Source organism: Gopherus evgoodei, chromosome 13 (genome assembly GCF_007399415.2).
Source record: "Gopherus evgoodei ecotype Sinaloan lineage chromosome 13, rGopEvg1_v1.p, whole genome shotgun sequence".
NCBI classification, from domain to species: domain Eukaryota; kingdom Metazoa; phylum Chordata; order Testudines; family Testudinidae; genus Gopherus; species Gopherus evgoodei.
This window is the reverse complement of record NC_044334.1, coordinates 31,917,987-32,061,523: the sequence shown is the minus strand read 5'-3', so window position 1 is coordinate 32,061,523 and position 143,537 is coordinate 31,917,987. Positions and strand designations below refer to the sequence as shown.

Here is a 143,537-nt window from a genome sequence, read left to right as displayed (position 1 = left end):
TCATCCCTTGTCTCGGAGGAGCACAAAATCTCTTTCTCTTAATAACATGCCCCGTCAGGTTGTTCAGCCCAGGCTTTACTAATCACGAGTGCTCAGGCACACCTCTGTAAAGGAGAGACTCTACGGCTGCCATCTGACCCAGAGCAATGCAAAGTTGTTAATGTCATTTATTCTTTGGCAGCCTCTGCAACTTCATCACTGCCCTGTGGCTCTCTTGCTGTTGTCGGAGAGCTGGCTGCTCTGTGTTGCTACCAGTCTCTGTGGGTGGCAAGGAGCAACTCCTCTCTATGCCGGCCACAGCTGGGGATTTTGGGATGCACGGAATTTTGATATTTACAAATTTGCTTTGGTTCCAATTTGAAACCAAAGCAAATTTACCAAAGTTTTCCAGCAAGCTGGAGATCCCCAAAAATGTTGTTTCAAAATAGGGTGACCAGACAGCAAGTGTGAAAAATCAGGACCGGGATGGGAAGTAATAGGAGTCTATACAAGAAAAAGACCCAAAAATTTGGACTGTCCTTATAAAATCGGGACATCTGGTCACCCTATTTCAAAAACACTAAATATGGAGTTCTTGAAACGAAATGTGATACAGACATTCTAGCTAGCAGCCATGAAACTGACAAGCATGTCAATTTCACTTAGCTGCTCTGCTACAGCTGGGGCTTCCTGGGTTGGCAGGCTACCTGCTGGGGCTCCCAAGACTGCTACCAAGTCTCAGAACAGAGCACTTACCACAAGTCCATCCTTCCTCATATAGTAACTAATCCATGGCTATCTAGGAATTTACAAGCATCCTGGGACTTGAGAGACCTGGGCTCAGGACCCTGCTCTGCTGCAGACTTCTGTGCAGTCTCAGGGAAATCACTTACCCTATCTGTGCCTCAGTTTCCTAGCTGTAAAATGAACATAATAACCCTGCCATTGTGCAGGGAGGGGGTTGTAAAGATAGATACATAAAAGATTGTGGGTGCTCAGAGGGACATATAGATAAAAAGAAAGGGGGGGCTACCAAATAGAAACTTACTTTGTATTTGGTTTCACATTTACAAAGAGATGCCCCAGTCCAGGATCTAGACCTAAGCGGCAGTCAGCAGACTGCTCACCACACTTAGCTTCCAAAGGAGAAGTGGTTCAGTTTTCTTGTCTTCCAGCACAAATTTCTGACTTCAATCTTAATGCACAGCAGTGGCCTAGGCAGTCACTGGATCCCTACAGAAATCTGTGCTTCCTAAAGAGCTCAGGCCAGCAGCCTGAACTCAGAATGACTCGCTGGACTCAAGCCCAGGCATATCTGGGCACAGCTCCTCACCCTAGTTTCAGTTCATCATTTTAGAACCACTGAGTCAGCCAAAAGCAGATAGTAACAGTTTATGATCCTACTGAAAGATTAAGCAGCACTAATCAGTGTAGCAAAACTTCCTGGTGCAAAGCAGAAGCAAGAGTCCTGGCCTTCCATGGTCACCCCAGCGACCTGCTCTCTCCTCACACGCTGCAGAGGCAAATGGCAAAGGGATGGCAGAAGGAAATGTCTCCTGCCATGCCACAGGCCAACAATGTTAGGCTAGCTCCACCCCTAATACCCATGGATCCTGGACGTGATCCAAAGGCCTTATAGTCAATGGGAGTCTTTCCACTGATGTCAATGAGTTTTAGATCTGGCTCAGAAAGTCACTTTTGAAATATGAGATTTTCTTCAGGGTTTCACCAAACCTGGGAAATGCTCACCATGGAATAGGCCACTGAGTGGGTCAAAGCATCAGACACAAGTGGAATGACTAAGCCCCAGAAAGAAGGAGTTCCAGTTTAAACAACCAACTTGCCCTTTACAATGGTTAAAGAAACCCCTATAGTCAACAGATGCTGCTAGCTGGAAGTTACCCAGAAGAGAGGAGCAGGAGCTTTTGAAAGATGTGATGTCAGGTCTCTGGTGTCTGCCTGCAGAGGGCAATTATCCACTGGAGCCCCTACCTTACAGTGCCAGCAACTAGCCATTGGAACAACTCACCAAGGGATGTAGCTGATCACTTGCAGTCTTTGCAATGTAATTGGATGCCTTCCGAAAAGACAGGCTGTCTAGCTCAGCCACAAGTTATTGGGCTTGATAATGTCACCTATCTAGTAGGTGACAGAAATTCCCCAAACTACAGGAGTCACTGAGTAAAATTCTCTGGCCTGTGCTATACAGGAAGTCAGGCTAGATGATCCCTTCTGGAGTCACCATCTATAAATCTGAACCTGGGATTCTTCAGGCTTGGGTAGAGTTTTAGGGTCTTTCTTCCAGAAAGCCTGGTTCAAGCCAGAATCTGGCTTAAAAACATGCCTGAGCTCTGGTGAGAATTAGACCTGGAACTGATCTCCATAACTTGGGGCTGTCTTTAAGGGAATTTAAACCAGATCTCTGAATCTAAGCACCCATCCCTGCTGGAAGGTTCTGATTTGAAAGAGATTGTGGATCTGAAATTCACACAGCCAAGGACATGAAAACAAGATCTTACTATTTTAGAAATTCAGCTGTTCCAGAGACATTATTAATTATTATTATTATTATTGAGACCTCCAAATCAGAGATCATGGTCCTCTCCCTGAAGAAAGCGGAGAGCTCTCTCCAGGTGAGAGGGGAGCAGATGCCTCTAGTAGATGAGTTCATGTATCTAGAGGTCTTGTTCACAAGTGATGGCAAGCGGGAGCATGAGATAACTGGTGGATTGGGGTGGCAGCAGCAGTGATGCGGGTGCTGTATCAGTCTGTGGTGGAGAAGCGGAAGCTGAGTTCTTGGATGGAGCTCTCGGTTTACAGGTCGCTTTATGTCCCCATCCTCACCTATGGTCATGAACTTTGGGTAATGACCAAAAGGACAAGATGGTGGGTATGAGTGGTGGAAATGAGGTTTCTCTGCAGGGTGGCTGGACTTGCTCTCTGACACAGGGTGAGGAACTCAGCTATTTGGGAGGGCTCGGAGTAGAGCTGCTACTCCTCCTGATTGAGAGGAGCCAGCTGAGGTGGTTCAGGCACCTGATAAGGATGCTCCCTGGGAGACTTCTGTTGGAATTGTACCGGGCACATCTCACTGGATGTAGGCCCCAGGCCAACCGAGGACTCCTGAAGGGATTATAACTCCTGTCTGGCCTGGGAATGCTGGGGAATCCCCCAGGAGGAGCTGGAATCTCTTTGCGGAGAAAAAGGAGGTCTGGACCTCCCTACTCTCCATGCTGCCACCATGACCCTCACCAGGAAAAGCAGCATAAAGGGAAAAGAAGAAGAAGATTATTATAGAGACAAGATGGCTGAGGCAATATCTTTTATTGGACCAGTTTCAGGTCAGATCTGAAGAAGAGTCTGTGTAGCTTGAAAGCTCGTCTCTCTCATCAACGGAAGTTGGTCCAATAAAAGACATTACCTCCCCTACCTTGTGTCTCTAATATCCCGGGACAGCATGGCTACAACACCACCACATATGTATCTTTCTAGAGATACTCTAGAGACCTTTCTAGAGACCCCAACCACATTGGTGAACACACATATAGTGAAAGACGGGCCTCGCCCCATAGGACTTAAGTAAAGACAAGACGTAACCAGCAAGACAAACAAATAAATGGACCTGAGGAGGAAGTGAGGGCAGAGCCCCAGTAATTCAGCAGGTTTTACTTAGACTAACTACATCTTATTTAGTCTATCACAAAGAAGGGGATAGAAGAACATCAAGAGTTGAAGGGAAATATAGAAAACATGGGCTGGATTCTGCCCTTGTACAGGGGTTAATCAGGAATAATTCCATCAAAGGTAAAGACAGATGTAACACTCATTGTGAGATTGGAAAGAAGCCCTTTGGACTCATCCGAGATTGGAGCACAAAGCTTTCACGAGCGAGTGTTTAGACTCTTGGTAACTGAGACAGCCCTCAAACCAATGACAGCAAGCAGCAGTGGGTAACACTCAGCGAGAGTGCTGAAAACAGAGAGGGACCTTTCCATAGAGATGACCTAAGGGCCTGGAAGGCTCAGAGGGCCGGACGTGAGTTATAGAGCCTGTCATTGTTGTGTCATCTTAGAACTGGCGAAGGGTGAGGCTCTCACAGCACTTTGTGACCCCTTTGAAAGGGAACATCTACACGTCAAAAACAACCCTGCAAAAACCTGACAGCGAGTCTCTGAGCCTGGGGATGCAGACCCGGGCTCACGCTGCAGCATTGCAAATAGCAGTGGAGACGCTCCAGCTTGGGCTGGAGTTTGGGCTCCGAAACGCACCCACACCCCTGGGCTCCAAAGGCTGAGCTCTGCCCGACACCGGAACGTCTCTATAGCTCTTTTTAGAGCTGCAGCATCAGCCCCATGAGCCTGAGCCATAGGCCCAGCATTGGCCACGGATGTCATAGGCCGGGGGAGGCTGTGCCTCCCCAAACAGCCTGGCGTGGCCCTGCCCGTGTTCTGCCCCCTGCAGTTCCCAGCGCTCTTCCATGGCCCAGGCTGGCTGGGGCAGGCTGGCCCGCCGCTAGGACTCGGTGTGGCTGGTGCTGGGGTCTGGGCTCAGCTGCCTGCCCAGTTCTCAGACCATATCACCTGGCTGCCCAATGCTCCAGGGCTGGAGGCTCTGGGGCTCCAGGGCTGGTACGTTTGCAGGGGGAGGGGGCAGGGGCCATGGTGGTGGTGTCTGGACTCCTGTGGGGGAGGGAGAGGGGCAGGGGCCAGGGCAGAAGGGCAGGGGCCAGGGGCTAGCCTCCCTCAATGTCCGGGTTCACAGTGGCCGCCCATGAGGGCCAGGTTCTGAGACTTGCTGCCAGGGGTTTTTTGACCTGTCACTGTACCTTACAGGCTTAAGTCCAACTCCTGGTAGGCAGATGCCCACATTCCACCTGACATTAAATTGATCCTGTTGCTAGTTTCACAGGGGAGATCTAGGAATGAATGCGTCCTAGAGACTCAGCAATCAGACGCTTTGGTGCTGGGTGCTGAATACAAACCCAGACAGACAGAACTCACCTCCAGGCCCTACAGGTCATGGCCCCAGGTTAGGGTTGAGGCCGATTGTTGCATCAGTGAAGGAGAAAAGGATTTCCAGTGGTATCAATTCAGCTATTTTTTGGCGGGAGGGAGAGATTCCACTCCCAGTTTCTGTGCCCTGCCCCACTGGGAACCCTGTCCTGTCCCTACTCATGCCCCCTCTCCTGCTGCAGGGACACCAGGTGTCCCTCTGCTGGGGAGTCTCCCCTCTCTTCCCCACATAGTGCATGGAGGTGCTGCCAGGAGGAGCTGGGTTCTCGGCAGACTCTCCTGCACTCTGCTGCACAGGAAGACTTCCTGTGTGTTAATTACAGCTTCATTTGGCCCAGGCTCCAGACACCCTTTCCTCTGGGCAGAGGGGCAGCCCGCAAATTTGAGTGCTGCTGCACCCTGTGCACCAGGTCACAATGCCACTTGCTGACATTTGGCCTGGCCGCCCCCCGTCTGTACGGAGGGGCAGCTAGGTCACATTCCAGTGGCACTGTGACCCTGCAGCCGGACCCATGTTCCAGACCACTCCAGCAGTGGCTGCAAATAAAAGTGTTCGGGCCATGGGCCTCCTGGCTCTGTTGCCTGTGAAACTTTGAGCAACTGCAAAAACCTGGGGGGTAGGGGGGCATTCACCCTCCTGTCTGCTACCTTTCACCATCACAAAAGTTCACTCCTCCTTAAAAAGGCAATCAAAAGTGTGTGTGAGGTTGGGGGCAAATGGGGCCAACTCTGGGAACAGAACATTCTGCTTTGTCTTATACCCTGAGTCAGCTATAATATCCTACTTTATCAGCAGCAGCAGCGCCACAATCAGATAAAGTATCTGATCAGAGCATGCAGTTATCTTGGCCTTGGCTGAAAACAGAAAATGCAGAAACTTCTGCTCCTGTGTCTGTGGCTTTTTGCCTCTGATGGGGCAGCATTAATAAGAACCTACTCTGCAAAGAAGCTCTCAGCTATGCTGCATTTGAAGAGCAGGCCTTAGGAAGAGCAGAAGAGATCCAGAATGATCAAACGCACAGCAATAGCCCCAACTTCTCATTAACAATGTCTCAGGCTTTTACCAGTAGAACTCAAAGTACTTCACCAAGGAGATCAATTTTGTTATCTCAATTTACAGATGGGGAAACTGAGGCACAGAGAAGCAACGTGACTGGCCTAAGGTCACCCAGCAGGTCATTGGCTGAGCTGAGAATAGAATTAAAGTCTCCCGAGTCCCAGTCCACTCTAGCTACTATGCCACACTGAAACCTCACACAATTTTCTTTGGCATAAAATCTTTCTTAAAAACTATAGCCCAAAATGCACCACACAGTTAAATGAAACAGTTACAAAGTTGGAACGGCTCACTGTGTACAGTTAATCAAGCTTAAGGCTGTGCAAGCCCTTTGTAGGGCTTTAAATGTGACTTACAAGGGAGAAAATAATGGTGTTTTATCCTATTTTTCTTCCACATCATGGTGAAAGAAGGCCTGAATTAGTTTTTTTTTTCTTCTTGGTTTTTACCTTAAAAATCTCTGGAATTTCTAGTCTAATTTTCTCTGTTTTTGCTGGAGGTCTCTGTGGATAACTAGAGAACTTGAGTGGGTGCTTTCTCAGGGCAAAGATACGGAATCTTTCACTGAGTTCTTTTCTCCCAGCTGTTTGCCAGGTGTATGAGTTAAAAAGTGTTAACAAAAACCAAAACAAACAGAAAACAATTGTAAACAGTCTGATACTAAGGCCCATATCTTCTAGGTGCCTAAATTCATGGGACCAAGGATATGAGCCCAAAACTCTTCCCCCTCCCAATGAAGGAGGAGGGATAGCTCAGTGGTTTGAGCAATGGCCTGCTAAATTCATAGCTAAGAGTTCAATCCTTGAGGGGACCACTTAGGGATCTGGGGCAAAAATCAGTACTCAGTCCTGCTAGTGAAGGCAGGGAGCTGGACTCAATGACCTTTCAAGGTCCCTTCCAGTTCTAGGAGATTGGTATATCGCCAATTATTATTTTAACCAAGTTTAACTTCACTGGTGATTGTTAGGGCCGGCTCCAGGCACCAGCGCAGGAAGCAGGTGCTTGGGGCGGCCAATGGAAAGGGGCGGCATGGCCGGGTCTTCAGCAGTGGGTCCCTCAGTCCTTCCCAGAGGGAAGGACTGGCCGCCGAATTGCTGCCGAAGCATGAAGCAGGGTGGTAGAGCTGCCGCCGAAGTGCTGCTGATCATGGCTTCATATATATATATATTTTTTCCCCTGCCGCTTGGGGCGGCAAAAAAGCTGGAGCCAGCCCTGGTGATTGTGGTATCATAATCCCTACTGATTTTCCATCCTTCCATAGAATCTGTCAAGAGAAAGCAGGAAGAGACAAGATCTGAACTGATACTAGCAAAAACAATGAGAAGTCCTTGTGGCACCTTAGAGACTAATACATTTATTTGAGCATAAGCTTTCATAGGCTAAAACCCACATCAGATGCATGAAGTGAAAAATACAGTAAGTGGTATATATATATGAAAAGATGGGAGTTGCCTTACAAAAAGTAATTTTCCTCTGCTGATACGCACCCCTTCTTGTCAACTGTTGGAAAAGGGCAATGTCCACCTTGATTGCACTGGCCTCGTTAGCACTACAAAAGTAATCAAGTGTTGAGAATAGGCCACTTCCACCTTAATTGAGTTGGCCTCATTAGCACTGACCCCCCACTTGGTAAGGCAACTCCCATCTTTTCATATATATACCACTTACTGTATTTTTCACTCCATGCATCTGATGAAGTGGGTTTTAGCCCACGAAAGCTTATGCCCCAAAGAATTTGTTAGTCTCTAAAGTGCCACAAGGACTCCTCGTTGTTTTTGTGATACAGACTAACATGGCTACCACTCTGAACTGATATTGTGACAAAACAAAATCAAACAACCAAAGCCAACTTTCCAGACCTTCTGTATCAATCATAAAGAAGCAAAGGAAGAGGGGTGATAAAAATGACGAGTCATTTCAGAAGAGGTTTGAAAACAGCAGAAAGTTAGTACGCTTGAGAGCAGATGCCAATGTGATGACAGTGTGAAAGATCAGTGCTAGACCAGTGAAAGGGGAGTAAAGTAAAAATATGGACTTGATTCAACTCTTACTTACTCAAGTGTAAATGAGGAGTAATCCCACCATTGTCAAATTTACATCGGTGCAGCCCTTTGTGTGGACTTGTCTATTCTGGTTTAAGGGCAATGTGATCAGGTTTGCCTCTGCAGTGCCCCCTTGTGACCCATAAATATTTTAAAATATAAATAAACAATTTGAGATATACCTATCTCATAGAGCTGGAAGGGACCTTGAAAGGTTATTGAGTCCAGCCCCCTACTTTCACTAGCATGACCAAGTACTGATTTTGCCCCAGATGACCACTCAAGGATTGAACTCATAGCCCTGGGTTTAGCAAGCCAATGCTCAAACCACTGAGCTGTCCCTCCCCCATGATATGACTCACCCTACCACAGGTCTCTGCTGGTAGGTTGCTGTTGCTGGCAAGGTCCAATGCAGTAATGTTTGAGCCCTCCAGCCCAGCCCGCCAGCCTTATCCCTTCTGGAGTATTAATGTCCACAGAAATGAGGACAAACCACCCTTTGAACAGGATCTCCTAAGGAATCTTTGGCAGGACACCCTCTCCAGCAGGGCTTTACAGAACTAGTACTTTGACTGGCTGCCATGGTCTGGTCAACCCCTTCCCCAGGAGGCTTGTCTACCCAGCAAACTGTCACAGCCTCTGTGCAAACAGGCTTCTGCACATCAGAGAAGCAGAACTATGTTCTTGTCCCTGCTCCACCCTGAACTGGGTTAGATCTCATCCTTAGATTCCCTCTCCATGTCTGAGCTTTCCTTCAGGTGTACTGGGGTGGGGCCATTTGGGTCCACAGGCTCTCATTAACCCTCTCCTTGTCAGCATAGGGGCCCGACTGCCCAATCACATATTTAAGTTTAGCTTAAACGTGTTCCCAGTGGATTTAAGTTAAACTGAACTAAGTCTGGTTTTAGGGAAATTAGAGCATCCACACAGCCCCTTGCATTGGTTTCATTACGCTGGTTTTAAACACACATTTGTGGTTAAGCTGGCACCACTGTCATGTAGGCAAATGTTTTGCATAATTTTCTAGCCCTAGCAAGGAACACAGCCAGAAAATTAGCTGGGAAGGTGAAGGCTTCAAGAGCAAGAAAGAAAGTGGGGGTGAGAAATCTCTTCCTAGAGACAAGGGCAATGAAAGAGTCTTGACCAAGATCTAATCTCCCTTTGGCATTTTTCATATCATTTCACTTCTGCAAAGTTTCCATCTGCCTTTGCTGTGATCACTGAAGCTGATACACAAAGTTTGCAGCTGAGTGGCACATAAAGGGTAGTGATGGAGGAACCCGCTGTTGGACTTCCATCTCCCTTTGAACCAGACTGGGACTTTTAAGCAGGAGGAAGAGTTCACCTGGTACAAAGACTGGCTTTCGTCTATGAGGCAGGACCCAGGTTCCCTCCTCACAACCTGTCAACTCCTTACCCTGTAGATTTCCCATTCCATGCTACTGGCTCAGAGCTTCATTGCAAACCAAGTGCAAGACCTTGTCTGCACTAACGAATAGAAATGTTTGTAGTTGAACCAAACTGGTTTAAGCACAAATAGTCAAGTGCATTCACACTAGCCATGCTGAATCAGTGTCAATTTTGACCTTTGCCACAACGGTGGTATCCAGAACCGCTTCAGATGCAATTTGGGTGCCTGTCCCACAAGTTTCCCAGCCAATCTCCCAGAAGCAATGCATTGTGGGAGATTTCAAAAAGCCACTGGTGTGCCTGGAGAGGACTATTTGAACCATATCAGCTTGTCTGTGTCTGCACTAGCTCTACATTAGTTCAGACTGAAGCAGCTCAGCTTTAACTAGCTGCTGAAAGGTGGCCTGCTCTAGACAATTACTGGATCTTTCGACATATATTTGTGGGTATGTAAAATGTTCTAGGGGCTTTAACGGGATTCATTTTTTTAGGGTAGACCAGGCCCAAGGGTCAGACCCTTAATTCCCACTAGCAAAATCCTATTCAGTTATTTTCATAATAGAAAAAGTTCTTTTCTCAAAGATTTTTTTGTTACATTTGGCCCAGATGGTTTTTTCTGCTCAGTTCCTAGGCTGCTGTTTCTACAGGACAGCATGTGACTAATGAATACAATACGTGACCATCTAGGAGCAAGACAAGGCCATGCTGGGAGCAGAGACGAAGCAGGGATTGGGCCAAATCCATCCTTCTCTTGACTTCACCAGAGTTACACCCAAGGTGAATTTGGCCCAGTGTTTCCCTCCAGAAGGAGATATTATTGCAGATACTGTGGGGCACCCCGCCCTGTTAGAGATGAAACCGTAGAACTCTCTGGGCTTCAGGCTGCATTAGGGCACCAAGCCATTTACAATGTAAGGAGGTTTGGACTGTTCATTTCCTTGCCTGGATGTTCTGCCAGCCCTGCACTCAGAACATGACGACACAAATCCAGAGGCCATCTGGAAACTGGGCCAGTCCCCAGTGTAAATCAGAGCAGCCTCAGAGCTGTTCTAATTTACTCCAGCTGCCAATGGCCCTCAAGGGGTCGCTCTGGTAGCTGGGGATCAGCGGGGAACAGGGACAGCCTGGGCTTACCCTGCACTGGAGACAAGAGGGGTAAAAAACAATAACAGAAAATGCGGAAATGGCAGAAGTGCTAAATGACTTTTTTGTTTCAGTTTTCACTAAAAAGGTTAGTAGCGATAGAAACATAGACTATCAGGGTTGGAAGGGACCTCAGGAGGTATCTAGTCCAAACCACTGCTCAAAGCAGGACCAACCCCCAACTAAATCATCCCAGCCAGGGCTTTGTCAAGCAGGGATTTAAAAATCTCTAAGGAAGGAGATTCCACCACCTCCCTAGGTAACCCATTCCAGTGCTTCACCACCCTCCTAGTGAAAAAGTTTTTCCTAATATCCAATCTAGACCTCCCCCACTGCAACTTGAGACCATTACTGCTTGTTCTGTCATCTGCTACCACTGAGAACAGTCTAGATCCATCCTCTTTGGAACCCCCTTTCAGATAGTTGAAAGTAGCTATCAAGTCCCACCTCATCCTTCTCATCTGCAGACTAAACAATCCTAGTTCCCTCAGCCTCTCCTCATAAGTCATGTGCTCCAGTCTCCTACTTATTTTTGTTGCCTTCCACTGGACTCTTACTAATTTTTCCACATCCTTCTTGTAGTGTGGGGCCCAAAACTGGACACAGTACTCCAGATGAGGCCCCACCAATGTTGAAGAGAGGGGAATGATCACGTCCCTCGATCTGCTGGCAATGCCCCTACTTATACAGCCCAAAATGCCATTAGCCTTCTTGGCAACAAGGGCACACTGTCGACTCATATCCAGCTTCTCGTCCACTGTAACCCCTAGGTCCTTTTCTGCAGAACTGATGCTTAGCCACTCAGTTCCTAGTCTGTAGCAGTACATGGGATTCTTCCGTCTTTAGTGCAGGACTCTGCACCTGTCCTTGTTGAACCTCATCAGATTTCTTTTGGCTCAATCCTCCAATTTGTCTAGGTCCCTCTGTATCCTATCCCTACCCTCCAGCGTATCTATCACTCCTTCCAGTTTAGTGTCATCTGCAAACTTGTTGAGGGTGCAATCCACGCCATCGTCCAGACCATTAATGAAGATATTGAACAGAACCAGCCCCAGGACCGACCCTGGGGGCACTCCACTAGAAATGGGCTGCCAACTAGACATGGAGCCGTTGATCACTACCTGTTGAGCCCAACGATCTAGCCAGCTTTCTATCCACCTTATAGTTCATTCATCCAGCCCATACTTCTTTAACTTGCCGGCAGGAATACTATGAGAGACCGTATCAAAAGCTTTGCTAAAGTCAAGGAATAACACATCCACTGCTTTCCCCTCATCCACAGACCCAGTTATCTCCTCATAGAAGGCAATTAGGTTAGTCAGGCATGACTTGCCCTTGGTGAATCCATGTTGACTGTTCTGATCGCTTTTCTCTCCTCTAAGTGCTTCAGAATTGATTCCTTGAGGACCTGCTCCATGATTTTTCCAGGGACTGAGGTGAGGCTGACTGTCCTGCAGTTCCCCGGATCCTCCTTCTTCCCTTTTTTAAAGATAGGCACTACATTAGCCTTTTTCCAGTCATCCAGGCCCTCACCTCATCACCATGAGTTTTCAAAGATAATGGCCAATAGCTCTGCGATCACATCTACCAACTCCTTTAGCACCCTCAGATGCAGCGCATCCAGCCCCATGGACTTGCGCTCATCTAGCTTTTCTAAATAGTCACAAACCACTTCTTTCTCCACAGAGAGCTGCTCACCTCCTCCCCATGCTGTGCTGCCCAGTGCAGCCGTCTGGGAGCTGACCTTGTTCATCAAGACAGAAGCAAAGAAAGCATTGAGTACGTTAGCTTTTTCCACATCCTCTATCACTAGGTTGCCTCCTTCATTCAGTAAGGGGCCCACACTTTCCTTGACTTTCTTCTTGTTGCTAACATACCTGAAGAAACCCTTCTTGTTACTCTTAACATCTCTTGCTAGTTGCAACTCCAAGTGTGATTTGGCCTTCCTGATTTCACTTCTGCATGCCTGAACAATATTTTTATATTCCTCCTTGGTCATTTTTCCAATCTTTCACTTCTTGTAAGCTTTTCTTTTGTGTTTAAGATCAGCAAGGATTTCACTGTTAAGCCAAGTTGGTCACTTGCCATATTTATTATTCTTTCTACATATTGGGATGGTTTGTTCCTGCAACCTCAATAAGGATTCTTTAAAATACAGCCAGCTCTCCTTGACTCCTTTCTCCCTCATGTTATTCTCCCAGGGGATCCTGCCCATCAGTTCCCTGAGGGAGTCAAAGTCTGCTTTTCTGAAGTCCAGGGTCTGTATTCTGCTGCTCTCCTTTCTTCCTTGTGTCAGGATCCTGAACTCGACCATCACATGGTCATCAAAAGCAAGAGGAGATGTTTGGCAGCTGTTTCTTGACTCCTTCTCTCAGTGCAGCCTCCAGCCAGACAGTAACCACAACCCTGATGATCTAGTAGACACATTTCCCACAGGGCTTTCCAATTGTGTTGCTAGTTTCTTTGAAACAAACAATATATTGACAGTAAGAAATATGTCACAAGAGCAACAACTGTCTTTACATTTGTCTGGGAAAATTCCCCCTCCAGAGGCTGTGACGAACTGGGAAAGTTCTTAATGTTTTCTCTGAATACTGTATTGGTGCCTCAGTGTCCCCATGGCAGTTCTTAAGTATCTGGCAGAGCAAAGGGCCAGTGCACCTAAATGCCTGACACTCTGTCTCCTAGCAACTGATGGCCTGGGCCCCTCCCCTGCAAAGGTGCCAGCTGAAGGTGTTGGAGACAAAGGGATCAGGTGACCTCCTGGCCCGGGAAAGGAGCTGAGGAGAGAGGAGGGGCTGGGAGGGGTTGTTAGTCTGGAGCTGGCTGGGGTCAAGGGTGGAGGGCAGACCTGGGGGTCTGGCTCACTGCCCCCCAGAATGGACCCAGCCGAGGGGTCCAGTTCTCTGTACCTACAAGCTCTGTTTTAGACCCTGTTCCTGTCATTGAATAAACCTCTGTTTTACTGGCTGGCTAAGAGTCACGTCTGACTGCGAAGTGGGGGTGCAGGACCCGGTGGCTTCCCCAGGACCCCGCTGGGGTGGACTCGCTGTGGGAAGCGCACGGAGGGGCAGAGGATGCTAAATGCTCCAAGGAGAGACCCAGGAGGTGAAGACGTATGAGCTTCTTGCCCTGAACAAGTCTGCTCCAAAGGAGAGGAGGCTCCCCAAAGTCCTGACTGGCTTGGTGCGGAGCAGTTCCAGAGCATCGCCCGGGGACTCCGTGACAGAGGCATTTTCAGGAAAGGATGTTTATAAGCAATGTGCCAACCTGCCAGGGAGCTGACACAAGGGAAAGATGGTGCAGACACAGTAACAATGCACAATAGAAATGCGTCAAATCCCATGGCAAGGTTTGGCCAAGCACTTGCAGAGATTTAGGTGGGTGGTGGTATAATGGGGCACACGTTAGCACAAATCTGGCAGAGGGTTGGGTGGGCACTGGCTGAGATTCAGGCCAGCAATAGCCAAGTGGATCACACCTGTAGTACAGCAGGGGATCCATGTGAGTGGAGACGAAAGGAAAGGAATCGATCAACTTCCAATATTCCAACACAGGGCTGTAACCAGCAGTGCCTGTCTTCATCTGTGAGAACGTCAGTGTTACAGGGGCTGGTGCTACTAGCAAGGGCTAGAGAAGCTAATCATTATTTTGGCCACTGACGTGAAAATGTCTGTTCATGACAACCAAGGAGGAAGGCAGCCAGGGAGACAAACATGCACAGGGTATGCCGTTGGAAATGCTAATATTTTGTTTCAAAGCACAACCTGAATCTAATCTATCATCCATACCCTTCTATTTCCCCCTGCAGACATCTAGCTATTTAGATCTCCTTGTCATGTCCTCATGCTGCTTCTTCCCCCAGCCATGCAGATGTAATTCCCTGATCTTTGTACTCCTCCGGGCAACTGGAAGAACATTTGTGCTCAAAGAGTTGGCACCACAGGAGATGCTTTGTATGTTGAGGCTCCATCCTTCATCACTGTAGTAAGTGAGCACCTCCAGTTAAAATTCAACAGTCCACTCTCTCTTCTCTACCAGCAAGAGACAGGCCTGTGGCTTTAAATGGAGGAGAACAGGGACACTATTAAGTGAAAGCTTGGCAAATAAGTAGGTTTCAACCCTTGCAATATGTAACTGGGGAGGGTTGTAGACCTCAGGTACATCTACACTGCAAAAACAAAACCCCCAAAACACAACCCCCCACAAAAACACAGCAGAGTCTCAGAGGCCAGGTTGACAAACTGGGGCTCACACTACTAGTCAGGGGTGTCTTAGCAGCATCCAGAGGGGTCTGGCTCCATCAGTAGCATCCCACATGCTGACCAGCATGTTGCTTGGCACAGCTCCTTACCTGAAGATCCAGGTCAAGTCACCAGCACCTTCCGGTCACTGGAGGTTTTTAAGTACAAGTTGGACAAACCCATGTCAGAGTTGGTCTCAGGTTACAAGGTCCTGCCTCAATGCAGGGGGCTGACCTGGATGACCTCTCGGGGTTCCTTCCAGGCCGATGTTTCTAGGAGTCTATGATATATAGTGATGTCTCTGTCGGAGCAGTCCAGGTGGAAGTCTTTTTGCTTCCAGCAATGCGGTTTGTACATAAACAGGATAGAACATCTCTACTGGCCAGATTCTTTCCCCCCTGAGCAAACAGTTTGTTTTTGTCAGTGCTGGATGTTTCCCAGGCCCCTGAAAACAATTTTTGGGAAGGGATATTAAACCTCCTGCTTCAGGGCTTAAGCTGATCTCTAACTATTAGAGCTCAGGGTGAAACCAAATGTGAAGGCAGGTTATCCCATATCTTCTACTGTGGGGTTCCTCTGGCTCATTTGCTACTGGCCACTGCCAGGGTGAGACTAATGGATTAGATCAGGGGTTCTCAAACCCCTCATCCCCAGCTCAGAATCCTGACTCCTCCCACACCCCAACCCTCTGCCCCAGCCCTGAGCCTCCCCAAACCCAGAGCCACTCATTCCTGGCCTCACCCTGCACCCCTCACCCCAACCTCTGCCCCAAGCCCCTCCCACACCCCAAGCCCCTCATCCCCAGCTCCTTTGGGTTGCGGCCATCAACAATTTTCTTCAGCTGGGTCCCCAGGAAAAAAGTCTGAAAACCACTGCTCTAAAGGAATCAGATGCCTCCCATTGTCTCCTGCTAATTAAGCAGTGTCTTCTCTGAGGAGCTCCAAAGGCAGTCTGCCTCACCAACCTCAGCCAGAGGAAAGGGGGCCACAAGACACAGTATCAAGAGTAGGATTGTGATTGAGACTCCTCAGTGGGCTGAAGAACTTTCTTGTAGCCGGCCAAGGAGCAGGTCTCAGCAGCCAATGACTGCCACGGAGACAATGACTCTATCAGGGCCACCCCGAGGAGCAGAACAACCCTCCCCTCCTGCCCAGGCCTCACCCCCACTCCACACCTTCCCCTTCTTCCCCCTGCTCCACCTCCTCCCTGCCCTCATTCCACCCTGCCCCCCCTCCCTTTCCAGCTTCCACCTCCTCCCCCAAGTGACACCGGGAGCCAGCAGGGATAGCGGGGCAGGCTGGGACTGGGTCGCTAGTTGCTGCCAGTGCCAGGCCGCCCGCTAACTCCCCAGATCACCCTGGACCCTGCATCCCGAAGCACGGGGCCCCCAAAGTGTGGGGCCCGGGGTGGTTGCCCCAGTCCATCCTATGGACGGGACAGCTCTGACTCTATGCAGAAGGATGTGTTAGCTCCACACACAGTTTTTGGGTGGGGGAGAGAAGATCCTGATGGTATCAGCCTAGTAATCCCACCTCAAAGAAGCCAACAGAGCAGAGTCTTCCAAGCAGATCGTTCATTCTTAGACAGCCATGAAGGTCACACAGCAAGTGAATGCCAGGTCACTGTTACAAGCCCTGTCTCACATCCTAGTTTCTACCAACTGATGCCTCCCTGCACTGTCCATGTACCTGATATAATCCTTTTCTACCACACTTTGCTTGCAAAGCTCTTCATACCATACAGTTTTTTCAACACACACACGTTCACTTGTTCCTCATTATACCGTTATGTGCCAAGCGGGCTCCTTTTTCAACTCTCCCTAGCAGTTCTTTCCCACACTCAGGGCTCTCAAGGCAGCGCCATAACAAGGGCAAGGCGAGTGAGGCACTTGCCCCAAAGCGGAGGGGAGCAGCTCTACCGTCCAAGCAGGGCAGAGGGGAAAAAAAAAGCTGCGGGCGGCAGGTCCCTGAGTCCCTCTCAGAGGGAAGGACCTGCCGCTGAATTGCTGCCGCTGCTTCATTCATTCTTCCCTCTGAGAGGGACTGAGGGACCCGCCGCTGAATTGCCGCTGAAGAGCCTGGAGCCGGCCCTTGCCTAGGGTGCAAAAATTCCTTGTTATGGTTCTGTCTTAAGGTAACTGTGAAACAGGAAAGTTCCTTTACTTCTGGGGCTAGGCAGAGAGATGGTGGCCTATCCAGATTCCATGTGGAATCCTGTATGTATTGAGGGATTTATATGGATCCACTCTTATGAAGCCAAAGGAAAATACCCTTTGGTTCTTAAAGGACTGCAGAAGTACTAAGTGTCAACGAAATTCTCATCTCCAGTGAGAGTAGCCAGCAATGCATAAATGTTTATTAGACCAGATGGTCAGATCTGAGGACTCCAGTATCCACCTCCAATGGTGGCCAGCACCAGAAGCTTCAGAGAAAGGTACAAGCAGCTCACAGGAAAATGTGGCCTAATCTATGCCACATTTAGGTCCCTGTAGCTCTTGCAAATGTATACGATAGAGTCCACTGACAGAGAAAGAGGGGGTTATTAAAATAGCATGGCCTAGTGGTTAGGTTAGAAGACTAGGACTCAGGAAACAATGGTTCAATTCTTAGTTCTAACTTCAGTTTGTTGAGTGACTTTGGGTAAGTCCCTTCCTTACACCTTAGTTTCCCCTTCTGCAAAGTGAGACAATGATAGTGACCTCTTGGACAAAGTACTTTGAGAGCTACAGATGATATAGGGGCTAGGTATTATTATTACAAAATCTCTGCAGCAGGAATTCCTTTTGTATATTCTGCAACTGTTCTGTCACTCTTCGTGACAGTTCCAGATTTGAAATGTGGACAGAATATGCAACAGAGATTCAGACTAAAGATAAGAGAGACAGTGCAGACCTGAGATCAGAATTGAGCCCTATAAATAGAAATTCTGCCTTCAAAGAAAGGAATCACATCTTCCCAGAGCCTGTTTCACAAGGCTCTCCTAGTATTTTAATGGTAGATTAAATTCAAAACAGGGTTATGTTAGTGCAAACTCCAGACAAGTTTCCAATGAACAGAACACCAGAGACTGGGGTTCTATTCTTGGGCCTATCACTGATGGGATGTATGATCACAGGGAAGTCACTGCCTGGCTCAGTGTCTTAGTTTCTCCATTTGAAAATGGGGTGACACTTACCCTCCTGTACAAAATACTTCGAGACCTATAGATGAAAAGAGAAGTGTTGAGGATTATAATAATTATCAGACAGGAGAGGAAATATCAAAGAATTAAAAGCCTATGAAAATTCCAAATTTACATAGAAACAAAACGTCTGGCCATTGAAGTATGAGAGAGTAAAGACCCTGGATGTAATGAATCTGAATCACTCAGCAATGGGCTGTCTGCATGTTGTTCTAAGATCACTACATGTCCTAGCAGGGCCTGAAGTTTTCTGCCAATAACAACATCCGCAACCACACACAACAGACCATTGGAGTTTCCTTAGTGCTGAAGGAAACTGAGCAGCAAACAGTTCATAGACATGACTTCAAAGGCATCCTTGCATCAGCAAACCCACCCTTTACACTTCCGTCTAGATGTATTGCAGGTTTATGGAGTTTCACACACGCTACTTGAGAAGCAATTACCAAAGCATTTGAGTCATGAGACATCTCATTGACCATTACTCCCTTTGTCCAACAGGGAAGATTGCCAAGGGCAGAAATATTTTTGCAAGCGCTGACTATGGCACACACTGGCACCACTGAAACATTCTCACTTGAGTCCATAATCAGGGCTTCCAGTATGCTCCCGTTGCTAGGGTCTGGGGAATTTTTGTCTGGGACCCTTGACGTGATCTTTTTCAGACTGAAAATCCTGACTCATGAAGCCATGACGGGGAAGAGCTCGCTGTGTAAGTGCTGATCGAATTAGTAACATGACACCAGCTTGCTCTCAGGAAGCATGAGGAAAGTAAACTTGCGTTTTGAGATATTTGTGAGACCTGAGTATTTTTTTCACTGTTCTTAGGAACAAAACCCCAAACCTCAGCAATTCCTCAGCAATAAATATCACCCCATTACAGATAATGCCTCCCTGTTTAAAGCAAAATGAAGTGAAAGGAGAACTGGAAAATATGTTTTCCCTTTTGCATTGCAATCAGTGGCTAATGTGCTCATCTTCCTCTCTGATGAACAGCTGCCAATTTAACAGAGAAATGATGACTTCCCATTGCTGGGAGCAAAGCATATTGGCTCCTAAGATCAGCCTAGGAAAGAGAATGTGGGCCAGCTGGCCATGTGATTCCTGTTAAAGCAGCAGGTACCTAAACTTTTTGACTGCAACTTGCCACTGGGCCAAAATTTGCCTGTGAGTTGACATTGTTCTTTAAAACCAAAAATAGACGCACAGAAGTAGAATGCTTGTTCATGCTTGTACCCTTCCCAGAGATATTGGCTGCTGATTGAGGGTCAGATGTTCAAGAATGCCTGAGGGACTTAGGAGCCTCCCACCCTGAGTTCATCTAGGCTCACCCAGCAGTTGCAGAATGGCTGAAGAATTGACCGTGTTTGGTCCTCAGAACCCATTTCCATGGATGGCAGGTTTGTAGAAATTTTGGTGGTGCCCAGAACCTGCCCCCCACAACATTTTCCCCCCACCTGCCTAAGTCTCTGGGAGGGAGTTTGGGTGGGGGAGGGGGTCTGGGGTGCAGGCTCTGGGATGGAGTTTGTGTGTAGGCTCTGTGCTGGGGAAAAGGGTTGGGGTGCAGGAGGGGGTGAGGCGTGCAGGTTCTGGAAGGGAGTTTGGGTGCAAGAGGGGGTGCAGGCTCTGGGAGGGAGTTTGAGGGCAGGAGAGGGTGTGTGGGGAGGGGGTGCATGCTCTGGGACGGAGTTTGGGGATAGGAGGGGGTGAAGGGGTGAGGGCTGTGGGGCTGAGAATGAGGGGTTTGGGGTGTGGGAGGTGACTCAGGGCTGGGGTAGAGGGTTGAGGTGTGGGGTGAGGGCTGTGGGGCTGAGGATGAGGGGGTTCATGATACTGAAGGGGGCTCAGGGCTGGGGCAGAGGATTAGGGTACAGGGGGATGAGCACTCTGTCTGGGTTTGAAGGGTTTGGGGCATTGGAGAGGCTCAGGGCTAGTGCCCCTGCCATTAGTGGATGGGGGGCACTAGGACCCTGAAGCAACAGTTGATGCCGGGAGCCAGCAGAGCAGAGTCAGCATGGAATTGCGGGTTCCAGGGCCTGGGGCCCGAGGGAGGTGAGCAGGGGCAGCAAGTGGGGCCAGGGCACACTTGGGGGAGGCATGTGGGGGCGGCAGGCAGGGCTGAGGAAGAGACCCAGCCCCAAACATTGGTGGAGCCAGGCCCCCAGGCCCTGAATATTGGTGGAGCCAAGCCCAGGCATCATGAGTGTATATAACTCGCTGCCCCTGCCCATTTCGGACACTTCTGCCCCAGAGTCACTGGCTAAGACCTTCATGGAGTACTTTGAAAGTGGAGAAGTGCATGCTACGGGATGACAGGCCATCATCTGTTCTCAGTTACCCCAGTGCAACCCCATTGCACCTCCAGTAAAGAAACCTGGGTAACGGGAAGAGAACACAACATGAAATGTTTGTGAACAGAACAGCGATGTTGTGCTTACAGGCAACTATACTTGACTATATGTAATTCTTTTGGAATCTTTTCTGGGGCAGATCTTGGGCCTGATTCTCTCCATTTTTACACTGGAATAACACCATTGACCTCAATGGAGATACCCCAGATTTACACCAGGGTAAACAGAAGCAGAATTTGGATTGTTGACCCTGTTCTTGGGCCACAATGCAGTCTCTGTGTACTGCTCTGTGGGCCTAGAGTCTCTTCAGTTTCAGCTGATCTATCATCTAGCCTCCCTTGCATAGGTGAATCTTCAGGTAGCATACAGACATTGTATGCCACCTATTCCATTCATCTCCCAGCTGTGTGCAGGGAGCATGGTCAGGGCTTTCCTATGTGGATGACCATTAGCCTTCATTTTTGTTAAGTTGCAGTCAGTTACACTTTTTCAGTCCCATTATCTTCACTAGGTTTGTAAAAGTGTCACCAACGGGAGGAAGTGATCTGCAGAACTTTTACTCTCCTTTACCATCGAGATGCTAAAGGAGCACTCAAAGATGATAAGGCCATTGCGGAGAAACTAAATGAATTCTTTGCCTCAGTCTTCACACTTGAGGATGTGAGGGAGATTCCCAAACCGGATCCATTCTTTCAGGTGACAAATCTGAGGAACTGTCCCAGGGCTTGTCTACATCAGAAAGTTGCGGCGCTGGTGAGGGAGTTACAGCGCTGCAACTTAGGAGGTGTACACATCTGCAGGGCACCACCAGCGCTGCAACTCCCTGTTTGCAGCGCTGGCCGTACTCCCGTTTTGTCTCGGGTGTAGAGGATCCAGCGCTGGTGATCCAGCGCTGGTAATCAAGTATAGACACTTACCAGCGCTTTTCTTGACCTCCGTGGAATAAGCAGGTATCCCAGCATACCTGAGGAAGCCTCTGGTAATCAAGCTGGTCTCCTTCCCCAGCTTGCTCTCGCGTTCCCCGAACCCCAAGCAAGCAGGTCTCCTTCCCTGAGGTTTGCTGGGTGGTTCCGGGAACGCGAGAGCAAACCGCGGCGAAGCTGGTCTCCTTCCCCGGTTTGCTATCGCGTTCCCCGAACAAGCAGGTCTCCTTCCCTACGGTTTGCAGGGTGGTTCGGGGAACGCGAGAGCAAACCGCGGCGAAGCTGGTCTCCTTTCCCGGTTTGCTCTCTCGTTCCCCGAACAAGCAGGTCTCCTTCCCTGCGGTTTGCAGGGGGGTTCGGGGAACGCGAGAGCAAACCGCGGCGAAGCTGGTCTCCTTTCCCGGTTTGCTCTCTCGTTCCCCGAATCCCCGAGCAAGCAGGTCTCCTTCCCTGCGGTTTGCAGGGTGGTTCGGGGAACGCGAGAGCAAACCGCGGCGAAGCTGATCTCCTTCCCCGGTTTGCTCTCGCGTTCCCCGAACCCCGAGCAAGCAGGTCTCCTTCCCTGCGGTTTGCAGGGTGGTTCGGGGAACGCGAGAGCAAACCGGGAAAGGAGACCAGCTTCGCCGCGGTTTGCTCTCACGTTCCCCGAACAAGCAGGTCTCCTTCCCTGCGGTTTGCAGGGTGGTTCGGGGAACGCGAGAGCAAACCGCGGCGAAGCTGGTCTCCTTTCCCAGTTTGCTCTCTCGTTCCCCGAACCCCCGATCAAGCAGGTCTCCTTCCCTGCGGTTTGCAGGGTGGTTCGGGGAACGCGAGAGCAAACCGCGGCGAAGCTGGTCTCCTTCCCCGGTTTGCTCTCGCGTTCCCCCCCCTTGAAGCCGCCCAACAGCGCTGCAGTGTGGCCACATCTAACACCACTTGCAGCGCTGGTTGCTGTAAGTGTGGCCACTCTGCAGCGCTGCCCCTATACAGCTGTACTAATACAGCTGTAACAACCAGCGCTGCAAAATTTTAGATGTAGACATGGCCCCAGACTGAGGTGTCATTAGTGGAGGTTTTGGAACAAATTGATAAACTAAACAGTAATAAGTCACCAAGACCAGATGGTATTCACCCAAGAGTTCTGAAGGAATTCAAATATGAAATTGCAGGACTACTAAATGTAGTTTGTAACCTATCATTTAAATCAGCTTCTATACCAAATGACTGAAGGATAGCTAATGTGACGGCAGTTTTTAAAAAGAGTTCCATAGATGATCCCAGCAACTACAGGCTGGTAAGCTTGACTTCAATACCGGGCAAACTGGTTGAAACTATAGCAAAGAACAAAATTGTTAAACATGATTTGTTGGGGAACATGGTTTTAGTAAAGGGAAATCATGCCTCACCAATCTACTAGAATTCTTTAAGGGGGTCAATAAGCATGTGAGCAAGGGGGAATCCAGTGGATGTAGTGACTTAGATTTTCAGACAGCCTTTGACAAGGTCCCTCACCAAAGGCTCTTAAGCAAAGTAAGCTGGAAGATCCTTGTATGGATTGGTAACTAGTTAAAAGATAGGAAACAAAGGGTAGGAATAAATGGTCAGTTTTCAGAATGGAGAGAGGTAAATACTACTCAAGATAGTTAAGTCCCAGGCACACTGCAAAGAGCTACAAAAGGATCTCTTAAAACTAGGTGACTGGGCAACAAAATGGCAGATGACATTCAGTGTTGATAAATGCAAAGTAATGCACATTGGAAAACATAATCCCAATATACATATAAAATGATGGTGTCTAAAAAGACAATTACCTTTTCTATAACTGGTGTTATCCGAGATGTGTTTCTCACGTCCATTCCACAATAGGTGTGCATGCTCGCTACATGCACCAATTCTGGAAGTTTTTCCAGTAGCGACCCCTGGAGTAGGGCCTGTATAAGGGATGCTATGTGCTCCCCCCCCCCCCTCAGTTCCTTCTTGACAGACAGCTCCGACAGAGGGGAAGGAGGGTGGGATGTGGAATGGACATGAGCAAACCATCTCAAAGAACACCAGTTACAGAAAAGGTAACTGTCTTTTCTTCTTCGAGTGACTGCTCATGTGCATTCCACAGTAGGTGATTCCAAGCTATATCTGTTGGGGGTGGGTAGGAGTTCATAGACACTCAGGACAGAGTACAGCCCTGCCAAACCCAGTGTCCTCCTTGGTTTGGGAGATGATCGCGTAATGCGAGGTGAACGTGTGAACCAAAGACCATGTGGCAGCCCTACAAATGCCCTGAATGGGGACATGGAGCAAAAAAGCAGCAGATGAAGCTTGCCCCCTAGTCTAGTGTGCCCTCACAATCGGCAGCGTGGGGACTCCTGCCAGGTCGTAACAGGTATGAACACACAAGGTGATCCAGTTGGAGAGCCGCTGAGTGGAGATAGGCCGACCTCTCATGTGTTTGGCTGAGGCCACGAACAGCTGCAAGGACTTCCTGAACGGCTTTGTACATTTCAGGTAAAAGGCCAGAGCCTGTCTCACATACAGCATGTGGAGGCGCTCCTCACTGGACGCATGGGGCTTGGGGCAGAGCACCCTCAGGAAGATGTCCTGACCCATGTGGTAGGTGGAGACCGCCTTGGGGAGGAACAAAGGATGTGGTTGGAGCAGGACCTTATCCTGATGGAACACTGTATATGGGGGTTCAGAGGTCAGGGCCCTGAGCTCCAAGACCCATCTAGCTGACTTGATTGCAAACAGGAAAGCCACCTTCCATGACAGGTGCGACCAGGAACATGTAGCTCATGGTTCAAATGGGGGACCTTTCAACCCAGCCAGCACCAAGTTCAGGTCCCACTGCGGTACTGGGGGCCTAACATATGGGAAGAGACAATCCAACCCCTTAAGGAATTGACCAGTCATGGCATGGGAGAATACCATGTGGCCCTGCACTGGCAGGTGGAAGGCCAATATGGCCACCAAGTACACCTTGATGGACGAGGATGCTAGGCCTTGGGCTTTAAGATGAAGGAGGTAGTCTAAAATGAGCTGGATCAGAGCAGCCACAGGTGAAACACCCTGAGCAGCTGCCCACTGGGAAAACCGAGACCACTTTGCCAGGTAGGCCCTACGTGTGGAGGGCCATCTGCTTTCCAGGAGGACGCACTGAACCCCTTCTGAGCACGTTCTCTCCTCCCAGCCTAACCACTGAGCAGCCCTGCTGTGAGTTGGAATGCCACTAGGTTGAGGGGGGAGGAGGCGGCCCTGGTCCTGGGACAGCAGGTCTGGGTGGGATGGCAACGGTCACAGCAGGGTGACTGCCAGGCTTGTGAGAGTCCCGTTCCACTGTTGCCTGGGCATACCGGGGCGATCAGGAGGACCCGGGCCCCATCTGTTTTTATCTTCTCCGAGACCTCACCGATCAGCAGGATTGGGGGGAAGGCATAGAAAAGCTAGCCCAACCAGGACAGGAAGAAGGCACACAAGCCCCCACTACACCTCCAGAGCAGATGTGGGGATACCAGTGGTTCTGTCTTATCACGAACAGGTACACCTGGGGAGTGCCCCACTTTTGGAAAATCCTGTGCACCACCTCTGGGTGTAGTGACCACTTGTGCTGAGAGGAGAAGTCTTGATTCAGGTGATCTGCCCGTGAGTTCTGGGCTCTTGATAAGTGGTGGGCTTCTAGGCAAATATCATGTACTATATAGAAGTCCCACAGCTTGAGGGCTTCCTGGCAGAGGAGCGGGCTCCGCTTTGCCTATTGATGTAGAACATCAAGGCTGTGTTGTCTGTGAGAGCCCTGACCGCTCTGCCCTCTGGGTGTGAATGGAAGGCCATGCAAGCCAGATGGACCTCCCTGAGCTCCTTGACATTTTTATGTAGGGCAAGGTCCCACATGGACCACAGACCTTGGGTCTGAACATTCCCCACATGGGCTCCCCACCCCACATCTGATGCGTTGGATACCAGCTCCACTTATGGGGGCTGGCCCCTGAACAGGACCCTGTGGAGAATATTCCCCGGGAAGGACCACCATCGTAAAGAGGTGATCACCGATTAGGCCACAGTGAGGACTTTGTCCATCCAGTCTCTAGCCTGGCAGAACATCGAGGCCAACCAGAACTGGAGGGGCTTCATCCTGAATGTGGCATGGTGAACCACATATGTGCATGCCGACATGTGGCCCAGGAGCTGGAGGCATGCTCTGGCTGTGGTCATGGGGAACCTTGTGACTGTGCCAATGAGCTCCCTTAGGGTCTCGAATCTGTCCGGTACGAGGGAGACCCTGGCCAATGTCATGTCCAGGACTGCCCCAATAAATTCTATGCGCTGAAGCGGGACTAACGTGGACTTGGTGTCGTTTACCAATGGGCCCAGAGTGGTGCATGTGGATAGGAGGAGCACCACATGATCCCGCAGCCATGACCTGGAGTTGCCCTTGACCAGCCAGTCATCGAAATATGGTAAGATCTGGACCCCGTGACGTCTGAGGTAGGCCACTACCACAGACATGCACTTTGTGAATACTCTGGGAGCAGTGGACAGGCCAAACAGGAGGACCGTAAACTGTAGTGCTCCTGCCCAACTGTGAAACAGAGGAAATGTCATGTCCCTCAAATATATGGATGTGGAAATACGCATACTGCAGGTCGAGGACAGTGTACCAGTCCCCGGGATCCAGGGAGGGGATGATGAAGGCTAGAGAGACCATGCGAAACTTGAGCTTTACCATATACTTGTTCAGGCTTCGCAGGTCCAGGATGGGCCTGAGCCCCTCTTTGACCTTCGGGATAAGGAAGTGGCAGGAGCAGAATCCCTTGTGTCTGAACTCCTCTGGTACCACTTCCACAGCTCCTAGGCCAAGGAGCCACCCCACCTCCTGCTTGAGCAGGGCCTCGTGAGAGAGGTCCCTGAAGGGATGGAGGGTGGGTGGACAGGGTAGTAAACTGGAGGGTGTAGCCCCAGGAGATGGTGTTGAGGACCTATTGGTCCACGGTCAGCCATGACCATTCTGGGAGAAAAGCACACAACCAGTAGGAGAAGGGAAGCTTTATTGCGAGTGGATCCATGGTATGAACTGGTAAGTCACCCATAGGCATCCTGTCAAAACTGATGCTTTAGAATCACAGAATCTTAGGGTTGGAAGGGACCTCAGAAGGTATCTAGTCCAACCCCCTGCTCAAAGCAGGACCAATTCCCAATTAATCATCCCAGCCAGGGCTTTGTCAAGCCTGACCATAAAAACCTCTAAGGAAGGAGATTCCACCACCTCCCTAGGTAACCCATTCCAGTGCTTCACCACCCTTCTAATGAAAAAGTTTTTCCTAATATCCAACCTAAACCTCCCTCACTGTAACTTGAGACCACTACTCCTTGTTTTTGTCATCTGCCATCACTGAGGACAGTCTAGATCCATCCTCATTGGAACCCCGTTTCAGGTAGCTGAAAGCAGCTATCAAATCCCTCCTCGTTTTTCTCTTCTGCAGATTAAATAATCCCAGTTCCCTCAGCCTCTCCTCATAAATCATGTGCTCCAGCCCCCTAATCATGTTTCTGCCCTCTGCTGGACTCTTTCCAATTTTTCCACATCCTTTTTGTAGTGTGGGGCCCAAAACTGGACACAGTACTCCAGATGAGGCCTCACCAATGTTGAATAGAGGGGAATGATCACATCCCTCGATCTGCTGGCAATGCCCCTACTTATACAGCCCAAAATGCCGTTAGCCTTCTTGGCAACAAGAGCACCCTGACTCATATCCAGCTTCTCGTCCACTGTAACCCCTAGGTCCTTTTCTGCAGAACTGCTGCCTAGCCATTCAGTCCCCTAGTCTGTAACAGCGAATGGGATTCTTCCGTCCTAAGTGCAGGACTCTGCACTTGTCCTTGCTGAACCTCATCAGATTTCTTTTGGCCCAGTCCTCTAATTAGTCTAGGTCCCTCTGTATCCTATCCCTACCCTCCAGTGTATCTACCGCTCCTCCCAGTTTAGTGTCATCTGCAAACTTGCTGAGGGTGCAATCCACGCTGTGCTCCAGATCATTAATTAAGATATTGAACAAAACAAGGCCCAGGACCGACCCTTGGGGCACTCCACTTGATACCAGTTGCCAACTAGACATGGAGCCATTGATCACTACCTATTGAGCCCAATGATCCAATCAGCTTTCTATCCACCTTACAGTCCATTCATCCAGTCCATACTTCTTTAACTTGCTGGCAAGAATACTGTGGGAGACCGTATCAAAAGCTTTGCTAAAGTCAAGGAATAACCCACCTGTTTACCCTTGGAGGGCCCAGGTTGGGGTGCAGACTGGGATTGCCTCTCCGGGCATTTCTTACAGTCCATTGACTTTTTATAAAGGATCTCATATTTAGAGTGGGTGGCGAGGGTGGGACCCTGCTGCATCTTAAACTTGGTCCTGGCCAGGGCTAGGATATAGAGGCCGAGAGCCTTAAGCGTTGTGCAGGAATCTTTCAGGCCGTGCAATATCACGTCCATCTGTTCTGCAAACGGAATGTCCTGTAAGGATTTCTGCACCTTGCTGGACAGCCGAGACGGCAGGAGCCATGATGCGCTTCTCATGGATGCCGCGGAGGCCATAGACCTTGCAGCCATATCTGCAGCATCTGAGGCCACCTGAAGGGCTGCCGTGGCAGCCACTGTACCCTCCTCCACCAGAGCTTGAACTTTTTTTGTCACATTCTTGGAGGGAGTCCTCAAATTTGGACAGAGCGCCCCACAAATTTAACTAATATCTCCCCAGAAGGGCTTGATGGTTTGCCAGCCTCAGCTGGAAACTCAAGGACAAATAAACCTTTCACCTGAATAGATCCCGTCTCCTCAAGTCTTTATTCTCAGGAGAAAGGGTGATTGGCCCTACCTCTCCCTGTGGTTGACCAGCTCGACCACCAGGGAGTTGGGGGCAGGGTGGGTGTACAGGTATTCATGCCCCTTGGCAGCCACGAAGTACTTCTGTTCTGTCCTCTTAGAGATGAGGGGCAAGGAAGCCGGAGTTTGGCACAAGGCATTCAAAATCTTTGTCAGCTCTTTATGGAGTGGGAAAGCCACCCTGCCCGGTGCCAAAGCCAAGAGTGAGAGGACCTTAAAGAGGGAGTCCAAGGGTTCCTCCACCTCCTCGACTTGAAGGTTGATGCTTGATGCCACTCTTTTCAACAGTTCCGGGTGGGCTTTAGAGTCCTGGGAAGTTGAGATAGGGAGGCCGATGGTTTCTCCGAGGCACCAGCCACCGAGCGAGCCACCACTGGGTACCATGGTGCCAGCCAAGAAGCCCGGTGCCACTGCGCCTGCTGTGGCACCGGCAGAGCAGGCTGTTCAGCCGGACTAGCCTGTCCCATCAACTGATGACTGCAAAAGGAGGCCGGGCTGGCATATGACCTGCCACTATCCAGGGACTGGGACAAGCGGTGGCATCAGGAATGGTGCTGACCACGAGACCGTGATCCCTGCATGGCGGAGCTGGAGTACCGCCTGTAGCAGCTGCTCTGTTATCGGCTCTGACAGGTGGATCTGCTATGGTGAGGTGCCAGTGATCGACACCTGGGGCTGCAGGAGTGGTGCCACGCGGGGACCTCAAGTGAGACGAAGAACAGGAACGACATCGATGCCTGAACTGCAAAGCATAGGCGGTGAGTTATATGGGCCTGTGGTCCACCAATATTCAGGAACGTGGGCCCAGCTCCACCAATGTTTGGATTTATATTTTTCAGAGCCGCCCCATCCATAGGAGGGACTGGGAGAACCGCCCCAGGCCCCACACTTTGTGGGGCCCTGTGCTTCAGGGGGACGTGGGGTCCAGGGTGGCCTGAGGGGTTAGTGGAGGGCTTGGCAACCTGCCCCACTCTGGTCCTCCCCACCCCGCTTATTCCTGTCCCTGCTCCCCCCCTCCTCACCCCCATTCCACCCCTTCCCGCAAGCTCCTGGCCTGCCTCTTTCCAGCTTCTGCCTTCTCCCCCAAGTGACGCTGGGAGCTGGCAGGGTAGGACAGAGCAGAGCATGGCGGGCTGGGGCCGAATCACTTGCTGCTGCCACCAGCGCCAGGTCCCCAGCTAGCCCCCTAAGGCTGCCCTGGATCCTGCATCCCCCTGAAGCACGAGGCCCAGGGCAGTTGCCTCAGTCCATCCTATGGACGGGACAACTCTGCTTGGACCCGTTTGCGCACCACTAAAAATTATACAAACCTGGCACTCATGCTGCAAAGGGCTATGCTCTTCTTGTGAGGTCTACGGTCCCTCAAGGTGGAGCAGTGCCTGGAACCCCTGCCAGTTGGTACCCAGCCAAACAACTTGGTGGGGGTCGATGGGAACCAGCGTGAACGGTACCGACCAGGCGGTGACTGCTGTGATCTAAGTGGTGGGTTGCCTCTGGACCAGGGAGCCAACGGTGGTGGTGCCCCTTGTACTGGCAGAGACATAACATCCCAGGCCGCTTGCAGGGACTCTGGCATGGAGGGCACCTGAATGTCCGGGGAGGTCGGCGCAGAGTGGGCCAGGCTACTGCGCTCAACCTGAGTTGGAGGCCGGGAGGCCGATGGGGACCGAGAACTGCCCAATGTGGGTCTAGTCTCTCCCCTGGTCTTGCTCCGGTGTCTTGGCTGGTGGAAAGCACCAAAGGGTCGCTGTGCACTGATGCCGTGGTGCTTGGTGCCAACTCGGAGTGGCGCAACAGTGTCAAGGCCGACTCCATCAAAATGGCTTGGAGCCAAATGTCTCGCTCCTTCTTGGTCCGAGGCTTGAAGGATCTGCAAATCTTGTAGCGATCGCTGAGGTGGGTTTCCCCCAGACAGCGTAAACAGTCTGCATGCAGATCACTCACAGGCATGGGCCGCTTGCAAGTGTAACACGACTTAAAGCCTGGGGCAAGGGGCATGCCCCAACCCGGGCAGACTAAACTAACTCTAAACTAAACTAAACGACTTTAACTACAGGTACTACTAACTATGAACTAACAGAGTCCGAGAGGGAAGCTGCAGCCAAGCTGGAGCAGAGGAGTTCTGATGCACCTTCACTGGTGGCAAGAAGGAACTGGGGGAGGAGCGCACATCACCCCTTATACTGTACCATAGAGCCGCCACTCCAGGGGATGCTAAGGGAGCTCCCCTACGGGTACTGCTAGGGGAAAAACTTCCGGCACCAGTGCATGTAGCGAGCACGCATACCTATTGTGGAATGCATATGAGCAATCACTCGAAGAAGAATTAGCTGTTACCACTCAAGAAAGATCTTGGAGTCATTGTGGCTAGTTCTCTGAAAAGTCCACTCAATCTGCAGCAGCAGTCAAAAAAGCAAACAGAATGCTGGGAATCATTAAGAAAGATAAGATATTTTCTGTCTTATAGCCTCTATATAAATCCATAGTACACCCACATCTTGAACACTGCATGCAGATGTGGTGGCCCCATCTCAAAAAAGATATATTGGAATTGGAAAAGATTCAGAAAAGGGAACAAAAATAATTAGGGGTATGGAATGGCTTCCATATGAGGAGAGAATAATAAGACTGGGACTTTTCAGCTTGGAAAAGAGATTACTGGTGTGGAGAAAGTAAATAAGGAAGTGTTTTTTACTCCTCATAACACAAGGACTAGGGGTTTAAAACAAATTGAAGTATTTCTTCACACAACACACAGTAAACCTGTGGAACTCCTTCCCAGAGGATGTTGTGAAGGCCAAGAGCATATCAGGGTTCAAAAAAGAACTAGATAAATTCATGGAGGATAGGTCCATCAATGGCTATTAGCCAGGATGGGCAGGGATGGTGTCCCTAGCTTCTGTTTGTCAGAAACTGGGAATGGGTGATAGTGGATGGATCACTTGATGATTACCTGTTCTGTTCATTCCCTCTGGGGCACGTGGCAATGGCCACTGTTGGAAGACAAGATACTGGGCTAGATGGACCTTAGGTCTGACCCAGTATGGCCGTTCTTATGTACTAGAGCTGATGATTTGATAAGTTAAGAGCCCAGCTCAATTCACAAAGCCTACAGAGATTAAGTAAGGGTGAGAGTCAGATGTTCCCCCATTTTGTGTGTGTGTATAAACTGAGCTCATTTGCTCTGGAATCATTGCTAAACATGGAAACCTATGATGCCATTTTATTATTATCAATACTGAGGTAGCTCTTAGAGGACTCGATCAAGACCAAAGTCTCACTGTGCTAGGCACTGCACAAAATATGATAGACAGTTCCTGCCCCAAAGAGCCTGCAGTCTAAATAGGCACAACAGTCAAAGCATAAGAGTGGAAGTGATTCACTCAAGGTCACTGCAATGGAGCGCACTCATCTCTCACAAGCACCCCCATCTCAGTGCCTGCATCCTCTCTCTCTCTCTCTCTCTGTGGTGGGTCTTTGGCAACTCAGCCCTCTGGCCGAATCTCACACAGTCTGTCTGTGAGATAAAAGCAAAGCAAAGCCCTCCAGGGTAGAAGTCCAACTGGGACCTCTCTCAGTGCCCGATGTCTCTCTCAAGCTGTCCCTGCTCGGGTATAGTGGCGCTCCAGGGCTCCCTCCCTGGAGGCAATGTCTTCACCCTCTCAGGGCCTTTCTGGCTGCAGCTTTCCAACTGGACCACTACAGTTCAGTTCTCCTTCTGGAGTGTCTCAATGTTCAGGCCACTTTCCCAGTGGCTGGTGGGGAAGATCTGAGCCTATTGTCTACTCTGGGTCCACCCTCTACTCTGGGTCCCAGCCCAGGGACCCTATAATCAGCAGCCACTTCCCTGTAGCTCCAGCACTTTCTTCACCCTGACCTCAGGGCTTTGCCCTGGTGACATTCCAGCAGCCAGCCTGGAGCACCATCTGCTCTTCTCCAGCTCTAGCAAGGAACTGAACTCCCTCTGGCCTTGCAGTTCTTCTTATACTGACCTGCTGGACCCTGATTGGCTGCTTCCCACACAGTGGCTCTAGGCAGCCTGGGGATCTCTCAACTGCCCTTTTCTGGGGAGGGGTGTGGCAGGGCCACAAGGCCTCCAGTAGGGAGCCTCAGGGCCTAGTCCACTCCATCACACCCCTCCCCCTTCAGACAAGATTGAGGTTGTGCTCTTGCAGGTAATGTCTCTGCTTACCCAGTCTTTTGCCCTAGTTTAGCAGGATATTTACTCTCTCCAATCTTTCTGTTTGGAAAATTCCTTTGCATGTGCCCCTGTTTGTCAGGGATCTTCCTCCCTGGCCTCTCTTACCTAGGAAGCTGTATAGTCCTTGCCCTGGTTTCTCTGCCAGGCCTCTCTGCCTGGAGAGATTTGGCAGTCTCTCACCACAGTGGATCAGGGTCTTCTCCCTCAGGCCTATCTACCTGGAGAGCTTTTATAATCTTTGCCCCTTTTGGTCGGGCTTCCTGCTAGGCCTCTCTTACCTGAAGAGATTTTCCAGTTTAGGCTCCTTCCTTAAGTATCTCCGGGACATGCCTTCTACTAATTTTGACCTGCTTCCTCAGGGTACTTCTCTCCCCGGCCTTTCTACCTGGAGAGCTATTCATAATAGTTTCTGCCTTGGTTCTCAGGGTCTTTCTCTCAGGTTTCTCTACCTGGAGAGCTTTTAACTGTCCCCTTGCTACAGTTAGTTAGGGTTCCTCTTAGACCTCTTGGTCTGATGAGGTTTTAATTGTACAGGCTCCCTGGTAGCTCCTTCTATTCAGGGCCAACCTATCTTAAAGGTGAGCTCAATCAAAGTTATCCTTTAGCCATGTTCCTTAGCCAAGGGAAATCTTCTTGTTTGACTGACATTAGGAAGTCCACCAGGTAAATGGCAATACCCTTATCTTTCTCAGAGAAATATGAACTGATCACAGCCTGGGGTCCCCCTTTTTGTAGGTAGCCCATATGGTGCACATAGCCCTCCACAGTCATGGGATCTCACTGTGCTCAATTTACAGAGTCAATTCTCGAGGGAAGACCTGCCCTTTTAAACAAAAATACACAAGGAAAACGCCTTTTCATCAGCAGCTCCCTGGCTCCCCTGAGGATTCTCATGGCTAAGGTATTATATCTTTAATTTAGTACCACTGGCTCTGGATGCTTGAGCAAACTGGACATTCATGGATAGGATCCCAGTCACAGGTCTAAGCAGATAATAGTGGAATTTAAAATACCAACTTTGTTTCCTATTGATACTATTTTCCTTTAAATATTTTCAGCCATCTTACCCTGGGTATGTCAGTGAAAAGGAAAAAGTCTGTGTGAGATTTGAGGCCACTTCACTGAATCACAGACTTTGGTTTCCTGTTGACAAGCCTAAACTTTCATCAGCACAAATAACCCCTCCCTACAACTCCCATAAAACACCTGAGTATTATGAAGAGAACATGACATGAAATGTTTGTGAAGGGAACAACCACATTGCACTTAGAAATCACAGCAGTATGACCTTATGTGCTTCTGGCCCTTAGGGCAGATCTTGTGTTGTAAAGAGTGTTAATGAATGTTAACTCCAGTGACAACACATTTAAGGGTGCGTGCTCTCAGAGGCACCTCATCCAGGAAAGAATCCATTAAATACAGAGGTGTTTTAACTGCATTAGCTGGGCAGACAGAAGAGAGTTTAGAACACAGGCCTTGAAGAGCGGGGAAATCATTCTCCCTTTCCAAGAGAAGCCAGGGTTAACTGTACCATGAGTGCATCCTTATGATAAATTATACTTTGTATTACAGTAGCACCTAGAGCGCTCTACTGCAATGGTGCTAAGTCAATGGAAAATTTTGCATACGACAAGATTGCCCTAAAAGTCTATTTATTTAGCATTAAAGCAATTTGTTTCATTAAAGGATATTTAGAAAACGCCATGTTATTTTTTCTGGACTTTAAATGAGCTCCATAAGAAGTTATTACATGGCTTAAAAAATTTCAGCCAATTTAAGGTATACTTGGCCACTTGACATGAATCAGTCTTGTAAACTGGTCATGGAAAAAGTACCATCTCAAAACCAACTCCCCACCTATACCATGACAGTGAGAAATCCAGTGGTATTTTACTCACCCACCAAAAAAAATTATTCACTTCAGTCAAGGGTGGGTGTGGGCTTTTGGTAACTATGCTTCGGTGTAAGAGACCTTGGCCATAAAAACTTCAAGAATGCCAACCCAGTGGGGCATGACTAAGGGATGCAGTATACAGCAGCAGGCCACAATTGTCTATATTACCTGCTGATTGAAAAGGAAAGATGACGGATACTGGATATTAAAGTGTCATTCAAAATACTGAGATGGTCAAGGAACATAGTTCTTGAGACACGATTTTATCAGTTGAACTGTACTGATGAAAAATACAGGGGGAATTCTGATCTCATTTACATTTGTGCAAATCTAGAGGAATCGCTCGATATCCTCTAGATGTTCACCAATGGAAAGGAGAGCAGAGTTTAGTCCTTGATCACTTACTCAGGCACTATGGTGATCTGGTTTGTACTGCCACCTATGATAGTACTGAGCTTGGTAATAAAGAGCTTTCTGTCAAGTTCCCATTGAAATCAATGGCAAAACTCTCATTCTGCTGTTCATTTCAATGGGAGCAGGATCTAACATAAAGAATCTGTAGCAACAGCTTCTCTTACCTATGCAGGTTAAGTTTCATTTCTTCTTGCTGGTCTATTTTGAAAGCCTGAAGTGATCAGATTAAAGATTTTTTTTTCTTCAGACTAGCTCCCATGGAGCTGTGGAAATCCCTAAAAATTCTTCAATTTTCAGTTGAAAACCACACATTTATACCTGCTGTAATTCTGCTCTGTGATGATGCAAATAGGTGTATTTTGTTATTGAGTGCTAACTATGCATTATGTGTAAGGATGTGGTTTGAGACCCTGCTAACCATTTCAGCTTGACTTCCTGGCTATCACACAAAGATGCTATTCTTCTTGTTAAATGCTACCTGAGTTAGAGTGTGATTTTTAGAAACATCGATGACTCAGACGTGGCTCCCACAGGTGTAGGATTTCCACACGCACTTGGTTAAAGGCTGTGGTTATGACAGACCAAGAAGAGTTGCCACTACTCACCAAATTTCTGAAAACCCTGTAGGAAACATTCACTTTCACCCTACTGCACTTTCCCAATACATTGTTTTTTTTTAAACAACTGCTTTGTAACACTCACTATAATTTGCATCTCTGACAAATAAAAGGGAGGATGCTGTCTATGATTCTCTGTATTACCACAGAATTACTAGCATGGAAGTTACATTTTCTTGTATTCTGGCTTACCTAGTCTCCTCTCAGTGCACACACAGCTGTTTTTAGCATTCATGGGATTTATCAAATGCGGCATAAGAAAGAAGAGACCCTTTGGAGACAACTGTTACAAGGTAGTTTAGTTCACTAAGAATCATGGACCTGGTACTACTAAGTAACTTGTTTTATGCTGGGGTGTATCACAGTTGATGATGACTAATGTGTAACATATTAAAATCAGTTATTGATCATTTAACTAGAAATGTGGTTGAAAGAAGCACAAGAAAATAGAAGTTTAGCTTTAACTGGTATGACAGAATTTCTAATGAATAAAAAATATATAGATATAAGTCACTTGGACAACTGCAACTTGCAGTAAAAAGTCATTGTTCTAGAATTTGGTGGTAGTCAGTGGTTTGTGGGAAGAAGAATCAGATAATACTGTGGAAATTCATCAAGAGATACGTTATTTCTAATCAGCCTATATCAGCAGGGACCAAAAGTCATTACCATGTAATAAGTGATTAGGAACCTATGTGAACTGAGTCAGTGAGTCTCAGTCCAAGTTTGTTGTGATCAAGTCTCCATATCACAAAAACACAGTCCCACAACTGGTCCCTGGGTTGGCAAAGAGGTCAAGGACTGAATAGACAAGGAGGGTGATGAATTTTACTGACTTTAGTGTCAAAACTTCCATGTTGACACACATTGGTGGAACCCATGTTATAACTGCCCTGCGGAGAAATGAAGGACTCCAGTTCAAGTGTGTGTGTGAAATTGATTAAAAATAAACAGGATAAACAAGATTATTGAGAAAACTTATTTTCCTGCTTGTTTTTGGTTAGTGGGCAAATCAGCTAGTTACAAACAAGTGCAAAGTTACAGCCACAGTACTGAAGGCCAGGTAAAAATTCAGGTCTTTCAGGTTTCTGTAGTGGCATGTCTCTTGGATTAGGCATCAGGTCAGTAAAACCCAGTTGGATGCTGTTGTACATTCAGCAATGCCTGGTATCAGCAGGCTACTCTGTGGTCCACCTTGTACAGAAGAAAGTGGAAAGATAGCTGTGATATCATCCTATTTGTAATGCATGACTCAGCTAGTTGTGATGAGTTCAGTTGAGTATTCAGTATTGTTCAATTTCAGATGCTCTTTTACTCCAGTTAGTACATTCCAGTCTAGCTTCTGGCTCTTCTAGAGGTCATAGTGGTCAGGCCATGCAAGATCTCTTGCTGGGTTTAAATGAGGGTCAGGTGGCCAATTTGGTCAAACTGGATTTCCCAGCAGATTTTTATATGATCAATCAAAGGTTGCTTTGGCAATTAAAAGAGGTTGCTGGATGTCTGGAACAGCTCGCAGTGGTTCCAGCAGTAGAGTCAGTTGACAGTGATGGACAATTGTGCGTCTTTGGAGAGGAATTAGATAGGTGAGGTCCCTCACAGATCTGTCCCATCTCCACTATTCAACATACTGAAGGATGACTTCTAAACACTATGGACCAGATCCTCAGTTAGTGTAAACTGGAGTAGTTCCATTGACTTTCATGGAGCTACACTGATTTACACAAGCTGAGAAATGGGCCCTGTTGCCCTGGATTTGAGAGGTGTATATAGCCCAGAATGTGATCAAGCCAATTGCAAACATATTATGTGCACTCAGCAGCTATACAATAATAAAACAAAAACACCACATAGTTAAAAGTTAATTTAAAAACAGGCTTTCAAAAGCAAAGTCATAGTTTTAACTACTTCCCCATGCTAATTTTCCCCACTACTGTTACTCACATCTTCTTGTCAACTATTGGAAATGGGCCATCCTGATTATCACTACAAAAGTTTTTTTTTCCTCCTGCTGATTATAGCTCACCTTAACTGATTAGTCTCATTATAGCTGGTATGGCAACATCCGTTTTTTCATGTTTTCTGTGTATATATATCTTCCTACTGTATTTTCCACTGCATGCATCCAATGAAGTGGGTTTTAGCCCACGAAAGCTTATGCCCAAATAAATTTGTTAGTCTCTAAGATGCAACAAGTACTCCTGTTCTTTTTGCTGATACAGACTAACACGGCTACCACTCTAAAACCTCTCCTTGTTCTGGTTCTTAGACTGTGCTCATCACCATGGTATCTGAGCAGTTAAGGCAGTGGAATCTTTGCTGTGGTGGGTCCTTGGTTCTCACCTCCATTGCTATCCATCCTAGTCTCTCTCGCTCCCCACCATGACTATAAAGTGATTTCAAACCTTTTCCCCAGAGGTTTTTTTTAAATCAGTATGACCAGGACTGCCCTCAGCTATCACATTCCTCTATTATCTATTAATAGATTCCAGCACCAGAAGGGACCATTGTGATCATCCTACACTGGCCTGTATAACACAGGCCAGAGAACTTCCCTGAATTAATGTAAAGCATTGACAATGCACTCAGGACTGTACAAGATACAAAATACAGATTCCTTACCCCAAAGAGCACAGAAACCATTTTCTATTGCTTTGGATCTTCTTACATTTCATTTGATTTGTAACCAAGGAGGCTTTTTGTTATAGTAATGTTTTAAGTGTGCTGTATTTCAAAATGGTTTACATCACACAACAGCCTAAGCCTCTTGGTATGGGTTAGGGTTATGCTTTAGAAATAAATTGATCATATAAGTATAGCAACACTATTTGCAAAGTCAGAAGAAATTACTCAGTGGCATAAAATGTCTAGATAGTTTATTTCCACGGATAATAACAAACCAGAACTATTCTCCGGAAATGGCAGATTTGATGCAGTTAGGTACAAACTCCAAAGCATCTGACTTGTGCTGCTTGCAGACACTGGCACCTTAGAGAGATCATCCTGAAATACTGCCACTGATGCTGAGGGCCACGTTAGAGAGTGAGGGAATGCAGTCAGTGTGGGAATGAAACCCAGAGAAGCTGCCCAGGAGAGAATACTGGTCCTTGGCTTCAGAGCATCCAACAAGTATCTCTAATCTACAGTGCTGTGAGAGTAACTTTGCTTGCTATCTCTATTCAATAAAAGGTTTAAAACCAGAAGATAGATATATAACCTATGTAAAAATAGAAATATGTACACTGTCTAGAGAGTTAAATATGAAAAGAAAAGATTAGACATCTCTAAAAGAATGCATAAGAATGATGTTATAATCCACATCAGCACATTCTAAAATGTCCTGTATGCCACAGCAATGATCAGTTCCTGCCTGCTAGAAGCAGCTGCACCGGCTCACTGACCTTCCTCTTCTTCCTTGGTTTCATCATCTCTTCCTGGCTAAATGCAAGGTCCAGGCGGTATATCTGCAAGAACCACCAGAGAAGGAGGTCATGCTCATAGCGCAAACTGCCGGCTAGTTTCTAAGCAAAATATAAGACAAGAAAACCAAACTTCAAATCCCACATCTTACTTCTGGGATCCTTTTGGTTTGGCTAGTTCAGCCTTGCTCTCTAGAAAGAAAATCAGGCAGGGAATCAAAACTAGGGTCCTGAACAACCTGGGCTGGTCGCTTTGTGAAGGCAGGAGACTCAGCCTCACAGAGCGGGAGCATATCTGGCAGCTACTAGGAGCAGCATCCTTCCTTACTGCTGAAAGAAATCTTTGAGGAGCTGATTAGCATTTGGGGGTAAAAACTCTCATCACCAATCTTATCTAGCCATTCAAACAGAGAGCAGATGGATGGTGTTCTTTATGTCTGCATGTACTAAACAAAAGGCAGCTGAAAACTGGTTCTTAGCAGGAGACATAGGGTATGTCTACATTGCAATTAAACACCTGGCGGCTAGCCTGTGTCAGCTGACTTGGGCTCGTGGGACTCAGGCTGCAGGGCTATTAAACTTCAGTGTAGACATTTAGGAGTACGCTGCGGATACCTAGTGTGACAAAGTTCCTCCTCTACTTTGGTGGGTCCTGCACTTATTGGCGGATTTGCTCTCCTCAGAGATCTTCCCCTCTGGTAAAGCCCACAGTCTGGGTCAACTCCTCCTGTGTCTGATCAGGAGTTGGGAAGTTTGGAGGGAACCTGGGCCCACCCTCTACTCCGGGTTCCAGCCCAGGGCCCTGTGGATTGCAGCTGTCTATAGTGACTCCTGTAACAGCTGTATGACAGGTACAGCTCCCTGAGCTACTTCCCCATGGCCTCCTCCTGTAGAACTGATAAATGAAATTGTTTTCAATTGTTCACTTTATTAATGTAACTTCTGTTCACCATTCACTACACTTGCCTACACTGTAGCTTCTGTTCCATATTGTAATTCAAACCCCATTTTAAAACACTCACTCCATTTTGTAAAAGCTTCCTCCAACCTTCATTTTTGCAAACCCTGCTGTAATCTTATTAGTTTAGTTTAGATGTGTGAATGAGGTATGTATGAATGATGGAATCAACCTCCAGCCCCAGCCTGTCCTGATGAGATAAAGTTCAAATACCAACGGCTGAAGACCTTGACAACAGCCCTAAACAAAGTAAGAAGCATCCACCCTAAAAAGAAAAGGACAACAGAACAACAGAAGGAAGATCAAAGCCAGGTCCAAGGCTGAAAGTCACGCCTGCAATTGATGGGTGATCAATCCAAACCCAGAGGCAGCATGACACAGCAAGACCTATAGACTTTGAATCCAAACTTAAAGCCTATAAAATAGAAGGGTGAGATGAGAAACTCTGGGTAACATTCTGATGCCAACATGGAAGGACTTCAGTGCCTGCCCAACAGAGATCCAGCTCAGCCTTGTGCCCAGCTTTCCTGGCCAGTTAGCTGCCACAAGCTACGAACCCAAGCTGCAAAATCAAGCTATGAACTTAAGCTATCTTCAGGACTGGTAACTATGCAGCAGCTGCAGAACATCTGATGGATGTGTGTGTGAATGTGTGTGTCTGTGTGTGTGTGTGTGTATAGGTATTAGGTATATTGTGAATGTGTGTGTGTATAGGTAATAGGTATAATGTGTGTGTATAAGAATTAAGATATTAGTTATTAGTCATAAATTGTTATCATAATAAATGTGGCATCTTTGCCTTGTCCCCTTTAATAAGATCCTGCTGGTTTTTACTGGTCTAATAAAATTGTTAACACTCCAAACACCTTCTTTATCCTCACCACAGGACCTTCCTCCTGGTGTCTGATAACGCTTGTACTCCTGAGTCTTCCAGCAGCACACCCACCCCACCCCACCCCCCCCCTCTCTCTCTCTCTCTCTCTCTCTCTCAGGTCTTTGTGCCTCTTGCTCCCAGCTCCTCACACGTGCACCACAAATTGAAGCGAGCTCCTTTTTAAACCCAGGTGCCCTGATTAGCCTGCCTTACTTGATTCTAGCAGCTTCCTGATTGGCTGCAGGTGTTCTAATCAGCCTGTCTGCCTTAATTGTTTCCAGAAAGTTCCTGATTGTTCTGGAACCTTCCCTGTTACCTTATCCAGGGAAAGGGGACCATGTTAACCTGGGGCTAACATATCTGCCTTCTATCACTCTCCTGTAGCCATCTGGCCTGATCCTTTCACACTAGATACCAAACATACTGGAATCAAAATACCATGGTAATTGGTGTAGACAGACCAAAAACTTCCTTACTCATTTTCAGTTGCACTAGACACTTCAGTTGTACCTTTCAAAATAATGATCTTGCATTGCCCTCAAGCTGCTTATGTCATTGTCCCTTATTGCAGATGTAAAGTGCAATCTTTGGTAATCTAGCCCTTACTGCTAGGAACTGAAGGGATGCTCCCAATACAACACATATTCAAGGCATGATGGTCGTTGCAGAATTTCTCAGTCATATCATCAAGACTTTCTATCTAGCCCATGTGGCTTTGGAGTGGGGATTTGTAACATGTAGGTATCTATGGTCTTTCAAACATGTGAAACACACAGATTACAGGTAGCATGAAAATAGTCCAAACTTTCCCCCACTCCAAGATTCAATCTGTGTTTTAAAACTTGTCTGTTTCTCTTTCCTCCACTTCATTATCTACCAAAGCAGAGACACACTTGCTAACAACTTCCTTTCTTAATTCAAAAATGGAAAAAAACAGAACCACAAAGTGAGGCAGGCAGGCATGCTCTAGCGCAGCAAATTGCTTATGCAAAAACTTCCTTTTGATTTCAGTGGGAAAGGAGCAATGACAGGGTTGCCAAATTTGGTTGGACGTATTCCTGGAGGTTTCATCAAATGACATAATCTTTAATTCCTGGAGACTCCAGGATAATCCTGGAGAGATTGGCAACCCTAAGCAATGAACAGATCTCTAGGTCAGAGCCCCCAAATTGAGAATGGCTGTTCAAATGGGCACGTCAAGCAGGTATTTATGCTACACCCCATGGAATTGCTTTGTCCTATCTGCTTCCTTATCCCACACAAAGGGCACACAGAGGGAAACTATTGGGTCAGTACATTCTCCCACTGGCCAGATGATGAATCAAAGGCCAGATTCCTATTGCCTCTATATAAATTCATGGTACGCCCACATCTTGAATACTGCGTGCAGATGTGGTAGCCTCATCTCACAAAAGATACATTGGAATTGGAAAAGGTTCAGAAAAAGGAAATATTATTTGTCTGAAGCTTGATCCAACTGTGCTAGGTTCTGTACAAACTCCACCTAGCACTGTCCCTGCCCCCATACACTTACAATAGAAATAGACGACAGAAGATAGGTGGAAAAGGAAGGTCTTGCCCAATTTCAGCCGCAGAGCTAGGACAGAACAGAGGTCTCTAGACTCTTAGTCCAGAGCCTTGTCTACTAGATCACACCACTTCCTTGGATGTAACCAAAGGCACTACTACAGGAGTCTGCAACCTCTCAGAAGTGGTGTGCCGAGTCATCATTTATTCACTCTAATTTAAGGTTTTGCGTGCCAGTAATACATTTTAACGTTTTTACAAGGTCTCTCTCTAAGTCTATATTATATAACTAAACTATTGTTGTATGTAAAGTAAATAAGGTTTTTAAAATGTTTAAGAAGCTTCCTTTAAAATTAAATTAAAATGCAGATCTTATCAGTTTAATGCAGTGGTTCTAAACTTGGGGTGCACGTGCGGAGGACCCAACGGTCCGATGTGGGATATGGTACCATGGTAGAAACAGGATAGACGGTTCAGAAATGGGTAACTGTCCGGGGTGAGAGCTAGTAGTCCATCCTCGGGTGCACCTTCAAAATGGGTAGGAGGCTTAGACTGTCCTTGACCTTGTCCAGAGGGGGGCGAGACGGTCTACATCAAGAGTATCTGTTTCTCCAACGAGAAAAGTCTTGTCTTGCTCTAGGCGGGAAGGCGCGCTGCTGGGTGGTCTGGGGTTTAAATGGCTTTCGTTTTTTAGCCGGGGTATGCATACCTGAAGATTTGATAGTGTTTCTCGTGTTGTTTAAGGTATGCAAGCAAGAATCGGTTTGCTCTGCAAACAAGCCCTGACCATCAAAGGAGAGGTCTTGGATGGTGTTTTGGACCTCCAGTGGGAGACCCAAGGATTGCAGCCAGGCATTTCGTCACATGGCAATGCCAGAAGCCAGAGTGCACGCAGCCACGTCCGCAGCATCGAGGGAACCCTGAAGAGAGGTCCGGGTCACCAATTTACTTTCCTCAGCAATGGCCCCGAGTTCTGTACAGGCCTCCGCTGGGAGAAGATCTTGGAATTTAAGGACCGAAGACGAAGAGTTAAAGTTGTATCTACTGAGGATCGCCAACTGGTTAGCAATCCTACGCGAGAGACCCCCAGTAGAATAAATCTTTCTCCCAAAAAGATCCAGGCGTTTAGTGTCCTTTGATATAGGTGCAGGCCCTTGCTGGCCCTGTTTTTCTCTGGTATTTACCGCATACACTGCAAGTGAGCATGGGACAGGGTGAGTGAAAAGGTACTCGCAGCCCCTGGTGGGAACAAAGTATTTTCTTTCTATCCCGTTGGCTGTGGGAGGGATAGAGGCAGGGGTTTGCCAGAGAGACTTGGCATTACTTTGAATAGTCTAATTCATGGGGAGGGCAACCCTGGAAGGCTCCTCCGAGCCTAGAATGTCCACCATCGGGTCCTCTTCCTCCACAACTTCCTCAATTTGGAGGTTCATACTGATGGTCACACACCTCAATAGTTCTTGAAGGACCCTAAAGTCCATCAGGGGTGGACCAGATGTTGACGTGCCACCCACAGCCTCATCAGGGGAGGACGAAGACAACACCACCAGGAGAGCTGGCGTGGGGACAGCCTTTTGGTCAGCCACAGGTATCTCCTCTGGGGCTCCTTTGCCCCTACTATGGATGCTGACTCCTCAGGTAGGTCCAAGTCCAGAGAAGGGTGGCTGAGGGTTGCCTTGAGAGGGCAGGGGTCCGAACGCAACAACGGCCAGGCCCCTGGGGGCGCACCTTGGGCCTGAGGTTAGTCCAGGGGGCCCAGAATTGCCACTGAGGCTGCCAATTGGGCACTGAGGGGTCTTGTCCAAGGCTTCCCGGGCCCAACCGGGGAATGTCTGAAGCCCTCTCTGACCTCCTTGAGGGGGACTGGGACTGCGACAGCCAAGGAGGGGCAGTGCGTGAGTGTAGTAAGGGGGGCACTGAGCTTCTTGGTAGCTGAGGGTCATGGGGTGACCAGCGTCACAAAGCCGATCGCAATCGAGAGTGGTGCTGCAATGAAAGGTGGTGCCATGAGGAAGAGCAGTGCCGTGTTGTATAGCGGTGCTGTGTTGGAGAATGGTGCTGCGATGGCAAGTGGTAGTGGGCTATGGACCAGTGCCATGGTGACAGTCGACTCTGGGATCTGTGTTCCGTGCGGCGGCAGTCCGTACGGTGCTGCAAGGTCACTGAGCGAGACCCGGACCTTGAGCAGGACCATGTTCCAGCAGCTGACTGTGACCTCGAGAGGGAGCGGCTCCGAGGGCTGGGGCTGTGAGACCAGTGCCGCAACTCTAACTGGTGCCATGAGTCAGACCGGTTCCTGAGGTGGTGCTGGGACTTGGAACGACGCCGGAACTCCAAGCGGCATGGAGATGCTGGTCTAGGAACCGAGAGCCCAAACATTGCCGGCTTGCCCTTGGAAGGTACTGGAACTCAGGCTGGGGCCAGTGCTGGGGCCGTAGGTACCAAGGCTGGCATTTCAATGAGCCTTCTAGCGGCCTCGAAGGTATCCAGAGCAAAGAGCAATGTAATCTCCTCCACTTGAATGGCACCCTGTGCTGGGCTGTCATGTTGCTCGGTGGCGGCTGGAACAACTGCTTCGACCCTAACCCGCGGTCCTCCCAGAGCTTGCTTCTTTCCACTAACTGGGGAACGGGAATGGTGCCAAGGCAGGCGTTTGTGGGGCCAGGGAGATCGTCGGTCCTAAGGCGGGCACGGGATCTTCTGCGGTGCCAGAATCGACACCACTGGAGGAGCACTGCACACCGAGGTGCTCGGGCCCGTGTCTTGAGAGGGCCGCAACGCAGACTCCATGAGGAGTTGCTTGAGATGAATTTCTCTCTCCTTTCTTGTCCATGGCTTGAAAGCCTTACAGATTTTACACCTGATGGCCCTCCCCCAGACACCTAAGGCAGGAGTCATGGGGGTTGCCATAGGCATGGGCTTATTGCAAGACTTGCAAGGCTTGAAGCCCTGGGATGGCATGCCCCAGGGCCCCACAGGGCAGTTGAAGAGTGCTAAACTGCCCTCAATGATTAACTACACTTAACACTATAGAGAAAACACACTAACTATTAACAATTAACTAACAACGATTGAGATAAGCTAGGGATTAATGGAGCACTTGGGGAACCAGGAGGCCACTGTTCCAACAACCCTCACAGGTGGTAAGAAGGAACTGAAGGGGTGTCGGGCTGGCAGGATCTTATATAGAATGCCATATTGGTGCCACTCCAGGGGGCTCCCCAGCCGGCCCAACGGGTAGCTACTAGGGAAAAAGTTTCTGACATCCATGCACGTGGTGCGCGCACACACCTAACTGGAATTGATGTCAGCAATCTCTCAAAGAACACCACAAATTAAGCACAGGCACATAAGTACAACTACTTTGTTTCATCAAACCTGTGTAGTTATTAACATTATACATGTTTTAACGATTACTGTAATATACAAATAAAGGTTTTAAGTTTTCAAGTTTTTAAGCTAATTCTAATAATTTTTTATAAGGGCTGCAGAGCGCTGGGACCAGGCCAGGAGCAGAGCCCTGGGCTGGCTGCCAGTACCCTAGGCTGGCAGGAGGGCTGAGCAGGGCCGGAGGCCTGGACCCCGGCTAGCAGGGGGCCAGGTGGCTGGAACCCCCAGACAGCAGTGAGGTGAGCAGGGCCGGCGGCTGGTATCCCAGCCCGGCAGCAGGCTGAGCAGGGCCAATGGCCGGGACCCTAGCTGGGAAGGGGCTGGCGTCCGGAAACCCAGACTGGCAGCGGGCTGAGATGCTCAGCCCGCTGTCGGTCTGGGGTTCCATCTGCCGGCTCCAGCCAGCTGGGGTCTCAGCCGCCGGCCCCGCTCAGCCTGCTGCCGGCCTGGGATTCCGTTCACTCAGGCAGGCAGCGGACTGAGCGGGGCGGGCAGCCGAGACTTCGGCTGGCAGCAGCGTGCCAGTAAAAATTGGCTTGCATGCTGCCTTTGGCATGCATGCCGCAGGTTGCCAACCATTGCACTACTATGCACTGACCTGCAGAATACAATGCATTTCAGCTCTGTACTGCGTGACAAGGTGCAATATTTCTTAGTGGAATTTTTTTGTGTAGAACTGCAGCTAAAATATGAATCATGCCATTACTAACTTCAGGCATAAAATAGGGCAGCTGGATGTAGTCTGGAAAAGGTATTATGTTAAAAATAGGCCCAGATTAAAGCCCTCTTAAAGCCTGGGGTAGGGGGGAGGGTCTGGCAGCTGGGTAGCTGTGATCTGAACTACCATGCAGAGACCAGGGTTGGAGTACCATTCCCAGCCACACACTGCAAAATGAGGGTCCTTCTACACCATTTCCTGTGAACAGGTAGCATTATGCCATCTTTGCCCCCCTCATAGTCACAGACCTGCCAAGCCCTCAGTGTAAGTTAAAGCAAACCTAGGGCTCCTCTAACTTATTTTCTGCTTATAGATTCATAGATTCATAGATTCTAGGGTCAGAAGGGACCAATGTGATCATCTAGTCCGACTCCCTGCACAACGCAGGTCACAGAACCCTACCCATCCACTTCTACAACAAACCCCTAACCTATGCCTGAGTTATTGAAGTCTTCAAATTGTGGTTTGAAGACCTCAAGCTGCAGAGAATCCACCAGCAAGTGACCCATGCCCCACACTGCAGGGGAAGGCGAAAAACCTCCAGGGCCTCTGCCAATCTGCCCTGGAGGAAAATTCCTTCCCGACCCCAAATATGGTGATCAGCTAAACCCCGAGCATGTGGGCAAGACTCACCAGCCAGGACTCAGAAAAGAATTCTCTGCAGTAACTCCGATCCCATCCCATCCAACATCCCATCACCAACCACTGGGCTTACTTATCTGGCGATAATCAAAGATCAGTTGCCAAAATTAGGCTCTCCCATCATATCATCCCCTCCATAAACTTATCAAGCTTAATCTTAAAGCCAGATATGTCTTTTGCCCCCACTACTCCCCTTGGAAGGCTGTTCCAGAACTTCACTCCTCTAATGGTTAGAAACCTTCGTCTAATTTCAAGTCTAAACTTCCTAGTGTCCACTTTATACCCATTCGTTCTTGTATCTACATTGGTACTAATCTTAAATAATTCCTCTCCCTCCCTATTATTAATCCCTCTGATATATTTATAAAGAGCAAGCATATCCCCCCTTCAGCCTTCTTTTGGCTAGACTAAACAAGCCAAGCTCTTTGAGTCTCCTTTCATATGACAGGTTTTCCATTCCTCGGATCATCCTAGTAGCCCGTCTGTGAACCTGTTCCAGTTTGAATTCATCCTTCTTAAACATGGGAGACCAGAACTGCACACAGTATTCCAGGTGGGGTCTCACCAGCGCCTTATATAACCATACTAACACCTCCTTATCTTTGCTGGAAATACCTCGCCTGATGCATCCTAAAACCGCATTAGCTTTTTTTCACGGCCATATCACATTGGCGGCTCATAGTCATCCTGTGATCTACCAATACCCCAAGGTCCTTCTCCTCCTCTGTTGCTTCCAACTGATGCATCCCCAATCTATATCTAAAGTTCTTATTATTAATCCCTAAGTGCATGACCTTGCACTTTTCACTATTAAATTTCATCCTATTACTATTACTCCAGTTTACAAGGTCGTCAGATCTTCCTGTATGATATCCCGGTCCTTCTCCGTGTTGGCAATACCCCCCAGCTTTGTGTCATCTGCGAACTTTATTAGCACATTCCCGCTTTTTGTGCCAAGGTCGGTAACAAGAAGGTTAAATAAGATTGGTCCCAGAACCGATCCTTGAGGAACTCCACTAGTAACCTCCTTCCAGCCTGACAGTTCACCCTTTAGTACGACCCGTTCCTTATCTACCTTTCAATTCTCATATTGATCCCCATCTTTTCCAATTTGACTAATAATTCCGCATGTGGAATCGTGTCAAATGCCTTACTGAAATCGAGGTAAATTAGGTCTACCGCATTTCCTTTGTCTAAATAGTCTGTCACCTTCTCAAAGAAGGAGATCAGGTTGGTTTGGCATGATCTACCTTTGGTAAAACCATGTTGTACTTTGTCCCAATTACCATTGACCTCAATGTCCTTAACTACTTTCTCCTTCAAAATTTTTTCCAAGACCTTACATACTACAGATGGCAAACTAACAGGCCTGTAGTTACTTGGATTACTCTTTCTCTCTTTCTTAAAGATAGGAACTACGTTAGCAATTCTCCAGTCGTACGGCACAACTCCTGAGTTTACTGATTCATTAAAAATTCTCGCTAACAGGCTTGCAATTTCATGCGCCAGTTCCTTTAATATTCTTGGATGAAGATTGTCCGGGCCCTCCGATTTTGTCCCATTAAGCTGTTCAAGTATGGCTTCTACCTCAGATGTGGTAATATCCACTTCCATATCCTCATTCCCATTTGTCATCCTTCCATTACCCCTAAGCTCCCCATTAGCCTTATTAAAGACTGAGGCAAAGTACTTATTTAGATATTGGGCCATGCCTAGGTTATCCTTAACCTCCTTTCCATCCCGTGTGTAGCGGTCCCACTTCTTCTTTCTTTGTTTTCTTCTTATTTACATGGCTATAGAACCTTTTACTATTGGTTTTAATTCCCTTTGCAAGGTTCAACTCTACTTGGCTTTTAGCCTTTCTCACTTTATCCCTACATGTTCTGACCTCACTAAGATAGCTTTCCTTGCTAATCCCACCCTTCTTCCACTCCTTGTAGGCTTTCTGCTTTTTCTTAATCACCTCTCTGAGATGCTTGCTCATCCAGCTTGGTCTACAACTCCTGCCTATGGTTTTTTTCCCCTTTCTTGGGATGCAGGCTTCCGATAGTTTCTGCAGCTGCGACTTAAAGTAATTCCAGGCCTCTTCCACATTTAGATCCACAAGTTCTTCAGTCCAATCCACTTCCCTAACTAATTTCCTTAATTCTTTAAAGTTAGTCCTTTTGAAATCAAAAACCCTAGTCCCAGATCTATTTTTGTTTATCCTTCCATCTAATTTGAAATGAATTAGCTCATGATCACTCGAACCAAGGTTGTCCCCTACAATCATTTCTTCTATGACGTCCTCACTGCTCACCAAAACCAAATCTAAAATGGCATCCCCTCTTGTCGGTTCTTCAACTACTTGGTGAAGGAATCCATCAGCTATCACATCCAGAAAAATCTGATCCCTACTATTCTTGCTAGCACTTGTACTCCAGTCTATATCTGGGAAGTTAAAGTCTCCCATGATCACACATTTCCCATTAGTGTTTACTTCCTTAAAAACATTAAAGAGGTCTCTATCCATATCCAAATCAGATCCCGGCGGTCTGTAGCACACCCCAAGCACTATCTCAGGGGAGGCTCTAGTAGCTTTCTTTCCCACTGTGATTTTTGCCCAGACAGACTCTGTCTTGTCCATTCCATCACTTCTTATTTCTTTACAGTTAACCTCCTCATTGATGTACAATGCTACTCCACCACCTTTGCCTTTATTTCTATCTTTCCTAAACAGCACATAGCCTTCAATACCCGTACTCCAATCATGACTACTATTCCACCATGTTTCTGTTATCCCTATAATATCCGGTTTCACTTCCTGCACCAGTAGCTCTAGTTCCTCCATTTTGTTCCCTAGGCTCTTCGCATTAGTGTACAGACATTTTTGCCGTTTGGCTTCACTCACATTCTGTACCCTGTTAGGCATGGACATTCTACCACCACCATCACCTGTTAGTCTGTTATCTACACTACCCTTCCTCCTTATGCCAATTCTTCTGTCCATGGCTGTCCCCTCTTACTTTGTTTACTTTCCTCTCAAGGTTAAATTCCGGTGTGGAGATCTCCCGAACATCTCCCAACCATCTCCCCCAAATTTCTAGTTTAAAGCTCTCTTAATCAGGTCGGCGAGCCTCCATCCTAGAAGTCTATTTCCCTCCTTGCTCAGGTGAAGTCCATCCCGAGAAAACAGTCTTCTGTCCGTAAATGCTTCCCAATGGCCGTACATCCCAAAGCCCTCCTTATAGCACCACTCCCTGAGCCATCTGTTGATCACCATAATCTTGTCACATCTTTGTCGCCCTTCTCTAGGAACCGGCAGAATCCCACTGAAGATCACCTGAGCCTCGATTTCCTTAAGCGTCTTCCCCAGTCTGGCATAGTCTCCCTTGATACATTCCAGAGAGTATCTAGCCGTATCATTCGTTCCCACATGAAGGACAATCAACGGATTCTTCCCCGCTCCCGCTAGTATCCTTTTCAGCCTCAGGTCCACATCCTGTATCTTAGCACCCGGCATACAGCACACCCTTCTGTTCTCCCGATCAGCTCTAGTCACAGGCCTGTCTATTCTTCTCAGTAAGGAGTCCCCAATCATGTAGACCTGCCTTTTCCTGGTGATAGTGCGCTTCTCCGGTCTATAGTGGATTATGGGAAGGAGAAAATAGCTAGAGAACAGTAGCATTCAGCCACACCCCCTCTTTTCCTTGGCCTGCTTGCATGGTAGGGGCTGAGAGTGGGGCTGGTGCAGAGCCACCCTGATGTTTTATGCCAGCAGGGAAGCCCCTTACCCCAGAGTCCCAAAGTGTCAAATCCAGGGAAGTGATTTACAGTCATCCCCTGGTAAATTAAAGAGCATATCAATGAACGCTAAGGATAGTCAAGCCCCATCACCTAAGCCTGGAGGACAGCATCTACAACACAGGTCCTGGAAGGTGTAAAACAGCAGAATGATCCTCAGGGATTTGTCATAACAGCAGATAATTTTCAAGGGGGAAAATAATCTCAAGAGTCTTTTAATTAAAGTGAGCTGGTCAAAGTTCTACACATTCTATGTAATCAGCTGCAACTTATCCTGACTCACTGGAGCTGGAGTGCTCAGCACTTCAGAAAATCAGGCCCAAGGCTCTTCAAACTGAGCCCAAAACCCGAGGAACCCCAAATCAATGGCCACTTTAATCTCTCTTGCTACCTCACCTCTACAACGGGGGTAATTCTTATCCGCCTCACAGACAGGGATTAATCCATGCTCACAAAGTGCAGCAAGAGCGCTGGCTGCAAGATGCTACAGAAGCAAAAAGTGGCATTACAAGGCTCAATTCTGATCTGAAACCAGTTTACTCTGATATGACTTCACTGACTTAGGTACTCCTGACTTATAGAAGCATGAGTGGAGAATCAATTATTTTTTTAAACCTATTCAAGCAGGGCAGAGGAGACAGAATGAAAGCCTGTCATTGCACCGTTCCTATGGAAACTTGACATCCTCATGTCCCCAGTAAATTATGCCAAGACGTCACTGTCTAGTAGTGACTCTTCTTTTTCCCCTTGCTCATTGTGGTGAAAACACTATCATGAAACATGAGTTCCTCTTCCACAGGCTGGGAAGGTCACAGACCTTATCTCTACCTTGAGGTTTCTCTTGTGCCTTTTAAGGGACTAAGGAACAGAATGTTCAAGTTTAAAAAAGAAAAACAGATTCAGAAGAAAAACGTTCCAGATCCTCTCTACTCCCTCACCAAAGCCCCAATGGGTCTCCCAACGGCACATGGGGCTGCATTGATAATAATACCTAGCTCTTATCTACCGTTGTTGTTTGCAGTGGTGTTGTAGCCATGTTAGTCCCAAGATATGAGAGCCTAACAGAACTGATAAAGAGCACTGTGTAGTTCTAAACTAAAGCCTGTCTCTTTCTCCAGAAGTTGGCTCAATAAAAGCTATTACCTCACCCATCTTGTGTCTCTGGCTCTTACCTAGCATTTTTCATCTGTGGATCATTAATATATCTGATTGCAAGATTGGGGCCCAGCTTCATGGCAAGCTCCCCACTTAGAATCATAGAATATTAGGGTTGGAAGAGACCTCAGGAGATCATCTAGTCCAACCCCCTGCTCAAAGCAGGACCAACACCAACTAAATCATCCTTGCTTTATCAAACTTCCATGCTGACCCGCTGATGGACATTCTTCATGGCAACTACCCTACTCAGCTCACAGAGGATATCAAAGTTAATGCTGAATCAGTCACTCTTAACTTTTGAGGGTTCCTCCAGAGGGGGTTAGGGAGCCAGTGGCCAGCATGTATACCATGAACATCTTGTGGAGATGGTGCTGCTATAGAGGCTGACAGCCAGTAAGAAAGGCCCTGAGCATCCATGTGGATGTCTCTCTGGCAGATCTCAGGAGATCTGAGGGTATCAGATCTACACCTCACCAGCTCTACTGGGAACCAAACCTCACTTCCCATTGTGCAGATCACTAGGACACTCTTTCTTGCACCCTAGACAGGAAAAACTAAGGTTAAGATTCTGTCATGGGTATTTTAGTAGAAGTCAGGGTCAGGTCACGGGCAATAAACAAGACGTCACAGAAGCCTGCAACCTGTCCCTGACTTTTACTAAAAATACCATGGGGAGTGGGGAGACAAAGCACTGCCAGGAACTTGCAGCTGCTCCAGCCCCACGTCTGCTCCTGCAGTAGGAGCTCACTCAACCCTGGCTACTAGTCTGGAAGGCTGCCAGCCACTGTTCTGAAGTGGCGTAACCAGGTTCTAAGTGCAGGGGAAACAAACATAAAAAAGGCGCCCCCCACCTTGGCTCTTCCTCTGGCCACGCCCCCTTTGGCTCCTCCTCCGTCCGCTCTACGCCCCCCCTTGGCTCCTCCAGCCCTGCCGCGTCCGCCTCCACTTGGCTCCTCTGGCCACGCTGCGGCCATGCTGCGCCCCCCCTCCCAGACACCCCTCTCATTGGGTCCCTGCTTACATGGCTGCCCAGGTGCCTCTGATGAGCTACCTCCTCCTCCCCCACAGTGCCAGGGCACCCAGCTCCTGCTGGTTTCCGCTGAGTCCGGCGCGACCTAGGAACCGGCTCCCCACGGGGAACGGAGACCAAGCCCCACCCGCTTGCCAGGGGCAGAATGCAGCGCCCTGCATGCCGCCCGTTTACAAGGGCAACAAACAACACCGAAGTGCGTCTTTACCTTGAGGTGCCCGCGCTCCGGCCGTGACTCCAGCGCTGGCGGGAAAGCGGGAACGGGGAGGAGAGGGAGGCAGCTGCAGCTAATCCTCTGTTTGTGGCCAGGCTTCCCGCAGCAGCCTTGCACGGCACATTTGCCCCGCGTGGCAGCACGCAGCCCTCCTGGCCAGGCACAGGCAGCTGCACTGGAGTCCTGCAATGCGTGGCTCTGGCTGTGCCCGTTGTTTCCAGCCCCTCTGCCTATGCTGCCTGCTGATGGCAGCAGCTCAGATCTGCCCGGCTCTTTGCTTGCCGGGCGCAGTGGGCGTCTCGCTCTCCGCACTGCAAGGGCTGGAAGCTGCCGGGCTCCCTGGGGCTCCCTCTAGGCGACACCCAGGGCAGGAGAGTGTCCGCGCTCGGGCTCGCCACCTCCCTGCCTGGCTGCCCCTGCCGGTGGCAGCGCCCCAGCTTGCCGGGGAGTATGCGCAGATGGCAGCAGCTCCCACCCAGCCTGCACCCCGGGTGCTCCCTCCCTGGACAGCCAGGGCAGGGCTGACAAAGCCAGTGAGCAATATCGCACGGAGAGAGGAGGGGCCCAGGGAAGGAGGAGGACTGCAAAGTGCTCCCTGAGCGCTGCCCGCAGGGGGATGTACCAGCTGCTTCGCGAGTGCAGGGGCCAGCAGCAGCGAGGGCTGCAACAACCTCTGTGGTGGGTGGGTGAGGGAGTGCGGGGCTCCAGCCTTCTCCCCCTCTCCCCAGCAGCACTAACATGCGCACACAGGCGGGGTGTGCGAGCGGCAAGTCTCCCTCCCAGCTCCTCTGCAGCACTCCGCCTAGTGCCAGAATGTCTTGAGCAGTTGAGCTGTCGCCACAGCAGCTTCCCCCCTCCCGCTGCCGAGCCGTGCCACGCCGCAGGGACCCAGAGCTCCGACAGCTCCCAGACACCCCACTCAGGAGCCATTTTTGAAAAACATGCAGAGGGGAAGCGGCTGCTTCCCCTGCACCCTGCTAGCTAAGCAACTGCTGTTCTGGTGGCCCTGGGGGCCGCTGCTCCTGCTCCGGCAGCACTGGGTCTGGCCGCCAGCAGGGGCTGTAGCTCATCCACTGCTCTGCAGGGGCTGACAGCCTCTGCTCCAGGCCCAGTGGTGCTGACTCAACCCCAGCCACTGCTTCAGCCCTGCCCCAGAAGTCACGGAAGTCCCAGAAAGTCACAGAATCTGTGATCTCCATGAAAGAATCCTATCCTTAGGAATAACTCATGCAGAGAATGAATGGCCCTATCCAAAACACAGCTAAGAATCTGATGAGAACCAAGAGAAGCAGGCAGGAATTTCCTGACCTCAGAGCGCTGTCTTGTTCCTCCCAGAATGGCCTAACAGGAAGGGAAGGGGCAAACTCAGCTCTGAATTTCTCTTTGAACTGATTGGGTGCACATAACCCCAGCTGTATTGGAAGAGAGATGTTCTGGAAAGTTCTCATCAGATACAGTATTGTGCTGATAAGAGGACTAGAGATAAGCTTTTTTTTGCAAATGGTTGAGATAATGACGTTACCACAAAAAAAAAGTTCTTCCATCACTCAGCTGAGATGCTGCAGTGGGAAATTTTCACCTTGCAATGGCTTTCCGTCCCCCCGACTCTTTAAAAACTGTTTTCGGAGGGAAGTTCATAGGACACAGACATCAAGGACAACATTATATAAGCCCCATCCAGGAAAAGGCCCATCTGTATTAGTGGGACTCACCACAACCTGTCTTCAAGGATATGACTGTAAGATCACAGCCTTAGTCACTAACAGGATGCTGTCATTCTGTCTGATGGACAGTGATGCTCCTTGTTATACTGTCCCATCAATAAAAGGCTGCATTCCCACTGGCTTCAATAAGGGGTCAGTCCCTTGGGCAAACAGAAACAAGTGAATTTGAAATTAAAAGCTGAATAATTTTCAAATTACAAAGGCACCATGCAATTTTTAAATTAACCTATTTTTGGTTGCCCACGTTTGTATTTGATTTGTTACTCCCCTTTTAACTGATTGCATAGGCTTCCCAGAAACAGCAGCAACCGCTGCCTGTTGGAAAACTCAACTACATGGCAGAATTAAACAACGTATAAAAAAATTAGGCCTTCATTCTGTTTGCTAAAACTTCTCAGGTCACTACGAACCACTCTGAGGCCTCAAGGCACAGCTTGCCGTATGAGAGAAAAACATGGATATGTACACAAGACAATCTTGTACCCATCTTTTAATGAGATCTCAGTCCAATTGGTAAGTGTATATTTGGTTGGATGGCTCTGATCTATCCTGCAAAAAGTTTGCTAGGGCCTTGATGCTTGGATGAAGCAAACAAGATCAGGGCCTCATTGTGGTAGGCACTGTACAAACACATTGTAAGAGACAGTCTCTGCCTCACAGAGCTTACTATATAAATAAACAAGACAGAAAAAGCATGGAATAGGAGACAGTGGCATAGAAAGCTGATGAGATGTGCCCAGGTCAAACAGCTGGCCTGGAACAGCACCCAGGCCTCGAGTCCTTGTCCAGTGCCCTGTTAGCACAATGCTTTCAAACGTTGGGGTGGGCTTCCAAAGGAGGGGCAGGAATGTGTCAAAGGAGATGTCAGCTGTGTGCCTTCTTTTTTTTCTTAAGAGCTTCAGCTGTGAGCCCCAGGTGGCTAGAGCTTGTGCAGAAGGACCATGCACACCAGGAAGGTGAGGATAAAGGGGACAGCTGGAACCCTGCCATCCAAGCATGGGCTTTCCTCTCCCTCCCTCAATCCCTCAATGGGAGGCGGGGTGCTCCGGCTTCCCAAGGTTGGCAGCAGCAGCAGCGCAGAAATAAGGGTGGCAATGGGGCACTAAGTCTGCTGTGAAAAGTGACACTGACAAATATCACTTTTCACATTGCCATTCTTACTTCTGTGCTGCTGCTGGCACACGCTGCCTTCAGAGCTGGGTGCCCAGCCAGCAGCTGCTGTTCCAGTCTGCCTTCAGAGCTGGGGGTTGGTGGTATATGTCTTTTTGGGGGTTGGGTGGTAAATGACTATAGACACAAAGGGGGCCCCAATCAAATATTTTGAGAACCACTGAGTTAGGGTATACCTACACTGCAATAAAAGACGTGCAGACCAGCTGTGGCTGGCCTAGGTCAGCTGACTTGAGCTTGCAGGGTTCAGGGTTCAGGCTGCAGGGCTATAAAATTGCAGTATAGATATTCAGGCTTAGGCTGGAAGCCCTGCTCATGGGGCCTCAGAACCCAGGCTGCAGCCCAAGCCTGAATAGCTACACTGCTATTTTTAGCCCCAGAGTCCAAGCCCTGTGAGACTCAGTGCCACAGGTTTTTCATTGCAACAGAAACATACCCTAACGGCCTGATCTGCTGAAATCCTCTTAAAAGCTGTTGAGCACGCCATTGGAATTGAAAGTACCAAGCATTTTTCAGGATGGAACCTTCAGTCTTCACAAAAGACACAAACAATCAAACAGAGCCTTGCACTTTCTGAACTTCCATTCAAGAAAGATTAGGTGTTAAACATTTAATATCAAATACACAAATCTTTCTGTCGTTATATCTGTATCTTCCTGCCCCAAGATACTGCCACCCATATGCTTTATGGATCAAAAACTTCAAAGAAACACCAAAACAGAGAGTGGCCTACAACACACCTTAATTTAACTGCAAGATCCCATTTCCATTAGCAAGTATCCATATATGAAAACACTACGTAGAAACCCCATATCTTACCCCACTCAAAGGTTGGTACCTACTAGAACAGCAGTGGAGAGGAGCATGATATCAGAATATAGAATTGTGGACTAGATCCTCAGCTGACATAAATCAGCATAGTTCTATTAAAGTCAATGGAACTAGGCTAACATATACCAGGTGAGGATATTGTCCAATTCGTCAAACGCTGGAGGATTTAAGTAGGAAGAGAAGCTTTGGTTGGAAGCTTGTTTAACTCCAAGTCTGTTCAATCATTGAAAAATATAGAAGTAGCATGAAAAGTAAGTGAAGGGGCTTCTGCTTTAGATTCAATATATATAAAAGTCCTTCTGTAAGCCCATCCCTAAGGCCTTTATAAAAAGTGTACTTATAGTCAGAAAAGTCTGTTTGTACAGCACCTAGCAAAATGAGGTCCTGGTCAACAACTGGGGCTCCTAGACATTATGATAACACAAACAACAAAATAAAATAAAATAAAACAAAACAACAACAATGGCCTTTTCTTCTTCAACAGATCTGCACCCTGTATGTCTCTCCCAAGTCACATCTGCTGACCTTATGGACAAAAATAAGACTTTAATACTTTCTAATCCTGCTTTCCCTGCACAGCTATGGGAGAGGGTGCTGGAGTCCCTCCCTATTTGGAGCTCATCTACAGATCAATGAACTCAGCTTTCAGTACTTCTCATTTGCTTTTTATGAGCCCAATTTAAGCCTTTATAGGGTAGCTCAATTGCACATTGGTACTTGTATTTGAATGTCCATTTTTCAATTGCACAAGCTTTTGACTTGGTGATAATGCACAAGACAGACAGAATGAAGCAGCTTGAATCAGATCCCAGGGTGAGTTTGTAGGACTTGCAGCTAAAAAAAAATATCAGCACTCTGGCCAAGATTTTTAAAAGGAACTGGTGATTTTGGGAACCTCTATTTTTGGGTGCTCAACTTGTGACATTTTAAAGAGGCCTGGTCTAAGGGTGGGTGCTCAGCACTTTTTGAATACTTAGTCCTTACAAGATGTCTCAAGTTGGACACCCAAATATTGAGGTTTCCAGAGCCACTTCAGTCACTTTTGAAAATCTTGGTCTCAACTTTTAACTTGCAAAATCTGATACACGGTAACTGAGGGAAATCAGCAACCCTACAATGTCATGTTTACCGTCACATTTATATGGGTCTGGTTTATATTACCCCATCTACACCATTCTGGCAGTGTCCTTAAAGTAGGTGTAAACTACATTTATAGGCCCCTTTGCATTCTCAGAGCAGTTTAAAGGGGCATTAATGTAAATGAGAATCAGATCATTAGAGTATAACCACAATAAAGACTTCAGAATTTCTTCTACAAGAACTCATCTGAAAACATTTACCTGATTATAAAAAATATTCTGTAATAGGAGACTGTACTAATTCTATGGACTGCATTGCAGACAACTTTTTATTTCAGAAGGTTGAAAAAGCTGGAAAGGTATAACAAGTGGGGTTCTGCAGGGCTCTGTTTTGGGACCAGCTCTGTTCAATATCTTCATCAATGACTTAGACATTGGCATAGAAAGTACACTTATTAAGTTTGCAGATGATACCAAACTGGGAAGGATTGCAATTGCTTTGAAGGACAGGATCATAATTCAAAAAGATCTGGACAAATTGGAGAAATGGTCTGAGGTAAACAGGATAAAGTTTAACAAAGACAAATGCAAAGTGCTGCACTTAGGAAGGAACAATCAGTTTCACACATACAGAATGGGAAGAGACTGTCTAGAAAGGAGTACAGCAGAAAGGGATCTAGGGGTTTGTAGAGGAGCGGACTCACCCCTGCGGCGCCTCCTGCTGGTGATTTCTGGGAATTAGCTCGATTTCCAGCCTGGAGCACCTGCTGCAGGCTGGTGATCCGCCTGTCCCCTGGTCCCCGTGTCCCTCCCAGACCCGGTGCCCTTGTACCTGGGGTGCTGCCCCCTGGAAGTAACCCCTTTCTCTCAGGGTCTCCCCCTCGCCAGGGGAACCCCCACCCACTGTCCCCACCTCACCTCAGTTACTGCTAGTCATCATCTAGCCTCCGCTTCCTGGGGCAGACTGCAGTATCAGGTTGGGTTTGGACCTGCTGCCTTAGCCTACCCCCAGGCTACCCTCTGCAACCCCCAGTATCTGTTAGCCCAATGCTAGGCCGCAGCCTGGGGCTTTCTAGGCTGGAGCTCCCCAGCTCCTCTGCCTTTCCCCAGCCCTGCTCCACTCAGGTACCCTGTCTCTAGCTCCCTGCAACCAGGCCCTTCTCCCTCTATAAACAGAGAGAGACCATTGAGCTCCTGGCTCCCAACCTCTTTATACAGGCCAGCTGTGGCCTCCTTGGGGCGTGGCCCAGCTGTGGCCACTTCCCAGATCAGCCCAGCTTAGCAGCTCCCAGCCACAACTCCCCCTCAGGACTGTTTTAAGCCCCTCAGGGCAGGAGCAAGGTAACCACCCTACTGCAGGGTTATAGTGGACCACAGGCTAAATATGAGTCAACAGTGTGATGCTGTTGCAAAAAAAGCAAACATGATTCTAGGATGCATTAAGAGGTATATTGTGAGCTAGACATGAGAAGTCATTCTTCCGCTCTACTCGGCGCTGGTTAGGCCTCAACTGGAGTATTGTGTCCAGTTCTGGGCACCGCATTTCAACAAAGATGTGGAAAAATTGGAGAGGGTCCAGAGAAGAGCAACAAGAATGATTAAAGGTCTTGAGAACATGACCTATGAAGGAAGGACGAAAGAATTGGGTTTGTTTAGTTTGGAAAAGAGAAAACTGAGAGGGGCATGATAGCAGTTTTCAGGTATCTAAAAGGGTGTCATAAGGAGGAGGGAGAAAACTTATTCACCTTAGCCTCGAAGGATAGAACAAGAAGCAATGGGCTTAAATTGCAGCAAGGGAGGTTTAGGTTGGACATTAGGAAAAAGTTCCTAACTGTCAGGGTGGTTAAACACTGGAATAAATTGCCTAGGGAGGTTGTGGAATCTCCATCTCTGGAGATATTTAAGAATAGGTTAGATAAATGTCTATCCGGGACGGTCTAGGAAGTATTTGCTCCTGCCATGAGGGCTGGGGACTGGACTCGATGACCTCTCAAGATCCCTTCCAGTCCTAGAATCTATGAATCTATGAATTAACCCACAAACTTTACTCAATATTCTGGCTTCCTGATTCAAGCGAAATCTATACTGGTCATTTGGTTTGCCTCCCTTCTACTCATACATTAAGAAAGGAAAGTCCCTTTGGTATGGAAAATAATGATTAATTCAAAGTAGCAATGGCTTTATCAGGATGATCTGCTTCTTCTGACTAGTGACCTGATTTCATTTTCCCGGAAATTGACCTAGAAACAAAAAATCAGCCAACTTCTAATCTTCCATGATGAATTTTTTGCCAATAAAAATGGTACTAAAGAGTCAATAAAGTGAAGAAACCCTTGTCAAGCAGATAAGTGCAGTTCAATGCGATGGATTTGAGGGGTGAATATTCTTTAGAGGTGTTCAATAGGTAGAGCGACTCCTCCGTTTTTTCAATTACCAACGTTGTGGTTCGGAGCACCACCTTCACAATTCCTGGCCAACACCACTGTGTGCCAACTGAAGTTCATCACACTGCATGAGGTATGTGTCTGATGCTATGAATAGAACATGATGTTACACAAAGGATATCAGAGCATGATTCAGTAGGACAAAATGAGTTACCAAAAAAAAGGCTCCTGTTTTCACACTGATGATGGAATAAACAACAAATCAGAAGGAAACTGGAGGCTGTACTTCAGAGAAAGATGTGGTTAACATTTGATAAAGATCAATTTGGGCACAGATCTTCATCTCTGAGAGACAAGGCAAATGTTTCAGACAGGGATAGGTTAGCTGCTGAAAGGCAAAGCTCACTTGGTAGCACATTATCGTCTCTGAGTTAGAGAGTCATGGGTTCAAATTCCCACAACAGTGTTTAGGCTCCTATCCAATGCTGACACCACAGTGCATTACTAGGGGGTAGCTAGAGGTGCCACCCTTCGAATGATATGTAAAGCTGAGGTCTCCACTTGCTGTGTGGGTGAACAACAGACATTCCACGATCCATTATCATGTGAATATGCTCGTGGAGCACTTCTTGTATCGTTCAAACTAACTCACTGTGTAAACGCTTAGTCCTGCACCATTCAAGTCAATGGGAGTTTTTCCATTGACTTCAATGGGGGCAGGATCAAGCCCTAAGTTGTTTGGAGACTGATTGTTTGGTGGCTGGCACTAGCTTACCAGTCGTGTTCGTCCCATGGTATCTGAGACATTGCACAGGAAAATATTAGTTTCTTAGACATTCTGGTGAGTGAATATTGATTTTTCAATGGAGACGAGTGCACAGATCCCCAAGTATGAAATGTGATGTATAAAATCAAATTCTAGGCTCCTGGTCAATGTTCAAATAAATGGGCTTTGTAAAGAAGCTTTTTGCAGTGCTTTGACAAACCTGTTACCTAAAGACAAAGAACCAACAGAGCCTATGGCCCACGCACTCCCTCTTGGGGCGGGGATGAGGGATCCAATTTTGGCCAGTAGAGCCAAATAATCCCCAAACACCACTTGTGGTGTTGCATACATTCATTGAGAAATGCTGCTCCACAATGCCCAGAGGGAATGAAGCCAGGTTAGGCCAATGACCCATCCAGTCTGGTATCCTTTCTCCACAATGGCCAATATTGGATGCTCCAGAGAAATGTGCAAAAACTCTTTTAGAAGACAGTTATGGAATAAACTGCCAATACAAAGTTTGGAAGTGTTGTTGTAGTCATGTCTTTCCCAGACCTGAAGAAAAGCACTGTATAGCTCAAACCCTTGTTTCTTTCACTAACAGAAGTTTGTCCAATAAAAGATGTTACCTTACTCACCTTGTCTTTGTAAACCCCATCAGTCAGGGTTTATGCCCTGGGCCATGAGAGTTTATATCCTTTACAAACTTTTATCCTATTTAATAAAATTGTTGATATTCTTAATCATATTTATGTTTCGTTTCATTTTTTTTTTAAATCCTAGTAAGCTCCTAGACAAAATAAAAGGACTTGCTTTGTGCAGGGGGTCGGACTAGATGATCACATTGGTCCCTTCTGACCCTAGAATCTATGAATCTATGACTTGGCAGTGAATTGCAGTTCTTTGGGAGTTTCTTAGGATATGGCTACAGCTGCAGCTGTACAGCACTGGGAGTTAAACCTGTCTTCGTACAGCTGAGTAGGGGAAGTGCTGTGGTCTGTCCACACTGCAGCGGCATTGGGAGCGGTGCATTACGGGCAGCTATCCCAGCGTTCAAGTGGCTGCAACGTGCTTTTCAAAAGGAGGGGTGGAGTGGAGTGTGACAGCGAGCATGGGGAGGGAGAGAGAATGGGTCTTTGGAGTGCCCACAGTGTGTCAGCACCCTGCCTTGCAAGTTCCAACCCCCCTCCCTCCTCCACCCCTCTCTCTCACTGAAAGCAAACAGCAGCTGTTTGTTTTTTCTCACAGATCAGATAAGCAGCTGCTCCCCAAAAGGGACATCCGTCTCTCTTTTCAAGCAAACATTAGCTGTGGGCATTCCAAAGGGAGCCCCCTGCCTGCCTCTACTCATTTACAGCAAACAGTAGCTGTGTTTGTTTTTTTGATAAGCAGCTCCCAGAGCCCAGAATACACAACAAAACAGAGGAACCTTCACTTAAAAGGATTATGGGGAGTTTCCGGAGGTCAATCACTGCGTAATAAGGTTACTCACCGTTTACACTGGAGCACCAGCATCTCAGCCACTCCGCAGCATCTGTTATTCCTCTCAGGGAGATGGAGTATCTGCAGCGCTGTAGCCACGGAGATACAGCGCTGTATGTGCCTTGCCAGTGTGGACGGGGAGTGAGTTACAGCGCTGTGGGCGGCTTTATTGCGCTGTAACTCTTAGGTATAGCCAAGGCCTTAGTGCTAATCACAAGCAAGCCACAGTGATGCTCACCTGCTGAGAAGCCTTAGTGCAGGGTACTCTGTCTGTCCCCTTCACTCCCATGTCTTCTTCTTTACCTAAAACGTAAACATTATAATTTGTCAGCTGTGTCTACCTGAAAGACAGTGTCCAGCAGCGTGACTGGATTTGATAGATCAAGATCTCATGGTAGCTTTGAAGTTGCACTTTGTTTTCAGACAGTGCTGACATTTCATTCTCAGAAACAAACACTCTGTGGTATATTCTCATCTCAGGGTATGTCTACATCTAAAATTTTGCAGCGCTGGTTGTTACAGCTGTATTAGTACAGCTGTATAGGGCCAGCGCTGCAGAGTGGCCACACTTACAGCAACCAGCGCTGCAAGTGGTGTTAGATGTGGCCATACTGCAGCGCTGTTGGGCGGCTTCAAGGGGGGTTCGGGGAACGCGAGAGCAAACCGGGGAAGGAGACCAGCTTCGCCGCGGTTTGCTCTGACGTTCCCCGAACCACCCTGCAAACCGCAGGGAAGGAGACCTGCTTGCACGGAGGTTCGGGGAACGCGAGAGCAAACCGGGGAAGGAGACCAGCTTTGCCGCGGTTTGCTCTCGCGTTCCCCGAACCCCCCTGCAAACCGCAGGGAAGGAGATCTGCTTGCACGGAGGTTCGGGGAACGCGAGAGCAAACCGGGAAAGGAGACCAGCTTCGCCGCGGTTTGCTCTCGCGTTCCCCGAACCCCCCTGCAAACCGCAGGGAAGGAGACCTGCTTGCACAGGGGTTCGGGGAACGCGAGAGCAAACCGGGGAAGGAGACCAGCTTCGCCGCGGTTTGCTCTCGCGGTCCCCGAACCCCCCTGCAAACCGCAGGGAAGGAGACCTGCTTGCACAGGGGTTCGGGGAACGCGAGAGCAAACCGGGGAAGGAGACCAGCTTCGCCGCGGTTTGCTCTGGCGTTCCCCGAACCACCCTGCAAACCGCAGGGAAGGAGACCTGCTTGCTCGGGGTTCGGGGAACGCGAGAGCAAACCGGGGAAGGAGACCAGCTTGATTACCAGAGGCTTCCTCAGGTATGCTGGGATACCTGCTTATTCCACGGAGGTCAAGAAAAGTGCTGGTAAGTGTCTACACTTGATTACCAGCGCTGGGTCACCAGCGCTGGATCCTCTACACCCGAGACAAAACGGGAGTACGGCCAGCGCTGCAAACAGGGAGTTGCAGCGCTGGTGATGCCCTGCAGATGTGTACACCTCCTAAGTTGCAGCGCTGTAACCCCCTCACCAGCGCTGCAACTTTGTGATGTAGACAAGCCCTCAATGTGCAGCAAATTACTTACATAAACCCTTACCCAGAAATTTATACTAAAACTCAATATTTTTAATTGACTAAAATACTATTTACTGAATTGTCCACTTAGTGGTGGCATTTCACAAGCTGTATTTGAGAGCTTGGAAAGTTATGTATAAATTTACAGTATCAGAAGCTGGATTATGAGAGGGACAATGTGGTGATTATTCACATTTGTTCAGTTTTAACATATAGGTGGGATTTGTAATGTTTGACTGTAGATATCCAGAGGACAATAGGATCGTTATAAATGTAGATAATACAATTCAATATTGATGAAATATCTATTTTCTATGTATTAGAACAATTTGCTGAGATGCAGAAGTGGAGGACAAAGTGATAAGAATTGCATTTACTGTTAACATTTTACAAACTAAACATACATATAAAGGCCCACTGTTATCCTCTTAATGAATCCAACCCAATTTGCTTTTTAAGAGCAGTTTAGACAACCCTGTCAGGGATGGGTCTACTTAATCCTGCCTCAACACGGGGTTGGGGTGGGGGAGGGGTTGAACTAGATGACCTCTGCAGGTCCTTTTCAGTTCTTCATTTCATGATTCTGCAATGTTAAGCCATCCTGGAAAAATTCTGCTCACCCAGGGCAGGTCAGTTGGTGAAACACATGTATTGTGCAATTAATGCAGTTGTTCAAGAGCCTTTTATTTTTAAAGCAGGACCTTTACCTGTGTCTTGAGGGTTAAGCAAAGATGCTTCATTTTTGCAGCCTGGATCTGCATCAGTTTCACCCTTCCTATTTTTACTCGACTCTACTATGATGGGCAGAGGATTGTTCTGTAAAGAAAACAGTGCATTCCCTTAATAGCCTGACAGAAAACACAAAGCCTATGGGCTTGTCCATACAGAGACTTTGCGCACATCAAGCTATGGTGTAAATCTACAGCACACAAGCTTGCCAGGGAGTGCACTGCAGAGCTTTTAATGTGCGGTAGCAGGGTCCACATGGCCAGTTAGTGCACAGCAAGCTTAGACTCATAGACTTTAGGGTCAGAAGGGACCAATATGATCATCTAGTCTGACCTCCTGCACAAAGCAGGCCACAGAACCCTACCCATCCACTTCTATAACAAACCCCTAACCTAAGTCCGAGTTACTGAAGTCTTCAAATTGTGGTTTGAAGATATCAAGCTGCAGAGAATCCACCAGCAAGTGACCCATGCCCCATGCTGCAGAGGAAGGCGAAAAACCTCCAGGGCTTCTGCCAATCTACCCCAGAGGAAAATTCCTTCCCGACCCCAAATATGGCGATCAGCTAAACCCTGAGCATGTGGGCAAGACTCACCAGCCAGCACTCAGGAAAGAATTCTCTTAGGGCACTGTAGATTTATGCCCCATCTTGCCATGCATTAAGCCTCCATATAGACAAGCATTAAGAAATAAAATCTTACCCACAAGAACTACTCAGACTGAAGACAGGGTAGATAAAAATCCATTATTTAAAAAAAATAAATAAAGAAAATCAGATTTTTTAATTTAAATCAGATTTTTTTGATAAAATGCTTTTGAAGGGAAAAACCTATCTAAAGATAGTTTTAATTAAGATACATAATAGCTCAAAGATATTGCATCATGGAATAGGGATTATAAATTCTAATTCTATAGTATGAGACAATATATTCATGTCATGTTTAAGAAAAGTTTTGTAAATGAGTTCCAATGGTTCATGGATTAGGGACACAATTTTATGGGGTTCCAGGGGCTTCAGTATAGATTATTTAGGTTAATCTTTCTATCTGCCCAATGGGACTCAGTGTTCAGCCTATACAATACCATCGGAGATGCTTAGTTTTGCAGTTCTCAAACTATGGCTTTGTGTTTCCAGAGACAACATGCTTGTTAACAGCAAGAGGAGAAAAATAACAGACCTCAACCCTATTGACCCTCTGCAAATTTGTGTACACAGTCAAGCCCTTACTTCTCTCTAAGGCCTTGGCTACACTTGCAAGTTACAGCACAATAAAGCAGCCCTGGGTGCCCTAGCTCATTCCCCATCCACACTGGCAAGGCACATAGAGCACTCTGACTCTGCAGCTACAGCGCTGTTGGTTCTCCACCTCAGCGAGTGGAATAATGTTTGCTGTGCCCCCGCTGGAGCGCCGCAGCACCAGTGTGAATGAGGTATTGCGTTACTGTGCTGTGATCAGCCTCTGGAAACGTCCCATAATCCCTTTAAGTCAAGTGGCCACTCTTGTCATTGTTGTGAAATCAGCTGCAGGAACGCGGAAATGCCCTTTCCGAGCTCTGTTTTGGAGAAGCCAGCTGCTTACCAGCTCCAAGAAAAAGCAAACATTTGCTGTTTGCTTTGAGTGAGTGAGAGAGAGGCAGGTGGGGAGGGGAGTCTGAACTTACAACACAGCATGCTGACACACTCTCAGCACCCCAAAAACCCACTCTCTCTCCCCGCCACATACACACAACACACTCCCTGCCACACTCCACCCCACCCCCCTATTTGAAAAGCACATTGCAGTCACTTGCATGCTAGGATAGCTGCCCATAATGCACCACTCCCAATGCCACTGCAAGTGCCGCAAATGTGCCCATGCCAGTGTGCTTGAAGCTGTCAGTGTGGACAGACTGCAGTGCTTTCCCTACTGCGTTCTACAAAGGCGGGTTTAACTCACAGTGCTCTACATCTGCGAGTGTAGCCATGCCCATAAAGTGCAAAGTTTCAAAAAGTTCAATGAATAGAAGATTGTTGCGGGTGGAATAGATCTGGACAAGGAAAAGAAGTCTGGAGATAAATGTGAGAAGGGAGGGACAGGTAGTAGAAACAAAAGTGAAACTGTTTGAGCAACATATTCCAGATGTTTTGAGGTCTTTCTGAGTGTAGCTTTCATTGATTTGAGATCTACCATACCATTCTCTCACCAGAAGGGAAAACCAATAATGGCAGCAGGCCGCAAAAGGAACCCAGTTTGGGAATATTTTAATGAAGTTCCTCTACCTCTGGGTAAGACAGGCATGTGTGCAAAATGCAAACAGTGCAACAAAGAAATGCAAGGTCTGGTTGCTCAAATGAAACATCATGAGAAGTGTTTCTTCTCAGGAGGAATCTGTGTTGAAGATGATGAAAGGAACATGTCTGAACAAGCTGGATCTTCAGATTAATGAGCAGTATCGTAATAATAATTAAATAACCGCATTGACTTATTTTATTTAGGAGAATCCATCCTCAACATACAGGATTCTGAAGACTATCCACTTTCAAGATCACTATCATTTTCTATAGTTTCAGAGTTATCTACTAAAGATAGTGTTTCAGTCACACCATGTATGTCATATAGCCACAGTATATGCCCTGTAGCAAAAACTTAAAAAAAACCTCCATCATCCAGAAAAAACCATAGATAAGTTTGTGATAAGAACCAGCAGATTAAAAAAAGAGGTAATTGATGAAAAAATTGCCTAGTTTGTTTATGCAATGAACTCTCCTTTCTGTATGACTGAGAACCAACACATCATTAACATGGTTCAGTCACTAAGACCAGGATACAGTCAACCCAACAGATCAGATGTCGCAGGCAAATTGCTGGATAAAGTGTATGAACGAGAAATTGAGCAGTGTGCAAAACGTTCAGAGGGTAAAATTGTTAACCTGAATCTTGATAGGTGGAGCAATGTACACAGTGAACCTATTGTATGTGCTTCTGTGACAACAGAAGAAGGGAATTTCTTCCTTACAGAAACAATTGATACATCAGGAAATGCACACACAGCAGAATACTTACAAGAAGTAGCAGTAAAAGCTACAACAAACTGTGAAAAAAAATTTAAATGTCTAGTATGCTGCTTGGTCACAGACAGACAATGCTGCAAATGTATCCAAGATGAGAAGAAATTATTTGGAAGAGAGTCCCAAGCTAATAACATACAGTTGCAGTGCTCATTTGATGCACCTCCTAACCAAAGACTTCAGTGTTCCAGAAATAAAGGCTATAATAATAATAAAGTTGTTGAAATTGCAAAATATTTCCACAACAACCACTTTGCAGCAGCTGCTCTGAAAGGAGAGGAACCAAGGTAACTCTCCCAGAAGACATGCGATGGAACTCTGTAGTGGACTTTTTGAGCACTATATCAAGCACTGGCCTAATCTGATGACAGTTTGTGAACAAAATCGTGAAAAAACAGATGGCACTGTCACAGCCAAAGTTCTCAACATTGGGCTTAAGAAACATGTTGAACACATGTTGAGTACCCTGAAGCCTATTTCTGTAGCCTTGAACAAAATGCAGGGAAATAGCTGTTTTATTGCTGATGCTGTTGAAATCTGGAAGGAACTGAGTGAGATCTTAAAAAGAGAAATATGCAATGACAGAGCTGGTACTTGTCCCATTCATTATCTCCAGCTCATTTTCTTGCAAATATTCTCAATATTCGGTACCAGGGTCAAACTTTACCTGCTGAAGAGGAGGAGTTGGCTATGACATGGACATTCAGCAATCATCCCTCCATAATGCCAATTATAATAAACTTCAGAGCTAAGGGTGAACTATTCAAGAAATATATGTTTGCTGATGATGTTTTAAAGAAAGTCATACCAATGAACTGGTAGAAGCCACTTAAGCACTTGGATTCAGGGACTGTTGAAGTGATAATCTCACTTTCAACAGTAGTAGCGTCTTCTGCCAGTGTAGAAAGAGTATTTTCTTCCTTTGGATTAATTCATTTCAAATTGAGAAATCGTTTGGGACCTGAAAAAGCAGGAAAGCTTGTTTTTCTTTTCCAGATTATGAACAAACAGGGAAACGAAGATGAAGATGACTGAGTTAGCTGCTGAAGCCAATATTTTAAGTTTCTCATGTTGACCTGGCTGACATAGTCGATTTAATTTTCGGTTTTTTTATAAACAAATATTTCATATGCTTGTTTTGTTAAAATATTATATGTTTGCTGTTGAAGAAAAAAACCAGAATACATAACTGTGAAATTTCCCTCTGGTGTTCTCTGGACCAGTGATATGCTAGGCCTCTCCAATCCTTGACTCTGGGAGCCAGCCTTACCCTGCTCAGCTGTGAGAACCCCCACTCCTGGGCTGTTCACACACAGGCTCTGGCATGTAAGCTGCTCCCAGCTACTTGCAGGCGAATGACACTAGACAATAACTCCGGTTCCTGACACTACCCTGGGAACCTCCATCTTGCAGTGCCCAGTTATGAATCATAGAATCATAGAATATCAGGGTTGGAAGGGACCTCAGGAGGTCATCTAGTCCAACTCCCCGCTCAAAGCAGGACCAATTCCCAACTAAATCATCCCAGTCAGGACTTTGTCAAGCCTGACCTTAAAAACCTCTAAGGAAGGAGATTCCACCACCTACCTAGGGAACCCATTCCAGTGCTTCACCACTCTGAGTGAAAAAGGTTTTCCTAATATCCAACCTAAACCTCCCCCACTGCAACTTGAGACCATTACTTCTTGTTCTCTCATCTGCTACCATTGAGAACAGTCTAGATCCATCCACTTTGGAACTCCCTTTCAGGTAGTTGAAAGGAGCTATCAAATCCCCCCTCATTCGTCTCTTCTGTAGACTAAACAATCCCAGTTCCCTCAGCCTCTCTTCATAAATCATGTGCTACAGCCCCCTAATCATTTTTGTTGCCCTCCGCTGGACTCTCCAATTTTTCCAAATCCTTCTTGTAGTGTGGAGCCCAAAACTGGACACAGTAGTCCAAATGAGGCCTCGCCAATGTTGAATAGAGGGGAATGATCACATCCCTCAATCTGCAGGCAATGCCCCTACTTATACAGGCCAAAATGCCGTTAGCCTTCTTGAAACAAGGGCACACTGTTGACTCATTTCCACCTTCACGTCCACTGTAACCCCTAGGTCCTTTTCTGAAGAACTGCTTCCTAGCCATTCGGACCCTAGTCTGTAGCAGTGAATGGGATTCTTCCATCCTAACTGCAGGACTCTGCACTTCTCCTTGTTGAACCTCATCTGGTTTCTTTTGGCCCAGTCCTCTAATTTGTCTGGGTCCCCCTGTATCCTATCCCTACCCTCCAGCATATCTACCACTCCTGCAAACTTGCTGAGAGTGCAGTCCATGCCATCCTCCAGATCATTAATGAAGATATTGAACAAAACCGGCCCCGGGACCGACCCTTGGGGCACTCCACTTGATGCCGGCTGCCAACCAGACGTAGAACCGTTGATCACCATCTGTTGAGCCCGATGATCTAGCCAGCTTTCTATCCACCTTATAGTCCAATCAACCAGACCACACTTCTTTAACTTGCTGGCAAGAATACTGTGGGAGACCATATCAAAAGCTTTGCTAAAGTCAAGGAATAACACATCCACTGCTTTCCCCTCATCCACAGACCCAGTTATCTCCTCATAGAAGGGAATTAGCTTAGTCAGACATGACTTGCCCTTGGTGAATCCATACTGACTGTTCCTGATCACTTTCCTCTCCTCTAAGTGCTTCAAAATGGATTCCTTGAGGACCTGCTCCATGATTTTTCCAGGGATTGAGGTGAGGCTGACTGGCCTGTAGTTCCCCAGATCCTTTTTTAAAGAAAGGCACTACAGTAGCCTTTTTCCAGTCATCGGGACCTCCCCCGTTCACCATGAGTTTTCAATGATAATGGCCAATGGCTCTGAAATCACATCCGCCAACTCCTTTAGCATCCTTGGATGAAGCGCATCCAGCCCCATGGACTTGTGCTCATCCAGTTTTTCTAAATAGACCCAAACTACTTCCTTCTCCACAGAGGGCTGGTCACCTTATCCCGATGCTGTGCTGCCCAGTGCAGCAGTCTGGGAGCTGACCTTGTTTGTGAAGACAGAGGCAAAAAAATCATGGAGTACATTAGCTTTTTTCACATCCTCTGTCACTAGGTTGCCTCCCTCATTCAGTAAGGGGCTCACACTTTCCTTGACTTTCTTCTTGTTGCTAACTTACCTGAAGAAACCCTTCTTCTTACTCTTAACATCTCTTGCTAGCTGCAACTCCAAGTGTGATTTGGCCTTCTTGATTTCACTCCTGCATGCCTGAGCAATAGTTTTATACTCCTCCCTGGTCATTTTTCCAATCTTCCACTTCTTGTAAGCTTCTTTTTTGCGTTTAAGATCAGCAAGGATTTCACTGTTAAGCCAAGCTGGTCGCCTGCCATATTTACTATTCTTCCTACACATCGGGATGTTTTTTTCCTGCAACCTCAATAAGGATTCTGCAAAATACAGCCAGCTCTCCTGGACTCCTTTCCCCCTGATGTTATTTTCCCAGGGGATCCTGCCCATCAGTTCCCTGAGGGAGTCAATGTCTGCTTTTCTGAAGTCCAAGGTCTGTATTCTGCTGCTCTCTTTTCTTCCTTGTGTCAGGTTCCTGAACTCGACCATCTCATGGTCACTGCCTCCCAGGTTCCCATCCACTTTTGCTTCCTCTACTAACTGTTCTCTGTGAGCAGCAGGTCAAGAAGAGCTCTGCCCCTAGTTGGTTCCTGCAGCACTTGGACCAGGAAATTGTCCCCTACACTTTCCAAAAACTTCCTGGATTGTCTGTGCACTGCTGTATTGCTCTCCCAGCAGATATCCGGGTGATTAAAGTCTCCCTGAGAACCAGGGTCTGCGATCTAGAGGCAGTCAGCAGTGAACCAGCTGAGTGGCCAACAGCAGAGGCTAACAGAGGGAGTTTGCCTGGGATCTGTCTGAGAGGAGTTACGCTAAGTGCTGCATTGGGGGGATGTGTTGGTGCATATCTGAGTGTCTGTTGCAGGGGACAGTTTGTCAGTTTGACCGTGTGCTTGATTGTTTGATTGTTTGTTTGAAAAGTGTGAATTGGGAGAGCTTTGTTCCAAGTGGGCCTTGAGTGGGCCTGACTGCTATATGCCTGCTGGACAATGCAAGCTTATATAAGTTCGTCAATTTAACAAAGAAACTGATATGTACCAGGCTTGTTCTCCCAAGGGGAGGCTCTGACACACTGCAAACCAAATGCACTGCTTCAGGTAGAATAAACAAACAGATTTATTAACTATAAAGGTAGATTTAAGTGATTATAAGTCAAAGCCAAACAATTCAGATTTGGTCAAATGAAATAAAAGTAAAATGCATTCTAAGTTGATCTAAACGCTTTCAATGTCCTTAAAAACTTAGATGCTTCTCATCACAGGCTGGCTGGTTACTTTTCAGTCAGGCTCTTCCCTTTAATCAGCATTTCAGTTGCTTGGTGGTAGTGTCTGCAGATGTAGGTGGGAGAAAGACAGAGCATGGCAAACGTCTCTCCTTTTATCATGTTCTTTCTTTCCTCTTGGTTTTGCTCCCCTCCCCCCAGCCCTTTCAGAGTCAGGTGAGCATTACCTCATCGGAGTCCCGAACTGCCCAAAGGAAGGGGGTGACTCCCTCAAGGGTCTAACAGATTATTTTGTTGTTGCCTAGGCCAGTGTCCATTGTTCCTGTGAGGCTGGGCTGGGTTTGTCCCATCCACGCCCTGATGAGGTGTGAACTGCCTCTCTGTTCTTGGAGAGTTTTTGCATGGGCTTCCTTTAAGCCATGAGGATACATTTTCAGCCTCATAACTACATTCATGAAATTATAACTTATAGCCTTACTATAACATTACTGTAACAATTACTATAACATCACTATAACAACCATGCTCAGTGCATTACGAGCCTTCCGAAGACACCCAACATGACAAACTTTGCATTGGATACCACACGATCATTTTATAAAGATGAACATGGGGGTGTTGGGTGTTCCCCCGAGGTACAGAGCATCACAACAACATTGTTGTTTTACTTAAATAAAACAATTTAAATGTCTGTCTGGTGACAGTCTCCTCCTAATACAGCATGGCAAGAAAATCCTCCAAATATTAATGATTAACCAGTTGAACTGGAGATAGTTCATCTTTCAATGACTTCATAAATATCTGCTTCAATTACCTTTGGTAAATGAAACAACCAATCATTCATTTTCTGATATAGCTGTAAAACTCATCTGAAGAGTTTTCAAAATAAATTGCTTTAAACATGTATAGTGTGTACCTTCTAAAAATGAAACCTACATCTATCTCTGAGTTGTGAAGAATATGTATTAAGGTTATAATAACCAACAAGAATGCACTTTTATGTAGAAATCCACAATTAAATTGAGTCTTCCTGATTTAATTTGATTTAAATCAAACCCACCCTGATTGAAGATCACTCATTCTGAATTTACATGCTTTCAGTGCTTTCCCAATCTCACTTACCCATCCTCAACTACATGCCCTGCGTAGAAATGTAACAAAGAGAAGATTTTCAAAAGAGGTCAGGGCCAGATTTTTAAGAGGTCAGCACCAAAAGCCGGGGCCTGATTTTCAAAATTGCTCAGCTGCCAGCACCTCCCACCGTGACATTCATGGACAGATTTTCAGATCAACCTACACTGAACTGTGACAGATTTGAGACCTGGGAAGTGTAAAGAGTTCAAACAGTGATGCTGAAATGTGCCATATTGGCATGGACTTTTGGGACAATAAGCTGCTGAGTTTCCTGGGAATCCTTGGGGAATGGTTAGTGCAAATTCCACAACCGCATTTATGCAAAAACTCAGCCTTTTGAAGCTGTGCCCTGAGGAGAGGGCCATTGGTGACTGCTGACTATCTGTTCCTAGAGATCAAAGGCCCAAACTGTATAAATAAACTGCTGAATTGTCCAGGTGGGTCTGGTTCCTGATCTAAAACCTGACAAACACATAACCAAAGGGGCAAACTCAGCGTAGGGTTTGAAAGACTGACACATACCAGAGCCCTGACTTCTGATAAGTTTTTAGTATGCATGTAGGTTCTTTTGTTTTTTATATGTTTTCTCTGTAATGCTTTTGCCCTAAGAATAAATGCAGTTTGCTTTGTGAAAGTGGTTGGTGACTGGTAAGCACTGTTTTGGTCCCTAAAAAATGAGTAAACCACAGGTGCTGGACCCCAGTCAGACCTGCTGGAAAAACCACAGTGAGGTGCAGAGGGATAGTAAGCCCAAACCCCCATCTGAAGGGAGAGAGTGGCAGGTATCTCCCCAAGGAGAGGTGATGACTGGGAAGCCTAAAACCTGAAGTGGGTGCCCTCGAAAAAGAGCAGGGGTGGGTAGGTGGGTGAGGGACAAAGGTGCAGTTAACCTAGAAAACTGTGACACCAACACGCTGAGCTCATTTGAAAAATCTGACCTCTATGGCTCCCCATTTTCCATGGTTAGTTATTGGTTATGGGAGCACAGCATCTCGCTGAATGATGCCAAGCGATGGAGAGGCACAATTTGTACATTTCTCTTAAAAGGCTGGGTACAATATACTGGGAATGGTCTCATACTGGGGTAGGAGGAGTGTGGGTTTGTGTCAGACAGAGCTAGTGGAATACAGTCTCCACCATCTTTATTTAACTCATTGGCAGGTTTTCAGGCAGCTCCTCTAGACACATGTAGGCACAGAGATTACAGCAGCTAGATCAGAGGTTCTCAAACTTCATTGCACTGCAATGCCCGTGACAACAAAAAATACTACATGACCCCAGGAGGGAGGACCAAAGCCTGAGCCCACCTGAGCCCTGCCACCCCATGTGAGGGGAGGGGGCCAAAGCCAAAGCCCAAGGGCTCCAGCCCCAGACAGGGGGCCTGTAACCTGAGCCCTGCCGTACAGCGCTGAAACCCTTGGGCTTCGGTCCTTGGCGGAGGGGTTTGGGCTTTGGCTTGGGCCCTGAGTAGTGCGACTTGGGCACCACCAAGGATAAATAAAGTATAAACTAGTCCTGGCGACACAAACAGGGTCACGACCCACTGTGGTGTCCCAATCCACAGTCTGAGAACCGCTGAGCTAAATAATGTATTTCTTCTATTTCCTCTTCCCAACTCTTTCAACAGGAAGGTCTGAAGGTCCAAGTTTGGACTCTGCCAAATACAGGGTATATATGGGAGGCCTTTCATCTTGGCAAGGCAGGAACCAAGTCCTACACTCTCCAGTCCTTATAGATATTAGGGTTTTAGGCCTCCATTTCCTACACATAATCCCTTTAATTTCCTAACCTACTAATACGTAGCTCACCCAGATTCACAACATAATCCCAGGAATACACCCTAGTAATCAGATTCATGTGATATTCTCTGAGCTGAGATCTCCCATGGCAAGTGACCCTCTAGACTGGCTCAAACTTACTCCACCATTTGTAGACACATTTGATGTGCAGGGAAGGGATAGCTCAGTGGTTTGAGCATTGGCCTGCTTAAATCCAGGGTTATGAGCTCAATCCTTGAGGGGGCCATTTGGGGACTGGTCCTGCTTTGAGCAGGGGGTTAGACTAGATGATCTCTTGAGGTCCCTTCCAAATGTAATAATCTATGATGTTCTACAAATCCCACTAAATACTATGTAATACAGGTTGATAGGGCCTAATCCAAAATCCACCAATCATGGGGACCCTTTTCAGTGGGCTTTGGCTCAGGCATCTAGAGAGGTACACACACAGAATAAAACTTCAGAGAGATAAGAGGCAGAAATTCACATTTTGATTTGACATGAGATTTCACAATTTTGAAAATGTCATTACTTGTACACATTGGAGTCTCTCTTGTTTTAGGCCTTTGGAGGAAGAATACCTATTCCAGAATAAAGTCACTTTTATTTCAGAATCCAGTAACCATACAGGGAGTTATTCCAGAATAATTATTCCATTATAGCTATGTTGGTCAATAGCCCTGTATAGACAAGCCCTTGCATTTGGACTGTAGACTCTTTGGGGCAGACTGTCACTTCTTAGGTGTTTGTACAGCAACTAGCACAGTGGCGTCCCTGCTCTATGTTTGAGGCTTCTAAATGCTACCAGAATAATGTCTGTGACAGGGTTAGGTCTGAGCTGTACAAGACACTAATGTGGAGAGAGTCTCTTCCAGATCTCCTGATCTAGAAGACAGACATAGGAGAAGTAAAGGACACACTGGGAAATCCAAAGAAGAGAACACTATTTAAAAACACCACCACCACCACGCCTTTATATTGGACTTTTCATCTGTAGACATAAAAGCACTTAACAGAAGAAGTGATCATAATTATCCCCATTTCAGAAATGAGAGAGCTAAGGCACAGGGAGTTGAAATGACTTAGAATCATAGAATATCAAGGTTGGAAGGGACCTCAGGAGGTCATCTAGTCCAACTCCCTGATCAAAGCAGGACCAATTCCCAACTAAATCATCCCAGCCAGGGCTTTGTCAAGCCTGACCTTAAAAACCTCTAAGGAAGGAGATTCCATCACCTACCTAGGGAACCCATTCCAGTGCTTCACCACCCTCCTAGTGGAAAAGTGTTTCCTAATATCCAACCTAAACCTCCCCCACTGCAACTTGAGACCATTACTTCTTGTTCTTTCATCTGGTACCACTGAGAACAGTCTAGATCCATCCACTTTTGAACCCCCTTTCAGGTAGTTGAAAGCAGCTATCAAATCCCCTCTCATTCTTCTCTTCTGTAGACTAAACAATCCCAGTTCCCTCAGCCTCTTCTCATAAGTCAAGTGCTCCAACCCCCTAATCATTTTTTTGCCCTCTGCTTGACTCTTTCCAATTTTTCCACATCCTTCTTGTAGTGTGGGGCCCAAAACTGGACACAGTACTCCAGACGAGGCCTCACCAAGGTTGAATAGAGGGGAATGATCACATCCCTCAATCTGCTGGCAATGCCCCTACTTATACAGCCCAAAATGCCGTTAGCCTTCTTGGCAACAAGGGCACACTGTTGACTCATATCCAGCTTCTCGTCCACTGTAACCCCCATGTACTTTTCTGCAGAACTGCTGCCTAGCCATTTGGTCCCTAGTCTGTAGCAGTGCATGGGATTCTTCCGTCCTAAGTGCAGGACTCTGCACTGGTCCTTGCTGAACCTCAGATCACCCAGCAATCCAATGGCAGAGCTGGGCTTCGAACAGCAAGTCTCCTGAATCCCTGTTGAGTGCTCTAGCCACAGTAATGAGATGGAGAAGAAAATGATGTTATTTACCCAAGGAATTAAGGTTTCAGAGTAGCAGCTGTGTTAGTCTGTATGCGCAAAAAGAACAGGAGTATTTGTGTCACCTTAAAGACTAAAAAGCAACAATGAGTCCTGTGGCACCTTAAAGACACATGTGTCTGACAAAGTGGGTATTCACCCACGAAAGCTTATGCTCCAATACATCTGTTAGTCTTTAAGGTGCCACAGAACTCCTTGTTGCTTTTTACAGATCCAGACTAAGACAGCTACCCCTCTGATACTTAGAGACTAACAAATTTATTTGAGCATAAGCTTTCATGGGTTGAAGCCCACTTCATCAGATGCATAGACTGGAACATACAGCAAGAAGATATTTATACATACAGAGGACATGAAAAGGTGGAAGTAGCCATACCAGCTGTAAGAGGCTAATCAATTGAGATGAGCTATCATCAGCAGGAGAAAAAAAACTTTTGAAGTGATAATCAAGATGACCCATAGAAGGTGTGAGGATACTTAATATGGGGAAGAAGTAGAGACTTTAACGAGAACCAGGCCAAAATCTATTCTCAGTTATGAACATGCAGTCCCACTGGCATTCAGCTCAGAAGAAGTAATTTAATGCCAGAAAAGGCACATGAGATAATTCTGATATGATAGCATTTTAACGTTCACTTTGCACTGATGGAAATGATGCCACAAGGTTCAGGATAATGGAAACTCAGATCCTATGGATTTTTGAAAAAGCATTTTTCAATCTGTTTACACAAGAGGGTGAAGACAATCCAGAAAAGCTAGATTATTTGGCTAAAAACAATTAGCTCCCTGAACTGATCTCCTCCACAGATTCTCATTCTCAGATTGTGCACTCAGAACAAAAACCTGATACAACTTACACGTCAATGTTAGGTCACAGTACTACTGGGGACAATTTTAAAACACTGGTCCACACATAGACCCAATAGACAAGAAGAACCAGGATGGGTCTATGGAGAAGTCACATTCAGAGACCATAAATTACAGCTATGTAACCTAGTTTCCCATCATTCTGCCTTCCTTCCTACATTGCCAGTGTGAAATCCTATGAGTTGTACCACTGATTTCAATGAGGCCATGATTTCACCCCCAGTGTGCAAGACTGGAGACATTATTATGATGTCCAACACAAGAGTTTTAGCACCACCAAAAGCTGTACAGTTTTTCATCCATGGATCTTAAAGCTCTTTACAAGGGTGGGTCAGTGTCATTAGCCTCATTTTGCAGATGGGGAGGATGAGATACAGAGAGAGAATGTGGCTTGCCGATGAGTTAGTGCAATGTTAGGAAAAAAACTTTAGGTCTACTGACTTAGAGCACCCTGCTTATGCCACTGCAGCACTGCTGCCATACCTCAGAATACTGCTAAGCGAGAACCGGTTAAAGCTGGAATTCTTAGAAAATGTAAGGGGAGACAATAAAGACAAAGCTCACTCCCCATAGTAACTGCTCACTCCCCACAGTAACTGCTGGTGACTTGGAGCCATTTCCTTACCTTGGTACTACTCTCTTCTTCGTCACAATCTAGTCCTTGATGGGAGATCTCAGTAGGGCCATTCTCCTGGTTCAGGCTGCTTCCCAAAGTCCTCATCCTCTTGCTCTCAGTTGTCACTCTTACTTTCAGGATATGAAACCCAGTGGATATGGACCCAACTTTCAGGTTGACAGGGTCTCCATCAAACAACAGGTTATCTGGGCTGCTGTCTTCCTTAAAGCCAGGGGGCTGGTAATCATCAGGAGTTACTGCACAGGGAAGAGTGTCCTCAATTGATAGACTAAACTCTAAGCCACTTTAATCTGCAATAATGGACAGATCCAGAACCTAGCGCAAGTAATTAGGCGGGGCTCTGGATAGATTCAATTGGACTGTGAAGTGCAAAGGAAACATCCTCCCCAGGACATCAAAGCTTCTGCAGCCCAATGGCAGGAGAAGCCTCCACAAGTCTTTCTGCAGCCCCCTGTTGCCCAGATATACTTGGGTAACCCCACTATCTTCATATTCTCCCCTCACTTACATCATCTAACCCAGCTGAAGGAGTCCACTTTACATCACCTAGCCTAGCAATGAGCTTGTAGAGGTGCAATTGGGCAGCATCTGCCCTACAGAATCTTTATTATTAGTGAAAGAAAAGAAAGAGACCAGTTTAATCTCAGATTGAAGTTTGTGGGGCTGGCGGTCAGGAGGAAAAAAAATCTGTTTATGGGTAAACTTGCAGTGGTGGCCTACTGGAAACCTCCTGCTTCGTATGCAAATTAAAATCCTGGCTAATCTCTTACAGAAGTGATACAAATTCTGTGCTATGATCTATTATGTAAGATGTCAGATTAGATTATCGGAATGGTCCTTTCTGGCTTCAAAGTCTATTAACAGAGCACATTTGATCTGGAGTCACTGAGAGATAATAAACTTGGGACTCTGTGATGCCATTTATACACTAACTTTCTGGAGAAATAACAACCTAGCCAAGTATGTTTGCTCCTCATACTGAGGTAAAGGGAAAAGTTGTGTCCCTTTTCCATTGCCCAGCTGTATTTCTTAAAAGTTTGTGACTACTTCCTTAAAAAGCACGTGTCACATCTTTATGCACTGAATGGCACTATTCTATTTTGCATGCTGCCTCATCACAGCAGTTTTCTGGATCCAGATTTCACCTATCTATTCTTTGTTCCCTTTTACAGTGGCATGTGTTGCTCATGGGAGTTAACAGGAGGGGAAATCAGCTTGACAAGACAGACTGTTCTTCACTTACCATCATTGTAGTAGAAGAGTTTCATGGTGAGGGTAATGTCATTGGGAAGGGGCCCGAGGTTCTGCATTAAGAGGTACAGCTTACGGATCAGCAGGATGCTGCCTTTCTTAATCTCTTCACTGCTAACCCCTTTTGCAAAGCTCATTTTGGTGCTGGAGCCAAAACAAAAGAGCAACTGAATCATTAATGTCCAAACCCCAATTAAAAATATTCAGCTCCCACTGTTTTGTCTTGCACTACAGTAACAGAGCTTCAGTGTTTTATGTAGTCCTAGCATGAATAGGGAAGTGACACAGGCTTTCAACAGTGGGAGATGGCATGAAGGAACACCATAGTCCATAGTTAAGAATCGTGTAATCGACAAATGAACAGATATTGTAACTGGGGCAATAAACTTCATTCTACAAGTGTTGTAATTCACTTGTTTGTTCATGACTAAGTTGGGCACAAGCAGGCACAATACAAGTGCCTTTCACCTACTTGACTAGCTTCTAAATAATTTTCTTTTAGGGACTGGGGGGAATTGAGTGAGAATCACATGTAGAGCAAACTCAAAGAGGTTATGTTCAAGTCCGTCCTGTTCTAACTGAAGTGTGTTGAATGCCCTAACTTCAGTCTTAACATGACATGCTAGTCCAGAGATAAAATTTTCAAGAGTGCCTAAGAGGCACAGGACTCTAACTCTATTGACTCTCATTGAGACTTGGGCTCTTACGTGTAGTTTATTCACAGAACAGGACGTTTTAATATAGCCTGTAACCTGTTTAGAAAGTCTTTGAAAGCACACAGGCTTGCTACCAAAAGATACCAAAAGTTGAGATGATTTAAGAAAAGGTGTTTTTCTGGAAAGATAAAAAGACATAGCCCTAAGTATGTCTAGTGAGTAGAGTTTAATGTCTGTAGGAGAATCTTGAAGCTTACAAAAAAATATTGGTAAGGCAATAAATTGACTTATATGGAAGACCAAAACTACTTTTGGTAAAAAATTTGGATGATGCCTTAGAGTAAATCTGTCCTTATAAAACAAAGTATACAGAGAATCAGCCACCAAATCTTGAATTTTGGTTACCCTGCCAGCCAAGGTGACGACTACCAAACACAAAGTTTTAACAGAGAATTGATAATGGGAGCTGTGGGAATGGCGAACCGCGGCTACTGCAAGCTGCAGGGAGCTGTGCCTGCAGACGGTCAGCATAAACAAAATGTCTCGCGGTCTACCAGCAGATTACCCTGATGGGCCACATGCCAACAGCTGCCGACCCCTGTCCTAGTGACTGCAGCAGTCATTCATCATACTGCAGTGTCAGACATGCAGTGAGGCCTGCAGAGCTGTCTTGGCCACCAACTGGCCTTCTGTAGCCACTGCCTTCAGTTCATCTATGGTCTCCTGAGGAGGTTTTTCAGACAGATGTAAAATCTTTCCCCTGAAGAAAATTGTTGTTAGCCAATAAGGCTTGATTATCAGCTATGCGAGTCTGCAAACTAGCAGATGAGTAAACTTTTCTCCCCAGAAGATCCATCTGCTTGCGCTCCTTGTTCCTGGGTTTAAATTTAGGGGGCCCAGGCAGCTTAGAGCTTTCCTAAGTTATCATTACAACCAAAGACCCAGGGCCTGGGTGTGTAACAAAGTAGTCAAACCCCTCAAAAAAGTACAAATGATCTGCCCCCTTTTATGGCAAACTCAAGAATGTCTTTCATTAATAGGCATGGTCCAACAACCCTGAGACACTGGGTGCAGGATGCCAAGAAGTTATGAGACCTCTCCTGGACATTCTCCAGGAGAATCTCTAAAGTACCCATCATTCTTTTAAGCAGGTCCTCAAAGGCCCTAATGTTGTGTATTGTGGACATATCAGACAGAGTCATGGTCTTGTCAGATGGCCAAGGAATAGGCTGGCCCTCGTATTCCTCCATGAGGATTTCCTCACCAATTTGCAGGAGCTTCTGATGAGATGAATGAGACTCCCTAAAAGAATCACTAAGGGAAAAGGGCAATTTTACTCTGGATCTTGATGAATCTATTGAAATCCTGGGAGCGGGTAGGCTTCTGAAGGCCTCTTCCTTAGCCTAAAGGGAGGAGTCAATAAACCCAGGGTTCAAGTAAAGGCAGGGGATAACAAATGATTAAACAGGAATGGGAGTGATGGTCACAGGGCCAAAAGCAGGAAGCCAGAGGGGGACGCTGAGCAGATAATCTCAGACAGAGCCCACTGCTCCTCAAAGGTGTCCAGGGAGCCAGTGGACGCAGCCCAGAGGAACTCTGCATGGATGTGTGTGCAAAGCAAGAAACAGAAAAAACCCCACAATCACAGAGACTTCCACGTCCAGCATCTTCCTCCTGGTATGGTGGATGGCCAGCTTGGCCAGTGCCAGGAAGAAGTTGACCAGGAGGTCTTGCGACTTCATGGGGCCATGGATAGGGTGTGCAGACATCAGGAGGTGCTGGGAAAAGTGCAGCCAGAACCTGAGGAAAAGGTACTGGAGGAGCCAGAAAAGGGGCTGAAGGCTGGTGCATTCGAGACAGATATGCACCAGGATTTCCCTCATGCCACAGAAGGGGCAAGCGGTCAGGAAGGGGGCTGTACCACACCAAATACACGCCTGTGCACACTGTTCCATGAAGGAGCCACTAACTAATATTCCCAGCGGGCCATGCAACCAAGGCGGAATACAGACAGACCCACCAGGGCTCCTCACCCCCCACAGATGGTAGGAGGCCCTGCCACTTGGGGTCAGGAAATTAAAAGTACAGAGCACGAGCCTGTACAGCTGTGTCCTAGGCATGGTTCAGAAACGCAGAGGGGGCAGCTGGAGAAGCTAGCAGGGACAGGCACTTGATGACAAGGTCCGGAGGGCCAGGGGCAGGTAGGGAGCATCCTCCGGCAGGCTGCAGCTTGACACAAATGAATAAGCAGTCAATGGAAGAGGCTGAGGTCTCCACAGAAACCAAGAGGGCCAAGTTTGCAAACCACATGGGAAGGGCATATGGTACCACAAATGTGGAAACCAGGGAACGAGGCCTTTCTGAAGCACTCCTTCCAAGGCTGTTCACATGTTGCTAGGGGAGGTGGAGATCTCCTAGAAGGGCTCCTGATGCCATGCAAAGACGAGGATGCAAATGTATAAAATTCCTTTCACAGAGGAGCTGATTCCTGAGGTGTAGAAAAGGAAGAGCCTCACATCTGACAGCATGAGAGGTAGTCACCAACACCACAGAGGTTGGACACGGAAAAAATTTCATCTTCTGAACATTCGGCTGTGGTACCAAAAGAGTCCTGGGAACTGGAGATAAAGGAGAGAAATCTAGCAATGGGGACTCCTGCTCCAAAGTGATAGTAGGTGATGTCAAAGCAACCTTAGTGGATGAAGAAGGCAGCACTCATGACTCCAAGATATATGGTACTGATGCCCACATTACCAGGATAATGTCAGTCACCGAAGGCATAGGATATAGTATTGTAGCTAAGGAACTTGATTCTCCCAGTCTTTGAAGATTCATAATACCAACGTGGTTTCAAAGGAGCCATTTTAGACAAGTCCTCTTCTTTGTTAGTACCAGGGATAACAATCAGTGCTGAGCCCTGTCTGGAGATCTTTGTTCTTTCCTGCCTCTGGAACTACTGATTGACCTGAGGACAACTGACAAGACTCAGAAAGCTAGACAGCAGCATGAAGTCTTCTGAGGACAAAAGATCTGTCTCCCAGAGAGATGTCTCTTATAGCTGAAGCACTCATTGAAACTGGTTTCAAAGCCAGAAGAGACTGTTCCCAAGGGGGTACCTCACAGTCAGACACACTCCACATAGATCTTTCCGTTAAAAATAATTTTAAACAGGCATCATGACCCCTCTGTATGTGCTTAGAAAAAGAGTTATAAATGGCACACTAGCTAGGGATATGAGACTCCCCTAAACAGTCTCTAGATGCATCATTGGCAGGTACAACAGTCTTGCAGGCAGGGCAGATTTTAAAGCTCAGACTTATTCCTTGGTACTAAGGCAAGACTCATAGAAAGCAAAATTGCTTTAATTTGTGTTTGCTTGTTTTAGCAGCAAGCTTAACTAAAACTTATCAAGACAATACACTAACTCCAAGCTAACTAACTATAACTCTAAAGTACTAAAAGGCTAAGAGGAAGCAGGAGGACACTATGGGCTTGCTACCATGGGCAGTAAGAAAGAACTGAGTAGCTGTTGGGGCGGCCCCTCCTTTTTCACTCTGCTGTAGGGGTCATATGAGCACCATGTACAGCCCCAACAGGCACGGCCAGCTAAAAGATTCCAGGCTCACACACACAGGGCACATACACCTACAGTGGGAGTTGAACAAACATTTGAAGAACAATCCTTATGATGTTGATATTATGCTGCACCCAAGGGTGGTCATTGGCAGCCAGAGAGTGAACATGGGACTTCTGAATTTCAAAGCATGAGACTACTGCCTGAAGTACAACATCCTGCTATGTTAGCCCAGGCTGCAGCAGGCTCATCAAATTCTATGTATAGCCCAGCCACCACCGGGGCAGGGGCGGGCAGAGCGCTGCACAGAGTGGGCGTGGGATACATCAATCTTGTCCTTAATTCAGCTTTGCTACATCAAGGTGTTATAGCACATGTATTGTAATATGTAACCTCATCAACGCAGGAGTTCCGAACCAGCAGGATGCTGAGTGCCCTTAATTTCCACTGAGTTCAATGGCAGATGAAGTCATTCAGCACCTCATGGTATTGGAGGGGTTCATGATACAATCGCAAGGGACAGTTTTTGCTTTAAAAATGTTTTGATAAAGCAAATTTCTCACTGTGTATTTTTCAGAAATAAAACAAAGCCATTACCTGACAATGTCCATCTGGGGCCCGTCCTTTGTATACTTGAATTTGAACTGATACAGCTCAGTCACCCTCTAGACATTCACAAAGGGAACAGAAAAAAAACAAGTCTTTCAGTAACATGTTCCCAAAAAAAGCTCAACAGATCGTGCAGGAAACTCTCTGGTGTCCTTGCTTCCTCACTCCTAGGCCTGTCTAGCAGGATCAAATTACTGATTAGGCTTCATTTTGATCTCAAAAATCATCTGCAGATTTTTGTCAAACTTTCTTAAAAGAAGCAAATGCAAATTCACTTCTGGGCTGAGAAGAAACATGACAAATCCAACTCAAAAGGAAGCTGGGGAAGAAAAATCAGGAGCCACTTAAAACAGGAGGCCATAATGCAAATGGCATGTTAACTAGAGCTTACACTAGTCATGTTGTGGTTAGGGCTGGTTGAAAATTTTGCATCCAAATGGTTTTTCGATGGAAAATTGGGTTTTTGACTAAATAATATTTTTTTTGCAAAAAGCGTCTGCTTTCTGCAGATTTTTTTTTGTCAAAAAGTTAGCCTGAAAACAGAAAAATGTCAATTCTGAAATGCTGCCGCAGGTTCTCATGGAAGTTGTAGTTCAGGTGCCTCTTGCTCCTATTTTCTTCTAGGACAAGGCTCCCCAGCCAGACTATATCTGCATGATGCACCCTGGCCATGCAACTGTTATTGCCAAGAGGGACCTGCAATGCACCTGGACACACCCTTCCCTTGCCAAGAGGGGACCTGTGGCACATCATGGGAGATGCAGTCCTACCAGGGAACTTATAGAGGTGAATGGGAGCATGAGGTGTCGGAACTACAACTCCTATGGGACAGCGACAGCATATCAGAATGAAAATATTTCAGTTTTCGATATTTTGCTGAAAACTCAAAATTTTCTGAGGAGAATAAGAAACCATAAACAACTCTGATGATAACACATTTAAAGAGCATTTCGGTAAGGTTTTGGAGGGAAATAATAATCCCAGCCTTGGCAGCCAAGTATACGGAGTAAATTCTTGCTCTTCTTCCATGAGCCACACTGGGGGGGGCAGTGGAACAGTAGTGGATGAGCAGAGGTTCTGTCTTTACATGACAGATGAAGACATAATGTCTCACGGGGCAATACAGAGCAAGGTGATATTCGCCACTGTACAAAGGGACTACCAAGTGCTTTATGCACCACCTATATCCCAGGGCTGAAGTGGTGAGTAGGCCTTGCAGTGGACCTCTCTGATCAGACTGAAAGTCACCCTTTAACAGTGCCGCTGACAGCTGGTGCATAAAGGAACGGTGTGCATTATCCCCAGCTCCTGCTTCTGGTCTTCAGCAGAGGGGAGCAAGGCCCTACCTATGCCCCTGAGCTACCCAACAAGCATCACCAGGTGCAACGGACAGGCCAACAGCCTAGTGTTCAACAGGGGCACTTGATCACCACTTTGCCTGGCATCTGTGTTGGTCTGCTGAGGTGAAGGAATAAGAGAAAGAGGTAGCTTATGTCTCCTCGCTTGACCATGCATACCTGTCAAATCAAGGCAGCATTTAACCCTATGAGCCCATTCTCAATATAGTACAACTCACCCCTACAATTTATTTCCCCCCTAAGTAGAGCTTGACTCCTTCTTACCTGTGGCTCCGTGGGATTGGTGTAAATCTGTTTTAAGAAAGTATAGTGAATGCATCTTTCTCTCTGATAAAATGTAGCAGTGAGAAGTAATCAAACAACTGAATCTCTGTCATGCTCTAAGAACACGGGGTATGTCTAGACTGCAATCATGAGTTGTGATTACGGTGACCACCCGTCCCTTTGCTTAAGGGATGTCTCTTGACCATTTTAAACATTAAATTGATGCTTATGATAATTGCATTGTATACTGGAGGCCAGCAGAAATGTACACTTGATATGCTAAGGTAAATCGTGTTTCCCTAAAATGTCCCTTAAAATAAAGCACAGTCCCTTATTTTTCATGTGGCTTTCCCTTATTTCCATCCAACAAAGGTGGTCACCCTAGCTGTGACTGCAGCTTGAACTACCTAGCTTTAATCTCGCTAATTTGGGTATGGGAACAGTGAAGCTGCTGATCTGGGGCTGGCTTGTATAGCCCATGCCAATGCTTGCAATGACACACCTTCACTGCTCCGGAAGCAAGCTCTCCATAAAAGATCAAACCATAGGACCATCTATACAATAGCCTTCCTCTGGCAGCAGCCAATACCTGTTGCTGCAGAGTAAGGTGGAAAAAACATCCATTATATGAAATTTTGATGGGCTCAGGGGAGATCTCATCCAGACCCTCACCAGCGATCAATAATGCCCTCATGCATGAGGATTAGTTACCCAGATCTTTGCTATGGTGTCTAGAATACCTACAAGTGCTTTATAAAGGTATGTGTCGGAGGTTGGCCATGCACAATCTCTGCAACACCAAGGGTCCCAATGACAACTTGCCAGAAATCTGAGGGCTAAAGGGTTTATCCCATCAGCGGCAACGAGAAGGCAACTGAAGAGGGTGCTCATAGAGAGGGGAAGGGAAAGAGGCAGTTGCCCATTTCTGTTTGGGGTATAGGAAGAAGGAAGCAGCAATGTGAAGCACATGGCAGTGCTTGTAATCAGTAGCCTATACCTGGGCTCTGACTATACTACAGACTTGTGCTGGCACAGCTACAGCAGCCAGGCATGTAAAGAAGCCTTTGCAGTAGAGGCAGTTATACCAGCAAAGCTGTGCTTTTACTGGCATTGCTTGCTGTGCTTGTGGGGGTGGTTTTACTCGAGTTAGATCCACACTAGGAGCACTTTGCCAGTATTATATACTGGTATTCCTATACCAGTAAACTGTTCCTAGTGTGGACACAGCCTTAGTAATTTAAGGATGAATATTGTGCACCACTGATGGAGGCAAAAGCTGCATCCAGCAAACGTTCCCATGCAACCTAAGAAATAAGCATTTATCTTGTGATGAGAGAGGTTATTGCTCTAAACTGAGGCTAACCCCATTGCCATGAGCTCTGTAAGTACAGACGGAGATGGGCAGAAGGAGCCTTGGTTTAACGTCTCATCCAACCACCGTGGGGAAGGAAAACACCTTGCTTTCATTTAACAGATGACTTACTGCCAGGACAGCCATATGTAACTGAAAGAGAAAATAAGAGCCTAGTCAAAATCTAAGTGCCTGGTGTAATTAAGAAATAAATACATTCAATGGTTTGCGAATCAAGGCTTTTCAGACAAACCCTTGCTAATTCAGATGCACTTGGGTGCAACATCAGTGACACCTTGTGGCCAGTTTTATCAGGGGTCGGCAGCCCGCAATTAGCTACCAGGTTTCAGTCTTTGATCTCTGATATGGAACTCATCACAGACACCTATACCTTGTTCACCTATGGACTGCACTATAGCAAAGAACTGCACTAGAGAGTAGCCTTGTAAACCCCTTGAAAGCTTTGGCTAGAGAAAGCATTAGTTCACTTGCTTACTGAAACAAAGGAACTGCCTCAATAGATCAAACTAGTGATCCACCTGGCCCAGTACCCTCTCCCTGACACTGACTAGCACCAGATGCTTCAAAGGATTGTGCAAAAAATCTGGGAGTGGATAATGGAATAACTGCTCACAGGAGTTTTTTCCTAATCCCTGTCAGTTAGAAGTTGATTTATGTTCTGAAGCATGAGGGTTTGAATCTCTTGTAAATGGTGGAGACTATTACTTATTTAAAGCTGACTGTTTGAATTGTCAGTAAGCGAGTATTTGAGTTCAGAACATTTCACATCATTTAATCTATAACAACAGTAGAATTGACATAGACAAGCGTCAGTCTGATCAGCAGTGCAGATACCTGATTTAGGCAAGAGTCATTCGGCTATAAATGAGAGTTAGTCTGATGAACAATGCTGATACACAGACAGCAATCAGCCCTTTGTATTTACAGGTCAGATTTTTCCTCAGATTGAGTAAGTGAGGGCTGGGAATACTTAAAAATGTGCATTTATTCTGAAACCAGGTACTCAAGCCTTGTATTTGACAGAATACAAGAAGAAAAGAAAATCTAAACTCAGGGCAGGTCTACACTTAAAACGTTGCATTGGCACAGCTGCATGCCACTGTAGCATTTAAGTGAAGATGCTCTTAGCTCTTCCATTGGCAGAGCTAATCCAGCTCCCTGACAGACAGTAGCTATATCAACAGGAGAAGCTTTTCCATCAACATAGCGCTGTCTATACAGAGTGGGGGGCGGTTGGTTAGTACAACTATGTCGCTCAGGAGTGTGGATTTTTCACACCCCTGAGCAATGTAGTTATACATCAGTATAAGTCTGTAGTGTAGACCTGGCCTCTGTATGGAAAACAGAGATGACAGTAAAATGAAGAAAATGGAAAAGAGAGGAAAGAAAGGCAAGGGGACAGGAAAAGAAGGGGTGAAGGAAAGAGGGAGCAGAGAAGAATATAGCAAAAGAATGAAGGCAGGGAAAGAGATTTGCTTTGATTGACAGAATCTGCATCCATCCATTAAAGAATGTAAATGTAGAACAGAGAATGCAGGGGAGAATCCTGCAGACTGCAAATTAATGTGGAACCTATTCACAACAAGCAGTTCTAGACACTAATAATGGTTACTATGCTACGCTACCTAAAGAGTAAATGTCAACATCACAAACACACAGAGCGGCTTTCCTTCCTTCCCTGTGGCACAGATCTCTATTGTGTACTTGTTCTGTATGTGCAGTTTCCATTGGGATCACTGGCGAATATATAGCAGAGATGCTCCCTGCTGGAATACACACGGAAAATTGGAGCGGAGTTTTGCCCATTGTTTGTGAAGGATTATATTACCAAAATAGGAAACAAAAACTTACATAGTTCTTTTCCAAAGCATCAAAACAGCCCTGAATCCTGCCAGGAAAGAAATATTAGTAACTAGTCATGCCAGTCTAGGAGCAGGAAATCCTCACTTACTAGATGGAGTTTAGAGTGCACATTTACAAGCATTAAGCAGCACAGAGCTCACAACATTTTTAGCTTTTAACAATCTCTTCTCCCCTCCATATGTGTGCACAGTTTATACACTAAGGCATCTTATTACCAGGCATCCTGGGGTACTCAAAACAGTAAACATGACTGGGTAGTAATGGCCAGATCTTTGGCCCCATTCTGGCCCCTTCGTGCTGATGGATCCAGTCAGCTGGGTGTTCCTTTGGCAAAGCTGTGAGGAAGGAGGCATGGCTGGAGTGCTGCTGCAATCATAGAATCAGGCCTGGTCTACACTACGCATTTAAATTGATTTTAGTAGTGTTAAACCGATTTAACCCTGCACCTGTCCACATAACGAGGCCCTTTATATAGATATAAAGGGCTCTTAAAACCGGTTTCTGTACTACTCCCCGACGAAAGGAGTAATGCTGAAATCGGTATTACCATATCAGATTAGGGTTAGTGTGGCTGCAAATCGACGGTATTGGCCTCCAGGCGGTATCCCACAGTGCACCACTGTGACCGCTCTGGAAAGCAATATGAACTCGGATGCACTGGCCAAGTAGATAGGAAAAGCCCCGCGAACTTTTGAATTTCATTTCCTGTTTGCCCAGCATGGAGCTCTGATCAGCACGGGTGGCGATGCAGTCCCAAATCCAAAGAGAGCTCCAGCATGGACCATACAGGAGAAACTGGATCTGATCGCTGTATGGGGAGACAAATCTGTTCTATCACAGCTCCGTTACAGAAGACGAAATGCCAAAGCATTTGAAAAAAATCTCCAGGCTATGATACAGAGTCCACAGCACAGTGCTGTGTGACAAGCGTAACGGAAAGCTAAAGAATCAAATGGAAGCTCATGGAGGAAGGAAGGGGGGACTGAGGACTCCAGCTATCCCACAGTCCCCGCAGTCTCCGAAAAGTATTTGCATTCTTGGCTAAGCTCCCAATGCCTGTAGGGTCAAACACATTGTCCGGGGTGGTTCAGGGTATATCTCATCAATTACCCCCCCGCCTCCCCCTTGAAAGAAAAGGGAAAAAAATCGTTTCTTGACTTTTTTCAATGTCACCGTATGTTTACAGCATGCAGCTGGTAGACGCGGTGCCGCAGCACTGAACAGCAGCATCCTCTCCCCTCCCTTCCCCGGTGGCAGACGGTACAATGCAGAAGGACTGGTAGCCATCCTTGTCATCATCCCATGAGTGCTCCTGGCTGGCCTCAGGTGAGGTCGGCCGGGGTGTCTGGGTAAAAATAGGAATGACTCCCAGTTATTTCCAGCAGATGGTACAGAACGGCTGGTAACTGTCCTCATCATAGCAACTAGGGGCTGAGCTCCATCAGCACTCCTCCCCCTTCATGTCTAAAGAAAAGATTCTGTACTCCCTGGACTATCATAGCAGCTGGAGGCTGCCTCCCCCTCATTTTATCTCACTAAAAAGTCAGTGTTTCTTATTCCTGCATTCTTTATTACTTCATCACACAAATGGGGGGACCCTGCAACGGTAGCCCAGGAGGGTTGAGGGAGGAGGGAAACAATGGGTGGGGTTGTTGCAGGGACACCCCCTAGAATGGCATGCAGCTCATCATTTCTGCAGGATCTGACACGGAGCAGCTGTGCTCTCTGGTACACTGGTTCTCTAGTACACTTGCCCCATATTATAGGCAGGACTGACTCTATTTTTAGATACAACATAAAGGAGGGAATGACCAGGGAGGTCATTCCCATTTTTGTCTTCGCGCCCCCGGCTGACCTCAGCGAAGGTCAGCCAGGAGTACCCATGACAGCAGCAGACGGTACAGAACGACTGATAACTGTCATCTTATTGCCAATTTACAATGGTATGGCAGATGGTACAGAACGACTGGTAACCGTCTCTGCTACCTTGCAAAGGCAAATGAATGCTGCTGTGTAGCGCTGCAGGACCGCCTCTGTCAGTGGCATCCAGTACACATACGGTGACAGTGACAAAAGGCAAAATGGGCTCCATGGTTGCCATGCTATGGCGTCTGCCAGGGCAATACAGGGAAAAAGGGCTGTCATAACATTTTTTCCCAGATCTGGACCTTAGCGTCCAAAATATGGGTGTTAGCATGAAAACCTCCAAGCTTAGTTACCAGCTTGGACCTGGTAATTGCTGCCACCAGCTAGGAATTATACAGTGCCTAGCTCACTGTGGTGTCCCCAAAACCTTCCCTGGGGAACCCCAAGACTCAGATTCCTTGAGTCTCACAACAAAGGGGAATAAACCATTTCCCTTCCCCCTGCTCCCCTCCAGGTGTTCCCTCCCTGGGTTCCTGGAGAGATATACAGAAGCAAGCTCCGTGAATCTAAACAAAGGGATTCTACCCTCCCTGTTTCAAGTCCTGGAAACACAAGTACCGAGAGAGCTAATCTCTCTTCCCCCCAACCCAGAGGGTATGCAAAGTCAGGCTTAGTAAATCTAACACAAAGAGATTTTCCCCTTGACTTCTTCCTCCCACCAATTCCCTGGTGAGCTGCAGACTCAATTCCCTGGAGTCCCCACTGAAGAAAAACTCCAACAGGTCTTAAAAAGAAAGCTTTATATAAAAAGAATGAAAAAGGACATAAAATGTAGTCTCTGTATAAGGTGACAATATACAGAGTCAATTGCTTAAAGGAAAAAAAAATGAATAAACAGCCTTATCCAAAAAGAATACAGTTTGACACATTCCAGCAACTACACACATGTAAAAACAAAAGAAAACAATGTAAACCTATTGTCTTACTATCTTTGTACTTACAACTTGGAAACAGAAGATTAGAAAGCCAGGAGATAGAAAAATCACTCTCAGAGCCGAGAGGGTCAGACCCAAGACAAAGAACAAAGAACTCTCACCCAAAACTTCCCTCCACCCAGATTTGAAAAAGTCTTGTTTCCTGATTGGTCCTCTGGTCAGGTGTTTGGTTCCCTGTGTTAACCCTTTACAGGTAAAAGAACATTAACCCTTAGCTATCTGTTTATGACAAGGGTGCGAAATGATAGTCTGCCGCTGCTTTCATGGAGGAAGGAATGAGTGACGACATTTACCCAGAATCACCCGTGACACTGTTTTTGCACCATCATGCATTGGGATCTCAACCCAGAATTCCAATGGGCGGGGGAGACTGCAGGAACTATGGGATAGCTACGGGATAGCTACCCACAGTGCAATGCTCCAGAAATTGACACTAGCCTCGATACATGGACGCACACCACCAAATTATTGTGCTTTGTGCGGCCACGTGCACTCGAATTTACACAATCTGTTTTACAAAACCGGTTTATGTAAAAGCGGAATAATCCTGTAGTGTAGACGTACCCTCAGAGAATATCAGGGTTGGAAGGGGCCTCAGGAAGTCATCCAGTCCAACTCCGTGCTCAAAGCAGGACCAATTCCCAACTGAATCATCCCAGCCAGGGGTTTATCAAGTCTGACCTTAAAAACCTCTAAGGAAGCAGATTCCACCACTTCCCTAGGTAATCCATTCCAGTGCTTCATCACCCTCCTAGTGAAATAATGTTTCCTAATATCCAACCTAAACCTCCCCCACTGCAACTTGAGACCATTGCTCCTTGTTCTGTCACATGCTACCACTGAGAACAGTCTAGACCCATCCTCTTTGGAACCCCCTTTCAGGTAGTTGAAAGCAGCTATCAAATCCCCCCTCATTCTTCTCTTCTGCAGACTAAACAATCCCAGTTCCCTCAGCCTCTCCTCATAAATCGTGTACTCCAGCCAGAGGCATCCCTAGCTATTCTGGGGCCCTATGCAGCCCCCCATGGGGGAGGCTCTGCGGGAGAGGGGCAGGGGGGCTGTCCCCAGGCCGACACGGGCCCCAGGCCTCCGCAGGGGCTGTCCCCAGGCCTCCATGGGGGGGGGGGTTGGGGCTGGCTTTGGGGGCAGGGGGGAAATCAACCCTCAGCACTCATCAGTGGCACGGCTGGGACCGGGTCTGCATTTCCCACCGCGAGTGAGTGCAGGCCCAGCCATGCTGCAGAGCTCAGGTGAGTGGGGGCAGGGCTAGGGCAGAGCAGGGGTGGGAAGGGGTGAGGCTGGGCAGGGAAGGGACAGGGCAGGGGCGGATAGGGCAGGGGCCCTGGGCAAGAGCTGGAGCTGGGGCTGGAGCAGCACGCTGCTGCGCAGGGCACCAGAAAATTTGGTGCCCTATACAGGTGTGTACTTTGTGTATGGGTAAGGACGGCCCTGGCTCCAGCCCCCTAATCATTTTTGTTGCCCTCCGCTGGACTCTTTCCAGTTTTTCCACATCCTTCTTGTAGTGTGGGGCCCAAAACAGGACACCGTACTCCAGATGAGGCCTCACCAATGCCGATTAGAGGGGAATGATCACATTTCTCGATCTGCTGTCCATGCCCCTACTTATACAGTCCAAAATACCGTTAGCCTTCTTAGCAACAAGGGCACACTGTTGATTCATAGGGTACACTGTTGACTTTTTATGATCATGATTTTAGGCTGCTCTAAACTATCCTGAGACAGTGCAGAACTGGCCCCAGGACTGGAGAACTGTATATGGCTCCTCTGCAGCCTCCTCGTCTTTGCCTAGTGCTTAAAGGACACAGCAGATAACTGAGCCATGAGTATTTGCAGGATTGGGCCCTTACAGTATTTAAACAAAGAAGTGCTACACTCCCTATAACAACTTCCTCAGCTGATAGTAAGGAGTGATGCCATGTTTCTGAAACCTGAAGACCAGCTCTGTATAAGCTTGAAAGCTCGTCTCTTTCACCAACAGAAGTTGGTCCAATACAAGGTATTACCTCACCCACCTTTCTCTTTCTGTTTCTGAAATGCATATAACTCCAGAAAGCTAAGGGCCTAGTTATGCCCCCAGAAACAGACGACTTCCAATGAAGAGGAAACACTGCACATACTAGTTAAAAATCAATCAAGCACAAACATTACTTTAAAAGCTAGAAATAGCAAATATGGAACCTATGGAAATAAGTAATCACAACTTTGTTTAGAGCAAGCCTCATTCCTCCCTTACCTGCTTTGTTTGTTCACTTGAGGGCCTGATCCTGCTCTCATTGGGGTCAATGAGATCACATTTACATTGGAAGCTCGCTGGAGAGGGACCATGTCTTTGTTATATAAAGTGCCGAGCACACACAGCTTTTATAATAAATCAATGGGAATTGCTTTGGCAAATCCAATAGCATTGGCCCTGAAGGATTTCAAATTTAGGAAGTAAAGGCGCGTGGTACAATGCCATATTGCTGTTCAGCATAATCTTGTCATAGGATTTGTCTACACGAACAGCTAAGACAGCGGAAATCTGAGACGTAAATCAACTCCACACTAGTTGCTGCAGTCTAACTGCCTGAGTGCACCTTGCTGACGTGGATTAACAGCTCTTTAATGCATCTTGAGCCAGTCCCATTTCAAAGAAGTCTAGATCAAAGCGCTCCAGCAAACCGTCAATGCGTACCAGCAGGGTGCACATGGACAATTGGAGTGCAGCAGACTAGCGCAGGATAGATTCAGACCCCAGCTTGTTGTAGTCTAATTGTTTATGTAGGCAAGCCCTAAGTTTCACTGCTATTCACTTACCACTTGACTATCTGCAGTGACCCCAGGCAGCTTTTGTCTTCCCGAAGGATTTTTAGACAGAGGTCTGCAAAACAAGAGTTAGCATTTAGTTACAAAGCTTATCTGCAGCCACTGGGCAAACACTGAAATCTAGTCAGTCAGCAGCGTATGAAGTATTTTATTGGGAAACACTTTCTGAGCTGGAAGATTGGTTTTAACAGCATCCCAGGTGGGCTGACACAGGCTCACTGCTGTAGTTTGAAATGCCAAAGACCTTTGCTGAGATACTCTGAACTCTTCCAGGAAAAAGTCCTGGAGTTACAGATGTATTGAGTGTGGTTTCATTTAGAAACGTCAGCAACTTCCTTTCTTCTTCCGTTCCCCTCAACCCCCATTCTCATTTCATTCTGGCACCTTTTAGTTCTGCACTCTAGTGTTCACTAACACAAAAATAAGCTAAACAACTGTGCTCAAAATGAGCTAATGCTGTGATGTTTCTCCACCGGGCTCCTGTGGCCCTTTCATCCTCCAAGTTTAGGAGTTACGATCCACAAGCAGAAAACTCCTAAACTTGAAGCCAATGCTGATAGGCCAACCACAGAGGTGAATTAATGCCTTGGGGCCCAATCCTGCAGCTCCCACAGGAATGAGTGGGTCAAACATCGAGATTCTTGCTCAGAAAGACACTTGAAGATCTGAAATCTGATCAGAAAGACTGATGACCTTTTGGATGGAAAAATCAAAAGTCAAATTTGGGATTTCCTCTTCCCTCCTCAGCAGGCCATAATGAACAAATGACCAGATTTCAAGATACTAGCTCTATGGGAACACAGAAATGAACTGTACCCCATCTCAAGCATAAGTCAAGGATGATAAATATATAAAGCTGGAATATACGGAGTCACTACCTCTCCTCACCTTCAGATCTTAACTTAATATAAAGATGCGGATGAATCAAAGTTTCATCAGTTGGCATGACCTTGCCACAAGTCTCACAATACCTTGTGTTTTTCTTAAAGCCTCATCTCTGAAGCCACCTGATTATGTGAAATATCAGGGGGTAGCCATGTTAGTCTGTATCCACAAAAACAACAAGGAGTCTGGTGGCACCTTAAAGACTAACAGATTTATTTGGGCATAAGCTTTTGTGGGTAAAAAACCCACTTCTTCAGATGCATGGAGTGAAAATTACAGATGCAGGCATTATATAATGACACCTGAAGAGAAGGGAGTTACCTCACATGTGGAGAACCAGTGTTGACAGGGCCAATTCAATCAGGGTGGATGTGGTCCACTCCCTATAACTGATGAGGCGTCGTCAATTCCAGGAGAGGCAAAGTTGCTTTTGTAGTGAGCCAGCCACTCCCAGTCCCTATTCAGGCCAAAATTAATGGTGTTAAATTTGCAAATGAATTTTAGTTCTGCAGTTTCTCTTTGAAGTCTGTTTTTGACGTTTTTTTGTTCAAGTATGGCTACTTTTAAAGCTGTTATAGAATGGCCAGGAAGACTGAAGTGTTCTCCTACTGGCTTTTGTATGTTAACATTTCTGATGTCTGACTTGTGTCCATTTATTCTTTTAAGTAGAGACTGTACAGTTTGGCCAATGAGGGGCACTGCTGGCACATGATGGCATGTATCACATGAGTAGATGTGCAGGTGAATTAGTCCCTGATGGTGTGACTGATGTGGTTGGGTCCTCTCTGATGGTGTCGCTAGAAACTAGAAACTGCAGAACTAAAATAATAAAATAATAATGCCTGCATCTGTAATTTTCACTCCATGCATCTGAAGAAGTGGGTTTTTTACCCACAAAAGCTTATGCCCAAATAAACCTGTTAGTCTTTAAGGTGCCACCAGACTCCTTGTTGTTTTTTGTGATTATGTGAGAATCTCAGCTTTCATTTAAAGAACAGGAGTACTTGTGGCACCTTAGAGACTAACACATTTATTTGAGCATAAGCTTTCGTGGGCTAAAACCTTTCATTCATAAAATCTCCAGATTGTGGAGAAAAGCTTGAAGATCTGACCTCTAATGGCTCAAAAACCAGAAGGCAACTATAAAAAAAACCCTGACATTTATTATAAAAATCCAGTCTCATGATTTTGAGGGAGCCTGATACATACACCTCTACCCTGATATAACGCGACCCAATATAACACAAATTTGAATATAATGTGGTGAAGCAGTGCTCCGGGGGGGCAGGGCTGTGCATTCCAGTGGATCAAAGCAAGTTCGATATAACGTGGTTTCACCAATAACTTGGTAAGGTTTTTTTGCTCCCAAGGACAGCCTTATATCAGGGTAGAGGTGTAGTTTTGGAATGCTTGGGATTGGCAATACTGATGAAATTGCTGAGTAATGAATGTAACTGGAAAACAAAACAAACATTGAGAGAAACAACTGATGGTTGCCACTAGCTCTAAGTTGTCCTTCTGCCATAGGAGCTTTTCCTGTATCAGGACTGCTGGATAAGACTCATAGGCTCATGTCCTGAAAGATATTTAGGTGCTTAATTCCAATTGATTTCAATAGGAATCTGGCACCTACATACCTCTGAGGATTTGGGCCATGGTCAGCAGTCTTCCTACAAAAGATTGAACTTGTCAAATACGTGAACAGCACTGGACTAATCTGTACTGGGCAAAGGTAATGCATCGAAACATGCTTGCAGCATGCACTGAAAACATTACCATCTAAATAGCGAGTTCCATACGAGCTCTCTGGGAAGAGCCCTCTTAGGTATGTTACACAGGAGACAGAGATGGCCAAAAGCCTTTTCATCAGCACCATGGACTGCTTGTCAGTGGCAATTTTGTGTGGAAACAATACTGATTCCTGAAAAAAAGACAAAGACAAAAATATTATTGGTTTTAGACTAGTACAAAGGTCCAGAGCTAGAGGGGAGAATTAGCAGGTTTAGAGGGCAATTTTACCCTTTCTTTTGGTCTCCATAGTGTGTATGCCACACACTTACACACACTGGTGGACTAAGTATAAGTGGCTCAAAGAGCATCTAACACACGTGGCCCAAAGTTTATTGCTACACAAAAGCTTTTAGTGGCAGTATTAATACATTGTCACCCAGGCAGAGAACTATTGCCACAGTTCCACAGGGTGGTAGATGCGGTGTTACTACATTCCAGCGACAAAACAGGGCTCTGAGGTCTACACACTGGAAAAGAAGCACTATTCCAGGGGAGTGCTTCTCAACTGCTCAGATATTTAGAGTCCAGAAGGCAGACGCAGTCTGCAGACAGGCTTCCAACAAAGCCAGAGGTTATATGCAGATCTGGTTTCTAAAAGAATGTAGGATTTTGCTTATTAATAGCTAAGAACTCATATACTTTTCCATGCCTAGGACTCTGTTTATTATGAATAAGGCTAAGATTTTGTGATGGACAACAAACAAAAATTCATGCGGTCGTGACTTTTACTAAAAAATAACCATACACGCCACGGCAGAGGTGTAGAGCCCCAGCTGCAGCCTCCACTGCAGGGCAGGGGCACACGGCACTAGCAGCAGCCCCCGCCACAAGCCATGGGGCAGAGGCACATGGCCCCAGCGGTGGCTCCCGCCGCAAGCTGCAGGGCAGGGGCGCACCGATCCAGCAGCAGCTCCCATCGCAGGGCTAGTCCCGGCTCCAGCCCAAGCCCCGGCTCCAGCCACAGCTTCAGCTGCTGACAGCTGAAGAAGCCACAGAGGTCCAGGACAGTCATGGAATCTGCGATTGCTGTGACCTCCGTGACTAAATGGTAGTCTTAATTATGAATACTAAACATCAAGTAGTGGTGATGATCTAGTGGTCCCTTCTGGTATCCATGACACCTGGTATTAACATGCAAAATCTTTGTGAAAAGGAGTCCCACTACCAGTTCATTGTCTTTTTCTCCTCTAAAGAGGCTCTGCATGCCCAAGGAGTTTTACATAGCCAAGCACCAGTATCCAGCACCTAGGCACCGATTTGCCTACAAATCCTCACGCTGCGTAGCCAGCATCTTCTTGGCTACCCTGGCATGGAGACAGCTGCTTTCAAAACCCAACAAAGACACAGTGTAATCAGCATTGAGCACACTGTCTGCCCTGGAAGCAAGGGATGGGAAGGGTAATCAAAGATAGGTTTCCAGCTCTGCAGGGCTGAGTACTACTAGGCCAGCATATAGATCAGTAACATTAAGTCCTAAATCCTGTACCTTAGAGGTTTTATGCTTCTGCCCAGTGTGTGAGAGCTGAGCCGTGGCCATAGCGTCTCAAAGTGCTGCCTTCAACGTGCAATTAGAACCTGCAGAGATATAGACATTAACCACTTGGCAAATACAGGATTCCTCATATTTCTCATCTTCCTGAGCATAAGAACCAGACTACATAAGAACTCTCTCTAGATGTGAAAGTTGAGCTCTTGCCAGAACTAAATGGTGTCAGATTGACGTCACTCTGTGCCACAGTTTGGAAGTTCATATAGCAGGAAGAACCCTTCATTATCTATAAGAACATAAGAACAGCTGTACCGGGTCAGACCAAAGGTCCATCCAGCCCAGTATCTGTCTACCGACAGTGGCCAATGCCAGGTGCCCCAGAGGGAGTGAACCTAACAGGCAATGATCAAGTGATCTCTCTCCTGCCATTCATCTCCATCCTCTGACAACAGAGGCTAGGGACACCATTTCTTACCCATCCTGGCTAATAGCCATTCATGGACTTACCCACCATGAATTTATCCAGGTCTCTTTTAAATGCTGTTATAGTCCTAGCCTTCACAACCTCCTCAGGTAAGGAGTTCCACAAGTTGACTGTGCGCTGCTTGAAGAAGAACTTCCTTTTATTTGTTTTAAATCTGCTGCCTATTAATTTCATTTGGTGACCCCTAGTTCTTGTATTATGGGAATAAGTAAATAACTTTTCCTTATCCACTTTCTCCACATCGCTCATGATTTTATATACCTCTATCATATCCCCCCTTAGTCTCCTCTTTTCCAAGCTGACGAGTCCTAGCCTCTTTAATCTTTCTTCATATGGGACCCTCTCCAAACCCCTAATCATTTTAGTTGCCCTTTTCTGAACCTTTTCTAGTGCCAGTATATCTTTTTTGAGGTGAGGAGACCACATCTGTACACAGTATTTGAGATGTGGGCGTACCATGGATTTATATAAGGGCAATACTATATTCTCAATCTTATTCTCTATCCCCTTTTTAATGATTCCTAACATCTTGTTTGCTTTTTTGACCGCTTCTGCACACTCCATGGACATCTTCAGAGAACTGTCCACGATGACTCCAAGATCTTTTTCCTGACTCGTTGTAGCTAAATTAGCCCCCATCATATTGTATGTAGAATTGGGGTTATTTTTTCCAATGTGCATTACTTTACATTTATCCACATTAAATTTAATTTGCCGTTTTGTTGCTCAATCACTTAGTTTTGTGAGATCTATAAACAAACTGTCAATAATCCTGGAAATTCGGGGCCAGATCCACAGCTGGTGGGAATTGTTGTGGCTCCAGAGACTTCAATGAAGCTAGGCCAATTTACATCAACTGAGGATCTGGCTCTCTATCTCTTTGACAGAGGTACATTTGATTCTCATGCTGGTGCACAGAACAGTGCTACTGCTCAGAAATGCTGAGCAGACTCCCAGACAGCTGTTTGAACAACCCAAAGAGCATTGTGCTTTTAAAAAAGCATTGTCGAGCTGAAAGCAAAATATTAATATTGATCCATTTTAAGCTTCTATCTGAAACATCCCACACATTTTAAAAATAATAGTAATCCCCATTTATCTTCCATAGAAATGAAGGGATTTAATCCCCTTTTAAGTGAAAATTTTATCTGAGCCTTCCTACTGAGCCACTATAGATGTCTTCATAATATAGCATTTTTCACCTTCAAAATTCTTGAGAAACATCAACAAACTAATCTTCATTACATTCTCCAAAGGTAGAGAAGCATCATAGAATCATAGAACTGGAAGGGACCTCGAGAGGTCAATCTAGTCCAGTCCCCTGCACTTAAGGCAGGACTACATATTATCTAGACCATCCCTGACAGATGTTTCTCCAATCTGCTCTTAAAAATCTCCAATGATGAAGATTCCACCAACCTCCCTAGGCAATTTATTCCAGTGCTTAACCACTCTTAACAGTTAGGAAGTTTTTCCTAATGTCCAACCTAAACCGCCCTTGCTGCAATTTAAGCCCATTGCTTCTTGTCCTAGCCTCAGAGGTTATGAAGAACAATTTTTCTCCCTTCTCCTTGTAACAACCTTTCATGTACTTGAAAACTGTTATCATGTCCCGTCTCAGTTTCTCTTCTCCAGACTAAAAAATTTTTTTCAATCTTCCCTCATAGGTCATGTTTTCTAGATCTTTAACCATTTTTGTTGCTCTCCTCTGGACTTTCTCCAATTTGTCCACATCTTTTCTGAAATGTGGCACCCAGAACTGGATACAATACTCCAGCTGAGGCCTAATCAGCACGAAGTAGAGCGGAAGAATTACTTTTCGTGTCTTGCTTACAGTACTCCTGCTAATACATCCCAGAATGATGTTTGCTTTTTTTTGCAACAGCGCTACACTGTTGACTCATATTTAACTTGTGATGCACTATGATCCCCAGATCCCTTTCTGCAGTATTTCTTCCTAGGCAGTCATTTCCCATTTTGTATGTGTGCAACTGATTGTTCCTTCCTAAGTGGAGTATTTTGCATTTGTTCTTATTGAATTTCATCCTATTTACTTCAAACCATTTCTCCAGTTTGTCCAGATCATTTTTAGTTTTAAACCTATCTTCCAAAGCACTTGCAACCCTTCTCAACTTGGTATAGTCCGCAAACTTTGTAAGTCTACTCTCTATGCCACTATCTAAATCATTGATGAAGATACTGAACAGAACCAGACCCAGAACCAATCGCTGCGGGACCCCCCTCATTATGCCCTTCCAGCATGAATGTGAACCACTGATAACTACTCTCTGGGAATGATTTTCCAACCAGTTATGCACCCACCTTATAGTAGCTCCATCTAGGTTGTATTTCCCTAGTTTGTTTATGAGAAGGTCATGCGAGACAATATCAAACGCCTTACTAAAGTCAAGATATAACACATCTAACACTTTCCCCCTATTCACAAGGCTTGTTACCCTTTCAAAGAAAGCTATCAGGTTGGTTTGACACGATTTGTTCTTGACAAATCCATGCTGTTATTTATCAAGTTATTATCTGCTAGGTGTTTGTAAATTGATTGCTTAATTATTTGCTCCATTATCTTTCCGGGTAAAGCAGCTAAGCTGACTGGTCTGTAATTCCCTGGGTTGTCCTTATTTCCCTTTTTATAGATTGGCACTATATTTGCCCTTTTCCAGTCTTCTGGAATGTCTCCCGTCTTACAAGAGTTTTCAAAGATAATTGCTAATGGCTCAGATATCTGCTCAGTCAGCTCCTTGAGTATTCTAGGATGCATTTAATCAGGCCATAGTGATTTGAAAACATCTAACTTGTCCAAGTAATTTTTGACTTGTTTTTTCCCTATTTTAGACTCTGATCCTACCTCATTTTCACTGGCATTCGCTATTTTAGACATCCAATCACCACCAACCTTCTTGGTGAAAACTGAAACAAAGTCATTAAGTAACTCTGCCATTTCCACATTTTTTGTTATTGTATCCCCCCCTCATTGAGTAATGGGCCTACTCTGTCCTTGGTCTTCCTCTTGCTTCTAATTTATTTGTAGAATGTTTTCTTGTTTCCTTTTCTGTCCCTAGCTAGTTTGTTCTCGTTTTGTGCCTTAGCTTTTCTAATTTTGTCCCTACATACTTGTCTTATTTGTTTATATTCATCCTTTGTAATTTGACCACGTTTCCACTTTTTGTAGGACTCTTTTTTGAATTTTAGATCATTGAAGATCTCCTGGTTAAGCCAGGGTGGTCTCTTGCCATACTTCCTATTTTGTGCCTCAGTTTCCCTGAGCGGTTAAAGCCAACACCTTCCAACTTCGGGACGCCTACACTTACTCATCTAAGCCCATAATTAGATACCTGAGTAAGTGACCTGGAGCCTGATTCTGATCTCAGTTCACCATGAAAATCCAGAGTCACTCACTGTAATCAGTAGTTATTCCCAGTTTACACTGGTATAAATAAAATCAGACTCTGGCTCCTGATTTTTAGCTCACTTTGATTTACTGTGGAGATGTCCTAGGTGTCTCAAATTGAGCCAGTAGTGACTTTTGAAAAGTGACTTACCCAGGCCACATATGGAGTCAACTGCAGAGCCATGATCAGAACCCAAGAGTTGCTGGGTCTCAGCCCTAGCATGTCACCACTTTTCAAAAGTTATCATTCCCAGCTCCAGATATACAGAGGAAAAGGCACATGGGGATTTCTGTGAAACATATGCTGGATCTTATTGCCAATGGAACTACTCCCAATGACACCAGTAACGTGAGAGAAGTCCAGTAAACAGGGTCACCCGGGGGGTGGAGACCAGTGGGGCAATTTGCCCCAGGCCCCGGGCCCTGCAGGGGCCCCCACAAGCATATAGCACTCTTTAGTATTGCAACTTTTTTTAATGGAAGGGGCCCTGAAATTGCTTTGCCCCAGGCCCCCTGAATCCTCTGGGCGGCCCTGTCAGTAAAGGAGGCACAAGCTCTTGGAGCACAGGCTCATGTAGATTTTCTTTTACAGCTGATAATTATTGGGCTTGGATGATCTGTGTAAAGTACTGGGCATAAAGGCATATGGCCAGATTCTGCTCTGTCACAACACTTGGCCCACAGGTAACAAGTATGTTGGGAGGGCTTGAAAAGGAGGAAGGGCTACCAGGCTCCCTCTTAATGCAGCAACGATTAACCACGTGTGCACCGAGAGTATATGGAGAGGGAAAAAAGGGACCCCAAGTAGACCACCCACCCAATGTAGGTGGGGGTGTGAGAGTGCACAGATGGGGAGTGGGGTAGAGTGGGACAGGTGCGGATCTAAGGGTAGGGTGACCATCCGTCCCATTTTTAAAGGGACAGTCCCATTTTGGGGGACTTCTTCTTATATAGGCGCCTATTACCTCCCACCCCGTCCTGTTTTTTCACAGTTGCTATCTGGTAACCCTGTCTAAGGGGGAATATGATATCACCCTCCTCCAGGTGTATATAGGGGCACACATGGATCTGGGGGATACCGCCCCCTCAGGGTGCGTGGGGAGGAGCTGATGGGGATCAGGGGGATACCCCCCACTCTGGGTGTGTGGGGAGCAGCCGTTAGGGATCGGGGGGATACCCCCCACTCTGGGTGTGTGGGGAGCAGCCGTTAGGGATCGGGGGGACACTGCCCCATCAGGGTGCATGGGGAGCAGCCGATGGGAATCGGGGGGTGGGGGGGAAATACCGCCCCGTCAGGGAGCGTGGGGAGGAGCCGATGGGGATCAGGGGGATACCCCCCACTCTGGGTGTGTGGGGAGGAGCTGGTGGGGATCGGGGGGATACCGCCCCCCGGTCAGGGTGTGTGGGAAGAGCCGATGGCGGGGAATACCGCCCCGTCCCGGAGCGTGGGGAGCCGCCGATGGGGATCGGGGGATACCGCCGTCCCCCCCCCCCGGTCAGGGTGCGTGGGGAGGAGCCGATGGGGATGGCGGGGACATCACCCCCTCAGGGTCTTTGCGGAAGTCTCCGTGGCCCGGGCCCTTCTCACCAGGGACTCAGGGAGCCTGGCGCCACCGCAGGCCCGACCGAGCGAGAACAGAGCCCGCCTGGCCCAGCGCCCGCCTCGCCGCAGCGCCCCGCCCCCCGCTCAGACTGGCCCGGGCCAGGCCCCGCCCTCCGCCCCCAGACCGCTTCTCCCGCCACCCCCCAAGCGCCTCGTGCTCAGGCCGCCGCCCCCCCGCGCTCTGTGCTCAAACTCCCGCCCCGCCCCGCCCCGCGCCGAGTGCCCAGCCCCCCGTGACTGTTGTTTCTCCTAAGAAGAAGGGGTCGCGGCCATGCGTACGAAGGCGTTCCCTTCCTTCAGTTACAGCAGGATCCCCCTTGAGCCGAGAGCAGACCGGCTCAACTAGCTTTCCGCGGGCCCTTAAGGAGCAATCGGAAGAGAACTAGGCTTCTTCCAACTGAAAATAGGGGCAGCGCTTTGCAAAGCAGGGACAGAGGGTTCCCGCTGCCCGGCTCCTACTGACTTCAGTCAGCCTGGAGCGCTGCGCTCCCATTGCCATCCCTGTGTTAGTGTACGATTCCTTAGCCTCACCGTGGGCCAAAGGGGGTAAAATTGGCTGGAAGGATTCTAGCAAGTGGCGATCCAGTACTCTGGGGTGATCAGATCTTCCAATTTTATAGGGACAGTCCTAATTTTGGGGTCTTTTTCTTATATAGGCTTCTCTGATGTCCCACCCCATCCTGATTTTTCACATTTGCTGTCTGGTCACCCTACAGTACTCCTTCCACATCCGCCCTAAGCAGCACAGGATGAATGTCTGCAGCATTGTGTGGTTGGGTGCTTAGCCCGGAAAATGCTGGGATGGAGTGGCTGGGACACACTTGAGTCCCATTTTGTTTCGGCACTGTAGAGGAAGCGGACTCACTCGTGCGATGCCTCCTGCTGGTGACTCCTGGGAATTAGCTAATTCCAACTCTCGAGCACCCTCAGCAGGCTGGTGATCTGCCTGTCCCCTGACCCGTGTCCCTCCCTGGACCCAGAGCCCTTTTACCTGGGGTGCTGTCCCCTAGCAGTAACCACCTTTCTCTCAGGGTCTTCCCTCCCTGGGAAACCCCCACCCTCTAGCCTCACCTTGCCTCAGTATATGGCTACTGCCAGTCATCGCCTAGCACCCCCACACCCTGGGGCAGACTGCAGTATCAGCCTACTCATCACTGGCAAGGTTGGGTTTGGACTTACTGCCTTGGCCTACCCCTGGGCTGCCCTCTGCAACCCCCAGTACCTGTTAGCCTTCTGCTAGACCACAGCCTGGGGCTTTCCAGGCACGAGCTCCCCAGCTCCTCTGCCTTTCCCCAGCCCTGCTCCACTCAGGTATCCTGCATCTCATGCCCTGCAACTAGGCCCTTCTCCCTCTACAGAAAGAGGAAGAGTGGTTAGGCTTGTGGCCTATAGGGGCCAGCTGCAGCCACTTCCCAATCAACCCAGCTTAGTAGCTCCCAGCCCCAACCTTCCCCCAGGGCTGTTTTAAGCCCTTCAGGGCAGGAGCAGGGTAAGCACCCTGCGACAAGAACCCTCTACACTCCCTATCCGTGGCCCCACAAAGTCGCGGAACCTCCTGGTCAACCTCCTCCTCGCCCTGGCAAAAAAGGCCATCCACGCGACCAGGGAGGGGAGGTTGGCCGATGGAGACTCCGGTGACTGTGGGGCTTGCTTCCGCTCCATGGTCCGATCATGCATCGGGCGGAGTTCCTCTGGGCGGCATCCACTGGCTCCCTTGACGCCTTCGAGGAGCAGTGGGTGCTGTCCGGGGTTCTCTGCTTGGTGTTCCCGTCAGGTTCCCTTCTTATGACCCTTTGACCGCACTCATGTCCCTGTTCTTTTCTTAGTTGTCCCCCGAAATCAGTGGGGTTCTGAGGTCCTGTAGATCCTCCCCTTAGGCTGGGAGGGGGATCCTTTAGCAGTGGGCGGGCTTCTGCCTGCCTACTTCCCGGAAACCCAATAGGTACAAGCACCCTCTACTCCAGTGAGCATTGTCTCTGTCTTCTCACCTGTGTTATATGAAGCTCAGCTGTTATTTAGAACAACATAAGAATGGCCGTACTGGGTCAGACCAAAGGTCCATCTTGCCCAGTATCTGTCTGCCAACAGTGGCCAATGCCAGGTGCCCCAGAAGAAGTGAACCCAACAGGCAATGATCAAGTGATCTCTCTCCTGCCATCCATCTCCATCCTCTGACAAACAGAGGAGAGGGACACCATTCCTTACCCATTCCTAACCACTTGCTCAGTGCTGGAGTAGCTAATGTCACCAAAACCTACATTGTTTCTTTCGTGTTTTCTGTGACTTGGCTGACCAGCCCAGATCCCTGTGCAGGAGGTCATTTAAATGGGGAATATGCTACAGAGGTCTTTCCCTTTGTATTGAAGTCAGAGTGGGCTAATCAAATTCATTCTCAGCCATAGAACTCTTATAGGGAAAGATGCAGAAACCTGTGCTACCACAACAGAGCCCCAAGAAACAGGCCAACATGCCTGGGAACAAGTTAATGCTGAGGATGGGTTTTTGGTTCAATACCTTGGTGGTAGTGGTATTTCCCCTCCTCATCTCTCTGTGTGCTTTGTGTTATTGCTTGCAGACTATCACATCACATACTATTCTCAGTAGTCCCCAGCTCTGAGAACGTCATGTGGTTTCCCCAGCTCACAAATAAGCGGGTTCAATTCAGTGATTTGACAGACAGGCAAGAAGAGACAGCATAAACGTTGCACACATGCACCTTATTGGTGCTTCTCTCTTCTCCCTCCCCCTGACCTTTCCTCCACTATGCAGCCAGTAGCTGCTGCAAACCCAACCCCAGAGGGAGGGGAAGCAAGAAGAGTTCCGTCCTGGGTTACTGAAGGGCTCCTGGGATTAAACGCAGACACAATTGTGGACTGAGTGTTGAACCCAGGGCAGTTCTGAACACCAGCAATTGGACTAACCCACTCTCATGTTTTGCAGGGTCAGGCTTGTCAGTCACTTACCTAGGTGGAGCCCTGGCACCAATCACAAGCTGTGGAAGCTGCGCTGCCTCCTGCCTCAGTGCCCAAAGCTGGGAGCCAAGATGTCTGCAGGTCAGAGTCAGAAAGCTGAGACCCGGGACAAAGGCACCTTGCAAGAGCTGAAGGTGCCCTTTGCCAGGACCGAAACTGGGACCTTTTTCCAAGAGCAGCCCAGGATTGGAAACCAGTACCTAGAAGATGCTTTCCTTCAGCGTTACTTAAAAACACACCTGCCATCCCAGGTTTGACCTGTGTGCGTATGTGTTGTGTGCGCAGTACAACCCCCTATTGCTGATACTGTGGACACCTTTTCAGTCTCTGGGCATTGCAGAGTATAGGTGCTGGAATTAGCAGTGCTGGGGGTGCTGCTCCACCCACTGGCTTGAAGTGGTTCCATTATATTCAGGGTTTACAGTTTGGTTCAATGGCTCTCAGCCCCCCCCTCCCTCTCCAAATCGTTCCAGCTCTCCTGCTGCAGAGTGAAAGCCCTGTATATCACTGAGCCCTTAGCTCCTTTACTGCTGAACCGTATATCAAGCACAGGTCGATTACTGGTGCTTCCTGACTATCCATTCATTTGTCTTGAAGTTGTGATGAAAAATGGTGATGGGACATGAGCATGTTCCAGCAAAAGTGAAAAGGGTTTAACAGTCTTTTGGGTAGGGTTGGGTGAGACATGACTCCTCTGTTCTGTTAGGTTATCGATGCCTTCACTGCATGCCACGCATGGAGTAAACAATCAGGGGCTAAGTTAACCCATGGTAGCCTAACCCGCAACAGGATGAGCACATTGTTGTATTGTCATGCCCCCCATCAGCACTGATGCTGCATCTGGCTATGACAATCAATGCAGCTATCTGGGCATGTATCCCAGGGTTCACAGCACCACATCTCTCTGTGCCGCTGTATGCTCACATTTGCAAGATGTTGTGGGACAACTTGTCTGCCCGCTCTGGTAGCTGCAGGCTCCTGCACAGACTTGGTAGTGGACATTGTTGTGCTGTATCAAACACCAGAGTTGTGCGAAGCTGAAGAAATGACAAAGCAGAGGAGAAGAGATTGATTTCTGGTCACGGGACTTATGGGAAGGGATTGGAAGACCATCATGTCTTGATTGTTATGACTCTGTTGTCAGGTGAGGTCTTCAAACCACAATTTGAGGACTTCAATAACTCAGACATAGGTTAGAGGTTTGTTACAGGAGTGGATGGGTGAGATTCTGTGGCTTGCATTGTGCAGGAGGTCAGACTAGATGATCATAATGGTCCCTTCTGACCTTTGAGTCTATGAGTCTATGAGTGCAGTTACCTCAACGTAGTAATACATGTAGATAATACTTAGTTCTGCCATGAGTTCAGGAGACTGGACTAGATGACCTATCAAGGTCTCTTCCAGTTCTGTGATTCTACCTTAACTGCTACGCTGGGATCTGATGTAGGGCTCAGGGAGTGGTGGCTACCTCACTGTGTAGGACTGATAGAAGAGTGAAGATGTGTGAGCACAGAGAGTGTTAAGGGGAAAATCCACAGCTGGGCCTGAGTTAAGTCTACATTGAAGTGAAAATTTCTAGGAGAATAAAGGATGCACTGAGATGCCTGCAAACCCTGCTAAGCCATCCTGTTTCTCTTGCTCTTAATTTAACTACACTTTGTGAGAAGGGCACTTAAAGAAGTTCCCCTCAGAAAGAAGAATGTGTCCATTTCAGTCTGCCCTCCTTGAATATCTGTCACTAGGCTTTGTGTTGGCCCTTGGACAATAAGGCCAGAGCTTGGCATTGTATGGGATCACTGCAGAGGGGGGCTAGATTTGCAGACCTTATGTAGGGTGATCGATGTTCTCTTTGTACCGTGGAGCTCAGCTCTGTAGGAACCCCCAGTGAAGTTTGGGAATGGGACAAAGAAGGAATAGGGGTGTGACTTATTCCCCCTGTGAAAGGGGGCATGCACTGGCTGCCACAGGCTATTGTAGTTTTTCAGCTATTGAGGGCCAGATCCTTCCATTGTTACCCATGCTGAGTAGCACCTGACTCTGTGATTTGTTCCACTGCAAGTCATCTTATTACTTCTAAAGCTAGGTATTATCAGGGTGAGAAGGGTGGCAGAATCTGGCCCTCATTGATTGGTCTGAAGCTCTTTCTGTCACTGTTTGGTCTCTTTCATTGAATCATAGAATATCAGGGTTGGAAGGGACCTCAGGAGGTCATCTAGTCCAACCCTCTGCTCAAAGCAGGACCAATTCCCATCTAAATCATCCCAGCCAGGGCTTTGTCAAGCCTGACTTTAAAAACCTCTAAGGAAGGAGATCCCACCACCTCCCTAGGTAACCCGTTCCAGTGCTTCACCATAGAAAATCAGAGAGTATCAGGGTTGGAAGGAACCTCAGGAGGTCATCCAGTCCAACCCCCTGCTCAAAGCAGGGCCAGTCCCCAGACAGATTTTTGCTCCATATCCTTAAGTTTCACTTGACCCTGCCATACAGCCATAGTCCTATGTCTATAACACTGCTATGGCTGCTTTGGGGGCTTGCTTTTTTGACAGCTGTGCCTGTTTCTAAAGAGAAGGATGAGGGTGTCACAAAGACAGCATTGCAACCTTTCTGCCAGATCAGGTGAATGAACAGAGCCTGAGAAGGAGGATGCCCTGGTTAAACACGAACACCTTCTTTACTGGCACCTGTGGCAAGAATATTTTGAAGCCCCCTGAAGAGCGAATGGAGCCATGCTTTCATTCTGAGGTGTGTCCCCTGGTTTGGGAGCTCTCTTCTGAAGAGAGAAAGAGGCTGGGACAGTATTCAGCAAATCGCTGCAGGATATTTCATACAGTTACATATTTGGCCACAGAGAGGCAGTGTTGTCCCACCACTGAAAGAGAAGAGCCAAGCCTAAAGACCCCTTACTTCAGTGGTCCCCAACGTGGTGCCTGTGGGTGTCATGGCACCCGCCAGGGCATTTATGTGCGCCCTACTAGTGCCCAGCAGGAGAGAGAAGCCGTGTCCCGGCACCTGATGGGGACAGAGAACTCAGGCTGCGAGCATGGTGTTTGCTGTTGCCAGCAGGTGTGGGGCCCACCTAGCGCCCAGCAGGGGAGACAAGCCGCTACCTCACACCTGCCAGGGACAGAGAGCTCCGGGGCTGCAGGCTGTGGGCACCAGTGTTCTCGGTCCCTGGCAGGTGCAGGGTCTTGGCGTAAGCCAGAGAGAAGCCGCAGCCCTGCGCCTGCCAGGAACGGAGAATTCCGGGGCTGCAGGCACCAGTGTTCTCTGTCCTTGCAGCTTCTCTCCGGCTTCTCTCTTCTCTCTGGATTCATATATTATGTTATATTAAATATGATGTATTTCTTATTATTTAATGTACAAATACAAAATAAGCCTTGAAAAATTGTTGGCGCCCGCCACACTCTTCTGAAAATATGAATATGCTACTGGCCACAAAAAGGTTGAGGACCACTGCCTTACTTAATGCAACAGGGGTCTGGTGATTGCTGCATGAGACAGGAAATGGTACAGGAGTGTGTGAAACTCTGCATGTGCCATCCAACAAATATCACACTGGCGCCTGACTCCCCATGCAGCTGTGTTCAGAGGGGATTAACAAAGAATACTCTTAGAGTGGTGGTGGTGGAAGATCTGTTGATTTCATGTAATCTAATGTGATTTCTGGCAACTGGAAGAGAGTGCATGTTTTCTCTGGCTGCAAAGTCCAGCTGCAATGAAGTCCCCTGTAGCTCCCAGCTGTGAGCTTAAATGTATTCCTCCAATGCAAAGAAAACACAACCTAACTGGTCTTAAAATGGAGTTTGATAAATTTCTCATCAGGATTATGTAATGAGGTTGCCTGCAATAGCAGGGATCTGGACTCGGTGACCCAAGAGGTCCCTTCCAGTCCTGTGTTCCTATGTGTGCTTATTGTTGGTGCGGGGGAGCCCATCTCCTTCTAGGGAAGCTTCTTCTGTTTCTAGTGGTGGGAACAGATCTGACTATAGAAGTGATGATACAGATTTATGAACACTTGGTTTCTGCATTGCTGAGCTTCCCCATCAGTGAAAGAGATGGAACTCCTCCATCTCTCTCTGTTAAAGGCCCTGGAGCATAAGGGATCATCTCAGGGTATGTCTACATCTACAATTTTGCAGTGCTGGTTGTTACAGCTGTATTAGTACAGCTGTATAGGGCCAGCGCTGCAGAGTGGCCACACTTACAGCAACCAGCGCTGCAAGTGGTGTTAGATGTGGCCACACTGCAGCGCTGTTGGGCGGCTTCAAGGGGGGTTCGGGGAACGCGAGAGCAAACCGGGGAAGGAGGCCAGCTTCGCCGCGGTTTGCTCTCGCATTCCCCGAACCCCCCTGCAAACCGCAGGGAAGGAGACCTGCTTGCTCGGGGATTCGGAGAACGCGAGAGCAAACCGGGGAAGGAGACCAGCTTTGCCGTGGTTTGCTCTCGCGTTCCCCGAACCCCCCTGCAAACCGCAGGGAAGGAGACCTGCTTGCTCGGGGATTCGGAGAACGCGAGAGCAAACCGGGGAAGGAGACCAGCTTCGCCGCGGTTTGCTCTCGCGTTCCCCGAACCCCCCTGCAAACCGCAGGGAAGGAGACCTGCTTGCTCGGGGATTCGGGGAACGCGAGAGCAAACCGCAGGGAAGGAGACCAGCTTCGCCGCGGTTTGCTCTCGCGTTCCCCGAACCACCCTGCAAACCGCAGGGAAGGAGACCTGCTTGCTCGGGGATTCGGGGAACGCGAGAGCAAACCGCAGGGAAGGAGACCTGCTTGCTCGGGGATTCGGGGAACGCGAGAGCAAACCGCAGGGAAGGAGACCAGCTTGCTCGGGGATTCGGGGAACGCGAGAGCAAACCGCAGGGAAGGAGACCAGCTTCGCCGCGGTTTGCTCTCGCGTTCCCCGAACCCCCCTGCAAACCGCAGGGAAGGAGACCTGCTTGTTCGGGGAACGCGAGAGCAAACCGCAGGGAAGGAGACCTGCTTGCTCGGGGGTTCGGGGAACGCAAGAGCAAACCGGGGAAGGAGACCAGCTTCGCCCCGGTTTGCTCTCGCGTTCCCCGAACCCCCCTGCAAACCGCAGGGAAGGAGACCTGCTTGTTCGGGGAACGCGAGAGCAAACCGGGGAAGGAGACCTGCTTGATTACCAGAGGCTTCCTCAGGTATGCTGGGATACCTGCTTATTCCACGGAGGTCAAGAAAAGCGCTGGTAAGTGGCTACACTTGATTACCAGCGCTGGATCACCAGCGCTGGATCCTCTACACCCGAGACAAAACGGGAGTACGGCCAGCGCTGCAAACAGGGAGTTGCAGCGCTGGTGATGCCCTGCAGATGTGTACACCTCCTAAGTTGCAGCGCTGTAACTCCCTCACCAGCGCTGCAACTTTGTGATGTAGACAAGCCCTCTGTCTTAAAGCATTTCTAACACACCAACCACTGGGCTAGCCAAGCACTGAATATGGTTAAGCACTGAATGAGGCTTCATGGCAGTTACTGGATTCTGCTTTGGACTAGATGGTTAGTGGATAATCCTAGTGGAAGAGAAGCATTAAGATGCTGCTGGGATGTTATAATATAAATGCAGGGACACTGATTTCTTTCTACTAGGTGGCAGGCAAAGAGCCTATTAGAACTCTTGGGCAACATCCTGAATTACAAAGCTAATTGTGGCAGGTCCATTTGGAGCACATGTGAATTACCAGGCAGGTTGCCGGTCTCTCCCTCCTAGAAGGGGGCGGGGGAGAGGGCACTGTTACTTGGAGGTGAACAGAGCACTGCACTTTGGGTTTGCTGCAAGCTCACGATCATGTTTTTCCTCCAATGTCCCTGCCTAGTTAGATGCCTGGCACCGTTTGGAGACTTGCTTAGTGAAGTCATGCTCTGCTTCTCGACTGAGATTAACAGTTACAGAGGCCCAGGGCTCTTGCATTTCCAGAGCAAATTCCAGAACAGTGAAGCACATGCAACTTGGACTCTTAGGCCTGGTCTACACTACGAGTTTACATCAAATTTAGCAGCGTAAAACCGAATTAACCCTGCACCCATCCACACAACAAAGCCCTTTATATCGATATAAAGGACTCTTAATACCGGTATCTGTAAACCTCCCCAACAAGGGAAGTAGCGCTTGAATCAGTATTGCCATTTCGGATTAGGGTTAGTGTGGCCACAATTCGACGGTTTTGGCCTCCAGGAGCTATCCCACAGTGCACCATTGCTGTCCAGAAAGCGGTCACAATCTGAACTCATATGTACTGGCCAGGTAGACAGGAAAAGCCCCGCAAACTTTTGAATTTCATTTCCTGTTTGCCCAGTGTGGAGCACCAATCAGCACAGGTGACCATGCAGTCCCAGAATCAAAAAAGCGCTCCAGCATAGACCGTACGGGAGACACTGAATCTGATCTCTGTATGGGGAGATGAAGCTGTTCTATCAGAACTCCATTCCAAAAGATGAAATGCCAAAGCATTTGAAAAAATCTCCAAGGCTATGATAGAGGCCACAACAGAGATTCAACAGTGCTGCGTGACAAGCATAATGGAAAGCCAAAGAACCAAATGGACGCTCACGGAGGGAGGGAGGGGAGACTGAGAACTCCAGCTATCCCACAGTCTCCGAAAACCATTTGCATTCTTGGCTGAGCTCCCAATGCCTGAAGGGTCAAAAACATTGTCGCGGGTGGCTCAGGGTATATGTCATCAATCTGTTTTCCCTCCTGCCCCCGGTGAAAGAAAAGGGAAAAAAATCATTTCTTGCCTTTTTTCAATGTCACTGTATGTCTACTGGATGCTGCTGGCAGACGCGGTGACACTGTGGGGACAGCAGCATCCCATTGCCTTCTCTTCCTGATGGCAGACTGTACAATAGGACTGGTATCCGTCACTCCTGGCTGGCCCTGGTGAGGTCGGCCAGGGGTGCCGAGCAAAAATGAGAACGACTCCCAGTCATTCCCTTCTTTGAGCTTTGTCTCCTGGAGATTCAGTCCTGCCTGGAATATCATGGCAGCTGGAGACTGTGCTCCCTGCACCCCTTTAATGTCTAATGGAGATTCAGTCCTGGCTGGAATATCATAGCAGCTGGAAACTGCCTTCCCCCCATTTTATCTCAATAAAGTCAGTGTTGTCTTATTCATGCATTCTTTGTTACTTCATCACACAAATGGGGGGATAACTGCCACGGTAGCCCAGGAGGGATGTGGGAGGAGGGAAGCAACAGGTGGGGTTGTTGCAGGGGCACCCCTTAGAATGGCATGCAGCTCATCATTTCTGCGGGATGTCTGGGGCTCTGACCCGGAGCGGCCGTTTGCCTCTCTGATTCTTTAGTAGGCTTGCCTGATATTCTAGGCAGCACTGGACTCTACCTTTAGACAAAACGTAAAGAAGGGAATGACCTGGGGAGTCATTCTCATTTTTGTCCATATGCCCCCTGCCAACCTCACCGAGGCCAGCCAGGAGCACCCATGGCAACAGCAGATGGTGCAATATGACTGGTAACAGTCATTGCCAACTTCCAAATCAGCAGATGGTACAATAGGACTGATAATCATCTCTGCTAACTTGCAAAGGCAGTGGGATACTGCTGTGTAGCACTGCAGTACCGCGTCTGTCAGCAGCATCCAGTAGACAAATGGTGACAGTGAAAAAAGGCTGAACGGGCTCCATGGTTGCCGTGCTATGGTGTCTGCCAGGGCAATCTAGGGAAAAGGGCATGAAATGATTGCCTGCCGTTGCTTTCACGGAGGGAGGATGGATTGATGACATTTACCCAGAATCACCCGCAGCACTGTTTCTGCCCCAACATGCATTGTGATCTCAACCCAGAATTTCAATAGGCAGGGGAGACTATGGGAACTATGGGATAGCTATGGGATAGCTACCCACAGTGCAACACTCCGGAAATTGACGCTAGCCTCAATACATGGACGCACACCGCCGAATTAATGTGCTTAGTGTGGCCACGTGCACTCGACTTTATACAATCTGTTTCCAAATACTGGTCTCTGTAAAATCATAATAATCCCATAGTGTAGATATACCCTTAGACTGTGCCTGTAAGGCACAGGCCTGTTTTGGGGTCATGGAAGCCACCTGGCCCTAAGAGGCCCTTGTCAGGGGCTGCCTGGGTGCCCCAAGCTGGCAGTACCACCTAGTGGCAAGTGTCCAAGGCCACTCTGCCTAGTGGCTATAGTCCCCAGTGTCATTGCCCAATGGCAAGAGTCAAGATCCGCTCTGCCTAGTGGCTGTAGTCGCAAGGCAGGGGGCTAGGGGAACCCAGGCTTACCCTACTCCACTGGGTTCTAACGTAGACCATATCCATTGCCTAGGGTCTGGTACCTTTATTTACACCCCCAAGTTACTTCCTATCCCTGGTCTCTGTACTTCCATTGGGGTCACAGTGTCTTGGGATCTCTCCTGGCTTCCTCTCTGGAGCCCCTTCCCCTGGTGACAGCAAGTTGCCACCCTTGGCTCCTACAGTTGATGAGCTTACAGCGACTTGGCTAGGAGGCTTAGTCCCAGTGGCTTCTTGGCAGGAGGTTGCTGCACCCAACTGCCCTCCTTCTAGGTCAAGCAAGACTGAGCTGAGTTGCTCCCTTTTGAATGCTCCCGCCACTGGGAGCATGCCCAGCAGAGGCAAGGGGACGTGACTTCCGGTGTCCAGAGCAGCTCCTTAACCCTTGCCTCACCAGTGTGGGGTTGATATACCCCATCACAGAGCTCCAAGAGGTGTTAACTCTCCCTGATCCCCCTAACACACAGCTTGATCCTTTAGGATGGGGCAGCCTGGAAGAAAAGTGGTTGTTAAGAGGGATGGCGTCTTCAAAGAGTTAACTGGAAAATATATCTCATATCCTGGTTATCCAGTTTGAAAGGAAAACTGATAAAGAAGGTGATCACGTAGGGTATGTTTTAATGAAAAGTCAATGTGCACTTTGGTACCAAGGAAAGGAAAATATAATGTTTGTATTTCATCAGCATAAAATGGGAGGGTGTCTTATCTCTCTACTCTGGCCCAGCAACTAAAGTCAAGTCTATGCTGTAAAGTTTTGTCAGCTTAGTGATGTTGGGCAGGGATGTTTAACACTGCTGGCAAAACCCCAGTGTAGACACATCTGTGCTGACATTGCTAATGTTGTTCTGGTAGAACTCTTCCTTCCATCAGCATACACTGCATCTGCGGTAGAGAGCCCTGCTGCTATGGCCGCTGTGACTGGATGCCCAGGGGAGCCAGCTGAGGTCACTCAAGGTGAACTGCAAAGAATGGGGCAGACAACCCCAAAACTGGTGGAAATCTTAATACTTAGATTTACCAAGCCAGCACTAAACAGCTTCTGTTGTACTTTACTGGTCACTCAGAAGTCCAAAACAAAGTTCATTTAAAGTATCCCAGCCTCAGGTCTCCACCTAGTTACCCAAGTCAGATATGATGAAAATTAATGAAAATATTATTTCATCATATAAAAAGGTTTTACCAATCCCAAAGGCTCGGACACATTATCTCCTAGATTAATGAATATTCCAGGTCTTAACCGAATACACACTTACAGCCAATTCTTATTAACTAAATTAAAATTTATTTAAAAGGGAAAGAGAGAGTATGGTTAAAAGATCAATTTACATACAGACATGAGTTCAGTTCTTGAGGTTCAGATTTATAGCTAAGATGGTGAGCTTTGTAGCTGCAAAGAGTTCTTTTAGAATTTAGTCCATAGCTTATAGTCCAATGCCCAATAGCATATCCAGGGTGTACCAGCATAACTGGGATCTCATCTTGCGACTCAAACTTCCCCTGATGAAGTTTAAGCAGGTCTGAGATAAAAAAGAATTGGGACCCACGGATCTTTTATGTAATTTCAAGCCACCTTTGAATAGGGCCCTCATTTCCTAAGCATCGTCATTAATTATTCACACAGATTAACATAAGGCAATTCCCTGTTTTTCCACCATTCACAGATGATTTGCTGTATACTTCAAAGAGAGATGAATACAGAGCCATTTCCTATGTTAACAATTCATTTACATGCTAGGATGTTCCTTTGAGCTCTGAATTAACAGAATACAGCATAGACAGGGACTCTTGATTCATTGTTGACCACTACCCATATATATGTAAATATACAAAAACACAAACATTATCTTCCCGTATGTCTTTAAGGGTTGAATTTGAGTCATTTATTTTGAAGGATGCTTAACCCTTTCTGGCCATTTGTCACAGCAGCATCAGCAGAACCTGTGTAGTATCTGGCCTCAGGAACTTCATCTCCATTACTATGTCCCTTCATAAAAGAGCATTGCCCATATTGGAGGGAACAGAGATCCCTGCAAGGACAGTGTCATGTGTCATACTGGTTAGGAGCACAGAAAAGCTCAGCTCTTAGCAGGAAGAAGTCTTAGGTACTTCTACGGCCCTTGTTACCCTAGTACCAGCATGTCTCACAAGCTTGGCAGTACTTCGCCTCACAACACTTCTGTGAGATAGGGCAACCTGATCCTTATAGATGGGAACTGAAGCACATAGAGAAGTGACTTGTCCAGGTCCACGCAGTGAGTCACTGGCGGAGCTGGGAATGGAACCTAGGTTCCCCAAGTCCCAGGCTAGGGCCCAAACTGCTGAACCATCTTCCTTTCCTCATCAAATGGAGCAGTAACTGCTCCTTCCTCTCCAGATGGCGCTGGCACACTCTCCTGCTAGGGTCCTTGTTGTCAGTAAACAAGTGCCTGTATGCTGCTCTCTCAGGACCTGGTGGATGTTAAAGCCCTGTTGTCTTCTGGAAAATCCAGAGGGGCAGCCAGGGTGATTTGCTTTGTGAGAAGAGAGCATGGAGGCAGTGTGACAGCAGAGTGACACACTGATCCCAGGCTAAGAGAGAGGCTGCTGTCCCAACTCGTAAGAGATGCCATCAAAGGAGCAGGCCAGAGGGGGCAGGGTGGGCAAAGACATGGTTAGTGCCATCCAGGAACAGGTTCCATCCTTTGCTTTGACAGACATTTCAGGGACTGCCTGCAGGTTCCTCACCCCACTGAGTGTGTTTTGAGGTCTCCTTGGGGCTGCCTTGCAGGTGCTGGAGAAGGTGAGTCTGGATCTGGAGAGGTTCGGGGCTCGTGTAACGGCTGAGATTGACTCTCTGGGGCGTGAATGCGAGTTGAATCCTCCTGCACTGCTGCACTATGATGCTTGGGGGCGGCGTGTGGACCACATTGTCACTTGCCCAGCCTGGAAGAGGATGAAGGAGATTGCAGCAGAGGAGGGGCTGATCGCTGAGGCCTATGAGAGGAAATACTCCATCTGGAGGTAACCATATTGGTATCAGAACCACTCCACACTCTCAGGCATGTGCCCCTTCTAGGGCCCAATCCTGTGCATGGTGCTGGGCACCTCTTGCAGGTTAAGCCTCGAAGGCTGATGTTCAGCATATCACAGAATTGGGTCCCCCATCTTCTCATAGGTAATAAATGCTGTAGAGGCAAACTCACCCCTACCCCACCAGAAAGAACAGCAGTGTTTTTGCCCACTGTAACACACCACGTCATTATTAATCAGTCCTCACTGCCTATAATTTTTCATAATCTTCTATCATGGCCCCATGCTCCTTCATCGCTCCGGGGGCCTAACTCACCCACACACTCCAGCTTGACACACACGTACGCTGCACTGGAATACCCTGACATAAAACTGGAATAACACAAGGCTGGATCTGGCTCCCCAGTAATTTTGAGGAGCTGCAGCCCAAGAGAGCTCTCAGTTATTACCATGCTCTAGAACGGCACTCACTGCATGCTATCTGCCAGGGCACAAGCCTTTGGGCCAGGACTCTGTTTCCTGCTCTGTCATAGGCTGGTTTGGATTGGAGACTGTTCCTCCTCTACTCGTAGAGCTGGGTAGCCCTGATACTCTTCAGGTTTTATGGCTGCACCCACTTCTCTCCCCATACTGGGTACCTTTTTCCTCACTACAGCTGAACTGCTGTGGGGCATATTTATCCCTGATTTCTTTCTTTGGTAGCCGTGTGCAACAGGTTTCCAAGCTGTACCTATATGCACCCTCTGCTGGCCTTTTCACCTGCCCGCTGGCCATGACTGATGGAGCAGCTAAAGTAATTGAGGTAAGAATACAGCTAGTCACTCATCAGCACAGGCTGTTTCATTGCAGGTGTTGGCATTTGTTGCAGAGGCAGCATGGCATCATAGCTGGGGTGCTGGACCAGATCCAGAAGAGCTGGGTTCTGTTCCTGGCTCTGCCATTGACCTGCTGAGTGACTCTGTGTAAGTCATTCCCTGTTCTGTGCCTCCAGCCCTGGTCTACACTACAAAAGGACATTGGTATAACCACATTTTTTGGGGGTGTGACTAATCCACACCCTGAGTGCCATAATTACACTGACCTGAGAGCTGGTGTCAACAGTGCTATATCTGTGGGAGAGCTGCACTGATGCAAATTTCTAGTGTAGACAAGTCATGGGTGTCCTGTCTTCTTAGATTTCAAGCTTGTTGTGGCAAGCATGGAGCAAAGTGGGGTTCTGAGGAAGCCTCTAGCTCAGTGATTTCCAACCTTTTTATGCTCAAGATCACTTTCTGAATTTAAGGGTAACCCAGGATCTACTCCAGCCCTTCCCCAAAGCCCTGCCCCACTCACTCCATCCCCCCCACCGTCACTCACTCTCCTGTACCCTCACTCACTTTCACCACGCTGGAGTAGGGGTTTGGGTGGGGGTGCAGGCTCTGGACTGGGGCTGAGGGGTTTGCAGTGTGGAAGGGGGCTCTGGGCTGAGCCTGGGGCAGGGAGTTGGGGTGCAGAAGGGGATGAGGGGTTCAAGCTCTGGGAGGGAGTTTGGGTGCAGGAGGGGGCTCTGGGCTGGGGTAGAGTGTTGGGGTGCAGGAGGGCGTACAGGGTGCTGGCTCTGGGAGGGGGATTAGGGCTGGGGCAGGGAGTATGGGGTGCTGACTCTGGGAGGGGGTAAGGGCTGGGGCAGAGTGTTGGGGTGCAGGAGGGAGTGGGGTGCTGGCTCTGGAAGGGGGTCAGGGGTGGGATTTGGGATGCAGGAGGGAGTTTGGGGTGTGGCCTCCTACTGGGCAGCATTTATCTCCGGCTGCATGGCAAAGCTAAGTCAGGCTCCCTCCCTACCCTGGCCCACGCCCCTCCTGGAAGGGGCCAATGCGCTGCTGTGGGCGGCAAATGGCTCCACGCGTTGCCCCTCTCTGCAAGCACCACCCCCGCAGCTTCCATTGGCCACAGTCCCCAGTTCCTGGCTAATAGGAGTGGTTCCTGCAGACAGGAGCAGCATATGGAGGGAGACTCCTCCCCCACCCCCAGGGCACGCTGGCTGCTTCCGGGAGCCCTGCTGGAGATCATGATTGACTGGGAGATCCTCTAGGATCAACCAGCTGATTGTGATTGACCAGTTGGTGATCACTGCTCTAGCTGTTACTGTAATGCAAATAATAGGCCTTCCAGGCACTTTTATTTCAAGGCCATAAGTCCCTTATTCTCCATTTCCTTGCATCTTGTTCATAGAATGTCAGGGTTGGAAGGGACCTCAGGAGATATCTAGTCCAACCCCCTGCTCAAAGTGGGACCAATCCCCAGATAGATTTTGCCCCAGATCCCTAAATGGCCCCCTCAAGGACTGAACTCACAACTTTGGGTTTAGCAGGCCAATGCGCAACCCACTGAGCTATCCCTCCCCTCTTCACTCACTTACACTTGTGCAAAGTGGGTGCTAAATGCCATGGCTAGATCCTCAACTGGTGTAATTAGCTGAGCTCCATTGACTTTCCTGGGCTGAGGATTTGGCTGGGTTTGCACAGGTGTCTGTGCCTACACAAGGTACAGAGCGGGGGAGAATCAGGCCCTGAGCTCACCAGCATAGTTTGGCCTTTGTACAGTGAGCAAATAATCCTAAGGGCCTTGTCCTCCCTGCAGCTTGCTGTGTACTGGTGATGTACGTTGTACCCTGGTGCACAGGCTGCTGTGGAAACTCTTGGGCCAGATCTCTAGAGGTGCTGAAGTCAGGGGGAGCTGAAGGCGCTCAGCACCTCCCAGGACATGTCCCTGTGTAATGGAGTCTGGATCTTATCTCTGTACAATGATACTGTCAACCCTCCCCCGTGGACACGCTGGGCCATTTCCGAGACTCTGCAGCAGTCACCAGACACACGGGGATTCAGGACATTGAAAGATTCCCTGCCCTGGCTGGAGTTTGCCTATTCTGACCCAAGGGCAGGTTTTTGGATGACCCTCTGCAGCTTGTGAAGGCAATTGTTGCACACTGTTTAATGCCAGAAGGGACCATTAGATCATCTAGTCTGATCTCCTGTATGTCCCAGGCCGCCATCACCACCCAGAGATGCCTCTGTGGAACTTTATTTAGACTAAAGCATTTCAGTCCTAAATTGTGTGTCACAGTGAGATAACAGGAGACACTGAGAGCCCTGCAATGGCAGGAAATTGAATAGGTAGTATATGCCCAGGTGGTCCCAACAGGTGATCCACATACCATGCTGCAGAAGGAGGTGAAAAAAACCCCAAGGCCCTTGCCAATCTTCCTGGGGAAAAACTCTTTTCCAACCTCAAATCTGGATATCAGTGTGACCTTGAGCATGTGAGCAAGACCCAGCAGCCAGGCATCTGGAAAGAGGATTCTCTGTACCACCTCGGGGTGCTGGGCCAGCCTGTTTTTGTCCTGTCTCTAGCTGTGGCTGATCTCTGATGCCTCAGAGGAAGATGGAATCCTCTCCCCGCCCCCTCCAGGAGTCTAGTCAGTGAAATATGTAGCTAGCCCTTCTGGATCTTTCTCTCAAGAAATTCTTTGTTTTCTTCTCTCCCCCCCCCAACCCCCCCGCCCTCGACAGTCTCTGGGTATTTCTGGGCCCCTAGCAAAAGCTTTTGGCCACCTGACCTCACGTGACCCCAAGAAGTTCTGGACCTCTGGCCAGTGGATGACGGAACGCAAAGGAGGCTCTGATGTTGGTAGGTGTTACAGGTTGAAAGCATTTCCAGTGGCAGCACTCTGTGTGGCTGCATTTCTTTAATAACTGACAAGGCCGATAAGACCACAGTGGGCTGTGTTAACAATAACGTAAAATAGTTGGGGCTGTTTTCAAAACCATGTAGTGGATTAAAACCAAGGGAAACCATGCATCTGACACTCTCTGCGCCCTCTAGATGGTCTGACAATCTCTCTTGTTGCCACCACCACAGAACAAAACAGATCTTCCAGGCCACAACCACACACCCGCTCAGCTGTCTAGGGCCACGGCCGCTCCACAGAGAAGCTCAGCCCTGAACACAGCCAGCAGAGGTGTTCTAGCCAGCATCTATTGTGATGGACAGAGAACTGTGGAAGACCCTTTTTCAAATGCTAGTCCTCCTCTCTTGTTCCCAAGCAAATGTTGGTGATATGGGGCTTTAAGGATACAGGGAAACCTCAATGCTGCATATTGGAGACAGATGACTCTGGGAGGAGGTGTTCTCAGCAGGATCCTGGACAGTGAGGTGTAATTCCCTTTTGGAGAAATTAAAAGGCCAGCTGAAGAGTGAACACTGTTGGGCAAGGCAAGACTGCAGGGCTCCTGGGTACAGAGTGCCCCTTGCCATTCTTGGTGGAGTGGGAGCCGTGATAGTGTTGCATCATTTGTGCCTATCAGTGCTGCCAGTATTTGCCCTCAGCCTGGAGCAATTGCTGTGGGTTGCTAACACTCTAGCTGGGCTCCTTTTCTATGAGGTGTGAGTATTTTACCCTGGTTGCACTTCACCCAAGGACAGTGAAGAGGATTAGTTGCTGATCGTGTTTCATCTTGGCACCGTAGAGCAATTTAAAGAGGTGCTGCTTAAGCCACAAGCCAGAATTGCCTGTCACAGATGCTTCCCCTAAAGTCAAGATCTTGTGCTCTTTTCTTGCAGCTAGTGGCACAGAGTCAGTGGCCAGAGAGCAGCCAGATGGCACATATTGCCTCTACGGCTTTAAATGGTTTACTTCAGCCACTGATTCAGACATGACGCTGACCCTAGCAAGGATCATGGATGCTCAGGGACGTGTAGAACAGGTCAGTTTCCCAGTGGAGCCTGCGGAGGTGGCAGAGACATTGTTTTCCTCCCCTTCCATTCTTCATCACAGCCAAATCCTCCTCATTCAGCCTGTGTGGAACTCCCTGCAGTGAAGGGATCTCTCACATGTGCTTCTATGTAGGGCTCCAAAGGCCTGTCCCTGTTCTTCCTGGAAGTGCGAGATAAGGAGGGGAAGCTGAATGGCATTGAGGTGCAAAGGCTGAAGCAGAAGCTGGGGACGAGGCAGGTGCCGACAGCTGAGCTGCTGCTGGATGGATCCAAGGCACACCGGGTATGCAAGAGGCAGCAGTGGGGAGATCAGGCGGCTCTCTCCTACTCAATGGGCTGGGCTGGCAAACACACACAGTGACATGGGGGTGGGGGTTTTGAGGCAAGAAGTCAGATTTTTCAGATGACTGAGGCAGATTGAGATGGAGAGAAGAGTCCATTTCCACCAGCCCATTGACACACTCCACTCCCAAAGAGATTCATGGGGGGATTTATTCTAGCCTTTGTTCCTTGATGCTTTCAGATCTCTGCAGAGGGTCGGGGTGTGGCCTCCATTGCCAACATGTTGACCATTACTAGGATCCACAATGTCATCTCTGCAGTGGCTGGCATGAGGAGGTGAAGCCCACATGGATCTCCATGCCCCTGGGGGAGCAGCCAGGCGGACGAAGGGGCTCAGCTTTGCTTTGCTGCCATGAGCCACACTGTGCTGTGGTGGGGCCGTGTCTGGGAGCTAAGTGATGCAGGGAAGTTGGAGGAGAAGGTTGTTTCTATCTCACAACATCCTGGCTTTCAGACGTCCTATTTGCTGTTTTTGTTTCAAGTAGGACTTCTTAATGTTGGCTCAGCTTGTGAGCTGCTTGGGGCAGGGTCCGCCCCTTAGCTCTGTGTTTGTAAGTGCCTAGCAGAGGGGGGTCCTAGGCACTACAGCAGGGCAGATGATAATGTGCAGCAGAGCCTATGCAAGAGGCCATACTTGCTGGGCAACCTCCTGTCTGAAGAGTAGCAAAGAATGCCCCAAATGTGCGTTGTTCCCAGCAATAGCTCTCCAGGTGAAGAAATGTAAATTGACTAAGCTCCAATGACTTTCCACCCAGGGAGGGCTCCCAAGTGCTCTGCTGTCAGCGGGACATGTGGCAGCTCAGGCTAGATCCTGGGCCACTTTGGCTGCTGCTGGTGTTAGAGCAGCGCCCCAGGGCCCCAGTCAGAGATTGACAAGCATCAAGCACAACAGGGCACCAACCACCTATGACTATGTGGGAGCCCAGCTGGATCCAAATGGGGGGATAGTGGAGGTTCTACTCATGTCTCCGCTGCTGGGGAGTGGTGGAGAGAAGAAATCGCTGTCACCTCCCCCATGCCCATCCCCCACCTCCAAGCTCAGGGGTGAGGTTGGGAAGGGAGGAGTGCAGGAGCACCAGGGACAAATGTGGCACATGCATGCAGGTGTGGGGAGCCAGCAGTGGCTCAGGGACTGGCTGTTTCTCCTACTGGTGTTGCTGGGACATCCAGGGGGTGCAAGAGAAGGGTTTGTCACTGCTGTCCCTCCTGGTGGGATTGGGTAGGCATGGCAGCATCTGCTCAGGAGGTGGTGGGAAGGTGTGAACTAGCAGGTGTGGAGGAAAAGACCATGACAGACTTCCCAGGGACCTGAGGGATGGTCACAGCCGTAACTGAACTCAAGCCCTTGGCCTCCCTAGAACTAATCACTGACACTTGTCCTCATTGAGGATCATGCCAGCATCACCTGGACAATTCTTGGCTGAGCTGGCATTGAGACTGACACACCAGAGCCATGTTAGACCCTCCCAGGGCATCCACTGGGACTGGACTGGGGGCCAGAAACATCCTACAGAGAGACTTTGTGCTAGGACCAAGATGGTGCCTCCACGCCCCCCTCCCCCCCGCCATATAGCCTTGGGGAGAGGACAGCCAGCCAGAGACTCCAGTGGGCATGGGCAGAAAGCCACCAAGGCAGGCACGTCTGGACAGTCCAGTTAACTCTGTAGGACCTTCGCTGATTTTCTCTGCTCTGTGCTGATTGGTTGTTTGCTCCAACCCTCCCCTCACTCTCTCTTCCCTTTAGCGGCACTCCATGCTTGCCTCTCCTCTCCTCTCCTCTCCCCTCCCCTCCCCTGCCCTGTCCCGTCCCCTCTCTTTCACAGCACTAACACGTCATGTGCTGCTAGTGCACGGCTCATTCGACTGGTGTGTTCTGCCTCCTCCCAGCCTGCATTTGTCTGATCTACTGAGACTGGACGCTGTTCAGGGCAGGGACTGTCCACTACTCAGTACAGTGCCTAGCACAAGGAGCCTCCTTCTTAGTTAGGCCTTTGGCACTACCATCCTAAGCATGATTACTAATAATAACCGGGAGCTAGCTGGTGTAATAGACAGCCTGGAGCATTGGGCCTGGGGCCAGATTTGAGGCCTGAACCAAAGGCTGTAAACCAAAGTAGAATAACATGCTAAATATTTATGCAAATACTTTTCAGAAGGCTAGTACGGATACATCCCAATCTTGTACAAGAGCAGATGGTTTAACAGAACAATTAATCGGGATGTTGTGTCTGAGATATCAGGCACAAGAGAAGGTAACAAACATGTCACGAAACTGGCAGGGTGGTAGGTAAGTTGTTTGTCTCAGGCTATAAATGTCAGGGTCCCTTGCCTTAACCCTTTGTATGGCCTAGGGGACAGCAGAGACTCTTGCTGCTGATTGAGCCACTCCTTGCCACAGGCACTGGTGTTAACATACCTGTAACCATGGAGCCAAGGCGCTAGGACTGCAACTTGAGGGCAATACACCAGCCGCGTGCCTTTGTCACTCTGTGCCTGTACGCTCTCTTTATAAGTAACATCGAGGTCTGCTAAATTAGCAGGCTTCGTTAGCTGCTAGTCCAAGGACAGATGTGAGCAGCCTAAACAGTATTACCAAGGCAACAGCATTCCAGCCTTCAGCCCTTGACAACAGGCGGGTGAGCAGGAAGAGGTTCACTGGGGTGATAGGGAAAAGTAAGCACTGCTTTGGGTTAGCTGTCTCCTAGGCTGACTATACAGTATCACTTCCATCTGCCATGGCTGGGTTATTCTGCATCCCCAAGCTGTGAATGGCTCAAAAGGGAAGTTAGGAAATGGGTTTAATATAGATGGGAATATAAAGGCTGCAGCCACTAACCCTCCATGCCTGACTGCCCTTTCGTTCCTAGGGTGATTAACCTGGCCAGAGAGTATGCCAGCAAGCGGGTCGTCTTTGGGAAGCTCATCAAGGACCATCCCTTGCACATGCAAACCATGGCCCGGCTGGAGGTGAGGCTTCCTCGCACTCAGCTCGCTCACTCACTCATTCCTGCCGCAAGACAAAGATTCACCGCTGCTGCAGGGAGCTGTGAATCAGGAAGGCCAGCCTGCCACTGTTGTTCATAACCAGACTTGTCAGAGCTCTGTGGAGTTTTGTTACTGATGCTCTCAACCCTGCTTTAGGCACAAGGCTGCCAGAACTGGCTAGTATCGATCCAGGGCATATTAGACAGGGATGTGACATGTACTCTAGCAGGATTTGAGCTGAGCAGAAATTCACCCACTCTGCAGGAGTCTGGATTTGCTCAGACAGGTGCAGAGCTGTTCCTCATAGAAGTACATGGATGCCCATGTAAACCCTGCCCTTGGGCGTGTAATTGAGCCTGGGACATCCGGATCTCAAAGCATGAGCCTCAGAGGCCTGAGCTAAAAGATCCAGCTGCATTAGTCGAGGCCATAGCTGTCTCATTAACTTTGACAGGAGACCCAGCCACCAGTAGAGGTGGACAGAGCACCCCTGAGTGGGTTTCACCCATGTCCAAAATGGTCCCTGAATGATTTGTGGAATCCCTGGTGCAGTACATGGTGCTCTATTATTTAAATTCTATGGGGACTGTAAGCACTTCAGAGCGTTGGGTGCCTCGCACTGTCTGTGCAGCACCTGGCACCATGGGGCCCTGATCCTGCTCAGGAGCTCTAGGCCCTGCTGTAATAGAAATAAATAATAACAATATGCAGACAAACAGGACTGAGGACCATAGAAGCAAGCTGGGTGTGAACCTGCACTCTGGCTCTGATGAACCAGCTGGGCTGTGGAAGGGGCTTCAGACCTGGGTCTGGATTTAGCAGCTGGGTCCTTCTCTGCTTTACAGAGATCAGAGACAAAAATATTGTTTGTTATGGTAGATCACCAAAAAACAACCTGCAGAAACTTATTGTTGAAAAAGGGATCTAAAATACAAAGGGCCCTGTTCACTCCCCAAAACCCAGTCAAACCTTCTGTTTCCTTCTTGCTCTGAGCAATGTAAAATCATGCAAATGCTTGGCCCCCATGGTGGGATAAGTTTCTCTTTCATTCCCATCTAATATATAAAAATCCTTTTTCAGGGTGATGGTGGTGGGGAGAGACAGTAGGATCTCCAAGCTATTACTATCAAACATAGAAGTTGAGGTTCTAGCATCTCTGAGTCCACCCTCAGAACAGTGATATGGCCAGCTGGTCTAAGTGGTCTCTGCAGATCACATCAGAACAGATGCATGCAGAAAAGCTTAATATCATGTTGCCAGGGAAGTGAGCTACTCATCAAGCAATCAGCCAGAGTCCTTGCAGGTTCTGACAAGTGGTTGCTCCTGCAGTACTCCTGCCTCTCTGCAGATCATAGAATATCAGGGTTGGAAGGGACCTCACGAGGTCATCTAGTCCCACACCCTGCTCAAAGCAGGACTAATCTCCAACTAAATCATCCCAGCCAGGGCTTTGTCAAGCCTGACCTCAAAAACATCTAAGGAAGGAGATTACACCACCTTCTTAGGTAAGCCATTCCAGTGCTTCACAATCCTCCTGGTGAAAAAGTTTTTCCTAATATCCAACCTAAACCTCCCCCGCTGCTACTTGAGACCATTACTCCTTGTTCTGTCATCTGGTACCAGTGAGAACAGTTTAGATCCATCCTCTTTGGAACCCCCATTCAGGTAGTTGAAAGGCGCTATCAAATCCCCCCTCATTCTTCTCTTCTGCAGACTAAACAATCCCAGTTCCCTCAGCATCTCCTCATAAGTCATTTGCTCCAGCCCCCTAATCATTTTTGTTGCCCTCCGCTGGACTCTTTCCAATTTTTCCATATCCTCTTTCTAGTGTGGGGCCCAAAACTGGACACTATACTCCAGATGTGGCCTCACCAGTGCCGGATAGAGGGGAATGATCACATTCCTCGATCTGCTGGCAGTGCTCCTACTGATGCCCAATATGCCATTAGCCTTCTTGGCAACAAAGGCACACTGTTGACTCATATCCAGCTTCTCATCCCCTAGATCCTTTTCTGCAGAACTGCTGCCTAGCCACCAATCCTAACCCTAGTCTGTATTAGTGCATGGGATTCTTCCATCCTTAATGCAGGACTCTGCACTTGTCCTTGTTGAACCTCATCAGGTTTCTTTTGGACCAATCCTCTAATTTATCTAGGTCCCTCTGTATCCTATCCCTACTCTCCAGTGTATCTACCACTCCTCCCAGTTTAGTGTCATCTGCAAACTTGCTGAGGGTGCAGTCCACTCCATCCTTCCATCTTTGGAAGGATGTCATCTTGTTTCCTGTACATCACTGTGGGAGGATGTGGACTTGTGATGTCGAGAATTGTATCAGGTGCCTGGAAGGAGTATTGATCTGGTGTCTGATGGAGCCTAAAAAACAGGGCACTGTCACACTCCTAATACTGGACCACAGTTACAGAACTACCAAGGGAGCAAGGACCCCACACCTGGCCTGTAATACCTGTGGTATATCAGACTGGGCAGAGCAGTCTTTGCCTCTGCAGCTTTGGCAGGGGCTTGGTACTGATTCAAGGTAATTCTCCTGGTACAAGGTCAGATGGAGTTGATGCATGCCTGTGCCCACAGGGATAGCACGTGAGTGCTCTCTGCTGCTTCTGTCCCTGCAGGTGGAAACTCGGGGGGCCTTTCTCATGCTCATGGAGATAGCCAGGCTGCTGGGATTAGAGGAGACCAAGATGGCCAGTGAGCAGGACCTGCATCTTCTCAGGCTGCTGACGCCAGTCGCTAAGCTCTACACTGGGAAACAGGTATTGGGGTGGCCACATTCGATCAGTCCTGGGAGGGGCTCTGTGCAGCATGTCACTGACCTTGGGCTGGATGGAGGGATGGGTTACAGGGAGAATACAGATTGCAGCAGCAATACAGTGTCCAGGGCTTGGGGTAGAAAGAAGAAAACCTGCTCCTGCAAGGCTAGCAGAACAATGGACTGACTGCTGCCAGTTAGGGCAGGTGAGTTAATTAATTTCTTGCATTGTGGGGAGTGGAGGTCAGCTGTAGGGCAGGGGAGAGGCATATTCTGGTCAGTGATTGAGGCACATGTCACATTTCTGATCAGAACAGATGGAACAGTGGTGTGGGGTTTTTTAAAGTGTGGGTACACTTGGCTGAACATATTTTGCTAAATTCTTCTCCTTTGGCCAGAGACCAAGCAAAAACAATTCACTCCCCAAAGGAATTTGTTTCCTACAGTTATGAGCAATTGAAAAAGGAGCTGGGTTTGTGTAGAAGTTCAGTTTCAACCTTAACTCTAGAGGTCTCTCCGGCTGTCTCTCTCTCTCTTTAAATGTGTGCAGAAGTTTGAATGGATCCACTTATCCAGGGAGTGAGGTAATGTGTTTGTCTTGAAATACATTTCTTTACTTCCAGGCACTATTTTTTGCATTATTTATTAATGGAGCACCGGGATTACTATCTGCTTCTTGGGGCAACTTGCTGGCCTCTCACAGTTGACATTATAAGTTGCTGAAAGATTTTGACCAAGTGGCCCTTTGAGTAGGCGTCTTTCCCAACCTGCTGTATGCACAGATCATTTCACTTACCATGTAAACCCCAAACTTGACTCCTCCCAAGGCTTTAGCTTTATTAACACAGAACTCCTCAAGAAGATGTTATGAGAATCCTATCAAGCCTACTCCCCAGGTCTGACTACTCAGCCCATGCTCTAGAGATCAGTGGCTCTCAACCTTTCCAGACCGCTGTACCCCTTTCAAGGGTCTGATTTGTCTTGCAGACCCCAAGTTTCACCTCACTTAAAAACTATTTGCTTACAAAATCAGACATAAGATACAAAAGTGGCACAGCACACTGTTACTGAACATTTACTCTCTCCTTTTTACCATATAATTATAAAATCAATGGAAATATAAATATTGTACTTACGTTTCAGTGTATAGTTTATAACAAGTCATTGTCTGTATGAAATTTTAGTTTGTACTGACTTTGCTAGTGCTTTTTATGTAGCCAGTTGTAAAACTAAGCAAATACCTAGATGAGTTGATGTACCGCCCCCCCCCCGGAAGACCTCTGCATCCCCCCAGGGACACACGAACCACTGCCCTAGAACCTCTCCCCAGAGAGTCCCTCCAAATCCCTTTATGTCCATGTAGGCTGAGGAGTCACCTGTCTCACTGAGTCAGTATAACTCACGTAACCCTTTCCCTGCAGGATCAGCACCCAGAGCTGTTTGGATGCAACATGGTAATTAGCATGGAGGACAGCATGAGCAATTTCTCCATCTGGGTAATCTGGATCTTGAGGTTCAAATCCTGGAGTCTTGTGATCTGTGTTTTGCAGGCGATTGCTGTTATTTCTGAGGGACTGGAATGTTTTGGAGGGCAGGGCTACATGGAGGACACAGGCTTGCCAGTCGCACTGCGAGATGCCCAGGTAAGAAAAGAGAAACAAAACGCGACAGTTCTTCTCCATAGCACCTCACTTGGTGCCTCCCAGTCATCTCTCTGCAGTGCTACACTGTTGCCTGGCTCTCTGCCAAAGACAGATTGCCAAATGTTTGTGCTAATGCCACCAGGCCTGTCCCTCCCACCTAATGTCATGGCTGTCCTCTGCCCATGTGCCAGCCCTGCTGTTGGACCTCACATCACCACAGAGCTCTAACACTGTGATAGAACTGACTAGTCTGTCATTGTTCTTCTCATCCTGAGGGCCATTCGCCGTCATGTCACTCGTGATTGACTCCTGCTCAGGGGCGCTGTTGAGCTGTCAGCCACATATTGACTTCCACTGCCTGTTTGTCCTCATGTGGGCTCACTCCTTCCTTAGAGAACTGACCCCTCTTGCTTCACACCCTCCCCTGGGCTGCTCCCATAAACTTGGTCTATCCCTCTCATCTCCCCTACAAGCCTTCCTCACCTCCCTTCACAGTTCATTCCCTCTCCAGCCCTCGTCTCCTCTTTGGGCTTTGCAATGCCACCCTTCCGTATCCCTTTCAACCTCCTCATACCCCATTCAACCCCAGCCTCATCTGCTCCTCACAGCCCTCTTCTCTCCCTCCCTTCCACTCTCACAGCACTCCATCTGCCCTTGCCACCAGCCTTTAACCCTGTCCTCCTTCCCCAGCCTTTAACCTCGTGTTCTGCAAGCACCGTGAAGTCCTGGCTCACACCCTCCCCCCCACCCCGTACATCTGCTCTTTCTGACTCAGCAGTTTCACTTCTCCTTGCTCATCCACTCCCCTGACTCCATGCCTAGCAGCTCTACCCTTCAGTCACTATGGGATGTGTGGAGGAGATCAGTCTGAGCATTCCTGTCATTGGTAAGAAATCCCAATAACAGCTGCTTTTCCTGCCTGTCCCTCCTGCACAGGTGCTGACCATCTGGGAGGGAACAACAAATATCCTCTCACTTGACGTGCTGCGCTCTCTCGCCAAAAGCCAAGGCCAGGTGCTAGCTGCATTCTGCTCTGGAGTGCAGGTGTGTTCACTCATGGCAACGTTGATCATCCAGACATACCACCTCCGTGGACCTGGCTTCTTGCTCCTACTGCAAGACCTGCTGGGAACACCACTGGCTTTAGAGTACTGAGTTGATAGCATCCAACCAGGTATCTCCCCCACTCTCACACAGTGCTGAGGCTGCTGCTGCCTGGCATCCCATGTTCCTTTCTTATGGCTGTGATTTGGGAAGGGGAAGACCCCAGAGAGACTTGGCAGCTCTCCAGATATGGCTCTTGGTTTCAACAACCATGCACTACTTTATCCATTCCATCCTTGAGCTGTAGGTGGTGAAAAAGGTTTGACTTAAGGCCTTGGCTACACTGGCGCTTTACAGCTCTGCAACTTTCTCACTCGGGTGTGAAAAAACACCCCTCTGAGTGCAGCAAGTTACAGCGCTGCAAAGCGCCAGTGTAAACACTGCCCCAGTGCTGGGAGCGCGGCTCCCAGCGCTGTAAGCTAATCCCCACGGGGAGGTGGAGTACCTGCAGTGCAGGGAGAGATCTCTCCCAGCGCTGCCGCTGCGACCACACACACACTTCAGAGCGCTGCCACGGGAGCGCTGTACGGCTGTAAGTGTAGCCATATCCTTAGTGAACCAATACTCCTGTCAACATTCCACAAGCCTGTCCCACAGAAGAGCCTCAACAAACAATGTGAAAAATGCCCCAATACTTTCTCTGGAGTGGACTGAAGCCCTTAAAAAGCCCACCCAGCTTTGCATTTCATTTAACACTATTCCAGTAGGTTCGAGTGACACCAAGCAAAGCTTAGCTAAATGGCTGTCTCATTGCATCTCTCCATGCTGCAGCCAGCTGGGCCTGTCGAGGCTCATTTCACTTGGGACTTCCAAGCTCAGATCTGTCTAGTCAGGAGACAGCCGGTCTTCTGTGCATCCAGGTACCAAGCACTATTGCTTAGACTAGGCTTCTAGACCAGAATCCTGGTTTGACGTATGGGTGTAACACAACCTGCTTCTGAGCTGCCAGTGCCCCAACTCTCCTGGCCTCTAGAAATTGAATTTATTTTGTGTATTTTTATTACCCACTGTTTCTACTCACAGCCATACCACTCCCTGGCATCAGAGTGTGGGGCTGCTGGGATCTTCACCTTTCGTGCCACCTGTGGACTACCACTTTGGCATGTTTCTGTTTTCATCTTCCATGGCCTAGCCCTCCAGCCGGGTCACCTCCTAGGTAATGAAAGTCCAATTGAAAATTCAAATCAACATCCAAACAAAGGTTCTTCTGCCCCTCCTGGGCTCCGTGCACTTATTCAGCAGAGCACTGCCTCCCCTCCCACTGTGCTTTTCCCCTGCAAGTGCTGCTTCTCAGCAGATTTCTGCACTGCCTTCTCCTCCCCGGGGACACCGGCAACTTCTCCTAGGGACCTCCCTGCTACTTTCAGATGTCACTTCAGCCTGCCTTCACCAGGGCCTTCCCAGGGAGAGGGAGCTCCTTCCTCTGTAGTCCACTCTGACCTTTTCACAGCAGGTAGTCACTAGTTGTAATTAAGTCCCCAGATCAGAATCAGCTGGGTGATAACTGCTACCTCACAGGCAAGGCTGAAGCCATCTGTTAAAGGGCCAGCCAGCATATGACACCCACCTTTTGGGGAGATAGTTTAGCCCTCCATAAAAGTAATGGATTGTTACCATTCTAGGCATGAGTCTTGTTTCCCACCGTTATTGCCTCTCTTGCTACCTGATACCATTTGGTTTAACTCCATCCTTCATATAGTTGTCTATAGGAGTTGGAATCTACTGTGAGGGGGCATCTCTAGAGGAAGGAACATTGCTGGGAATGTTTGTTCTCTGAGGGGATTCCCATCCAGCCTCCTCCCCACAGAGCTGAGGTTCTGCTATTTCTGCCTTTGGCTTGTGTTAACTGGCTCTTGTTGGGAGTACGTTCTTCTCCTGCTTGGACAGCAAGTAAGTATGGGATACTGAGGGGTGCCACCAAGGGAGTTCCCACCTGGCCTCATGCTGGAAGCCTGGTTCCAAGAGCAGTGAGCCACTGAAGTATATCTCCAGAGAACATGAATGACAGGTAACATGAATGACAGGTAACATTCTTTGCCTTTGCACCATATGGTTATGGGAAGCTGATAGCCTTTCATGTGCGTACTTCAGGATGCATTCTACAGAGGCAAGGCAAGGGGAAGGAAGATAAACATGTTACTGGGTGATTATCCTGCTGATCTTCACATATAAAGTGCAACCAGAGGAATGAATGAGAGAAATGGCACTAGCTTCCTAAGACAACCATCTAGGAGACATCCTGGGAGGTTCAGATGAGCAATATGTGGGGCCAGTTTTGTCGGCTATGGCTTTGCTGCAGAACTTTGGATGCATTTTAAAATCCACTTCTACTCTGAGAAGTGACATTTTAAAAATGGTATCATGAGGTTCCAGGATTCTTGTATGCTAACAAGTTCATATCAAATTTGATCAGCTCACAAATGAAACAGGATCTTTCTGAATGTCAGCTGTGCAAAACTCAGCCTGGGCTATGTACAAATAAAGCCGAGTGTTCTGCCTTTTCATGGATCATCAGCAATGATTCTGCAGGCCAGTTTGTGCCCTCAGTAAAATCTGTGCAGCCCTATTGAAGTAAATATGATTTGCAATCAAAGCCCCCTGTTTTTGGTGTCCTCGCTCTTATTTTTAAATACGCATAACCTTGAAAATGATTCTCCATTATAAGAAATGAGTCCAGTTCTTGCTGTATTGTTTGTTAGTTGTTTGCAGCAAGGAGAGGCTAACCAAAGAGTGGCAGCTTAAACAGTTTCTGATAGATTAAATGTCATTCCCTGTTTGACTACATCAGTCAGAAAAGTGACGGTAAAAATGGCCCCATTGATATAGCCTCCTGTCAGTTATACTCTTATGGACTTAGAGCAGGTAGACAGGAAGGAAAGCAAAGCTGGAGTTGTTTCTGCCTTTCACATGAGCAGTGAAGCTGCTGGCTAAGTTCTCCTTCTAGAATTTTTTTTCTCCTTATAAGAGAGGAAGTGGGAAAAAACCCAGTTTGATTTTCCCGTACGTTGAATTTACACTGCTGGCAGTTGGGGAAAAAAATCACCTGTAAAAAATTAGCAAATTGGAGATGAAAGGATTTGATGCAGAACACATACAGAATACAACCTGTCACTTTTCTGACCAGAACCATGCTTTAAAGCTGATCAGATTTTGGACCTACAGTACCTGGGTTCCTTTAAACACACAACAGCATGGCAATTTAGGCCAGGAATTGGCAACCTTTGGCATGTGGCCCATTTTGTTTACATTGACCGTTCGCAGGCACAGCTGCCCACAGCTCCTAATGGTCGCAGTTTGCCATTCATTCCCAGCCAATGGGAGCTGCGGGAAGGGATGTGCTGGCCGCTGATTCCCACAGCTCCCAGTGGCCAGGAATGGCAAACTGCAGCCAGTGGGAGCTGCAGGGCGCCATGCCTGCAGATGGTCAATGTAAACAAAATGTCTCGCGGCCTGCCGTGGATTACCCTCATAGGCCGCGTGCTGAAGGTTGCCAACCCCTGGTTTAGGCAGTAGCAGTTTGTTACACAGCCAGTTGTACCAAGGTATTACAGTAGAGCCTCAGAGTTATGAACATCTTCTCATGATTGTTCTTTCCAAAGTTAACAACTGAACATGGACTTATACAGCTTTGAAACTTTACTATGCAAAAGAAAAATGGTTCTTTTAACCACCTTAATTTAAATGAAACAGCACAGAAAGTTTCCTTTATCTTGTTAAATCTTTTTTTCCTTAAACTTTCCCTTAATTTTTTAGTTTACATTTAACACAGTACTGTACTATGTTTTTTGTGTCACTGCTGTTGCCTGATTGCATACTTCCGGTTCCAAATGTGGTGTGTGGTTGACCAGTCAGTTCATAACTCTGGTTTTCGTAGCACTGAGGTTCTACTGTAGTGTGGTATATGAATCTACTGTGTTTTGAGAAACCTATGTACCTTTGGCTTCATCCCAGCCTGTTATGCCTGTGTTTCTGCCTTTGGATTCTATGCTATTTGTTGGCATCAACCTCTAAGTTACTTTTGCAAAACGCTTTTTAAAACATCTCATTAATATGCTGTGGGCTTGGAGGTTCCTTTGGACTTTATCTTGGCAACAGACCTAACCTGTACTTAGGAAGCTAGTAGTGCAAGCAAGTTTTATAGAATACAAAATTGTGTTGAATTTTCACAGGTTGACTCCTACTGAGCCAACAGGCTGTATTTTCCAGTAAGAACTGCATGATCACCTCAAGTACTGAAAGCCTAAAATACACAAAACTATTTTTTAGTAGGATATGAGCTACTAATACGTGTCAGTTTCACAAATAATCTGCAAATAAGAGATTAATTCACATTAATTCACCTTCTACAAAATGCTACTCTAAAATACCAGCTCCTCTTTGCAAATCTAACCATTGTAACCCTTCGGTCACATTGTATTACAGCAGAAAAGCACAAATTGCAGAACTACTGGGGTAAAGATGTACAGTTCTGTAAAACATAGCACCCCAGACGCTGGGCCAAGACCCAGTGTGAAATCCTGGCTTCACTGAGGTCCATGTCAAAACACTTCAAAGGGGCCAGGATTTCACACACACACTGCAAGTTTTTCAACCCAATGACCATGGAAATGCAGATCCAAACACAGGATCAGTAATATGATGTAGTGATGCATAATGGCATTTATATATTGGATACAAATACACGTTACGCGAATCAAGAGCCCTTCTGAGAGCTCACCCTATGGCAGCATGGGAAACCCTGATTAAAGGCTCCACTCAGTCTCACACGCCGAGGCAGCAGTGTGCACACCATAGTATTAATCGGAAGCCAGTGTAGAGTGGTATTAGGGTCTCACTGCTGACCTGTCACGTTTTCTACAAGACAGCTAGGCCACTGGGAAAATGGCAGCTTAACCAGAGGAGCCAGCAAAGCCCCTTGGAGCAGCCAGAGCCCTGCCATCCATTCTCAGAGAGTTGAGCGCAGGCCTGACTGCTTTGGGCTTTCCCACATATGTGACTTGTGAGGGACGGATTCTTCAAACCTACCTGTTAGCTCAAGGAGAGCAGTAGCTGCAATCACACTCTGAGCGGAGCCTAACATCTTAATGAAAGTGGAAATATTTGGATGTAGGACAGATCAGACACAGTGGTGATGGACATGTATAATTTCTACCTGATACAGGTATGTAATTACAGGGTAGTGGGTACACTCGTTGGTATCCAAACCTTGCTGGAATGCCAGCATGGTGGATCTAGCTCACGGTGTTTTTCAGTTAATAAACTAATGCTGCAAGTTTCCTTCAAACAATTTTCTCCTGAGAGCAGCTGAGCAGCGTTTTGTCAGTGTTGGCTGGTGTGGTATAAGCTTCCTGTGGCAGCCTCAGTGAGAACTGCAGTGGCTTGATCTCTTCCATTAGCATTTAAGCAGCTGTGTTTCCCTGTGGGAGGCTCTCAATAACTTTTCCTTTCTTTGCAGGGGAAGCTGGAGTTGGCTTCCAGCATTTCAGAACTGGAATCTTCTGTGCAGCTCCTCCAGGATGCTCTCCACAGGCTTGGCCAGTTCACTCAAAGAGTTGGCTCAAAAGGGGCAGTTGCAATGGAGCTAGCAGCAAGAGACTTTGCCTACACTCTGGCAAGGATCTACACAGGTAATGGAGAGAACTGACAAACAATCCACTGTAGAGATTCCAAAATGACTCTGAATTAGTCCTAGGATGTTTAGTTTCAGGGATCCTGGGGTAGGTTTCAGCGGAGGAGATTGGTTTTCAAATGTTGTTAAACAATGGTGGTGTAAGGAATGCTGGTCACTGCCTCCTTTTTGAGCAGGAGATTCAGGTATGAAGCAGCAAGATGCTGTGATGGAGTAAGGAATACCTGGCCCTTCCATTACATTTTGCTGTTGGGTTGGGAGTCTGGAAACATTTATATCTGATGTGTGCTTTTCGCAGGGGCTCTCTTACTCGAACACGCAGCCCAGCCTGACGCCTCCTCCACAGACACCTATGCAGCTCAGAGGTAAATAGAACCCCTTTCTCCAGCCACCTCTTCCAAGCAGATCCTCTAGGTGTATTCAGCAGGTGCCGCACCACACTCATGTGATCCAATCCCTTTCTAGTAGTCAGTCACACCTTCTACTGTGACAGACCCAGACCTCAACATCTGCTGCTGCTGGAGACAAAAGACGGTTACTCACCTTTGTAACTGTTGTTCTTCGAGATGTGTTGCTCATATCCATTCCAGTTAGGTGTGTGCGTGCCACGTGCATGTTTGTTGGAGACTTTTTTACCCTAGCAACACTCGGTGGGTTGGCAGGTCACTCCCTGGCGCCTGATATATACCCCTGCCGGCCCATCCGCTCCTCAGTTCCTTCTTGCCGGCTACTCCGACAGTGGGGAAGGAGGGCGGGTGTGGAATGGATGTGAGCAACACATCTCGAAGAACAACAGTTACAAAGGTGAGTAGCCGTCTTTTCTTCTTCGAGTGATTGCTCATATCCATTCCAGTTAGGTGATTCCCAAGCCTTACCTAGGCGGTGGGGTTGGAGCGAGACGTTGCGGAACGTAAGACCGCTGAGCCGAAGGCGGCATCGTCTCTAGACTGTTGGACCAATGTGTAGTGCGATGCAAAGGTATGGATGGAAGACCAGGTGGCCGCGCGGCAGATGTCCTGTATGGGAACATGGGCCAAGAACGCGGCAGAAGAAGCTTGAGCCCGGGTAGAATGGGCAGTGAGATGGCCCGACTGAGTATGAGCTAAGTCATGGCAAGCCCGAATACACGATGTAACCCAAGATGCAATACGCTGTGAGGAGACTGCCATGCCCTTCATACGTTCCGCCACCACCACGAATAGCTGAGGTGAGCGCCGGAAGGGCTTGGTCCTCTTGATGTAGAAGGCGAGAGCCCTCCGGACATCCAAAGTATGGAGCTGTTGCTCTCGTCGCGATGAATGCGGCTTTGGACAAAAGACTGGCAGGAAGATGTCCTGGTTAACGTGAAAGGCGGAGACGACCTTAGGGAGGAACGCCGGGTGTGGTCGCAGCTGTACCTTGTCCTTATGGAACACAGTATATGGAGGATCCACAGTCAATGCACGAAGCTCTGAGACTCGTCTAGCTGAGGTGATAGCGACTAGGAAAGCTGTTTTCCAGGACAGGTACAGCAGCGAGCATGTGGCCAAAGGCTCAAAAGGGGGCCCCATGAGCCTGGTTAAGACAAGGTTCAGGTCCCAGGTAGGGGTAGGGTGTTTGACCTGTGGGTATAGTCACTCCAAGCCTTTGAGGAATCTGGAAACTATAGGGTGAGAAAAAACGGAACTGCCAGCTTCCCCCGGATGGAAGGTGGATATAGCCGCAAGATGTACCCGCAGAGAGGAGATCGCCAAGCCCTGCTCTTTGAGAGACCACACGTAGTCCAGAACAGTGGGGACTAATACAGAATGCGGAGAATGGCCGTGCTGGTCACACCAGTGGCAGAAGCGCTTCCATTTTGCGAGGTATGTCGAGTACGTGGAGGGCTTCCTGCTTCCCAGCAACACCTGCTGTACTGCGGTGGAACAGCGCAACTCCGACCGGTTTAACCAGCCAGGAGCCATGCAGTCAGATGAAGGGACTGCAGGTCCGGATGGTGCATCCTGCCGAAGTCTTGTGCGATCAGGTCCGGCCAGAGCGGCAGGGGAATTGGGTCTGCCAGGGACAAGTCAAGCAGCATGGTGTACCAGTGCTGCCTCGGCCAAGCCTGAGCGATCAGGATGAGGCGAGCCCTGTCCCTGCGGAGCTTGAGCAGGGCTCGGTGGACGAGAGGGAACGGTGGAAAGGCGTAACAGAGGCGGCCCATCCACGGAATCAGGAATGTGTCCGACAGGGAGCCGGGGAGCAACCCTGTAAGGAGCAGAACACCTGGCATTTCATGTTCATTCTGGATGCAAACAGGTCTATGTGGGGAAACTCCCACCTCCGGAAAATCGAATGGAGAACGTCTGGACGGATGGACCATTCGTGAGATAGGAAGGATCTGCTCAGGTGATCTGCAAGAGTGTTCCGTACCCCTGGGAGAAAGGAGGCCACTAGATGTATGGAGTGGGCTATGCAGAAGTCCCACTGCCTCCTGACACAAAGGGGAGGACCGTGTCCCACCCTGCTTGTTGATATAATACATGGCCGTTGTGTTGTCCATGAATACTGCAACACAACTGCCGTGTAGATGGCGCTTAAACGCTTGGCATGCCAGCCGGACTGCTCTCAGCTCTCGTACATTGATGTGGAGCGTCAACTCCCGGGGTGACAAAGGCCTTGGGTGCGCAGGAGCCCTAGGTGGGCGCCCCAGCCCAGCGAGGACACGTCCGTTGTTAGGGACATGGAGGGCAGGGGAGGATGAAACGGCAGGCCTGCACACACTCGGGATGACATCTTCCACCAGTCGAGGAAGCCTAGAACATCCAGCGGAACTGTCAGAATAATGTCTATGCCCGGCCGATAGACCGAAGCGAGCCAGGTTTGCAGAGGGCACATTCGCAGTCTGGCATGCCTTGTGACAAAAGTGCATGCAGCCATGTGCCCCAGGAGAGCAAGGGAAGTACGAGCAGAGGTGGTTGGAAAGCACCTAACTAGAACTACAGAAAAGAACTATATACACGATACTATACAAACGAGCGAATCGCTAGGGAGGTGGAGATCAGCTAAGCCGCGCTCCACTGTTCCAACGACCGACATGGGCGGTAAGAAGGAACTGAGGAGCGGATGGGCCGGCAGGGGTATATATCAGGCGCTATAGCGGCGCCACTCCAGGGGGCGACCTGCCAACCCACCGAGTGTTGCTAGGGTAAAAAAGTCTCCAAACGTGCACGTGGCGCATGCACACCTAACTAGACTGGATATGAGCAAGCACTCGAAGAAGTATCGGTTCTGCTGTATCAGTGAAATCTGATCAATCCCCTCCATGGTGTTCATGGGGATTGCCTGTCCACAGCATGCCTTTCTAGAGAGTGTAACATCACTAGGGGTTAGGTTGCAACAAGTATTGTCCATACAATGGCTTTAGTTAAAAGTTATTTGCATTCCCTACTCAGGTGGTGCAAACAGGATCTCTGCCCCATAGACTCAGAAGAAAAAGCTGGCTGTTATGATGACAAGGCAGTTTCCATGGATACCTACTTGGTTTATGAGGGAAACCCAGTTTTGAAAGGAAAGCTGTGACTTAACTGAAGCTAACTGAAAACATCCAGACCTCACTTTGGAAGAGAAATTGGATTACAATCCTGGCCAGTGCCTGGTGCGTCCAGCACAAATTGCATTTGCTTATAGTGTGCTTAATATTTAGAGCTGTGTAAACAAATGGGCTATGACCATCAGCTTATCACTGATTGTCTCTTTCAGGAGGTGTTGAAAAGAAACATGCTTAGCATGTTTAAGGCAAACATGTGGTGGTCAAATGCAGATAATGAATTTAATAAGAAAACTCTGAAGTGCTAATGAGTATTCTTTTCAACACTGAGACAAGGAAACAGAACCAAAGCTACATCTGAAGCCTGGTCTAAAACACAGAAGTTACAGAAGTTTATAAAATTGGTTTTTAGCTTTGCAACACCACTTCCCCACCCCCTCTCTCTGAGCCAACACCTGACATCTGCAATGTTGCCTCCAGCAACTTTGTGTCAGTGGAGAGTTCCCCTGCCCAAGGGCATTCTCCACTGGCCTCGTTAGCCACAAGAACCTGGTTTGAGCATCTGGCCAGATGAGGAAAGATGAGATCCTCTTTCCCAGGCAGTACCAAAAAGGGACAGATATGGGTCAGCATGGTTATAGGGGGGTGCTTGGTAGAGTTCCAGTTACCCTGTGGTTGGGTCTGAAAGAAATGGCTACACTTTATTAGTGAGGAAGTGTACACAAGGAATTGTTAAATAGAAACTTGATGCTATTGAGATATGCATGTCACAAGACAGCCTCATGCAGAGAAGTACTTTAGGGCAAGTCTACACTGCAAAATTGTCAACCTAAGTTATGCCAACGTACAGCCACTGCCGTAATTGAATCTGTTTTCATGTCCACATTTTGCTGCTTGTGTCAGCAGTGCACATCCTCACCTGGAGCGCTTGCACCAATTTAACTGCCAGCGTGGGACACGGTGGGACAGTTCCTGACAGGCAGTAACAGTCCATGGAAGCAACACAATGTCTACAATGACACTGCATCCACCTAACTACATCGACTGAAGCCCTGCACCTCTCGTGGAAGTGGAGTTATTAAGTTGGTGTAATGGGCGAGTTACAGCTGTTTGAGCTACAGTGTAGCGTAGATGCTTATAGAGTTAGGTCGCCGTACGCTTCCTCTGTCGTGTAACCCAGGCCTTAGTGTGTTAGAAGTTGAATTGTTAAGGTACAGTACTGAGTCAAACTTATCCCTATATGCTGTTTAAAAATCAGACTTTGTTGAGATCAAATACACAAGGTAGCTGATAAAATTACATCAGAAATGTAAGACCTAAGCAATCTTTTTTATAATTCTTATCAAATCAGTGCAAAGAACTTAAAATGTGAAACTGTTTCTTTGAACAAGATGGTTGAGTGATTTGGCTATTCTGCAATAAAGGAATTTGGAAAAGGTTCAATACACATTGCATTTGTCTTTTTAAAGTACATCTAGTGCTCAACATTTAAATGAGACGGCAAGTCTCCTTGCCATACCATGTAAGTAGAACTCCCTGTTGAATTGAACTTCAGCTTATAAAGAGGGTGGATGTGGGGAAGGAATCATAAATACACTTCACCTATGATAGCCTTTTCCCCCATCAAATGTTACAGTGACATGCAGCGTGCTCATTGCCTTGCCCAGCCAGTAACTGTACTCTGAATAGTTAACTATTGTCACTGAAGATGTGCTATTTCTTGGCCAA

At 47.7% G+C, this 143,537-nt stretch overlaps 2 protein-coding genes across 10 annotated transcripts; one reads left to right on the top strand and one right to left on the bottom strand.

Annotated features, from left to right (window-relative positions):
• Positions 1-38,236: 38,236 nt before the first annotated feature.
• On the bottom strand, positions 38,237-104,863 carry HORMAD2 (HORMA domain containing 2). 2 transcript variants are annotated; one of them, XM_030582907.1, is made up of 13 exons: positions 104,795-104,830; positions 103,358-103,496; positions 99,314-99,402; positions 97,813-97,957; positions 95,143-95,206; positions 89,453-89,489; positions 87,713-87,733; positions 84,596-84,663; positions 79,761-79,912; positions 78,506-78,753; positions 64,701-64,809; positions 62,708-62,772; positions 38,237-38,784 (listed from the first exon to the last, which is right to left on the bottom strand). In XM_030582907.1, the coding sequence occupies exons 3-13, from the start codon at positions 99,362-99,364 to the stop codon at positions 38,680-38,682; spliced, it is 1,065 nt and encodes a 354-aa protein (XP_030438767.1). In that variant the 5' UTR covers positions 99,365-99,402; positions 103,358-103,496; positions 104,795-104,830; the 3' UTR covers positions 38,237-38,679. The 2 variants fall into 2 exon arrangements, with proteins under 2 accessions (XP_030438767.1, XP_030438768.1); XM_030582908.1 differs by lacking the exon at positions 103,358-103,496 and having other exon boundaries at positions 104,795-104,863.
• Positions 104,864-107,609: 2,746 nt separating this feature from the next.
• On the top strand, positions 107,610-143,252 carry LOC115660933 (acyl-CoA dehydrogenase family member 11-like). Of its 8 annotated transcripts, XM_030582877.1 has the most exons (14): positions 107,610-108,032; positions 118,835-119,067; positions 119,779-119,878; positions 122,625-122,742; positions 123,676-123,818; positions 123,962-124,111; positions 124,352-124,446; positions 127,038-127,137; positions 129,786-129,926; positions 131,473-131,565; positions 132,502-132,609; positions 138,125-138,296; positions 138,597-138,663; positions 141,715-143,252. In XM_030582877.1, exons 1-14 carry the CDS (start codon positions 107,739-107,741, stop codon positions 141,839-141,841), a joined length of 1,941 nt encoding a protein of 646 aa, XP_030438737.1. In that variant the 5' UTR covers positions 107,610-107,738; the 3' UTR covers positions 141,842-143,252. The 8 variants fall into 8 exon arrangements, 7 of the variants coding, with proteins under 7 accessions (XP_030438737.1, XP_030438738.1, XP_030438744.1 ...); XR_004002981.1 differs by lacking the exons at positions 138,597-138,663; positions 141,715-143,252 and adding an exon at positions 133,693-133,825 and having other exon boundaries at positions 132,502-132,739; positions 138,125-138,209; XM_030582878.1 differs by lacking the exon at positions 132,502-132,609.
• The last annotated feature ends 285 nt before the right edge of the window (positions 143,253-143,537 follow it).

Excerpts from the sequence above, each read along its gene's own strand:
- HORMAD2 (XM_030582908.1), bottom strand. The coding sequence starts at position 99,364 with ATGGCCACGGCTCAGCTCTCACACACTGGGCAGAAGCATAAAACCTCT. Across the intron at positions 87,734-89,452 it reads ATGCTTTGGAAAAGAACTAT|TTACATATGGCTGTCCTGGC; the intron begins GTAAGTTTTTGT and ends TTTCTCTTTCAG. Across the intron at positions 62,773-64,700 it reads GCTTAACCCTCAAGACACAG|GTAAAGAAGAAGACATGGGA; the intron begins GTAAAGGTCCTG and ends TTTACGTTTTAG.
- LOC115660933 (XM_030582877.1), top strand. The coding sequence starts at position 107,739 with ATGTTTTGCAGGGTCAGGCTTGTCAGTCACTTACCTAGGTGGAGCCCT. Across the intron at positions 119,879-122,624 it reads GAGCAGCTAAAGTAATTGAG|TCTCTGGGTATTTCTGGGCC; the intron begins GTAAGAATACAG and ends CGCCCTCGACAG. Across the intron at positions 123,819-123,961 it reads CTCAGGGACGTGTAGAACAG|GGCTCCAAAGGCCTGTCCCT; the intron begins GTCAGTTTCCCA and ends GCTTCTATGTAG.